This window comes from Glycine soja, chromosome 6 (genome assembly GCF_004193775.1).
Source record: "Glycine soja cultivar W05 chromosome 6, ASM419377v2, whole genome shotgun sequence".
In the NCBI taxonomy this organism is placed as follows: Eukaryota; Viridiplantae; Streptophyta; class Magnoliopsida; order Fabales; family Fabaceae; genus Glycine; species Glycine soja.
The window spans coordinates 8,892,140-9,036,318 of NC_041007.1; the positions used below are offsets into that span (position 1 = coordinate 8,892,140).

The window sequence follows — 144,179 nt, forward strand, 5'->3', positions numbered from 1 at the left end:
GCTTCCTTAAATAATCAACTTTAATTCTTCTTTTGCTTCTTTGCTAGTTTCTTCTTTCTTGTTTCATTCATTGGTCATAGCAATATATTTTAGTCTTATGCCCCAAAAATAAACGGTATATTATTTATTTCGTGACACACAATCACATTGATATTCTATATAATATATATCTATCTCTCTTATGCTCATCATTATGCGACCTAATCCTCCAATCTATACTGGAATAGCCAAGTGTTCTGACTTAAATTTTATATACTTTTCTTCTAAAATAAAAACTATGTTTCTATCAATAATGAAGTGGTCTTCGGGATAACAACTTCGTGGGTTCTATTATGGCATTCAAACTTAAGAGATTCTTATTAAATAATAACGTACATATCCACTTAGATTTAAGTTTTGATCGTCTGCATGCATAAGTGCGTTCCGCACTTGTAGTATTCACTGTTGAGTATGTTTAGATGGTTAACTCTTAAAACTCATAACGTTGGATACCTAGAGGTTTTTATTAGAATATGTAAGATTTTTAATTTTAAAAGTAGTGGTTGATTAATGGCTAATTTACAATGTGTTAAAATAATAATTTTATTTTTTAAAACATATAAATAATTGGTCTTTAAAATTAATGTATAATGTCCAATTAATTTGGTGAATTCCAAATTACAATTTAAAACCACCATTTCTCCCTTTAATTTCAGATACAATTACGCATCAATATATTTAATGTTCCATGAAGAGAATATTATAAATATTTATAATTGATATTATATATTGCAATTACTTAAGTTGGTCAGTTGGATGGCAAATAGCTGTTCATTTGTTGAATATATAATGCACATGCAGTTTTTGCTGATAAAAAAAATAATGCACACTTATCAAGTGAAAAAGATTTTAACTAAGTAATTAAGTAAATCTGTATATTCACTTCTTGTAGTAAATGTCAAATTAATCAAGAGTTTATTATTTAGTTAAAACTTAGGTTCTGAATTGATAAAAAAAAATGTCATTTAGGTCTAAAAGGCTAGGTTATTAGAGTAAATAATAATAAAAATAAATAACAACAATAACGTGTTTAATTTTATTATATCTTAAGCTTTTATATGGCTGATTTTTAATCAGACAGCACTGTTTACAGGTTAAAGTGTATCCCTTTATTTCTTTAAAAAAAATGCTTCCAAATGTAGCTAAACTTTTATGTGAGTCAAGTGAAATCGTCTTAAAAAAATTATACCAAGATAGATGAAATTCAGACCTTAGATTTAATTAAAAATAGGACTTATGAAGCTTAATTCGATCTATCTATTTGCTGAGTAACTATTACAAGAAAGACTGGAAAATGAACTCACTGATTCTCATTGAAAAGAAAACTGGTTTATATACAGAAAACAGTTGCAACACATAAAACTAGAGAAGAACATCAAACACACTAACTATGTAGTTAAAATGTTGACAATTTGATCTCTCAAAACACTTAATGAAATTACATGGTTTTTTTGTATGTCTGATGAAATCTATTCAGAAACAAAAGCCTTGACTAATTGGTTTCATAATAAATACAAAAACTTTAAAGAAAATCATTCAAAGATCAAAGATGCTCACTAACAGCGGGTTCTAGAACAACTCAATTGATTCTCATAAAGTCATAATCTACTAAACGAAAACATGTAAAATATGAGTATGCCTTCTTCCAAAAATGCTTAAAGTTCCTACTTCCATTTGTTAAGTATTGAATCAAAATAGAGAAATCAAATTCAGAACTTTCAGGGAGAAAGTGGAAGAACAATGTTCCAAACGTGACTTTCTGATGCTTTTAGTTAGTTTGATTTTTGAGTTTGTTGTAACAGGAATGTTGAAGAACAAAATTCCCAAGGAAATGTTTGAAAATGATTGATAACAGATGGAAGAAATTGAAAACAATGACACAAAGTTGATGGTTTCATATTTAAGTTCAAACCAATTTTCGAACAGATCTCATGAGATTATACTAGTTCAATTCACTGCAAATGGTCAATGACAATCTATGATAAAAGAAAATCCTGAACTAATTAGTCTAGTTTTGGTCAAAATCAAAGCCATGAAGTTTGGTTTCATAGAGATCAAAGTTCTAATGTAGAACACAAGGATCAACCATTATCTAATACTGTTAAGTGTTAACTATATACAAGATAACATAAAAATTCTGGAATTTGTATTTGATACTGACCATATATAATCTAACGTAGAACACAAAATTTCGTTTCATAGAGAATAAAGTTCTAATTTGTATTTTCAAAATCTGTTTGAGCCTGAGGTTATCAGGTTAATATACATTACCGACTCTTCAGAGATTCCAATAGTTTGTACTTGGTACTTGCGAGTCATGTGTATTTATAAGTTATATCTTGTCGTAGAACTGTACCTTAGATTCTGAAATTATTTTGATAGTAGAGTGAATATTGTTAATTAAATTTTGTTTGTTTGCATTTCAAACTAGTTTGGTTTCTCTTACCTATATACACATGCAATTTGATGTTTGAACCAAGGGGGGAATAACAAATTATTAAGATTGGCTTCAAGTTTCAATATTGATAATCCCTGTGCATGTATGCATGACAGCCAATATTATTATATCCCTCCGTAACAAATAATAAGCAGGACCATATCTGGTTTGACAACTCAGAACTCTCTGGAAAGTCACTCTCACGAGTTTATTTATATACATGAAATGAAACTGTGAAGTTTAATACAATTAATATATTAACTTGCGTTGGTAAGTGTTGCAGCAAGAGGGAAGCGAGGTGAATATTCTCTGTCACTGCTAAAGCTTGGCGATTCCAATCCCAACGTACGGTTACAAGATTTTATAGATATGAAACCATGCATCTTTAGCTTCTAATGGATGGGAAGAAGGAAAGTAAGAAGAAGGAGAATTTTTTTTATTTTTCTTTAATTAAATTAAAAAAAATATCATGCCTTCATATACACATCTAAGTCTTTATCACCTCTTAGGCTCTTACACTTAGCCTCTCTTTGGAAGCAAAGATATATAGAAGAAATGAAGAGATAGGAGAAGAAGTGTACGAACTTCCGCACTCATCATTGGTTTGGTGCGCATGAAATGTTGTAGAAAATTTTAAAAATCATGCAAGACCCACACAAAAATCTTTCCTCACTCATAGAAGAAGCAAGCGAAAATAAACCGTAAAAGAATATTTTTTGGCCTTTTATTGGTTGAGAAAAAATAACATGTCATTTTTTATTTATTTATTTTTACTTTTCAAACAATTCTATTTTAAATATTGTTTCTCTATTTTGTCTTATTTCTCATCAATCAAACAACCTCTATTTTATTTTATTTTCTTTTTTCTCAATTACCTATTTTCTCTCCCTCTATTTCTTCTCCCTCTATCAAAGATTAGCTTAGTGGTAATGTCAGGTGCTCGCAGATTTTGCTTGTTAGAGTCATCTCTGTTGCTTGAAACGTCCACCACGTTTTTGGGGGTGCCAAAATCTTTTCAAACATTAGTCTTAAGAATTTAATCAAAATATATTGACAGTATTTAAAGAATTCATGCCCATCCAATAATAATTTCTCATTTGTCATATTGGATAAAATTATTGAATTTTATAATAATTATCTTTAAAATTATATTTACAATAATGTGTAAGTTTTTTATAATATAAAAGTTTAATTTTACTAGTGTGTCAAATTAATCTCTTAAGTTTTTTTGGTCTTCAGGGTTATGTACAGTTAAATCACGTAATTAAAAAATATAACACTGACCTTAGGATATATTTTATAATATATTTTAAAATAAATCTACTCTTAATAATACATAATAATTATTAAAAAAACATACATCTTTGCAACAATACAAAACATTGATTCAGATTGATTCATGATGCACTCAAATTGCTTACGTGAAAGTGACATATTTTCTCTACTTATACAAGGTAGCATAAAGATTCAGGAATTATGCAGTAAAAAACTGCGCCTACTTGCCTCTATAGACCGATCCTAGCAGGGAGACGGCGCATAGAGCATACTGATTACGAAATTTTCAGGCAAACATAAAAAAATAATATATATATATATATATATATATATATATATATATATAAACATACACATTTTTCTATTATTTACGCACACATATATTTTTATTATTCATAATATAAATTTAGATTGAGAGAACTAAATTTAGACTGTTTTAAAAGACGATAAAATAATATAAAAAAAATTAAAATAATAAAATTAGAGAATATAAATAAAGAAATTAATTCTAAGTAGTATTCATAATATATTCAATTGTCTTAAGTTTAAAATTTATTTAATTACCTTTATTAAAAAATTATATCATAATTTAATCGAATTATTTTCATATCAAAGAATTTCATGAAACAAAAAATTGAAGCATAAGAAAATCCAAAACATCTTTATAATAGTAGGATAACAAAAATTTGATTTTAACTACTTAAATAAAAGTTCAATTGCATTAATTTTACAAGTTATTTAAGTATCATTATGACAATCCAAAAATTGTGTGATATCTTAAACAAATATAAATATTAATTTATATTAAATTATAATTTTTTATATTATACATTTTAATAAAAAGGCATAAAAGAAAAAGAAAACATTTTTTTATTATTATTATGCACAAATACAGATGTTAAAATACTACATAAAAATATTTTTTTTTTATTTATATGTTCTAATTTTATTATTTTGAATTAATTTATTTTATTATCTTTTAAAAAATAATTTTTTTAAAAAATAGAACCTGAATCTTCAACTTGATTTTGCAAAATTTTTTAAAATTATAATATAAATTCAGGTTTTTTTAGTCCGAATTTATACTATAAATAATAAAAATGTACATTTGTATGAATAATAGAGGAGTATGTATATTTATATATTAATTTTTTTGTTGTATGTTTGTGTAAAAATTTCTACCATTACTGCTTGACGTAATAACTAAATAGTAGGAAATAATACTGCTAGACGCAATTCAACTACTAATATAGATGATTACATGATATATACTATTACTAAGTAAAATTAACGAAACTTTAATAATATATTTATCTTACATTTAGCTAAAATTATAAATTTGGTCTTTTTTCAGAATTTGATTTTAGTTCTTCTATAATTTAATTCATAAATTTAATCTTTTAATTTTTTATAATTATATTATTTTAGTCCTCAATTTCAAAATTAAACGTTAACAATTAATTATTTACCTTAACTGTCACATGTCATATTTTTATTAAACGTTAATTTCATACACGTAATTAATGTCAATCTTCAATAAAATATGTGATGATCAATATTCAATAATAATGTGACACACGACGGTCGTCAACGTCTAATTTTGAGGTTAAAAACTTAAATAATAAAATTAAAAAAACTGAAAAATTAAATTGATAAATTAAATTACCAACACCAAATTTATAATTTTAATACAAATAAGAAATTAAATTTATAATTTTACCTTACATTTATTATGCTGTGCCTTTTTCAGTTTTCCTTCTAAAATCTTGTCATAAAAATAATTAATATGAAAAGATGCTGATGCAAAAGACATTTGGGATTGGATCCTCCCTGATGCCGTAAAGACATGGCATGATCTATATGGTCAAAAAAGCAATCACAGCACAACATGCTGGCGCATGCTTCTAACTATGAACTCTGAAGAGATCAGTGAAGTTCAAAACTCAAGAGAAATTAGGCTGCAAAATAGTTCTGCTTCTGATGAACAAGTTTAATCACCTGTCCATCACCGCACTTCACTTCACTTTTAGCCCCATCACCTTCACATGTCAATCAATTTGATTTTAACGAAACACAGAAAGTAAATAATGATATGTATAAAAAGTAAAAACAATGATGGCAATTTGATGTAAATCCATGTTCAGTTAATCCTATGTCACAGTGCGTTTACACTCGGATACGCCTAAGCTTCAATGCACGTGTTCTGTATACTCAATCATGTAAAATACAATCTTTTACGCTCATAAACATCTGGTTATTCAGTAAAAGAAAAAACATTTGATAATAATTCTTTCGTTATCATTGAGCTTACACCCCTCGAATGATATTATCGATTTTATTTTTAAAATTAAAAAAAATCATTATTGGTTGGCCGATGATTATTCTAATTTAACAAAAAGTTTCAAATTCGTTTTACTGAAAACATAGTTGCTTCGAAATTTTGAAGATAAAATATCGTTAGATAACTTTTCCATTAATTCACTAATGAATTCTTTAACATCATTGTTTAAGACTTTGAGTCAATTGTTTACCTTGTTTTATAATATATAATTTCCAGTAAAAATGTTTTTAATCGTCTTGAGAAACAATTCTGAATATGATATGATAGTAATTCAAACTAAGTATATAACCTAAAGGATTCTTGTAGTGATTTAAAATTTTATTACCTTCACATAAATGAAAATAATCCATTTAATAAGAGAATTTATATTTATTTTTTATTGTGTATAAAATTATTTTAGATCAATAATAATTACACATTATAATTAAGATTAATCTTTAATTTAGTGGGTTAAAGGACATCAACAATCTCTTATAAAAAAAACATAGCTGCACGAAATTGTTGATATATATTAGTAATAGCATTTGGGTTTCTATTAATTTGTTTTACCTTTCACGGAAGCTTATATTTAGAATTTTAATTGAAATTACTGTGATTTATATATCTAAAGAATCCTTTATACTGGGACTGAAGATATGTAAACAAAAAGAAAACTCCTAATAAATTATGAGTTTTCTTTTCTTTGACTGAACTTGTGAGTTTCCTGATATTCAAAGTTAAGACAACAAAATTAATTCTTTAATATTAATTAAAAAATCGATTAGGATTTGTATATGGTGGCGTATCTGAAAATGAACATTAAAAAGCCTGACTCAAGTCAGTCAAGTGTAGATTCTAAAGTAATATGTCACATCTTACTCGCCGCTTCTTTGAATTTTCGTGGGTTAATTAATTTCAAAAACAATTAATAATTAGTTGAACCTTTTGAGGTAAGTAATGTGGTTGACAGACACTTCACACTTGAAATTTTAGATGTAGAATTTAACATTTGTTTTTGTCAACTTGTCTTCTGAATGGACGATATGTATACATTCAAACTCAAGTCAGACGCAAAAAGTTAATTAGGTTAGTTAATTTTTGTTAACTTTATGAATTGCAGCTGTCTTTTAATTAATTAATTAAATTAAATTATCTACCTCAAGTGTTTCGTAAATTTACTCCATAGTTTTGAATCTTTTGATACTTGGTCATGACTCATTGGTCATAGGAGGTTTTGTGTGGACTAGAAGAACGTCGCACATGCATGAATAATATCCCCCGTGGTCTATATTTGCTTGCGTATAGTTTAACAGTATTCCTATTTATAGAAATACAGCTACGCCTAAAAGGCTGCATTTGTAGCATTTAACTGTTTTTGGGTCTTATTTTTGGTTTAAAACTATATCTATCTTTCATGCGCTGCAAGTAATTAAAATTATTATAAGTTATGAAATTCTCTCCCAATATTTAATATAACTACATGTTTAGGTCTTAAAATATGTGTGAATCTAGGTGGAAAAAAGAGAATTATTTTCATTTATAGAATGTCACTGAAATAAAGGTCTAAGACCTAATACATATTAGAAGTTAAACTATTTTATTATGGTTGATTTCTTATTCTGGATCGGATGGTCTTAAGGGGGCCTATATGTTTAAGTGGATATGTGAGTCAATTAAATGGCCAGCAACATACCAAACATCAAATATGTAACGTAAATGCTTAAACCAATATGTGAGTTGTCCCTGAATCGGTGGGAGGATTCACTACTTTACAAGATTTAACTTTGAAATCACTAATTAAGTTGTAACAAATTAGAGAAATTGATTCACGCTGGTGGTGTCTAATGCCTTGCTTTGTAGAAACACCGACGTGTTATTTCAAGGCGTGAACTCCGCGAATGGTGGAGGGGATATGTGTGAAGGAGGCTTTGAATTTTCATATTCACAGGTGAAGTTCGTTCCATGCATTGGTGCACAAGTCAAAATCTCAATCTCAATCTTATTAAAGAGGCTGAACTGAAAACAACAGCACCTATCATAGAGCTTTTCTCACAAACGGACAAGACCCGTGTTCCCTACCAAAAAGGGTGTCAACTCAAAAACAAGAAGAAACACAGGACAAACGCTAGCGCAACAAAATTCACCAGCTTCCTACAGTTCCTTGTCTGACGCGTAAACTTGGAGAAATTGCTCCACATTCAACATCGTGTTCTGTGTGAAGAAACATTTATTGTGTGTGTGTTGACCGTAGACTAGTACAATTAAATTCACATACTGTTCGTTTCGTTACAGTGTTCTTCTTTTACTATTTTTTTCACTCCTTTCGTAAGTTTTGTTGTTTAAGTAAGAAAGAAAATAAGACATTCTAGTTTATGTGTGATTTATTCCTCAAAGGTTCAATTATTGAAGCAATGTATCCTTGCAATATTGTGAATGAATCGGGCAACTAAAATAATACCAATTTTTTTCGGGTAATTTGATGGATTTCAATAATCATGTCAAAGAAGGAACCGAAAAAAAATAACATGCAGGGACCAAACCTTCTTTACCCAACAAGTCAACAACATCTTCCCAATTTTAGAGAACCCAAAAGAAAAATTGGATGTTAAAATACATTTTGGAGTAAATTGTCCTAATCAAATTTTTAAGAATAAAAAGCACAAGCTTCGGGTGGCGAAGACTCATCAAACCAGTAACCAATATATAAATATGGTCGTGTAATTGGGCCTACTTGCACATATTCATGGCCCCGTTGTTACACTCGTGTTTTGTACGTAATTACAAGTTCAATTTAAGGACTTATGGCCGAAAACGCAAGTTAATGACTGAAAAAAAAAAAAAAGCTCCAACTTTGGACAAAAAAAGTTGTACCTGTTATTCTCATAACATTTCCCAAAAATAACATCGATAATGTGAGCCCATGAAGTGTTATGCTTACCACATTCTGCCAAAATTTAGGTGCATTAAAATTATTATAATTGCTTGGAGGATTTATGATTTGGGGCCAAGTTGAGACCCACTCACCCATGTACGCGAAATAGATCAACAAAGGGCCCATGTCTTAACGATCAGTATTCTGATGCTATCAGTAAAGGTTCCTAGGACTTACTGCATTGTTTAAATTTTAGTTCCCACCGGCCACCAGAACCATCCTCACACACATATATTTAATGTTTATAGGATATTAGTTGACTTTAATTTAATGGGATTTAATTATCAGAAAACTTGTATCTTATTGATATTTATAGGAAATTTTCCATCTTATCAATTAGTATTTATTTAGTGTTTATGGTTTTTTTGTTTTGTTTAAGATTCTAGCAACTATATGAAACATTAACATATGACTAATCTGGTTCAAGTATAAATTAAATTGTCATGAATAATAAAAACCCTTCTCTAAATATTTAATGCAACTTCATTACTAAGACTAGCAGTCAAAATTTGTGGTTAAACTTTAAGTTAATGTTAATATCGATCTCAGAGGAACATATTCAACTTCTTGCAAAAGAATATCTTATTTTATCCTCTGTTCCATTTATATAATCAACATTTATCTTAATTGGGAAAATAAAATAAAAAGCAGATGTTAAGAAAATCTGTATGTTAAAATATTATGGAGTAATCTGTACCAATCAAATGCTAAGAATCAAACCACCCGCAAAAAAATTAATAGTAAAATATAAATAGGAATGTAGATGGAAAATATTAAATTTTTGTCCATTTTCTTTCGTCGGGAAGGAATTTGGGGTGCCGTATTCTCATTAACCAGTACACATATGGTCCTGTAATTGGGCCTACATGCACATATATATTCATGCCCCCATTGTTATACTCGTGCTTCGTACGTAATTATAAACCCAATTTATTGCTGTTATACTTATGTCACAAACGAAAAAATAACATCAATGTGAGTTCATAAGATATTGTACTACCGCATTGTACCAAAATTTAGGTATATCAAATTATTATGAGAAATTATACTTGCACAATGTCTTTACATAACAAAGAGATATTATGAAAAGCGAGAAGTGTGAAATAAGATGGCTGTTGATCTGAAGGAAAAAATAAATAAAGAAAACTAGTGTTATATAATTACATTTTATATATTGAGAATTGATTTCCTACAATTTCTGGGATGATATATGATTTGGGACCAGCCTCACACCCACTCACCCATGCACCCGAAATATATCAGTACAAGGCCCTTGTCTCAGAGACCGGTAATATGATAATATCAGTAAGGCTTCCAGGACTAATTAACTGTATTAAATTTGAACTTCTCAATCGTACCATTTGTATTACAACCTTAAAAATAAGCGTACATGTGAATCTATTCAAAGGTGAATATATGTGACATATTACTTTATTATGATTTAATTGGATTTAACTATCAGGAAAGTTTTTTCTTATTAGGATTATATTTAGTTTTGGACTTTTGGTCACATAAGTCATAACTCTTGAAGTATAAACACCTTTTTGCTAACTTATGTGATAAACATCTCTGATATTAATCAATTATGTTTGTCTCTCTTTATATCTTTTATGTCACTATTTATTTACTTTACAGTAGTGTGATAGTAATTCTTGTTTAGAATATTGATGTTGATCTGAGGAACAAGTTCACCTTCAAAGGAAAAGAATATCTTATCCTCTGTACCATTCATATTTATACATTATAACCAATAATCAACATTTCATATGAACTTGGAATAAAAACCAAAGTAAGGTAATACGTCATAATAGGAAGACAGAAAGGCGTAAATTGGTACGTCTCCATGCTGAACTTTTTACCGACATTGTCTTCGAGCCCAATCGTACTCGCGTATTTAAATCCGGCAAAATCCATCTGAAAAGGAAACAGGAAACCAAACTTTAAGTCATTTATAATGTAGTTATGAAAGAATAGTTGCTAATTCTTCTGGAAGATTAAATTAATACAAACATTTATACTTGAGAGATTGAAGTGAGATTAATTTCACATTATTGAAAGACTAAACTAATGTTCTTTTAATTATTGAGGAGCTGAATTAATTAATAGTTTTAAAAAATAAATTAATGCCATTTTTTTCAATTTAAGAACTAAATCAACATTAAATACTTTGGAGAGACTACCAATCTCCTGAAGTGGGTTGTTTCAGCTTAATTAAGAGGTTTTAAGTATAATTACATTAAATATTTAGATTAAATATTCAGAAGAAGAGTTTTGTCACTCCTAATGATTCTATTTCACTCGAACATATTTACTTCCAATGAAAAATATATGTGGTCTAGAAAAAAAATATAATAAAATTTATATCCTTGGAAGATTAAAATAGGGATTCACTGAAAAGAAATCTAAGGAAAATATTGATTAAAGTAAATAATTTTTATTTGATGATTTTATCTTATGAACTTTTTTGAAGTCCTCTTTTTTTAGTTTGAATGATATACGATTTTGTAAGCAGTGGGATTTAGTCTTGTCAGTGTAAATTCTAAATTGACTGGGACATAAACTCTGACAACTACATAGACCATCAGCATTATAAATTTGTAATGAACAATTTCAGCACAGGTCGCAATCTAACTTATCAGATTAAAAACTGTCCAATAAAAGCTGTCCATAAAATTTGTCTAAGTTGATGGTGTCACCGGACAACAGGTCCCATCTGTAAAGTGTGGCACTGTTTCCATTCATCTTCATATCCTTTCAAAAAATTAGGTATCGTGCATTATTGCTTGTTCTTTAAATGCAGTTACTCACTTCTATCAAAAACAAAAGAAAAGAGGAGTTTTGCTCACAATTTAAGAATTTCAGGGATCATTTTCATTTTAAAATTTGATAGTATTCATTCTGATAAAATTAATTTTAAATCGTTAAACATTATTAATGTGTTTCTAAAATTTGTGTTCCATGGTCTATGGAGCAACATTAATTATTTTTATTATTTCCCAGGTGTATCATCTCACCGTATCTATTCATTGAGAAACATTAGGCAGGAACCGAGGTGATGGCTTAAGCGTCGTACATATGTTTTTAGGATAAAGCATCATACAACTTCTGAAGATGAATCAGACGCCCAAAGAGTTTAAAAAGTTTATAGGAATTCGGATGAATGACAAAAATGTGGGATTTGAAAATGGAGTTATGGTTGCTTTGGCACATCAAGGATGGAAGCCAGGAATGGAGATAGGCCACATAAGAAAAATCATATTTTCGGTTCCTCAGACACCTGCTTACGCGATTATGCCAAGCATTAAGTCATTATTAAATGCTTGTCGAAAAAGATAGATCCATGTAATGCTTAGGTCATTTGTGGTGTGCAATAGGGACTCGGGGAACTTGCTTTTGCTTCGTACGTGCTGTCAAAATATTGATTACTTAGTGCATTCCTGCCTCTATGATAATATGATAACAACAGTAAAGATTACGTGTCTCGCAAGTAATAAGGATTCTATAAATAGACTTGCAATGAAAAGAAAAAGAATTACATTATTACTCGCTCATATTTTCATCTGATTGGGTACATGAATTTCATGGGTGTATCATAACAGCGAGATCGCAGTCATTAGAAACACCCATCAGTAAAAAAAATTGGGAGGAAAAAATTTTAGAAGAACTAAAATGTAATTTGACCTTCGTCAGAAATGTGAACCGAAGGAATTTGGCCAAAGATGTCAGGGCAGGAGTCCCAGTTTCCTCGCTGTCTGGCCTCCCAATACCCTCCTAGATAGCGGTATGACCCGCTAGCTTTATCCTTTGCAAACCACCGTGGTTTCCAACCACTCTCCTGCATCTTCCGAGCCTGAATCACATTCAAACAAATGTTAGATCAATCATCACAATCGGAAACTACTAAAATAAGGATGAGTATATATGATATAAAATCCTGTAACATATCGGTTACTCCAATTTCCTATCCACAAAGGCACCTTATGAACATTTTACTTAACTAATTTAATATTTGCTCGACGGTATAACTAATCAATCAAGAGAATTCGAAAATAGAGCCTACTCAGCTGAACACAATCTACTCTTAACCCTTTCATAGATAAAAGGTGTTACGAAGCACCAAAAAACTTTTAAGTGCCAAGCGCCAAGTGAAACCATAAAACCAAAAATTACAGAACATAAAATGTAACAGGCACCTGGCGCTGCCGCTGCTCTAACCGTAACTTTTCTGCATTGGCCATGTCATACTCTCCATTTTCCAAATACCTTTGGTCGGGTCTTAACCTCGAATCTGTAGGTGGCAACTTCTCCTATTTAAAATCACAAATTAAATCAACAATCAATGTCTAACAAAATGGCAGAAACACAGCCAACACACACCCCAATGTGCACAGTAAGATGATAGGACTATTTTGTTCCTTCTTTTGGATATATTTCATCTTTGTCGAGAAAAAATTAGTGTCCCCTTGTTATTGCAAGTGAACTCCAGTTAAAGCATGCACAATCAAGCACAAATTGCATGCAGTGAATATTGGTTAACAATCAAGCACAAGAAGCATGCAGTGAATATTACAATCAACAAAAGAGAGTGTTGGTTAACAAAACACACCTTCAATCCAGGGGTAAGTTCATTTAATGTGATGGCAAAGCGGGTGAAGTTATATCTAGTGGGAAACTTGGGAGCCCTGCTTCGCTTCCAGAGCAAACGGGCATCTGACAAAGATTCATGACCTTTCCCTTTCCCAGTGTAGTCTCCATTAACATAATGCATGCTTTCATCCCATTTTCCAAACAAAGTTGATACAGTTTTTCCATTACTATCTTGAATGATACCATGAACCTAGAAATGCAGGCAAACAACATTAAGAGACAAACGTCTGCAACAAAAGTTCATATATCATAATATAGTAAGATGGTAAATTAAAAGACCATTTACTAGCAAAGGTGGCACTATTGAGTGCAAAAGTATGCATATTGAGTCTATACAGTAAGACAATTAAGTCTTATACAAACCAAAGAAGAAGGACAATTTAATACCAGAGCTAAAGGAAATAACAATATATTAAATGTGAAAAAATAGAATCCATGCAACAGATATAAAGCACCTGGTGAGGATTTCTATCAATTATAGATTGTTCCTTGAATTTCAGTTTACACGAGTACTCTTGGTTTCCCTGTATACGCATTGTACCATAGTGATCACAATATAGCTTTCCCAATATGAGATTGTATATTGATGTAGTAACCTGAAAGAACAAGTCCATTTAGAAATTAGAACCAAAGCAGGATATTGTAGCAGTTGAAGCAGATAATAATTACCTTGCTCCACTGGAAAACCTCCCCGTCATCAAATTCCAAAGTCAAAGTACCAACAGGGTCCAGTTGAATTGATCGCCCCCAGAATTTGCTCTTTAGGTTGCTATCACCCCAAAATTTCCAACCTGTACCCTCACAGTGACATGCGACAATCATTGGGTGATGACTGACCTGAGGGGAAGCAAAAACATTAATAATTTCTAATAGACGACATAAAATAAAAAAGCCAAATCATATCCTTTTTGTTCACACCAAAATCCAAATTGTCTTGTTTTGTGTTCATAGGTTTCTCCAGAACTAATGCACTCACATTACACCTCTTATTCCAAAAATAAATGGTGTAGTTTCTGAAATTATGATCCTCTGTATTGGGGAAAACTGTTTCTTTACTGGTGAATGAATGATCAATTAAAACCCAAGAAACCTCTAGGGAAGGAAATACAAGACAAATCTGCAAATTGTTTTGTTGAATCAAACGCAAGTGGTTTTAAGGAATTCAAATGTGGTTAGTACATATAATTTCCATCAAATGAATCATTCAAAAAACTCTGATTTAAGACCAAAAAAAATGTCCACACAGTTGTAGATTTTCTAAAGATACCAATTGCCTGACCCATTTCACAAATATGTAAATTGGAGTGCAATCAGAAAGGAAAATATACTTTGGTAGAGTTGAAAATATGTAATATTTTAATCACTTCACTGTGTCAAGTTAGATTATACCTTCTCTGAGAAAAAACGAAGGCCTTTATCGGGATAGTGAGCTTCATATGTTTCCCCAAGTAATGGATTAAATGGTTTGCAAACTCTTCCTTCAGTTGAAGCATAGCCAGATATAGCAAAAGCCGCAACGTAGAGAATCCTCATGAGGCTATTACCCTGCATGACATCTCCAATTAGTTAAAAATGAGAAGAATGCACCCAATACTGCATTGAAATAGCTAACAGCAAGAAAATCAAAGTCAGCATACAGATTTTCTTATTTCAAATGAAACAATTCTATTTAAGCACTCAGATTTGCTTAATATTGCAGAAATAGAGACCTGTCAGCCAAATCCAGACTTACCCTTTTCCCCCATTCATATGCTTGGTCCAGAAGATATGAATACTCCATTTCTTCAAAACATTTTTGCAGGGAGGAAAGAGGCTCATTAAAATAAACAGGAAGGCAAACTTTTGTTAGATCCTTCCCTATATTATCCTTAATCATTGACCAAAGACTGACACCTTTCTCTTTTTCTACAGGGTCTGGCAATTTCTTACGCCGCTTAACATGAGGGTAATTGGTTCCAACATATCTAATCGAAGGATCTATGTCATCCTCTGATTCAAATGCATAGAATCCTTCATCATCTGAAGAGAAGGATGATACTCGGTAATCAGACCCATTACTTTTAAAAGAACTGGATGACAGAATATCACGAGTATCAAAAAAGGCATTGTCATCATCATCTGTTTCTTCCTCTGCAGCATCATTTCTCTCATTGTCATCTTCAGATTCACTTGCAGTTCCTTCTGAATTAAAAACAGGAAAACAAAATAAAATGTATAAAAGGCACTGTTAGGTTATAATTGGGATATCAGAGATAGAAATAGTGGAACCTAAATAATTCAAGTTTCAAGAAAATGCTTCACCAAAACAATGACACAACTAAATAATCCTTGCTGCTGATGCAGAAATGTTTCAAGTCTTACCACTAAATTTTTCTTGTGCTAATCTTGAGGAAGCCTCTTCACCATTCCACTGTCTTTGGCTCTCATCAACTACTGTATCCTCCAGATCAACCTTTTCTGTCTACAATATAACATAGATAAATGTTTTTTAATACACATGAAAATAAAAAAGATTTATCCTTGGTCAATATGTTAAAAAAGTAAAAGAAAACAACATTAAAATAAAATAAACAATAAACTATCCATGTAAAAAATAGCAAATGAAATCATTTTGTTAAACAATGTGGAAACAATGACAAAGAAACATTGAATAATTCAATGGATTTAAATTAATGACCGCAAACCCTTATAATGCAGGATTTAATAGATTTAATTCGAAAATATGTTAATAAAAATAGTCATCCTATGAAGAACCTACCCAGCTCCTTCACCCATGAGGCAACATCATTCCGGGTCTGCACAATATTGTCTTCCAAGGTTAAAGAAACTGCTTTTTCATTCACGAAGGCAACTTGCAGGACACAAAGGAGGGCAAAATATAAACCTTAATCTATTCACATGTACCTAGTCAGTTCAGAACACTCAAAATTTGGAACAGCATTTAGCAACAGTCGATTGCCTGCCCCCCTTTTCACTGGTAGAAAACTTTTGGCAAGATAAATGAACACAAGAGAAGAGACATACTACATATTTATTCAAGGAGCTTTCAATTGAAAGATACGTGATAAGTTTAAGCTATAATTTATGCCAGTATTCTGGTATTGACAAGGTCGGTAAAAGTCACAAGAACAAAGAGAAAAAAAAAAGAGAGAGAGCTAGGAAGCGACTTTCGTACAAACTACCAGCAAACCATAACCTACTTCACAGGTTAAATATTTGTATTTTGGAGACAATATAGTACCAAACTATACTACCATGAAGCATCTTATATTAGTAAGTATAGTTCCCATTCTGAAGTGATTGCGATTCAACTTACAATTACACTTGCTCTTAAACGAAGTTTTCTAGTTTTGAGTTTTGAGTAGACGTACCTCTAATTGACGCAAGGTGTCAATGAGGGCTGAATGCTTCTGCTTAAGCAGCACAAGCTGGCTTTGCAGCGCCGCAAACTCAGTCCTCATGATTTGCTCACTGTCCTGAATCGCCGCCTCGCTCACTCCCTCTTCCATGAGCCGAACTCTCAGCTTCTCCGTCGAAACAGTTACATTGTCCACCGGAGCCATCAACTCGCTGTTCGACATCCGCGGGAACATGTCCTTCACCGCCTGCAACGCCTCCATCCACGCCACCCGATCCTCCCGCGTCTCCGCCCGAAGGTGGAGCCTCTTCGTCCCCGTGAACACCGAAAACCGCTTCTCGTCCGATTTGCTCTCGCGAATCGTCGAAACCTAAACAATCACAGAACAGCACAAACAAATCACGCCGAATGAAAATACCTAATAATTGAAATTAAGTTGCCAGGAGTAGAGCTAGGTCGTGCCTTGAGATGGATTTCCCCAAACGGCTTGCGTATGTGTTGAGAGGGATAGGAATTGCGGTTGCGAGTGATCCTGCGCATGGATTCTTCGCCGATGACCATGGAGCCTTTCTCGGTTTCTGGATTCACGACGATCTTATCAGGTCCGTGAATCTTGTAGTAGGAGAGAACGCCGTCTTGGAGCACGAACCATCGCGGTCGCCATCCTTTCCCGTAATTCACCCACTTGTACAGTATTCCGGAGATTCCGTTCCCGACGAGGTCGTTGATCTTCACGTCCACCACCGGCTGCTCCCGCTGGCTCCCGCTGTGGCTGTGGCTGTGCTTGTGGCTGTGACGCGGAGCCGAATCGGATCTCACGGTGGTGGCGGCGGCGGCGGCGGGGAGAGGCGGCATGGCGAAGTCCGCGAACGAGGGTTTTACAGGCGAGGCCTGGTCGGAAATGGCGGACACGCAGCAGAAAGGATGCATGAAGAAGAAGAGAAAGAATATATTTACATCACTGCGGCGAAAGCGGTTCTTCAACGTGGTCAACGTGGCGGCGGCGGCGGATGACGGTGGCGCGGATTAGGTGAAGCTTCATGCTAAGCGCGGTGTGGCGATCACTACTGGAACCAGGGCGTGGCGTGAGATAAAAACAAAAACGGTTATGTTTATGTTGGGATTAGAAAGTGAAAAAAAAACAATAAATGAATAAAAGAAATAGTATGTCAAGTGTGAAATGAAGGGGAAAGGATTATTGGAATATTGGAGAAGTTATTATGTTTGTTAGTTAGGAGGGAGATGGAGTAATGGATGTGAGTGTGTTGTGTTTCCGGTGAGATGAGGTGGCAGAGAAAGAAAGAAAGACGCAAATGAAAGTGGAAAAAACCGCTGGAGTTGGAATTAGATGCCTCGGCTAAAGTTTTTAAATATGAAAGGAGGTAATGATTGTCTGCGTCTAGGATACAGGGGATAAGACGCCGCCGGCTCCATCACCGACTGACGCGTGGAGCAATGGCATCACGCCATGTGGAAGCTGCTGAATGGCAAAATCCAGTATGGCTTCCACGTTTTGGAGGGAATTAAATTCAGATTTAGATTACAGAAAAATTGAAAAGGAAGAAAAAATCTCCCTCAACTACCAAATACAAATATTAGCACGCGGCTATTTATTCTCTTTTTTTAGTTGGCTACGGCTATTGATATAACTTTTGCGCGTAAAAATACAAGGAAAAAACAAAAATTGAAACGATGATGACAAAATCTAATTTTGATGGTTTGATGATGTGTGTTTATTAAAGAAAAAAAATATTTGTTTAGTTGAAAGAAAGAAAAATGTAATTAAGAATTGAGATAGATAGGAGGGACATAGAGAATGGAATGGATTACTGAGAGAGAAGTACTTACTGGGGGTATGAGGAACCGTACAGTATCACACATAGCTTTACAGTAGCACATATGGGCAAGTACCGCGCCGTGAACAACGTCTTGTCAATGTCCACTGGCTCAATATTCAACAACAAAATCTTTTTTTTTTTATTTTATAAGCTCAATAGTTTTACCGCCCCACTTCCATTTAATGACATTTATATTAGAGAGACAAAGAGAAGCTATACAAATATTTTATACTCCCTCGCCCTCAAATAATTATTATTTTACGCAGAAAAAATATAAATAATAATATTATTATTTTATTAAATAAATCTTTTATATCATCGTTAATTCATTTATAAATTAAAAAATTAAAAATATTATAAGAGACATAAAGTTAAAAAAATAATTAATATTACATTAAAAAATAACAATTAATTCTTCTGTCTCTAAATATAAGATTCTTTTAATTAATTTACTTCCTTTAAAAAGTTGATTAATATAATTAATAATATTAAATTTATTAACAATTTACATTATTTTATCAAAATTATCCTTAAATTTATTAGGCCTCATAATCTTTTTTTCATTTAATTACTTTCACACCTAAATAATGAATGTGTGTTGATTTTCTTATCTAATTTTTATAAGAGGGATAATATATTTATCTTTAAATATATAGTATTTATTGTAAAGGAATATATAATATTTGGGTAAAAAAATAATTAATACAAAAGACAACTTGAAAAGAATACTATAAAAAGAGACAAATAAAATTAAAAAAAATATTCTTATATCTAGGAATGGAGGAATTATTTTGGATAATTTTTTTTATTTTATACAATAATTATAATAAAACGAACGAAATACTATTTTTTGTATAATTAAAAGCTATATAGAGTTTTTATTTATCATCTAACTTATTTATCTTGTCAAGTTGGTTTTTCTTTTGATTAAATAGTACCTCTAATTGCAACATTATATTCAAAATGAAAATCATATCCCAAAGAATAGATAAGAGACTCAAGTGTAAAACTAATTGTGTCAACAATTTTTTACAAAAGATATACTTTCTTTGTTTTTATTTATAATACTTAGTTACCTAAATCATTAGAATAAAGAAACAATTAATTTGATAGCAATAAATATATCCTAAATTTATATTTTGTTTCAAAATTATTTAGTAATTAATATTTCTCTTTTTTAAATGGTTGTCAATACAACCTTTCACTTGTTTTAATTAGGAATATTTTTGTCAAAATAATTAATACATTAAATATTATGGATTGAGTTTCGTAAAATAAAATATCACTATTAATTTAGTTCTTATAAATAGAAATGAAGAAAGTATATTTTGGTTATAATGGAAAAGAAAAAGTAAAACAACAAGAGAAATCTAGCTAAGAGAAAAATATAAATATGATCATTTTTTAGCTAATGTATGATTTTACTTCTATAATTTTTTTAATAAAATTCATCATTTACATATTATAACTATTTTTTTACTATTACTTTCTTTCTATTTTAAAAATAAATTCTCATTTTTTTATTCAAGATCTTCATAAAGCAACAAAATATATTTTGACACGGTAGTTAAAAGAAAAGAAGAGAAAAAGATAGCCAGTTAATATTTTTTATTAACAAAAAATAATAAACTAACAACACATATTTATCAATAAAAGACAATAAAATATATTAAATATCTTCTAAAATGAGATTTTTTTTCTCCTCTTTCATTCCTGATCAAACGTCATATTAAATTATTCAATGTTTACTAAACCTTTACTCGTGAATTTATAATTTTATTTTATACCATAAAATTATCATAAATGTCCAATTATTTGAATAGAAAATATAAGATTTTGAAAGTTTTAAATATATTTTTTATAGGTCTCCACTAAAGGAGGTCCTATAAGGTCTCCTATTTAACGCATTTGGCAGCTGAAAATTTTAAATATTAAAAGGACAAGAAATTGAAATTGAATTTATTTAATTTTAAAAATGAAATAAACCCCAATTTACCTGAAATTTAAGAGATTAAAATCCCATACAATATTAATTAAAAGATTAAAAGTGTAATTGATTTTTTTTAGTGAGAATATATCTATCAAGTCCCACATGATTCAATAGAAGTGGATGTACGGTACATAGGTTGACCATGTTAAACACATTCGGCAATCATAAACATTTTGAATCAACAGCTCTATTTATTATGGATAAAAAAAAAGAAGAAAAAGAAACTCTCTTTACTTTTGTTTATTTTTTTTGCTGAATTCTCTCTTTACTTTTGTGTTACTATGATATCCTCAATCTTAACCCGAAGATCTGAAAGATAATAGCGTCTTGATCATAGGTATAGGTAGGCTTATAGTGTACCCTTTTTTCTTCTCCAACGTGTATGAACGTAAATTGATTGATCTCGTCTGACATGATATATTCATGTGCTGATAGGACAAGTTCAATTGGAACATGAGAAAAAGAATTTAGATCATAAAAAAAATTAAATATGATATTTATATATATATATAAGAAAAAACTATAATTAAAAGAAAAAGAAGTAAAAAAAATAATTATCGTAAAATTTCTATAAAAAAGTGGTCTTTAATTATTAGTTAAAGAATATCTTTAGTGTACACACACAAATAAGAACATAAGAAATAAAGTTTAATGGTGTTGTATTGTTAAACTAAATATATATAAACTTTAATTGATTGAAACTTCGCAGGCTAATTTGTGGTGCTGTTTCAATTACTTTGTCAGGAGATATTTAAAATGAAATTAGACAACTGAATTAATGTTGTAGGCTTGTAGCCACACCTGTTTGATGACTTGAAATGATTGCCGAATTTCTTTTCGTGGGAGCAAGAACTTCCATGATGGACCATTATTTTATGTAATTAATTAACTATTCTATTTATTGATGTGCATGTGATAAAAATTGTCTCATGTCTTGTTGTCATTTTTACACCAACATTATTGTTGTATTGTAATTTTATTGTTTTATTAATAGGTATATGCTTCAGTCATTTTAATTATAGTTTGGTTTTGAAGATTTACAACAATAAAATTGATAATTAATATTAATATAACTATACAAAATAAAATATTAAAAAAATGTAATATTTTTATTAGAAGCAAATTAAATCCAAACAAAACATTTTGCAGCAACACAATCAGATAGAAGAAGTTGTATTCCAACAATTTAGGTTGTTAGGAAATGATAACTTATGATTGAGACTTTGTTATTAAAAAAATGTTTCTTTTTTAATGAATGAAAAATTAAGATATGGCTGCAACATATTTTCAAGAATCTATTTTATCACAGCTACTTTGATTGCTACGGTATGTTAGGTATGGCAACAATGTGGGTCACTGGTACAAGTTAGTTATCACAAATGATTGCCGTTGCAAAAACATCATTAATTGAAGTTGTAATTGCTGTTGTGGAAACGTTAAGTAGTTAACCATGGCAACAACAGTGTGATATTGTCAAAACATATTAAATTATAGTAACACTTTATATTATAAAATTAAGTACAAGTTTTAATAAAAAAAATTATAGTGCTAGTTAGTTCAAGCTTTTGCTTTAAGTCTCATAAAAAAAAGTTATTTAGTCTTAACATTTATATACTAATTATTATCATTAGCTGTTCTAGCGTAGTGAGGATTATAAAAATAGTTTAATGATAAAGGAAGAGGAGAAAAGGAAAAAGAGGTTCTGGGTTTAAATCATATCATTTCACAAACAAAAAAAAAAAATCAACTAACAACAAAGATCAAGAATAATAATTTTTTTTTATAATATAGCAGTAATTAAGGTATATTTTTACTTTGATGAATGGGGTTCTCACTCTATGAAGGATAAACCACTTTTTATTTTTTTATGACTCCTAATTTTTCTCATTCTCTCACTTAAAAAAATAATTAATTTCAATAGCATAAGTTATCTGTTAATATATCATTTCTCATCATATGATATATTAATAGTATTCCCTTTAATTTATTTTTAAATAAGTGTGGTCATATATGTTATTTTACACAAACAAAAAAATTAATAAATATATAAAAGAAAATAATAATTTTATAAAATTAACCTTAATATTAGTATTACATTAAAAAAGTTAAATAAATACTTATTAAGGGTATTAGTAAAAATAAGTTATTAATATTGCATTATAAAATTAATATAACACTTACTTTTAGGTTTTTTTTTCATATACGACACTTGTTTTAAACAAAATAAAATATTATTTTTTATTCTGTTACACTTTAAAAAAACTCTCTCACCAAATTCGTTTTAAACTTAAAAGTTAATTAAAACGTGTTTGCGCGTATTCAATCCCTCTAGCACGGAAAGAGAAGAAATTTAACTTCTTTTTTTTTTTTTTTCCAGTTTATACAATGCGAATTAGGTGTATGTTAAATGGGATCCTTACACATTGGTTGAGAAAAAAATATATTTTTACTAAAATAAGTAAAATTATGTTATCGATGATTTTTTATATTTTTTATGATTTTTACGATAAATTTTTTTTCTTTTAATTTTTTATTAATATCTTAAAGACACTGATTATTAAGACACTTACAAGTAAATATAGAATTTTGGAATCTTCAAATAAGGATATTCGTACAGTACTTGTGTGTTAATGCCATTGATTAATTCCATAAATTATCGCAAGTGGCCCTAAAAGCAACGTTTATTACAAGTTGAATTTTCTTTAGATAATAATTACAATTTTTTTAAAAGAAATTTGTTTTAGCATACGAAAGTAGAATATTCCTTTTATAAATTTGATGATATTTCATGATTTTTTATATATACTAAATTAAATATTTGAAGAAAGAATTTACTTATTTGTTTATTATGATAGTATCCATTTCAAACATAATTATTTTTCATAAATAATACTTGTAATCTAGGAAAAAAATTAAAAATAATATAAAAATAAGATTTTTTCAAAAAAAAAAAAACTTACTAACTAACGAGCATTTATTTTTGAATCGACCATTGCTACCTTGGCTTGAACCAGTCACACCTACCTGTTCCTCATTCTATCTTTTGCCTTTGTCAATCATGAATCAGTAGTCACTACATAACCAAGCAGCCACCTACTCACGCCTCAACCTCACTTTTTCAAAAAAAAAAAAAAAAAACATTTTTGCCAAATCTGAGAAAAAATATTAGTTTCCAAATAGTTTTTTTAGGCAAATTTACAAATAGTTAATAAGTGACAATTTGGATTTGAATTATTTTAAATTATATTAAAATATCAGTTGTAATATGAATAAATTTTAATCTTGGTTCCTATGATTTTATTTTTATAAAACCTAAAATCATGTTTTTTTAGTATCTACTATCATATGACATCGATTAACCATGTTTGATTGTTTTTCATATTCAATGGAAGGTCATGTGACCATCTCATATGGCATCTAATAATATTTTATATAATGTTAATATGTTATGTCGATTGCTAACATGTGAGTCAATTTTTTAAACCCTAAAATAAATGTTATATATTAAAATAAATATTTCATGTTTTAGAGAGTTAAACATCAAAGAAAACATTTTACTAGAATCAAAATTAAAATTTATTTATTTTATAGAGTATAAAAGATTTATTTCAAATTTTCAGAAGAATTAAAATAAAAAAAATGTTTTAGAGACTATTGCTCATTTTACAGAGAAAAAAAGATATATTTAACTCTTCAAATTAAAATGTCCTATAAATTTAGTTTAATTTACTTTAAATTAATAAAAAATAAATATACGCTTTATTTTTTAACTGCTGACGTTAGAACAGGTAATTACTTTGTCATAGCGTCAATGTAAAAACATGTCGAGAGGTTGCTTTCGATTAGCCTAAACACTAGTGACTAGTATGAACACAATCGAAAAATAAAGGTTTAATTCTAATTTGTAATTTTTGGTAAATTTTATTTTTAATAAATTAATTTGATGTGTTTTAACAAATTTGCAAATGTTACCCTTATCATTTATCCATTAATAAGTATTTTATAAAAACTAGGTGTAAATTTTTTGCAAAAGAAAAGGTAGAAGTAAAATTTGTTAAAAAATAAAAAAAGTTGGATGTAAAATTTAACAAAAATATAAAAAAATTAGGATAAAAAATGTAATCATGTTAAAAATAAATTATCGAAAGATAAAATTTATAAATTTCTTAAAAATTAAGAATAAAATACATCAAATTAATTTGTTGGATAAAATTTGAAAAAAAATAAAAAAATTGGGAATAAAAACAAGTAAGGCAAAGATAAAAGGACAAATAGAAGTAGGCGTTAAGGTGTAGCCAGACGCAGAGGATCACCAACAAATTGTTTTCTTTTTGGAAGAGATTGACAAAGTCACAGTCAAACTCAAACGCTGTATTGATGATCTGGTTAACACGTGGCGCTCGTTGGGCCATTTTCTCACTCCTGTTGCACAACAGATGATTCATGTGTTTTTACTACTTAATTTGCTGCTATGCTATACAAAAGGTCATTTTTGAACTTTCACTATGTAATACAGTATCTTAAATTTCGAAGAAGATTAATTCAATCAATCACGAAGTACTACTATTGTCATTATCACTAATGATTATAATTAAATTCAAATCCTTAATTATTATACTTTCACTTCACCGCCTTGTAGCTTAAAGAAGTAACAAAAATCATTCATATATTCTATTATTTAAAACATATATGACATAAATGTTAGTATAATTTTTTTATTAATCAATATATTACCACGATTTTTATGCTCTTTTTTAGTAAAAAGTAAATTTTAGAGGAATACTAGTGAATACTTTAAAGATGTGTAGTTAAAACATAATAAATATATAATGAAATATAATAAATACTCTTTGACTTAAATTAAATTAGTCATGCTAATAAGAAATGACTGGGTTTTTTCAAAAAGGGCTTAAAGTAAAAAAAAATAAAAAGTCACAGATACAAATACTTAACTGCCAAATCAGCCAAAAAGTTTAACAAGTGTTTTAATGATACTTATAAAGAAATATTTAATATATCTATTAGCACCTTTTAATTCTTGAAAAGTATAAATTTATTTATATGATATTTTTTTTTACTTTCATTTTCTTCAGAAGTATTTTTTAATGTTAGCATTGTTTAATATTTTTCTAATTTACATACAAGATTAATGGTTTTATATATTATCCCTATTTTGAATATAAACATTCGTTCCTGAAAATATTATATTTTTTCATGAAAAGTATTTGTTAACTCACATTTAAATACGATTTTATTTATGTGTAAATATTCTTGAGATAAAATTTACCACTTTCTACAAGAAATATATCATAAAACAATATAACATTTTATCAACTAAAGAAAGAATGTAATTCTTAATACACTATTGTTATTTAATATTTTTTTAACTTGGCCCACTCTATTAAGATTCAAACTATATAAAATTATTGAAAACCTGATCTTTCTCAATAAATTTTAGTTTTATTATATTTGTAAAATTCAAATTCAAAATCAATAATTTAAAATACCAAACATGTTGATCAAATGATATAAAATAGATGAATTCAATATTAAATAATTTCAGCTTAATCAATAATTTTGAGTTTGAGACATGAAATACAATGACATTAATATTCAAAGAGATAACATTGTTGCTGATAGACCTCTAAATACAATGGACCATATAGATATTGAAGAAAAAGGCCCAAAAGCCTTATTGGCTAAACAATTTCATTTTGTTAGATATTAATATCATTATGTTTTTTTTTCCTAAACCAAATTTTGACACTTGATGGTTGATACCTTTCTCCTTGTGGTTGCTGGAGACTATTTAATATTGTGTAGCAATTGTTAAAGAATATGAATGAAGAATTCTAATCTTTGTTTTATCTATCCTCTCTTAGTTTTGTAGCTTTACCATAACAATAGTCGATAGTCTGATAGTATCCTATCAATGGTGCTTTTATTAAGAGTAGAAGATGCAGTAGAGACTATGCAAGCACCATTGATCATCAACTAAGACTATATAAATATATTTATTTTTATTTATTATCATCAATGAATGAAATATCTTAATTTTATCTTTTTTTAAAAATCTCTTTATGACTTTAATAGTAGTTTTTTAGGGTATCTCAGTAAATAGCTTGCGGCTGTTTATCCGTTGCTTATAATAATTTTATACGATTCTATCAAAATTATATTTTTATAAAAAATATACACCTGTAATCTTAAATAGAGAAAGATGAATAATTTAAAAATGTGAAATGATTAATTGGTTACAATAAGGAGGTACAGGAACACGTTTTAATGCAGATGAGAACCAAGTCCGTACGTTTTGTTTTGTTTGTTATTTTCTTTTTTCTTTTTCGTTTGGCATCGCAGTGAGTGTGGGGGCAATAACATTGCTGATTGCTGAAGCTGCGTACGTTCTTCTGAACACATAAAGGAAGGGCCATCAAGTTGAACAGTCTCCTCAATTTTTGTGTTGATTGCAGATTTTGCTTTGTACCCGATATCACCTACGTAATTTGCCACTCAAAAAGTGTACATGATGTACCTTTTTCACAAACAAAACTCTTTCTCGTCTCATGTCACGTGAATAATGCATCAAAATTTATGATGATATTTTATAAAAAAATATTTTTGATACTTTAATGTTACGTTAATAACATAAATTAATATTTTTTTATTAGGAGAAAGGGAAGGGATGGCATATTAATGGAGCATTCAACTTTCCATATCAATATAATCACGAAAATATTAAAGATTTGAGGCTATGTACACTCAGTTACGAGTTTTGGTTACAAATTATTTAATGGAGTACTATAGTTAGCATAAAACTTTTTATGGATGGGTTATTTTTCCTTTTCCCGCAATAGACAAAGGATTAATTTAATTATATGGATGAAAATGTACACAAACACAGGGTCGCATATTTAAAATCTTAACCGGTTATTTTTGGAGAAAAAAAATACTTGTAACCAGTGAAGCAATTAACTCATTAAAATTAGAACACTGGTAACATTTTTTTTTTAAATCAATGGAATAAAGGTAACGTTTTCTTAGGATAGAATAATGGTAGCATTGGTAAGTACTATATAAGTTTTTTTTTATATAATAAACCAGTAATATAAGAAATTAAAGTATTTTTTTAATGTATGAGGTCGTTTGTAAAAAAAAAAAAAGTTGGTAACCTAAAACAATTAAACTATTCAATTTTCATTGTTTAGGGAGCAAGGTCAACAAAATAAATAACCTCAATAAATATCCATAAATTCTTTAAAAACCTGGGGGAGGGGAGGCTAAGGAGTAAGACCGCTTTCAAGTTAGAGGCGCAGCCTTTGGGAATAATAATCTAATAACGGAAATTCTGTGGATTTGGAATAATTCTCGATATATTCTTTATAAGACCGATAAAAATTAGTCAAAATTTGAGTAAGTTATTTCGGATACCGCTAACAAATATTCTTATTTTTCTGTTGGTTCTTATCATGTTAAATAATAATGATGTAGTAAACAGAAATTGAAAAAACACTTATCAGTTATCAATTTGTTGTACACGTAATTCTTCTTACAACTAAATTCTATCTTTTTTTTTCATGTTTGTCTTTTTATTTTTTCATCACATCATTTGTCTCCATTTTTCTTTATCTTTTTTTTTATCACCAATTTTCTCATATAATCTCTCTAAAAAAATAGGAAAATATTTATAAATTAATTTTAGATTAAAAAGAAATTAGTTTTTATCTTTTCTAAAAATACTTTTAAATAAACTTACCCAAATAAGACCTGTATATATTTGTCATGGCCAAACATGTACATGATATACCTAATGTAATAAGAATTTTACCAATGGCAAATAATAATAAGGTGTAGAGGGGCTTTCTGTCATGTTGTTGCAATATTGATTAATAATTTAATATCCCTCCCTCAGAAGAAGCCCGCTAGTATCCAGAAACAATAGTTTCATGTGACGAAATGGTCCAAATATAACTGGGACATTTCAATTCTTTTATCACACAATTGGACCCCACAACCACCTTTTCATTAGTAATGTTCATAAAATCCCATTGCCCGAATCTTCATATTCCATATGCCAAACCAGTTTTCCACTCCACTCCTCTTTGAAGCTACCACATATTCCGTCGTCGTTGCTTACTTGGGAGCATGTCTTTGCCAAACGCAACGCAGGTATTACCAAACAAGAGTTAATCAATAGAGGACACGTAACCGTTTAAAAAAACGTAGTTGACTAAACATTTTATGCGTAGAAATTAGTTTGTACCTTTTTTCATATAGCTACTATTATTTTGGCCTTGGACTAGCTTATCCGATTTTGATTTTTTTTTTTTACTTTAATGATTTAGTTAACCATATCAACTTCGATATCGGCAAGATTATCATTGGCTTCTATTGCGCATGATGTAGAATATATTAGGAAATAACATCAGTAGTCATAGATCGAAACCATGCTTAAGATCTTAATAAAGTTAAAGCGTGACTGTGAATTAGAACAGCATCTTATGTATATATTTTAAAAAAATAAGTTGGGTCTATTCATGAATGAGTAGTGTCTTATTCGGCCTCCAACTTCTTCAATTGTTACCGTAAGCTTTTCTCTGTTGAAGTCACAACTACTTGGCCCACCAAGCCTTCTTCCCCATGTGATCATCCAAAGGATCTTTGACTAATCTTCTTTTCGTTTCTTTTTCCACTAATCATATGTAATTATGATTCACGAATTTACATACATACTGCAGGTCCTGTCTATGATCTCAAGCAATATCCCTTCCCTTCCCTGTTGTTTGTCTTTGAGTCAGATGCTTTTTAACCCTTAAACTTTTTTCTTCATTCATCGTTTGTCGTCACTTCCATTGGAGGGAGAATTTTTAGTCGTGCCGTGGGAAATTCATGCTTTCTACAGTGTTATTCTATAAGGCTAAGTATTATTTGCACAAGCTTGCGAGAATTTCTATATAATTCGTTTAGTTAGTTTTTTTTTTTTTTTTTACTTGAAAATGGTTTTAGTTCTGTAAATATAATTAAAATTCATTTTGTGTTGTAACGTTTTTGTTTTCATTTCGGTTTTCACAAATTTTAAAAATAATTCCTGTTAATATTTTGTCACGTCATGATGACTGACTATGATATTTTTAGAAAATTTAAAATTCATAAGGACTTTTTGGTTCTTCATAGGTATTTTCTCTAAAATAATCTTGTTCGAGATACTATTTAGAACAAATTGTATATAAACCCTAAATCCTAACTAGTGTCATAGGGAAGCGCATTAAAGCGACGATTAAAGCTTTCTTTGAATATGATTTGATCCTTCCAAATGTTTTTTTCATCCCTTCTTCTTTAATGAATTGTGAGTATGCGTTGCTTTGGTGTTTTAGGGGTGGAGGTGCCAACCTAATTGGAATTTCTATCCTTATTGTGTTGTACCTTCATACTTTTTTTGATTAAAAAAAGCACATTAAAACTCATGGGACGCATTGTTATGCAATTATTAAAAAAAATATTTTTAACTCCTTGACAAGTATCCTCAACGGTTAGCATTTGTCTTTATGCAAACTAAAAACATATATCACACACTTTTTTAAAGTAAAATTTAATCAATACCCTCATCTAAAAGAAAGTTGTCAAGAAGAAGAAGAGATAAGAAGCTTCAATAAATATAGCAAATATCATTATGTTACACAGGTAAAAAACAGTACGTAGGAAATTTTCAATTGTGTGATTTTCACTTTGTCAACTGTTTAACCATTTTCATTCATATAATGATTGCCGAAGACACCATCCACATTCGACATATTCTTTTGCACAGACAGAATTTTCATTTTTCCTGAAGCCTCTAGTGAATTTTTTTTTTACGGTTGTTAAGTTCTCAATTCCTAACCTTTGGAATTGCGCCAAGAACCTTATTCTACAGCTAGACTAGTTTAGGACCTTCTACATTATTAATACTAATATTTTTATTATAAGCTTGTTTAGTACTATATTACAGATAGATGTTTGATCGCGACGTATACCAAATTACCAACTATTTTTCCTTAACTCGTGCTAAAAGAATTCCATGGGGCTCGAGACGTGGTGACATGTAATAGGTATAGATACCAGCAAAAATAGCAATTGCAATTTGCATGTCACAATGACATTGTCTCGTATAGAGACCATCACCCCAATTCATCTAAATGTTAATTTTTTTTGGTCCATCATTCACGTAAATGTCACATTTAGCGGAAGAAAATGCAGCTTTGGTGCTTATTGGGTGTGCTGGCAGATCCATTTTTTCAAAAGGGGAACAAAGAAAAGGCTAGAAGCTCTCACTAGCCTTTCACCCATGACCAAGAGACGAAAATTGAGACTGCTAACTTCTCTCACTTGCTCCTTTAAGAATGACTCTACCTCCAATGATTTCACATTGTGATGGAGACATTGTGTGTTGCATGGACATGCTTCATGCTTTATGGCCTTAAAACTCTATAATATCAACTAAGGCATTTTGTAGAAAGTAAGGAAGGTTTGTCCATGTGTTGCGGATGGTGTGGTGTCTTTCGTTCTCTTACAGAAATACAAGCAAATAATGCCACGGATCCCGAAAGAGAAAGACCAAGTACCCTTCAACCATTGAACATGCCCACTTTAAAGGTTTTTCTTCAAACAAACAAACCCACCAACCTCCCCACCAAAAAAAAACATGCTGAATGTAAAAGAGTACTGGCCATTGAATCACTAGCACAATACTACTCTTTGTGGAATAAATGCAAATTCTCAACTAATATAGTACAAGTACTATCTTATCTTGTTACTTGATACCAATGTGTGATAAGTATATGCCAATATAAATGATTAAATGGGTAGCTATTACTACTTAGCCGGATGGGAAAAAAAGTACTGCATGTTTATAAGGAAATCAAATTTGGCATTATGGCTAATGAGTCCAATTTCAAAAAGCGACCAGCCCTCGAACTCACAGAATACATGACACCTTGGTCATGGTGGGGGGGGGGGGGGGGTAGATGGATCATGGATGACAGACAGTCAACATAATCTGATTAAGCATCTAATTCAATCACACTTTATTTGGAAGCAAAGGCCATTATTGAGCAAAACAATGAATCATAGAAACTTTTTTTTTTTCTTTTCAAATCATTTCATAGCTGGCTAAGAAGGACCACAATACTCCTTACAAATGATTGAGTAAAGCAATCATGAACTAGGTCCAATCAAGAGGAAAAAAATCCGTAATTATTTTGGTTGCAACTGCATGATGTTTTTTACGTGCCATGATGTATAGAAGATCTTGTTTGACCGGACAAGGAAAGGGATTGCAAGTTTGACGGAAATTCACAAATGGAATACAAAAGCCCTGAAATTTCTAATGACAAAATGTATTTAACAAATATGATGTTTATTGGAAAGTTCTTAGCACTGAAGCCAAAAGCTTATATTTATTGGAAAATTCTTAGCTCTGAAGCCAAAGCCTGCGTATTATATACAAAGTGCGTAAGAGTTGTTGTTGCCTCTTGTGAGATGTGTCAAGGAATCTTGTTCACTGGAGTTTCCTTCTGACCAGTCCTTTGAAAAAGTCAAAGCTGTAACACAGTAGAAAATTATTTTTAATTTCAATTTTTATTTTTATAATCAGGACATGCAATAACGTAATTTGAAACTTCATTTCATTAATAAACGTGCCAGATGAAATTTATCACTGTTTCTGATAAGTACATGTGTGCTTCAAATTTCAAAAGTTCCAAGTGATGAAACTGTTGATTGTTTTTTCCAGAAGTATTTTTAGCACAACTTAATCATGCAGTTAGAAGAAAAAAGGCATTTTGTTCCATTACCTATTACCATCAGGGTGGAGCTCACACATATGATTGTCATCACCGACAGCCAGCAAATATCCCGAGGATGTCAACCCCTACGCATAAAAAGAATTAGATAATGGAAAAATTACTCTCCAGCAATAATGACAACTGAAGTTAATCCATCAATATTACCATTGGAAATGGTTGACAGATAATTTACATATATCAAATTCTTCCACTTGATTTAACAATTTCAGTTTTGAAAATTTCTAACCCGTATCACTAATATAAATCATGATTAGTGCAACACACTACTAACTTTAAATAAAATGCAAACATGATTAGTGCTCTATTGTAATTACAGTAGGTCAGGAGGAATAGTTCATATATGCCAAACCTGAATAGTTACCACATGTTCGATCACTTTGTCCTCATTCTTCTCCTGTACAACAACTCTCTGTCCACTGCACAACATTTTGAATATATAAATGACTGCACAGCTAAATCATTCCACATACATGCATAAACAGGTTGTTCCAAATGAAAGCATAAACAGAACGATGAACAGAACAATATGTTACTTCGTTTCAGCTGCTAACTAAAATCAATGAATGAGTTTAGTTATTAGTATTCTCTGAAGCACAGACTTCTACATGGACACCAAACACAACACTGATACAAACATTGCAACACAACTAATGTAAAAAATATAAGACACCAAGACGCTGCCATATATAGAACCTAAAACGATAATCAAGATTTGTATATTCTTGTATATTAACCTTCCTAGGATAATAACCCTCAGAAAAACAGAGACATTATTTTTTCATATTTTATAATACATTTTAAGCTGACCATTCTGATTTTTTTTAAAAAAATTTAAATATTTTTTTATAATACTAGTGTTCTTGAAGTGTCCATCCATATGGAGGTGTTGACTACAGTGTCTAAACCATATAAAAGTGTTGTTTCAAGAGTCTAAGCTGATAAAAAATAATTTAAGTGGATACCTAGTGAGGAGTGTCTGACATGTCATGTAAATGTTAATGTTGTAAATGTGTATGACGTCTCAAGCAAGAAGAACATCCGCGCTTCATAGTTAGTATTATGAGTTTATGACAATATGTTTGGGAATTCAGATTCAACTCCATGATTAAAATTACTAGGTATCAAGGGTAAAAGGAAGTAATATTTAGAAGTTTAAGATAATGATTATTGGCTAGTTTTAGTGATTTGAATTTCAAAGTGAAAGGATAAGAATAAAATGATGATAAGAGGACAAATGGAGACATTTTGTCTTTTTTTTCCCCGGGACAGGTGACAAATGTGAGTTGGAGACCAAAAAATGATGAAAAGCAGGAATAACATGAATGGCAGAGGTCCCTCATAGTTCTATCGTGTAAAAGTCATTAAAAACTTTTATTTAAAGCTGGGGTGAAGTGGAGTCAAAGGCTCCTCTATGTATAAATATAAATGATAATGACTTTCAACAAATTATGCAGCCACACACGATGGAAATTTATTCACTGACTGCTAGGTTAGTCACCAAAATATCACGAAAAATAGTGTCCAGGGTAACAATGATTCTCTGATTTTATATAGGCAAAGTAACAGAAAATTCAATCACCTTGTTGTTAACATATTTCAATTTTGCAACCTCAATCATGATCCCTAACTTCTCCTTCAACTTTACCCATGCCAACAAGCAGCCTTTAGCTCACATTCTTTGTGATATTTGGAGCACATGTCAATGTGTCGTATAATTCAAGGCATTAAAAAAAACAAAAAATAAAATTCAAAGGCAATTACCAGTCAAATCTCCCAAGTCTTACTACAAATCCTTGCAAAAAAAAAAAAAAACTACTGGTGAGAGTTTTTAAAATCAAGTCACCTGTGCAACCATGTCTTGATATAAAGCTCCTCTAGGGTTTGAAATCCTGCATTTAACAGAATAGGTGAAGCTCAAAATTACCTTACTAATCAAAATATTTGGTGATGTAGAGTATCGGGGGCCTAAAATACAGTAAATTAAAGAAAACTCTGAAGTTGGGAAACAATTTAATTGCAAAATGTTAACTGAAACTCTTTTGGTTGTTTATTTTTTATTTTCTTTTTTGAAATAAATGTCTATATTGTCCTCCAGAGATGTATGTGAGATCATATTGGTCATCCATATATTGAAACATTGAATTGGTCCTTCAATTAAAAGCCATTAGTTTTGAGAATAGACCCCCTCATGAAATTTTCACTGATCTTGTCTTGTGAGTGTCTATCTTCCTTTTCATAAACATTCCCTATTTAATGTCTATGAAGAGAAAAAGAGAGTGAGAGAGAGACGGAGTCATTTGAAAATCTAAGATGGAATGGAAGGGATCTATTCCTATTAGTTTTGTTCTTCTGGGGACCAATTTGATGGCATAAGTTGACATTGAAATTGATGCATTTATAAATGAACAAAAAACCTAAGGAAACCTTACCATTGTGTCAGGCCTCACTGTCAAAGTCAAGAGTACACGCCATTAAAAGAAACAGTAAATCTTTATAAAGGGAAAAAATACGCAGACAAAAGAAAAATAGAGGCTTATGAAGTTTTGGACTTGCAATGGTATACAAATAATCATTTTTCAATTATATCCATAATTGGTGCATCCTATGCCCTATAGTTATATTACTTATATCCCTCTTTCCTCCTGTGCAAGTTTCTCCACTTCCCCAAAATATAAATTTCCACAATTTCCATCTCTATATATAGCTTGATGGATTTTAGATATAAAAGAATGGGTTTACAAGTGACTTCCAATGTGATTGATACGCAAGGGTGTGCAAGAAGCATACATTCAAGAAGTTGATTCAAATTGTTAAAAGATTTTATCTATCCATGAGTTTTTTCAGAGAAAGGAAGATAGAGGAATAAACACAGGTACAAAATGTTTACACAAACATGATAACCAGAAGAATTGAGGTATGATGTCAGAGATGATACCAACAAGAATATTCAAACTAAGGAGTTGAATAGCACAGTACCTTGATTCACAAATAAATCATAAAATTTCTCAAATTTGTTAAAAAAGGCTGCTAGAACATCTTCTCTTTGAAATTGGTAAGCTCCTGTATAGAACCCTTTTAGAATTGTATTTAAGGATGTTGTTGGGTTCTTATTATTGACATTCAAGCCTATTCCTGTGAAAGCATGAGATTTGTTATGACCTTCATCATGAGCATAAACTTGACAATCATTTTATTCTGACGAAAATGGCATTGAGGAGAATCAAATTCTCTGCTGCAGAGAACATGGATTTAATAGACAAGTTCAGCTAATTGAGTAAATGGGATGGAAGTGAAATCAATCACTATTGAACGGCATTGCTACTCAAGAATAATTTATTACCTGCACTAACATTGAACTTCTTTGATTTATATGTCGAGGTACAAAGAATGCCTCCAACTTTACAGCCATTTAAGTAAAGATCATTTGGCCACTTGATTCTAACATCTATGCTGGGTAACCCCTGGAATGGAAGGTGTTGCAATAAAATGTATTTAAGTGACCACAATCCCAAACAATCAGAGAACAAATTAACATTGCGACAAATCATGCATGTTGATTTGGAAAAGTGCCAAATACAAAGTAAACAACACCATTCTTACTGCTGCCTACAACTTCACAGTTTTTCTCAGCATCACATAAAACACCATCAGGCATCAGTTTCCCCAAAAGTATTAGACTTTTCAGTTTATTTAGTCAACAACTTCTGCACATATGAACTGTGCAAATAGAAAATACATCTACTTAAATTTGTTAACCTGACTACAATTTTACCTTATCAAATTCCCTGGCAAGCTAGGTATCAAGGCAGTACTTCAAAACAAAGAACTTACATTTTTGTCACAGATATCCTTGATTGCCTCTGTCATAGCAAGGGAAACCACATACTGAACCAAAGGAACGACTCGTCCATCCTCCATTTGCATAGTAAAAGAAAACATGAGGCAACCTAATGGAGACTCCCAGACATTCTTCGACCGACCTAAGAGTTTAAGTTCTCAGAGCAGCTTTGACTTTAACTAAATTAAAAGGACAGAGAATCACAAACAGCAACACATAGTATCATATTCATATCAAACCTCGTCCCTTGGTCTGAACATCAGCAATGCAAACTGTACCAATGGGAAGCTCACAAAAGTTGCTGCACAAGAATGCCAGATTTAGGCACAACAAAGTTAATAAAACACAGAGCATAGAGAAGGCAAAAGTGCAGAACATACTGAGAAACGATATCGTGCGTTGAATTTAAGTCTGGAGACCAAATGAGAAGCCTGCCAAATTGATTGGTGGAAAGAGAATCCATGTAGGAATGAACTTGGAAAAAGCCTTGCATAACAGAATTATCCATCTCCGAATGCAAAACGAGCGAGAGTTTTTCATCCTCGGGAAGCTTCAGTGTGCTACTGGTCTTTATAGCTTTAGCAGTTTCATTCTCTGCCAGTGATTTGCCACACAAAACCAGCAAACTGCACGCCACACCTGATAAAAAAGGACGAACAACTGTTTCATTCTCAACATTCAAGCTTTACTCGATCGAATTGTTCAATAACAAATGAATTGGTTAATTAATATTAAAGGCTTAAACTTGAACTTTACTCAGCTAACATTATATGATATATCTGAGAGCACACAAAGACCAAACCTGAAGATGCCATGAATGCAGCAGGTGTAGAACAACGGTGGTTGCAGAGCTTCTTTGTGGTGGCTGACAGCAGCGACGCTGTCAACGCAGGGTTGCGCAACAGCATCAACGTTTATTCTCCGACTTCAAAAAAGCGTTATCTAGGTCGGGAAAAACAAGGTGGTTCCATTCCGTGACCGATTATTATAGGTTTTTGTTTTTTTTGCAATTGAGTCATCAAAACTTTGGAAAATTGCATGAACCCAACAATATCACACATGGCATGGCATTTTGAGAGGAGAACGTGTCGTATATATACGAATTTTATAGATATTTGTATGTATTTATGAAAATTCATTCATAGTTATTTCTTACTAAAATATAACTTTTTTTAAAAACAAATAATGTTAAATTTTGCTTATTGTAATTTGCCTTGAATTATAGTATCAAGTATAATCAAATAGTAAAATCAATATCGATATAAAAGGGAGAACAATAATATCATTTGATTGCAAATGTAATCATGTATATCCTTGCCTACACGACTTAAGCCTACATACATATTTTAGTTCTCTTTAGAGTTTACAAACAAAGAGTTAAAAAAATAAAAAATGATATGTATAGAGATTAAAAGATAAAATGTTTAAAGTATAGAAACTAAAATAATTTTTTTAAGTATAAAGACTAAATGAACCATTAAACCAATTATTTTTTGCAGCAATTAAACCAACTATTTATAAAACTATCTAAATTTAATTTATTGTGAGTTTTCATATATTTATGTATACGATTTTCTTAAAATTTATTTTTATCCTAATTGTTGACATTGAAATGATAAACAAAACTTATCATTGTGGCTGGTGCAGATGGGAAGGTGTTGAGCTGTGATTCTACTTCTAGAGTAGTATCAATCAATTTTGCAAAATAACACGAGAGAGAAGAAGGACTAGTTAGCAAGTTTGAAAATTTAGGAAGAGGTTGCAAGTTGCAAGTTGCAAGTTGCAGGTGATGAATAAGTAAAATTGGAGAGTGGGAGATGAAGGGGGAAGAAGAGGTTGCAAGTTGCATGTCAGGTTTGAACATAATAAACAAATAGCTAATGACTGTAATGTAACTGTTGCTGTGTTGTTATTTACTATTCTTTTTAATGTTGTTCAGAGGTCAGAGTGGAAGCTGCATCGTCTTGAGTGCCAGGTCCTCTCCAGGCTCGACCATGACAAGAGAAAATCTCTCACACCGTCCATACGCCTGATGCTTAGACTTCATCTTCGGAGGAAGCTGCAAAATGATAAGGTATATAGAAAAGTTAATATTTGATTCATGTATTGGTGCAAGAAAGCAGGAACTGCTTCTTACATTATGAAATCTTACTTCCTTTTCTTGTCAAATGGAGTGTGCCTGTAAACATTTATTAATGCCATGCTACAAAAATTGTGGTCCTTCACTGAGCAAAATGACATCATGTGATCTATGTAGCCGACCTCACTTAGTGGAATCAGGCTTATGTCATCGTCGTTGTTGTTGTTACAAAAATGCAGACCTTATCACTTTCATTCAATTGACAAACTTCATTAATATTTGGAAGTGCGAAGGAATTGTCAATGTAAATACTGAAAGATCAGTTTTGCAAAACCTTTTTTTTTTTTATCTTTCCAAAGGACCATTCAATTTTTCTTTTTCATGTCAAACATGGGAAAAACAATCTTTGTTAGTTACCGACTCTTGTGCAATGTCTATATATGCCTGTCAATTACTTACATTCTAAAAATGTGTTTGATATAGCAATCACAGTAGCTAATGTCACAATCTCATAAGATTAACATGGAGTAAGTTATTTCAAACGCGACTGGAGCTTACATAGATTCCAAACAGCTTAATATATAGACTGTTGTGCTTAATATATTCTTTGCTAACCAGTCTGTTGGATACTTGCCTTCCTCGTTACTTTCTTAATTTCTATATTCAGTTGCACTCACATTTGCCTTCATAAACTTGCTTTTGATGACTTATCCTTAAATTTCCTTTTCGTGGCTTTGAAAAGTTTTTTCTGTGTATTCAGAAAGATTTTTTCACCCACTGATCTGAACATTGATCAGCTATAAGAGAGAATTTTTTTTTTTTTTTTTTATTGCCAGATCGTCCCAAGCACTGCAATGGACAACTACAACTTGGTGGAGGCATTAGTGGCTTGTATCCTTTTTATTACTATTTTTACTGCAAGTTTAATGAAGTGAACTTAGATTTTTGTCCATGATGATTGTTCTTTTTAACGTTCGCTTCCATGAAGACATGTCTGACATCACAGAGGAGCAACTGGTGCTTTATGCAAAGATGGCTAATCTTGTAAACTCCATACTGCAATGGCCAGAAATCAATATAAAAGAGATTGCAGAAAATTTTTCTAAGGTCTTATGCTCCTATACCTAAATCATTTGATGCAACTGTTATAAATTTTTCTCATGTAAAATCACACACAGCACTCTCCATTGACGAAAAGGTTATGTCCATGTGGATTTATACATATTTGTTTTAGATAGGGTCTTTTTTATGTGGATTTGACTCTCTCATGAAGCCATTCTAAGGTCTGATCCTTCTAATCCTGTAGTTTGCATGTAATGCACATACCATTTGTGACAGTGAGTTGAGACCCGTGGGAACAGGATTGTATCCTGTTATTTCCATCATCAATCACAGGTAACTACTTAGTCTACTCCCCTCCCCCATCCCAATATATGTATATATTATATCCTATTTCTTGGTAGTGTTCTAATCTTGGTTGTACCATCTAGCTGTTTGCCCAATTCTGTGTTGGTGTTTGAGGGAAGGTCCGCTTTGGTACCTACTGTGCAGCATATACCCACAGGTACTGAGGTATGTTTTATTTTCTTGCCCAAGTCGAAATAATAATTTGCCATATTTAGTTCAATGGTTTATAGAGCAAGAAACGTCATTTGGTGATCATTTGTGCAAACTCAGAAACGCTTGGGCTGAAAATTAGGATTTAACCATCTTGTTTCACAATAGTCCTCTCCTGTGTTGTAGCTTGTTCTGTATCTCTGTAATCATAAATGCTCATGCTTAGCTTCATATATTTTCTATGTCTAATATCATTCATTTTTCTCTAAGTTATCTCCACTTTTTTTTATAACTATGATGGTGAGGATGTAAAACCAAATTTGGCTAGTTCTACCTAAATATGGGTAAAGTAAAAAATTGCTGTGAAACTGTCAATAACACTTTTGACCCCAAATCCCAATTCTATCATTGAATCACCCTTAATATGATATATGCATTATGAGGAAAATTCATTCTTTCGGTTGCTTGAGCACTGGACAACTTTGGCTTGACACTGCTTCCTGTTTTAGTTTGCTACATCTACTACTATTTTGTCCTGTCCAGAGCCAGCAGCTACAAATCTTTGTAGTTCTTAATTGTTTCCACAGTGACAGCAGTTCCATGTTTACTACTCTAACTGCTAAATTTTCTGGCCATTAGCACAACTTACATTTCTCTAATTGACTTGATTGGCAGTTGCAACTTTTTTCTTTTGTGCTTAGAAACTTTTTGGGTTGGGGCAGATCTCATATCCAATAGATGATGATAGTGTCAAATTGGAAGATGTTGCATGATATCTTTATTCTTTTCCAGTTCATGTTCAATACACATTTATTTATGTTTCAAGGTGCCGATAAGTTATATAGAGACTGCTGGAAGCACTATGACTCAACAGAATGCTCTAAAGAGCAGTACCTTTTACTTGTACATGTCCTCGCTGTTCTAAAGTGGTACTTGCTATATTACTTAATCTGGGGTATTTTCTTTTGGGCTTGTGTTGATTGGCTTATTCAGTTAAGTTAGTTTTGCAGGGTGAGTATGATGATATCCAAGAAAGTGCAATTCTAGAAGGATACAAATGCAAAAGTGAAAAATGTGGTGGTTTCTTGCTTTGTACAACTGATACGTAGCCTATGCCTGTATAAATGTTCCAGTAGCTGAAGGGGAACTTTATAATCTTTTACTGGCTATTGATTTTGTAGTTTGATGGTACATCATCCCCTATATGAACAAGAGTGAGATCAAAGATAGACAAACCTACCAGGTGCTTTTATGTCTTTCTTATCAATGACCTTATTTTGATTTTTTAATCTGCTAAAATTTTGAAGATGGGAAAGGATTCCAATGCCAAGGTTGTGGACTAGTTAGGGACAAGGAGGAGATAAAGAGAATTACAACTGAAATTAAATTGCTATCTGAAGAAAAAATTATCTCCTCTTCCACTTGCAGTATCCTTTAATGTTTCTGACAAAAAATTATAATTGCAATAGCTATATCACCTAAACTATTTTCCTTTTGCATTTCAATCTTCTCTTCTTCCCTCCCCCTCCCCCCGATAGACATGATCCATATGCACATAAAATCGATTTCCAGTTTGTCCATGAAGTCAAATCCTTGACTATTTGTAGATTATCAAGAAGCTATTTCCATATATAAATGGATTGAGAAGCTGCAAACAGAACTCTATCATCCTTTATCAGTCAACTTGATGCAAAATAGGGAGAAGATTTTGAAGGTAAGCTCCTCCTTGTAGTTCTCTATCTATTTTACATTTTTATTCTTATTCCCTTGTTAATATATCTTGCTTGATGATATCAAGCTCAACCTTGCCATACATGCTTTACTCAGCCCAATCCTATGGATATTTGTTCGATGCATGTAGATGACTAGATGTTACTTGTGCCTTCTCAGTGCAAACAAATTCTCTTGCTGTTGAGTAGTCACTGAAATACATTAGATACTAGTTAATTAATATGGATTGGTTTACATTCTGTTTTGGATGACCATGTGAATAATATACCACATGTCTTGATGACAAATGGAGTTTGTCTCCTTCATATGTATCCAAAGTTTGCATAACTGCTCTTTTATTTCTTTTCTACTAGTAGACTCAATTTTGTCATTTATCAATTAAAACCTCTTGCATCAAGGAGCATGCTATATGTTCCACATGTAAAAATTAAAACTACTGTCCATTGAAGCAATAATTTATGTTTCAACTCTGGAATAATGGATCTAAAAATGACATTTTGTCCTTTGCAGTCACTAATGGAGCTGGAACACTGGGCAGAAGCTTTAGCATATTGCAAATTGACCATACCATTCTATCAAAGTATGTCATGCTGAACTTGGATCCTTAGTAAATGACACCAGAATGAGATTCCAATGCATTGATCTTTTCAGTAGTTTCAGACAGTTTGGAGTACCGCTGATAGCCATCATTAATTTTCATGGAAATCTTGAATCCCTTTGATTTAAGCAATCAGCAATGACTATAAGTTGTTACTTCATTGCAGGAGTGTATCCAGCTGTTCACCCTCTGCTTGGCTTGCAATATTATACTTGTGGAAAACTAGAATGGTAAGCATCTGTCAACTGAAGCTTTTATCTGTTGAGTCTTAAAATGGACGCAGGTTTTTGTTAAATTCTTTTACTCAGTGAAAGCATTTGTGGGGGCATAAAGAATTTCTCTCTTGCAAACAACGCGTAAGCAAGTTGACGTAGCTTATAGCTTACAAGCTAGTGAAATAAATAAAGCTTATTTACCCGACAATTTTAATTTGGCTAAACAAGCTTATTATAAACTAATTAAAAAAACTAGAAGCCAACTTATTTGGCATGTCAAAAACTATAAAAAAAATGTAGAGACAATTGAAATAATATATACTTGGTGTACTTAACATCCAATTTGTAATAATTTGTTTTAATGATCTAGCAATACATACTTGGATTACAACAAAAAAAAATGTACACAAACAATCAAAATCAAACTAATCTAAATATGTAATCAGTCGTCCTGAATAAAGCAGACCTGTTATTTTTGTTTAATGGTTTTGGTATATAGGTATCTGGGAGACACAGATGAAGCTGTTAAATCACTGATCAAGGCCGTGGATATACTACGGATTACTCATGGCACAAATACACCTTTCATGAAGGACCTCTTGATGAAGTTGGAAGAAGCCCGTGCCGAAGCGTCTTACAGATTGTCCCCTAAAGAGTAGTAGAATGTCGCAAATACACCTTTTATTAAGGACCTCCTGATGATAAAGTTGGAAGAAGCCCGTGCCTAAGCATCTTACCAATTGTGCTCTAAAGAGTAGTAGAATAACAAGTTGATGACTATGGTTGCTCTGCTGTTTGTACAAACTAGTCATTAAAACATCACACAAAAAGGATTAATAGGTGTTTTTATTAATGCTTGCATATTTGCTCAGTGAGCCGCATGAATCTCATTCGGACAAATTGCTAATGGCCAAAGAGATGGATGGGAATTTACTTTCTATTAATTGGGTACTTTCCATTTCCCAAAGTTCAGTTGGATTGCGTTGTTTCTTTTTTGGAAAATCTTATTAAACCTTCAATGTTTTAAAATTCCAATTTGACAAGTACAATTTATTATATAAAAAAAATCGTATTAAACCTTCTGTGTTTTAAAATTCAGATTTGGCAAATACAATTTATTATATTTTCACTTAATGTTACTTTTGATTCTTTCTGATTTAGTATTATTTTTTAATTTTGATCATTTATGTTTACAAAGGATTTTGTTCTGAATAAATATGTTAATAAAAAAATATGACACATCCATTAATACTAATTAAAATGATGACATAGCATTTCAGTTGAAATAACACTATTTCAAATGATGTTATTTTGATACTTTTAAGATTTTATAAAGTTTCAATTCAATTCATTAAGTTTTAAATGATTTCTTTGGTAATTCAAGTTTATGAAAAGTTTCATAGTGGTGCAATCAGTCCCATACACATAATGCCTACTTTTTTTTTTTTTTAAAAAAAAAAGACTCAATGTCTACTTATGGAAGGAGATGATCTTGACAACGTGTATGACCCTATAGCACCAAAAAATGTTTTAAACCTGAAAAGATACACGAGCCTCTTTTTTTTTTTGAAAAAAAATCTACACATGATTTGTTTATTTGAAGTCTCACTTCACAAGATTTATACAAGACCTGCACTAAATTGATTCACTAGCTACACATTTCAACCCACTCTCAATAATAGGAAATACATACAATGCCACCTAGTAAACTGTCAACCCGTGAAAAATGGTATGACTTAGAAAAATTACATTTACTACAAGTACATCAAAGAAAATGCGAAGACTTTTTCACACCTGCAATTTGGGAGGGAGGAGATAACGAAAGAAAGTGATTAATAAGGGAGATGTGATGGAAAAATAAGAGATAGAGGTGTAAGGTGGGAAGAAAAACTAGAGTATGCAAAAATCGGGATTGCAGAAAATATATTAAACAAGGCCCAACAATTTGAACACCTACTGATAAAACTCACTAGCTTCCCTTATCATCTACTTGTATTCAGTATTTGTCAAACGTTCGTGCAGCTGAATACAGAGTTCTGACATTTGGGACAGCAGTTTTAGTTGTTGATCTCCTGAATTTAGTGAGCGAGTTGTTTTCTCAAGTGGGTCGCTAAGAAGCCGTTGGAGGCGACTACACAGTTGGGATGCTTCAGGGTCATATGTACAAGTTTCAGAAATAAGTTGTAGCAATTTACAGCTATGATCTTGGGGCAAACATGGATGAGATGGTACAGGAGGAACAAGAAAAGGATGTTGGAGTAGCTGAGGAATTCTCCACCTTTGATTGCGATCCCATGCTAGACACCTTTCCATAAGATCCAAAAGCCATGGGTTTGAAACTGGTTCATACGTAATTTTATGATTTGGATCTGTTATAACTTTGAATTTGGCCCAAAATGTCTTGTAATCAGAAAAAGGTGTCCTGCCATATACCATTTGATAAAGGATGCAACCCAGGGACCAGATATCTGATGGTCGCCCACACTTTATGATGTTTCCATTCGCATCAGTTTCATTACACAAAAATGCTTCTGGAGACATGTAGCTTAGAGTGCCCACCTGCAAGAGTTTAAAACACCTTTAAGTAATAAGTACAAATCTAATATTTAGAGTTAGTTTCTTATCCCCCTTAATATTGGGATGAAAAGTTCAAAGAAATTTTTCATATAACTTTCAAATAAAACTCATTCTTAAAATTTCACATATTTTAAGGAAATTCCGAACTGTTATTTAGGATGTGGTCTTCCTTTTTAAGCCTGGGAAAATACTTCAAAGTTTGGTACTGTGTATGTTTTGAAGATTTACTCAAATTATTAGTCACTTTTTTTCTTTCTATTTCCATTGATATCTATCTTATAATGTTTTAACTACTTAAAAGAGCCTAGAAAAACAGTAATGAAATTGTAATTATCCAGCTGCTGAACTAAAATGCACCCGAGGACCTATCATATTGTTGAGGACTCCTTCTAAGGCACTCAATCAGTTAACATATCAATTTAATAGAGTATTGAACCGTTCATGCAAAAAAAGAGCAACTTAAGTCCTTGCAGTAAAATCACCTGAATTGGTAAACCAAAACAATAATGTTCAACTGAATTCATAACTGACAAAGAAGTATGATGATCAAATCATTCTAGAATCCAAGACTACTTTTAAAGAAGACAGTAAGAGGTCTGACAAATCTAATCTAAAAGCTTTTCACAATTGCAATAACCATTATTTTTGTCTATTCTAAAAATCAGAACAATTGATTGGAAAAACAATTGGACCAATGAGGGGTCAATTAGACAAAACCATCGCTGAAAAAATTGCTTTGTTTAGAAATCATATGAAATTGTAATTTTTTTGTAAAGCAGAACAAACCATACATGCAAAGGAAGGCTACTAAATACCTCGCTAAAACCACTTAATGCAGTTACATCACTGATATGCAATTATGCACTACATTTAGTGATGCAAGAGAGACATGCATAATTAAAGCAACATAAAAGCCACAAGGTAAGAGAGATATGCATCTCAATCATAGCATATACACAAGTGAGTCAAAATTAGAAAAAAAAGGTGGAAAATAAGCATCACCTGTGAATCCCGTTGGATGTTGGTTGTGTCACTCATTATTGCTTTGGCTATACCAAAATCAATCAGTTTTAGGGAGCCTTTGACAAGGAGGAAGTTAGCCGGCTTCAAGTCTGAGTGCACAATCCGGTCCTCATGAATAGTGTTGACAGCTAAAAGAATTTGCTGCAAAAGTTGTCACCAGAACAATCTCAGGTAACTTACATTGACAGAGTTAAGAGGAAAAAAACGCATTCCAAGAAAGGAAACGGAGAAAACTGGTCGCAAGTGAGATCATTTGAATCTGATTATGAATGATGATATGTGAATGAGACTTCAATTGATCACCCCTCATCCCAAAACACACAGATAACTATTTTTCAAATATCATGTAAAATATGATGAGTTGATTAAGCACCCAGAACATGTAGAAGCAGAAGTGGATATAGACATGGAAGTGTTATTTACATTCTTTTTGGATAATCCAAGCACTAGAATTTTCAATGATGGATCAAAGAAGGCAAAATATGGAACGCACAGGTTCAAAGAAATGACAAACTATTTTCAAGGATACATGATAGAATTTGAAACCTGCCAATAAAATCGAAGCCAGTTTTCATCTATAGTTTGGTAGCTTCCATCCAGTTCCTTCCACTTCTGAGACAACATGTGAGCCAAATCAATTTCCCCATATTCAAGCACCATGTATATACATCCATCATCCTTGACCCGGCCATCTTTATTACTGAAGGAGCCTTTCATAACTTCCTCAAGCAAAGCCTTGTCAGTCACCTATTCACAAAATTGACTGATTGAGTGAAAATAAACTACACTACAACATCAATAAAACAACATTTTCCATGCACCACACACACAAAAATCAACTCAAAAGAAAATCCTTTTTCCCTAAAATGTTCATAACCCAAATCCCAAAAAATGAAGAGTATGTATACAAAAGTGATTATACACGGTATCCTCTTCCTCAGACATCCAAGAGAGATATGAAGCAGAAATAACTAAAAGCAAGAACTGCAAAGTATCATAACAGAAATATGCCATTGAGCATAGTACCTCATAATCTATAAGCTGTATGATGTTATCCTTTCCCTTCAGCCTATTTAGATACTCAATCTCTTGACAAAACCCATATGCAGTAGCATAATCACGACCCTTGAGCTTGATCTTTTTAAGTGCATATATCCTACAGTCCGATGAAATCACCTTGTGCACCTCACTGCTTCCACCACTACCTATCTTGCCAAGTCGCTGATAAAGCTTGCCGTTGACTTTGAAAAACAAATCAGGGTCATAAGTTCTTTTCCGGGCACCCAATGTACCTTTACTACTTGCAGCCTTCTCTCGTTTTTCTACCTTAGAAGACCCCAACTTCACATCTGAAGATGAGGTTATGGTTGTGGGAAGTGGAGCCTGCATTTGTACAGTGGCAACATCCACAGCCTCTTTCCCTTTCCCATCATCACAAGAAGTATACTTAGAATTGCCAGATTCTTTCAACTCACCCCCTTGTTGCTCCTTAGATTGATTGCTCTCCTTAGATAACGACCCTGCATCATCAATACAAGAACCAGAAGCTCGGACTTCAGCTTCTGCCCCCGGATCAACTGGCATTCTATTGGTTTCTTGTATGGAAACATCAATCGATTTCACAACCCCTTCAGTTATAGGGCATGGATTAACATTAACCTCCCCCAAAGGCTCAGCAGCCACACTTGAGCCACAATATTGACGGAAATGAGAATACCGTGTTGTTGAATTCAGCATTGGCGCTGAAGTTGAATGAACAGATGTAGTTGTGGCACAAGTAGGTCCGACCACCGAAGATTGCGTCGCTGGCTGACTCAAAAAACTTCTGAATTGCTGCAAATGATCCGGAGTAACCACGCTTCTCTTCGGCAGCACGGAACTCACTCCACTCTCGCATTTCAAACTCGCGTCAATCCCCGCCTGCTGAACACTCTCCTGCTGGTTGCATCCAAGCGACGACGACGACGACCATGCTTCGATTTGGCTGCCTTCAACCCACTCCATTTCTGCGAATCCAAGCGAACTCATGTGAGAAGATAAATTCTCCAACTCAGTGGCCTTTCCATCTGCAAATTAAAAACACATCGCAGGATATGACGGCGACAAATTCGGAATACGCAAAAAAGAAGAACAAAATAAAAATCTTACCCTGCGAGGCAGCGTTGCTTGGAACTGAAAACTGGACTTTCTTCTGAGAGTCTAGGTTTTGAGAAGGGACGACGGCGTTGAGCGAATCCTTGGAAGAAGCTTCTTCTTGAGAATTGGTGACATCGGAAGAAGAAGAAGAAGTGCTAGATGCTCTTCTTTGAGGAAGTAGCGTGCGCCTTGGTCTTATGCAATTGGACTGCATTGAACCTGAAACGGGGAGAAAGGAGAAACCCTAATTGAGATTTGAAAAGGCAAAACAGGATTGAGTGAAGAGTGAAGAGTGAAAGGGAGTGTAAGGACCGAGAGGACGGTGTCGTTTCAAGGCGGCTTGAACGTCGCGGAGGAGGTCCGTGGAGGAGGAATACGGGTTAGGCTTCCCATCCATGGAGGAGCAGTCTCCACCGCATTTCTATTCGCTTCTAATTCTAAATTCCACTGAACAACACACCAAATTGAAATTCAATTCATCCTTTCGCGCTCCTCCTTCTACTGGGCTCACTCAACCCAACGCTCTTGTTGTCCATCTTATAACTTGGGCTTATTACTCACTGAAACAAACTTGGGCCTGTTCAAAGCTCTGTAGCTTTGGTTGTGTTGGGCTTGGACATTAATTACAGAATTTGGCCTTTTCTGCATACTGGTTCCCTATATAAGTTCTGAAGTTGAAAATTGGTCTTAGGCATATGCCAGTTGCTTTCTTTATCTCCATAATTATGTCAAATACCTAATTTAGAATCTAAAATTACATTTTGGATTGGTCTAAGTTAAAAATGTACAGGAAACAACTGCCTACGTGTATTGGTTATTGGTCTCTATGGATAGGAACATCTATCGAGTGAGTGTAAAAATTATTTTCAGTTTGATGTTATAATGTATTTATTGTTTATAGTTTTTAAAGGTCAATATTAATTATTAATTTATTAATTTTTTTTAGTCAAAAAAATTTCAATCCATGACTTCTCCTTTTTCTCATTTTTTTTATTATCAAACTAAATCAATATTATAATTCATATTTCGTAAACTTAATAGACGAAAATAAAATATTTTAAAAAACTTAAAGTCCTAAAGTGAAACTATTTAAAAACATAAGTCATTAAAATGAAATAATTTAAAGTGACGTTATTTCAGTTAGCATTATATATCACTATTCTAATCAAATGTTAACAGACACATCATATTTTTTCTGTTAACATATTTAACGTTTCACTAAAAAATGATTAAAATTAAACCCTTAAAAATATAAAAAAAATAAAAATGAGATTTAAAAAAAATAATGTAGCAAATAAAAATGATCAAAAGCAACATTAGATGACTTCTAATCTACACTTTTGAAAATACAAAGTTGTCTGTTATATATATATATATATATATATATATATATATATATAAGCAGACTGACACGCTTGCATGAGTTGCAATTCGAGCTGCTAGAAACCAAAGAGAATCTTTTCGGCTTCACATTATTTAGTTACAATGGATATATTCATTCACTGAAATACTTAAAAAAAAATTCTGACAACTTTGTAGGGCAACTTGAATTGAAGCGGAAAGAATCAAATTTAAAAAAAAGAAAAAAGTACTAGATGAGCCGTTGCTTAGATTTGGAAGATAAAAGTACTAGATTTTTGTAACAAAATAAATCAAAAGTGGTTGTGCTACTAGAGGAACATTAACAATAATCAAGACAATGCAACTTTTTTTTAAAAGCAAGGCAATGCAACCTATCGTGGCAATATCACGAACAATAGGCTATAAATGTTAAATTCACTTAAAAAACGTTTTATTGTTAAGACAAATAACTATATTCATCATGTTTAGATTAGTCAGGCTTTACTTTACTTACCTTTCCATTAAACTTCAAATTAGTGGATGAACCGGAAGTTAAAACAAAAAAAAAATATTCATCATATTTAGAAATCATGTTGACAATGACTTTTGAGATAAAAAATACTTTTGCAAAAAGATCAAAACTTTTATTTTTATTTTTACTTTTATCCGATCTACATTAGAATGCGTGCTCCAATAATTTTAATTATAAACCAAACATGCACATTGTTTGAATATTGATTGAGTTAATAAGATAAGATAATCTTCTTATTTAAATTTTGTAATTTATTTATTTTTAGTTCGTATTTAAAATGTCACACACAAACACACGTAAAGCATTCATTTTTCAATAATCCAAAATTTTATCCTTTTATTATATATATATATATATCAATTTCTTTTATATTAATTAGTCATCATCTATTCATCTTCATGAATGGCTTAAGGATGATACCGCAGCATAGCCTCTACTGCAATTGAGTTCCAATGGCCTCGTAAGCTTCTTCAAGAACCCGGCATTCTTTCCACAAGTCACTCTCACCCACCATCTACTGTGATAGTATTGGTGGTGCTACTTAACTTAATTATGAGACGATCCTGTGTTTCACTCCCTCATAAAGCACCCTTTTATTAGTAGCTTCCCATGCTCTCCACGTCTCTCACATGCAATTCCTTCTAGTCACCGACTTGTCTACTAAGCCATTATCGGGGCTTAGAAAATCATTTGTTCAAGGTTGGTGTCGTCTTCCTCACTGTCATCTTATTATTTGAATATTGTAATTGTATTAATATAGATGTTAACCTTCTATATATAATTGTGCATGTGTATATGAAAATAAAACTGACACTCATTTGAGACATATACACCCCCCACTGAATGAGAGAGAAATAACACTGATAGATATAATAGAAAAGAAAAGAAGAAATCAAAATAACAATGAAAAAGAATATACAAGAGAGAATAGTTAAATTTTATTAATCCCACTATTGTGATAAAAATTCTTATGAAATATATTAAGTATTAGAAGTAATTTTTTCATCACTTAACTTTGTTTTAACATATACTAAATATAAATATTTTTTTTACTATAGATCACAAATATTTCAAATTACCTACAATTTGGCATACATAATTGTCAAGACAATATAACATGATTTTTAACAATTAGAATGACAACATTTATTTTTTGTTAAATGTGTTATTTTACTAAATTTAACATCTCATCATTTAATTTCATACTTTTATATATATAACAAAATACATATATATTAGGAATAATTCTTATTTTTAAAATGTGAGAACTATAAATTTGCGTCATAGAATTATATATGATTAATAAAAATTTAAAAATTAATTAGTGAATACATACTAATTAAAAAAAAGTCATATATTTATCTATATATCATTCAAATAAGATATACTAGTAGTAGTTTAAATTTAGTGTTCTAACAAGCAAGTGTAGTCACTAGAATAACTCTTTATATTATAAAACGTTCTTTTTTCAATAATAGAAAATCACAGTATCACCCCTTCAACCAACTCTTTTATGCAGCATTCTCAAATTTGAACTTTGAACCACTACTCAGTGCCAGTGGCCACCAAATATCCTAATATGGTTTGCCATCTTTAGTTCTTAATTTGTCTGAGGATAGGACAATAACAATAAAATCGCTGCTTCCCACAGATTTATGATCTGTCTGTATTTCAAGGTTCTTTTATTGTCCTTCTCTGTTCATCACATCAAATTTCGTGTTCTCTTCTGATACCTTGGAAAAATTCTAGCATGCAGTTGGAGTAACAATTTCCTTACTCCACAAATATCTTAACCATTGATTTCTCTTCACTCTTTTTTCATTTCTTTAACCAATGGATGTGATATGCTTCTAAAGGCTTCACGGGTACACAATAATTCTTCCTTAACTTTGGAAGCTATATAGCTGGCACTTTCTCTGATGACCACAAGGGCCCAACATTTCAACACAAACACAAAGCCCTTTTTTAATTAAACATTTTCTGTACTACCATGTCTTGGGCTTTTTCATTCAGTTTTTAGTTTTTCGTTTTAAAATTGAAGTGCCCTTTAACTGACATACTCACTTCATGTGGTAATTTATTTAAAATTTAAAAATACACTTAGTGCCTCGCTGCTATCTCTGTAATAAGCGTTCTCACTTAAGGCTCAAGTGACACATGATAAAGTTCTTATCTTAATGTCTTACTAAAAGAAGTAAAAATTAAAATCTGTGTGTGACTGGCTACCATCAGCTTTCAGAGCAAAGAGATTTTCACTTACCTAGCGTAAGTGTAAATCACAACCTTAGCGAACAATAATTACTAGTAGTACTTTATTATACACTACAAAACCTTTACCATTTGATAGCCAAATTTTCACAGAAACTTTTTACACAGCAACGGCTATGTTTTGTGTCAATGCTTTTTGCAATACAAATTATACAATGCATAATGTTTATACAGATCCTAATCCCAGTTGGAATGGTACTACTACACAAATTAGCGGTTAAAACAACTTTTTCAAAAAATTTAGGGGAAATTACTGATTTTTATGTTAATTAAAGTAACTGGCTTTATTCCATAGCATATGGGCTCGCATGATTTTGAGGCAGAAAAGGAATCAAATAAGCAGCTTTTCCCTATAAGAGGCACCATTATGGGGTAATTAGTGGAATGCCTTGCAAATGGTGCAATGCGTTTAGCCCGAAAAAGTCCACCTTCATGGGCTTAGAATAACGACAAAGCCTAATTAATTATCAACTCTCTCTCCCCATAAACTTGTGTTGGGTTGGGGTACGGAAGGAACCAGATATTACTCTTGAATGCATTTTCTAGCTGTGATACGTAGTAAATGTTTTTTGTCCTATTCACTAGTATTAATCAGTTAGAGTATCTAGATCTGTTAAGATATGGTCTGTGTCAGCGATTATGTGAGATTGATTTAGCCAAGGTTTGTTGTAGGAGTATCTTAAACTAACAATTTCCAAGGTAGTAGTAGTACTGAAAATTTTCATTTAATTTATCTTCCAATAATGTTGAGAAATTAACTGTTTCAGAAAGCTCATTGGTACTGATGTATTCAAGAATTGTGTATAGGTTATAAAATTGGAAGAAATGTCTAGGTTATAAAATTGGCAAGAGACAGATCTCAATGGAGGGGCAAAGACAACCTAGCTTATACACCAACTTCAATGATGTATTGCATTAATATCTTTTTCTTTTTTGCTAATATCTTAAATTTTAGCACCAACATGATCTACTTTTTTGTATTGAAACGTGATTTTCTGCTGGATAAAATAATGGAATGGAATACTTTTTTTTATTAGCCAAGGAAAATAAATATATTGCTAAGAGTACCAGGGGTACTCAACCAAACAACAGAAGAAAGGAAGTGAAAAATGTACTTCTGCCAATATGTCATTGAAGTTACTCTTCTTTTTTGTGGTCAGTTTTCATTGTTACGCCACCCCCTTTTCCTCCCAAAAGAAAGAAAAAGGAACCGCGGAGGACCATTATATCAGCAAATAATACTAAACTCAAATGTAAATTTCCTGGAATTTTCATCTGATACATGGTTTGTGTTTCATATCTTTGCACTCATGACTCAAGCAAAATCATAACTACAAAGAAGAGACATTTGTAAGAAACAAAAGAAGGAAAACTTAACAAGTTAGCAATTAAAAGAGATATCTGTGTTACATGGAGTACTTACATTTGCTTCAAAAGTATAGATAGGTTAATTAAACTCCATTTTTGGCTGCAGCAATTTAAAATGTTGATTGAAGATTAAACTGTCATTAAACATGAAATTCAAGTACTTTAGTGGCCGTGGGAATTAGGCAAATAAAAGATGGTCAGTTATGATATTTTCGAAATGTTTTATCCAAAGACAGAAACACACACAGCAGCATAAAAAGGCGGGGGGGACCCGTAGGCCAATACTACCTCTTTACTTTTCCCACAACTTAGAAAATAAAAAGGACTCTTCAATATAGAAAAAAAATCAACGGTGAGAAATACTCATCATAAAGTCATATATCTAATATCTTCCCCACAGGAAGAACCATAGTCCATAGGTTCCTCAAAGCTTCAATCTTAAGAGCCCCCCCCCCCCCCCCCCCCCCCCCCCATTCACATGTTACATATACACCTTGTTCTAAAAGCCATCATTTGCTAGCCTGAAGAAACTTCCATTCTTTCCACAATGAGCAAACCCAAAACTCAAAGAAAACCAACCATGACCAAAAAGGTCAGCCAAAACCAAGAGCAACAGAAAACTGAGAAACAACCTTCATGGGTGGTGAGAGGCCTATTGGCTTGTAGGAATGTGCAAATCCAACAAAATCAGCAACAGCAGAAGGAAGCAAAACCACCCTCAGAAGCAAAAGAAAACAGGAAAAAACAGGAACAGAGAAAGCTGCAAGAGGAACGAGTCCCAGAAGAAAACAGCAAGAAGTGCAAGAAGATGAAATGCTCAGGCTCTCTTTGTAACAACACCAAGATCACTGCAAAGCCCGACACAGCAACCCCAGATGTTCACAACAAAAGGTTGTTATTAAGTGGATGCAACAACAACGATGCTTCCAGCAGATCCATGAAAGCACCTCTTAATGAGCTCAATGGAACCGTGTCCGCTACTTCTTCTTTGTCAGCATCTTCAACTTCTTCTGGCGGTGGCTCTTTGAGGGGAATGCCGTTTAGAAGACTCTCTGGTTGTTATGAGTGTAGAATGGTGGTAGACCCAGTTCTCGGTTTCACTAGAGACCCTTCTCTCAGGAGTAGCATTTGTTCTTGCCCTGACTGTGGTGAGATCATGAAAGCTGAAAGCTTGGAACATCACCAGGCTGTCAAACATGCAGGTATCATATGATACTAAGCACTTTTAACCGAAGAAAATAAGTTTTTCTCTTCGATTTTAAAGAAGTTTTTAGCTTTTGTTTTTCTGGTTTCACGTTTTTGAATATGATCTTAAGAAGTTAACGGTTATGGCTTTCATTATTTCTTAGTGAGCTTTCAAACATGTTATTTTTTTCCATCTAACTTCTTCAAAATTAATCTCCATGAGTTGATCTTAATTCGCTTAACTCTTATTTTTTGCTAAAAATATTCGAAGTTTATCCAAAACATATCTGGTATGATGTGATATATGTTATTTTTTTCGTCTAACTTATTCAAAGTTAACATCCATGAGTTGATTTTAATTCGCTTAACTCTTTTTTTTTTGGCTAAAAATGTTCATGGTAAAGTTTATCCAACATATCTGGTAGAATATGATATATGATGTGATGTGATGTGATATGTAAGTGTTCACTTACAAAACACCATAATTGGCATTTTGATATGTGTGCCACTTTGCAATCCAAGATTATAATCATGACACCAAAGTACCATGATTTACAATACGTTTCACTTTAATATTTTTTTACCAATTTCAGTTTCAGAACTGGGTCCAGAAGACACCAGCAAGAACATAGTAGAGATAATATTCCACTCCAGCTGGCTGAAGAAGCAATCACCAGTGTGCAAAATAGACCGCATCCTCAAGGTCCACAACACACAGAAAACCATAACCAAATTCGAAGAGTACAGAGACTCCATAAAAGCCAAGGCCACGAAGCTCTCAAAGAAGCACCCTCGTTGCATAGCAGACGGCAACGAGCTTCTCAGGTTCCACTGCACCTCCTTCAATTGCTCCCTGGGTCTAAACGGCTCCTCCAACTTGTGCAACTCGATACCACAGTGCAACGTGTGCAGCATAATCAAGCACGGGTTCAAGGTCACCGGAGGAGGAGCCGGCATCTTGACGACGGCGACGAGTGGGAAGGCGCACGACAAGGCGGCGTGTGTGGACGAGAGTGAGGAGAAGAGGGCAATGCTGGTGTGTAGAGTGATAGCAGGCAGGGTGAAGAAGAATATTGCAGAAGGTGGTGGCATGGAAGAGTATGATTCTGTTGCTGCTGCTGTTGGGGCTTATTCTAATTTGGATGAGTTGGTTGTGTCCAACCCGAGAGCTATTTTGCCTTGCTTTGTTGTAATCTATAGAGGCTTTTGATATCAATCACTTTTACTTTGCTTTGTTAATTAGCTCTTTTAATTAAGTTCTAGCATCATCTAGTTAGTTATGGGGGAAGTATTTGATCATTTTTGTATGTGTTGGTGGCTATCACTAACTCTCCAATCTATGGCAGACTTAATCAACGACTGTATATTACTACTACAACAATTATTAACCACATAATATAATCCTATTTATGTGTCTGTAGATTTAGCTGTTACAAGAAGTGGCTTTACTTTATCCACTCAATGTGTGTACGGACAGAACATATAATTGCTTTGCTTTATTTATCAGGTTAGTAATTTGACTCCATCAAACTACTATTTTCCTTTCTTTTTTTTACAGCAAATTACTATTTTTCTGAAACTGTCAAATGGGAAATTTAAGTAGAAATATATTCTATTGAGAAAATTACCACTTGTATGTTTACTGTTTTCAAAAACAGTTTTTTTTTATTTAAAAAAAATTGTTTGTTTCTTCGAGACCTTTGAAAGTATTTTTATCTATCCCATGGGCTAAATTTTGTTTTATAAAATTTGTTTCCTAAGCATAATAATAGAACACTTGAAGAAACATCTCTTAGTTATTTCTGCTTTTTTTAGTTTTTAATTTAGATGAGAAATTGATTGTTGGGTAGTGTAAAATTATTTTAGAAAATAGTTTTTAAAACAAAATTCAGAAGTGATTCAAACAAATCCAAAATTACTATACCAAAAAAGTATACTGTGCAAAAAAAAGTCCAAAAATTTCCATTTTTTAATAATCTCATTACAGTAGAAAGGGATTTGTGTAGGGGAGGACAGCAATTTTTTACAACCTGAACGCTCAATTTCTCAAACGACAAAAAAAAAAAAAAACGGTTTGAAAATTGAAAGGAAAAAGACCTGAGACACTATCCTTGAAAGTCCCGAATTATTCTTATCTTTCTATATTTTTGTGAACTTTACATAAAGGTAAGCAAGTAGAAAGCATTTTACTATAATTTAAGCCATGACTGAAAAAGGTTAGTTACATCTATGATCTACCATTCTCATATCTCACCTGGTCCATTCTCATATCTCACTTAGTGCAGAAAACAATGGTCGGGGTCAAAGGCAAAGTCTGTACCAAGAAAGAACAGGTCAATGCAACAATGGCGAACACACTCCCAAGACTAAGGGCACTTTCTAATATATAATAATAATAAAAAAACTTAATGAGGACACTTCTTATTCTAATCGCTTCTTATTGAAATCACATTTGTTTTGGCTTATTGTTTTATTGAAATACTCATTTTCTATTTAAGTTGAATTCCATAACAGGAATAACTTCATAATTCTTACCATAGGTCAATATATGTAGAATTTTTTTTATCACTAGAAATCGAAAACACATATCAAAAAATTTATAACAAACTCACGTATATATGAACTTTTTCCTAAAACTTTTTTAAGTGCACTATTGTAGTATAATTAATATTAATGGAATTGAAGTCCTTCACAAACACATATAATAGTTGGGACTAAGCCCAAAAGGAATATTATAAGGAAATAAGGCGAGGAACTGAAACTCCCACGACATCAGCTAAAAACAAATAAGTCCTTCATATGCTGTTTAATAAGTGAACCTCACGGTCTAGATTTGGTTTTTTTTATTAGAGATCTAGATTTGCGTGGTGGTGTGTTGCGTTTCCATCGAATCCGGAACAAGTTGACTCTTGTTTTGTACTCATTGTATTATGATTAAGGATCGCATTGGCCTTTGATACCCAAAGTTAAGCAACTCGGCATGGCCTTAAGAACCACCACCAATGTCAAGAGAATTGTGAATATTAAAACACAAATTACTAAGAACTCTTGTTTTCTTTGGCACTGATCATAAGCCACGTCATGATGTAGCCACCTGGTCCATGTAACGCTTGCATTGTAGCAAAAGACTAAAGAGTTCTGCTTGAGCTTAGATTACTCGTTACTGCACATAGTGACCACTGACCACTGACCATTCAGTTCTTGATAGCAAACAAAATATGGCGCGAAAAGAGTGGGCAAAAAAGCATTCTGGCGTGGGAGTTTCGCGGTAATTTTTGCAGTGTTTACTAGTTATTGGAAACTGTGAAGGAATCAGAACTTGACATGCCATGCTTGCTTGTTAAGATCGAAACAAAAATAAACGCTATAGTAGGAAGTCAGAATAAAGTGCGAGTCGGCAGACAAAAGTGGGTGCAATGATTGAGAAAGAAATAAACATGGCATGAGAATAAATTCCAATTCCATGGAAGGCTTCAAAAATTAAATTCCATGTAATTTAAGACACTGCCAGTGCCACTAGCATGCACGGTGGAGACGTTGCACAACAGCAATTAGTCGGCCTTATGCAGGAAGCATTCAGTGACTGTGAGTGATGATGAGATGAGGAGGTGGGGTTCACCATTTTAATCTTCTCTTCTCCTAGTGGGACCCACCCATGTCCCCAGTGTTTGCATAGTGCTCATGATGGGTCAGGTACTCAGGTTCATATGGTTTGGACTGTACTGTTGCACTTGCTAAGTGGCTTCCCAAGAACACTGTGCTCTCCTAATTTAGGTGCCCCCACTTGTTCAAGCTTTGTAAATTGCAACTATTACCAAGCAGATATTCAGTTCACTTCTATGGCTTGGAAAGACCAAATTGGTGCATGATATAGTTCCAATCACGGCTAAGCCTAATACATAACATTGAAACATAGTAATGTACTCAACCATAGTAATGTAAAAGATAATAGAAAGAAAATTTGTGGCTTTAAAAAATTGTTGCAAATCAAACAATTAGCAACGTGTTTTTATCTTTGTTTCCCTCGGACCAGGTACCCAGAATTCCCCTCTGATCAAATAATACAAAAAGTGGTAGACATAGCTTGAGAGGTTCTTGTCTAACCCCAACATATCGGTGCTGCTTAGTGGTGTCTCAATCTGTACTCAAACTCGGGCAAATAGGACGGAATGAGAGAAGACAAAATAGAAAGAAAGTGATGATGCTAGTCCGCGGTGGCATTTCCAAAACACAGAATGATTAATGCAAGATAAGTCAACTTCAAGCCAAATGTATCATCAACTTACTGTTCTGTCCAGTTTCAACAACCTTCATTTCTTTTTATCTACTTATTACTGTACTTAATAAGATAATGCAGAGATTATAAAATGTCTTTAGTAATCCCATTTATGTTAAAATTATTTTTAACTGCCTAAATAGGCAGATAAACAGAGACGATTTTATTCAAAAGTGGACAAATAAAAAGAAAAAGGAGTAAGCCTAAACCAGTAATCAAGCCTAGCCATTTTCTTCGATAATCACTAATTCATTCTCTCTTAGAATTATATATTCAGAGAATTCACTGTAAAAAGAAAAAAGAACTATAACACTTAAATGAAAAAAAAATAAAACAACAAATGCTAGCAACACACTCTTTATTATTAATTCATTCACTAAGATTCAACGCTCTACGTAAAGGGGCTTGTTTACAAATTAAATTAACTTTTTAGATAGTTGATCACTAATAGTGTGTTTAAAAGAATGTGTTGCTAGTATTTCTTAAATGATATAGGCCAACCTTACCATATGCTAAAAATGTCAAGCTGCTTAATTATGAAAAGGTAAGTTTGTAAACAAGCAATGCATGCAGCAAAAAAAATTCAGAAAAGGTAAGTTTGTTTAATTACAATACTATTGTACAAAAAGATTGAATAAACTTAAAAATTCCCAAAAAAGGTACTAATATAACTATTAGAAGCACTTGCAATTTAAGTGGCATGGGTGACACTGACACATCTGATTTTAACCAAATTTGAGTTTCTTAAATGAGTGCTCATTATCAAAAGTAAGTGGTTAATTGAATTAGTATGTTCTATATGGTTAATTATGATGTAATTAATATGAAACTAAAATTGATTAATGAAAACCAAGTATAATTAAAATTATAAGCGAATAAAGCTATTGAAAGTACAATTGTATTTACCTTTTTTAGTTTGTACCTTTTTGTTGGTGGAGGCAAACATTGAATGTGTGAAACCTCATAGCAAGTATTGAAAGCATATCGAATTGAACGGCTGCATATACTTAATTGTGTATTCTTTGGTGTAGCACTGTAGTATCTTCCATCTAGATGTCCTTTAAAATTTGACACTTCTGCGCTTTTACCTTCAAATTGAACTGGCAGTCACCAAAACATAAAGACTGTTTCACGGTACAAATTTCAATCACATATCATTCCTTATAAGTTGGATCGATCAGTGACTTGTCAGGAAATATCTTATTTACATATCTCGATCCAGCTTTTTCCAGCTCCTTTTATACCTACTTTTCTTACAGCTTCTCGTACTTTGCTTAAATTATCCCACATTCCAAGTGATGCATAAACATTTGACAGCATTATATATACTGAAGCATCTTCTGGTGAGGTAGCAAGAAGATGCTCAGCAACAATATTTGCAAGATGTCGATTCTTGTAAGTTCCACAGGCATCAAGCAAGGAGCACCATATGGTTTTGTCAGGCTTAAATGGCATATCATTAATCAAGTTTCTTGCTTCTTTAAAACGTCCTGCCTTAGCAAATATATCAACCATACAATTGTAATGTTCTGGGCATGGTGTCAATCCATGCTCTGTTTCAATAGACTTAAATATAGTCCATGCCTCTTCAACTAGGCCTGCATGTCTACATGCAGTAAGAACACCTAGAATGGTGATTTTGTTTGGCTTTGTACCTGATTCTATCATCTTATGCAGAATACTAATTGCCTTGTCTGCTCTTCCATTTTGTGCACATCCAACAATAATCCCGGTCCAACTCATGGTATCTATTTCATAAAGACAGTCAAATAAAGCTAAGGCATCCTCAATCTCACCACATTTTGCATACATATCAGTAAGAGCAGTTGTAATAACTCTCTCTGATTCATACCCCTTCTTAAGACAGAAAGAATGAATTTGCTTGCCACTTTGAAGAGATGCCAAACTTGAAGAAACTTTCAGAACAATTGATAGGACAAAATGATCAATCTCAAGATCCAAATGAACCATATCCATAAAGAGGGAAAAAACTAATGTTCCCAAACCAAGTCTAGCACAACCAACAATCAAACTAGACCAAGCCACAACATCTTTATTTGGCAACCTTTCAAACAATCTTAATGCACTGTTAATATTGCCCTGTTTTGCATATAGATCAATAAGAATGCTTCCAACAACATGATCCAACTCATAGCCACGGGTGATGATCAATCCATGCACTTGAGATGCCAACCTCAAGTTATCAAAATAGATGCAGACCTTTAAAGCAATACTAAAGGTATAGGAATCAAACTGTGCACCAGAATGATGCATACAAGCAATCATACCGAGTGCCCTCCACCAATCCCCATTGGCAACATACCCAGAAAGCATAGAATTCCATACTGCCAAGCTTTCAGCAAGAGGAGAGTTCTTATCAAATATCTTCATTGCTTCATCTAATAGCTTGCAATTCGAATACATATCAATCAATGATGATATACAATAACAGCTACACTCAAGCCCAGACTTTATAATACAACAATGAATCTGTCTCCCCATGGTTAACTCGCCAAGAAGACCGCATGCTTTGAGGGCACATGGGAATGTGAACGCATCAAGTTTAAGGCCCTTCCCATGCATCATAGAAAGAAATTGCAATGCATGGGGGCTAGCATTATCTGCAAGACCAGCAATGATGCTATTCCAAGACACAAGGTCTGGTTCTGGCATTTGATCAAACAGATTAAACGCATCTCTCATCAGACCCTGTTTAGCATGTCCAAGAATGAGGGTGTTCCATGAAGTAGAATTTTTACACGGGATTTCATGGAAAACTCGTTTGGCATCCATCAAGCTCCCACATTTGACGTACATGTCCAAGAGGGCATTCATCAGAACAGTGTCAAACTCTAACCTAGCTTCAGATACATGTTGGTGGACCAACATGCCCAATTCAACATCACCCACGAGACCACATGCCTTGAGAACCGCAGAGTACAAAAACTGATTGGGTTGCACGGTTTTGGATTCCAGCATGTGGTTGTAGAGTGTAAGAGCCTCGTGGGGTCTCCCAGAATTGGTGAATGCAGAGACCATTGTTGTGAAAGAAACTATGTTCCTGTGAGGCATTTCGTCGAAAAGGGTTCGTGCATCATCGAATCGGGAACACTTTGCGTAGACAGAGATGATGCTATTAAGGAGAAAAATGTGATTTGAGAGGCCAAGTTTTATTATAAGAGAGTGGAGTGATTTGGCATGTTTGATAGCTTGAAAGCGTCCACAACAGCGTAAAGCTAACTGGATTTGGTTTAAATCCATTGCCAACCCATTACGCGTTGAATTACCATACTGAAAGCATTGCTGAATGCTGAGGATAAGAGAACGATCGTTGAAACAGTGCCTTGAGTATTTTGACACTATTTTTTTAAAACAGCTAGAAAATTTGTGAAGAATGGTCGAATAATTCTCACACGTTGAAAGTTGTGTGAAAGATATATCAACATATATTACATCAAATGAAAAAACAATTCCCGGATATCCACCGAAATGAACTCAATTTAATGCAACGGCCAACGGCCATAGCAAAAAAACTTTTTTTTTTCTTGATTGCACCAGTAGCAAAAAACATAAGCAGTAACAACTGCTCTAATTTTTTACTTCGCGCGAAAAATTAACCAATTCATATTGGCCTTTTTTTATCCTTGGTCTTTGACGAAAGTTTTAAATGTTTTTAATTTCTATTAATTAGTAAAAAATAATTTTTGAGCCGAAATGACACTTCTACTCGCACAAATGTTAGATGAACATTGAAAATAGAAAAACAAAATAATTGTTTTGGATTGTGCAACATCTTAAAATGAAAATTTCACAGAAAAGTTAATTTTATCCTCTAGGTATTGATTATTAAAAGAATAAATAATACATGTACAAATAAAATAAACATTTTTTTTAACAGTCATTCAATCTTAAATGAATTTTTATAATAATTATGTTATATTTAGAATGATTTTTTATTAGTTGACATGAAATTCAATAACAATGAAGTAGCACCCTGCGATACCCAACAACTACCAGAGTCTTGCTACGGTAACAATTCTTCCAACTCAGGAACAGAGCTATTGGAAGTCGAAAAACTAGAGACATGGGCAGCAGATGTACGAGAGAACAAATGAGGCATGACATTCATCAATCAGGAATGTTAGATTGTGACAATTCGACTGGAGTGAGATTACCGTAGACAGCTACATTCTGGTAAAGGGTCAGATGTAGGCAGAAGTTTTCAGACAATTTTTTCTCTCTCAGGGAACCATGATATTTGCAGTCACATTCACTAGGCATAGCTTCCATCATACCATATGACTAGCCGGCAAAGGGAATTCATAGACCCTGGATTGCAACGCGTGATTATTCAACAGTAGTACAATGACTCTGAGTAGGGGATCATCATTGTGTTGGTGTTTAAAAATTCATGGAACTAATGATGACATGCAAACGCTAATAAGTGTTCTTCAAATATTAAATAAAGAATTAAAAATAATTTTTTTATTGAAATTATAAAAATTACACTTTCCACAAAACTCCTGTAATTTTAACAATAATTTTTTTTGTTAAATTACTTAATTAATATCCTAAAGACATTAATTAATCGATGAGATCGTATATTACGGACATCATGATTTGTCTCAATTTTCATAACATCTTTGGAAGGGGTGGCGCTTCTTGGTAGTTGTCCAACGCAATGAGCTACCTCTATCTCACATTCAAAGCTGACAAGACTATAGCAGTTAACATAATTTTCCCCAAAATATTTATATCATTATTTCAAAAAGAAAAAACTTTATCGGTTGAAGACTATTATATATGAAATCAGTAACCATGGTATTTATTGATTACTCTACTTAGGAAGCTACAACAGTTCATGTATTTTGCAAAAAAGGTCAATATCAAGTCAGACACCCGTAACATCTAAAAGGCACCGACCCTATCACGCGGAATCAGGCGCAGTTCTGAACCATGCTTAAGGAAGACATTGCCTGAAGAAATGAAATATACAGCTTGTCAAATGAAAGATAACGACTACCAGCAACCTATGTATAATATAATTTTTCATGATTGGAACTACTACAAAAAAATGTGAATCAAGCACTCTCAACCAAGGTTTTTAAAACTGAACTGGTCACTAAATCGGTGTTGACACTAATTCAAGGTTCAATGACACAATCGTGATTGATCCGGTTTAATAAAATAATATATATTTTTAATATAATATACTAAATAATATTAAACAAAAATACCAAAATTACAAAGCTGAAATCAAAGACAATATAGTATTTTGGCTAAATGTCATTTTTTCCCTCCATTATGAATGCTTCATTTTATTTCCTTAAGTTATAATCGCTTCAGTTTGGTATTTTAAGTTTTTGAAAGTTTTATTTTTATACTTTTTTCGATTTTCCCTTTAAAACGTTTAATTTTGTCAATGTTTTAGATTTTAAAATAACTAATGTCAAATAGTGAGACTAAAAACTACACTATCTTTATTTTATTTTAAAAAAAAATAAACTTCTAAAAAAGAGGTACAACATAACCATTTCAAGTATATAATTAAATTTAATCAGAATAACACCATCCCAAATGTTTGGGTGACAATGTTTTTATTTTAGCCTTGTGTAATAACTTTTCATGGAGAAAATTGTGGCAGTAAACCATTATTTGAAGAGGAAAATATGATGATTCTTCAAACATAGAAGAAAGTTAAAGAAACAGATGATAAAACACTGCCATACCTGCGCTCTGCTGGGGATTTATGCCAACACCATCTACATGCATACAAAGGAATAAATATGAATGTAGCAGATCTAAGATGAATATTACTGAAACAAGCTAGGCTTTCATAATGAAAGGTTGACAGTCAATAATATACATAAACAAAAATACTCTAAAATTTTGTAATTCTTCATTCGCTGGATTAATGTAACTTGTTAGTATTCGTAGCTTACCTTTCCCATGTTTCTTTTCCTTCTTAATGAACAGTACTATGCTTTTAGTAGTGCAACAGTAAATGCCAAAGGTCACAACATATGATGGGCTCACCAAGTCAGTTCTAATAACTAATTTGTCAACCAGCCCCAATTAAATCTCAATCCATTTGAACTTTTTATTTTTTGGAAGTGAGAAGATCTTTGCACTGTAATTTAAATGACATAACAGCAACAGCTGAGTTGATTGAGAATACAGAGATTAGATATCTTGTGACAATGTTGCCACTATGAATCATGTTAACTTTGAATGTTTACCAGCAACTTAACTAGAGAATATAATAAAACCTAAAGGCTACCTGATTCAATCTATTCTAATAATCCAATTCACATAACACAGCAAAAAGATAAAAGGGTTACTAACAAAATTCCAACACCAAAAGTTAGAATATATAGACTACAAATTTCAAAGGGTCTATAGTTACAACTTACAAAATGCCTTAAATAACTGTAATAAATGCCTAAAGAAAAGAAAAAGAAACAACTTCAAATTTGTGCTAAACACATAAGCCAAGCCAGACATTACTTAGCTTGTAAAGGAGACAGCCCTTAAAAGTGAAGAATACAAGGTATACGAAATAAGCCAATATTTTGGAGCTGAGATGTACAAAGTTTCCATTAATCTAATAATAATTATCATATCATTTTCATCTGCCTTTAAAAATCAGCCTCGTTCCCTCAACGCCTTCCTTACTATATTATGAGTAAACAATAATTGTCTTCAAAAGTGGCAACCTTTGTTGATTTAGTACCTAAAAATATGCATGCATACATAATTTATTTCTCGAATTTGTAAACTTCAAGGCAAACAAGTCTTCTTTCGTGAAGTTGGCCAAATATGAGTACTAAAAGTTGTCATAAAATAGCCAGATTCCGGAATTACATTGTTATCTACATGTAAACTTTCAATTACAAATCAACAAATTTGCCACTTTTAAGGATGAAATTCAGAAATAAGGACTTAAAAAAAAGATGAAATTCAGAAATAGGATGTATACAATTTAACTCCAAGTCTATAAATTTTATAACGAATCAGTTCTTCCTTCACGCAGTTGACCAAATTTGAGGACTAAATTTGTGATAGCATTCATAGATTCGGGAATTAAGTTATATACACACAAACTTTGAAGGGATAAATCAACATAGGTTGCCACGTTTAAGGACGAAATTGTATATTGACTCTTATCAAATTGTGGATGCAAATCAGCTGAAAAGTAAAAATAAAGTACAGAGAACGTGACACTTACGAAACCAACGATAAATCGATGATAAAAAGTATTTTCTTAATCCAAAAACATTGCGGGTGTGGCCAAGCTTTTGTGATCCCAAAGGCTAAAAGCTACCTAAGGAAGGAAAAACTCGTGAAAGGCGCCCACCATGTATTCAATTTTCACCACCACACAACCACAACACGATTTTCCAGATTACGAGAAACCCTAAATATCCTAAAACTCTCAACCTCATCAAAAAGGAAAAAGAAAACATTGATCTAAATCAGGATAATTAGTTACCGTTGGTGATGATAGCGCTGGTCTGGGGCGGGACTTTGAATTCTTCGGCGGCGAATTTGAGAACGGCAGTAAAAGGTGCCGCCTCTGGAACGCTAAACCTGAAAGAAATTCAGAAAATCGAGATTAGGGGATAAAAAAAAAGAAGAAAAAAAGAGAGATTTGGGAAATTTTGTTGAGATTTAGATATATACACTTTGAAGGGTAACTTTGGATCGGAGGTGAGTGTGACTTTGAACGAAACCTTTCCACCACCCGCCATTTTCTTCTAATGAATCTGCCAAATTCCCCTTCTAACGAAATACTATGATGGTGATGATATTCTTCAGCGTAGTTCTGACGCAACTGTCGTTTTGTTCAAAACGACAAGGTGAGGCAGATTCTAAAAAATAAAACAATTTTTGGTGAGCATCTATGAGTCGAATTTCGGATTAAGACAAATTTTGTTTTTAATACAAATTAGTCAATTACATTTTCATTTACTCAAATTTGAGAATATTTTTCATAAATATTGGATAATTTCTTACATTCTATGAGTATTTTTAAATAAATTTACATATTTTAAATAATAGAATTATATAAAAATTAATACGAAATAATGTATACGTGAATATCGATATTTCCAATAAAGATACCAAGCAAATATGGTTCCTTTTATTTTTCCTTATAATCAAATTGAGTGTTTCTTTTCTTTTCTTTTTTAAAATTAATTTTTTTTAATAATTAATGATCGATATATAGTTATTCAAAATATAAATATAATATTTCTGCTATTCGTAGGACATGTAAATATTAGAAATTAAATTTTAAGAATGTCAATACTCTCTCTAAAATAAATCGTACCAAAATCATCTTTCTATGATAAGTAAATTTAATAAATATTTTTAATAAAACCTTTCAAATCCTTTTTTCAACTTTATAATTTTTATTTACTTTTCAATAGGCGTTTATGATTAATATGTGTATTTTAAAAATCATTAAAAATCAATAAGTATAATGCATAGTTATTTATAAATAAATATTAAAAATATTTAAAGAAATAACTTAAGTTATATACTATGTTATTAATAAGAAAACGAGTTTAATGATTATATATTTATGATATAAAATAATTTAATATTATTATCCAATCATAAATTATTATTTTTTTACAAGATCGTAAATCACTGTTAATATATATTATTTTGTAAAAGTTAACAAACTTATTATATATGATAATTTATGATATAAATGATAGTGTAAATCTTACATGTAAATGTATATTTTTTTTTCTCATAAACTATTTTTTCAAAATTTTATAAAACTATTCTAATTGGAAAAAAATATTTTAGTAGTAATTCGTAATATCTATTTGTTATTGATAACAGAAAGTGATTATTGAGTAAAAAGATACGAAAAATAAAAATACATTATTATGGAATAATTATTTAAAATAATAACTTGATTTGATATAAAGCATAAAAATAGTCATAAAATTGAGGAAAATATATAATTGTGAAAAAATTCCATATAAAAATTATACTACTCTTGAAAATAATGATATAAAATTGTCAAAAATATATAATTATGAAAAAAGTCCATATAAAAACGATACTACTCTTGAAAACAATGATACCAAATTGTCAGAGTGTTGTGGACTAACTTAGCCCAAACCCAATTAGCAAAGCTACAATGTTTTTTGTTCTGATCATTTTACTATGCACACCTGCCACAAGACAGGAGGGAAAATGCATGTCCACCGATATTGTGCATAAATACGTACTTACCAAAGCCACGAACACTCACTCTTATAATTCAGCAAAAAAAAACACTCTTATAGGATCAAGAGGGGTGCGTCTATAAATGCGTTGTTTTTTTTTTTCGAGAAAAATACTTCTTATATTCACCCATTAGTTAGGAAAAGAAAATGAACAGGAAATCGATAAGATAATAAAAATTAAACTCATAGGTCGTCTGTTTTTGCCTCAAATTTGACACAAAAAAACTCATTTTTGACTAAGGTCAGGTTTAGGTTTTAGTTTTTACCAACTTAGAAATGCAGGTTTGGGTATGTCATTTTCCACCAGGTTGTTAGTATACTAAAACATGTGGAAGAAATGACGTTTTCTAATTGTTGTTCTTGTTGTAAGGGTTGGGTACCCCTTATATTCTTTATCTTCTTTCATAACAATATTTTTTTTTATAAAAAACATTATTAGAGATTATCCAACATTTTATTTATGTCTAAATGGATTATATGATAGTAAAAAAATTCTAAATTAATAAATTAATTTATTAAAGTTTTGTGGATGCAAATTTACTTATTAAATTATTATAACTAATTATATTACCATTTTTTAAGTGATCATAAAGTTAATTTATTTAACCTTTCTTTTAAATATTATTGTTCTTAGTTAAGACTTTATTAGTTTTAATTTTGAAACATTTTTTTCCTATAACAATAGTTGCTAGATTTGTTAATATAATAATTTACTCTTTTTTTTTTTCAAATTTTAAATAACACGGTGCAGGCTTTTTACAAAGTGAACGAAAAACAAATACAAATATATGACGGGAAGGCAATAGAAAAAAGGAATGGAGAATGATGTTGGCTAATTGAGAAAATGCATATATGAAGCTTTTTTAGTAGGAAAAAAGAAAGTCATAATCCAATTAAAGACTTTTATTAGAAAAAATAGTTAGTCATTTTTATTAGACTAGCATTATTGCCAATCCTAGCCTCCCTTGCATCTAAAATTTTGGACACATAATTATTAGTGATAATTTTTACTTTGAGATTCTCTTGTGACACAAAGGTTCTTCTTACTGTGAATTAAGATGGGTAAATTTATGCTTTGTTATCCTCTAATATTGTTTTTTGGACATGTTGAAAACTCCCTTCTCCATCTCTAAATTCAATGACAACAGAATAAATGACAAGTTTTTCTAGTTGTTAGTGATTTACCACACCCTAAGTGAATACTTTTGAGTTATTTGAGAAGGAATAATGATTCACATTTGAGAAGGAATGCGAATGATTATAATATTTTATTGAAAAATGTCACTTTTTTTTATAAAATATAAAATATAAAATATCACTAATTGTTCTTCCATTTTAAGATCACTCTCAACCCTTAAATGTTTCTCTCAACACTTTTAGAGACCAAATCTTAAATACTCAACTCAACACACTCACCAAAGAAGATAAATTTTTTTTTTATAATGAAGACCGGAATGAATATATAAGAGTGTCCTTTGGAGAGAAAATACTCAACTTCCACAATCAGCGTGAGGTTTAATACATTGTGAAGACTCCTGGTTAAATAAACTTGAAAAGAAGTCCACAAATCTTGTTTACACAACAATCTGTACCCAAAAGTGAGGTCCTATGCCATACTAATGGCGAATTACCATTGGGAGTTGGAACTCTCTTTCTTTTCCCGTACCCACACTTCTTCCCTTTGGATCTGACAATAATAGTGAATGTCGCTTGGCCATCTATGTACATGTCTTAATGCACAAAGAGTCCTTAATTTGATGGTTAACATTGAGAATTGATGAAGCCACGTCTAACATAATTCAGATCTCAATGCTTAGCATCAAATTAATTCTTGTTCTTAATTACTATCTTTACTTGTTTAACAATTCGAAAATTTCACAGTAATTAATGTTATCATTTTGCACCTAGTGCCACCTGCCCCGGCTTTTTTTCCGCGTCCAATCAAGAGAAAATAAGTAATGTGATTGATGAAAACACAAGATTTTTAAAAGGGTGGAAAAGTTGATGTGTGTATAGCAAGCACCGAAGTCAAAGAGGGGGGTGTTTCCTAGCTTTTGAACCTTTTGGTTTCTTTATGGGTCCCTAATCGATGTAATCCGAGTCAGAAATCAAAGAAAGAGGGCAGTGACCTTCTCAATCTCATGCCATGCCTCCTCATGCAAGGTGGGGTAAGAACCAAACATTTGCTCCGTTTAAAGTGACGATTAGGCATCACCATCAAAATCAAGTTTCACTCTCCGGAAATGACCATCTAATCTTTGATCATTACTTCATTTTATAAGGTTTTAAATAAAGTGAGTGTTTTAACTTTAATCGTTAGTAGCTAGTGTATCAAAGAAAGTGTGATATCGATTCACATGATATGGTTTTCATATAGGGTGGCAACTTACTGTGCCCACATCATGAGCTACTAAAACATTTTATGACTAGTTTATTATGGACTCACTTTAATTTTTCAGTTTATTAGACTGTTATATATAGTTTGGAGTAGACAAAATATGCAACCAACAAAGTCCATTGAGCCGGTACAGGCCTCCAACTTGCCATGATCTCTTTAGTTTTTTTCTTAATTTTTTTTATATAAAATACTACTACTAATCTATATAATAAAACAATATACAAGAAAAATTACCTTAAGGAGTGTCAGTGACTTACCCTTTAAAATATTTCGTATTATTGATTATATTTTATTAAAGAAGTACAAAATTATTAGTGAGATTCATTAATAAGTAGTGAATTATACAATTTTTTTTTATTTTTCAATAATTTCAACTAGTTATAAAAAATGTTTAAAAGAATGGGTTAGTATTATAGAATATGATTCTAGCATTCCTGTTATTACTAGGGTATAATAATTTTTTGACAGAATACAGGAGCTATCAGCCCAGTAATAGTCTAGCTATTTGCAAATACAATTTACAGATGTTTTTATTTTCTTATTTACAATTTACAGAAGTTAAAGCTACAGAGCCTCGCTAATGAACTCAGGAACTTGATCATAAACAACTATCTCTTGTCATGAGTGGATGCCATTTTTAATGTCTTAAAAATCTGACTCAGCTTATAAAGTTGTAATTAGTTATATTTTTTATAACAGTCAATAATTATTTAAAAAGCAATGAAAAAAAAATAAGAAACTATTATAATCAACATAAACAGTTTTGTACATTTTGTTTTAAAAAAATGTTTTTATGCATGTAACTGATTCGCTAATTTTTTTTATAAAATAAATTAAGACTAACATTTTATTTTGATGATGGCCTATAAGTTTTTTCAACCTTGGAAAAATGACTAGCAATAGCTTTGACATAAATCGTTGCGTAAATTAAAGTTAATTAACCCACTCCGAAAAATTATGTACGTTTTGAACTTTTAACAAGAGAAAAATAAAAAGGAACAAAGGTGTTAATTTAGTTCATTCAATAATAATCCAACAGTTCTCTGGTACTGGGCCTAATGGGTTGGTAGCCGTTGGACCATCCTGGAAACTATTAATCAAATCTGATATTAGACCCATCTCAAGATACTTTCCTCCTTTCATTTTTTTTTTCCTTTTGCATCACTTTTTGACTAGAAGACGAGGATGCCATACCTATAAGACCTCCAAATTAGAATCATCCTTACTCATTAATGCAGTAAACCTTTCAAAATATTCATTAGGAACTATAATTTTACAAATTATTTTACTCTGTCATTACTAACAATTTTGAAGCACTAAAAATCAACAAAGTGTATATATACTAGAAAAATTTTCAATTGAGAAAATTTTGCGATATGACAGATAGTGCCTTATAGGTGAAAATGTTAATATTGAAGTTTTCAAATACTTATAACTTTAGAGGGCACTTTGAGGACATGTCACTTGCAATGACCCAAATGTGCATATATCATTTAGAAAATCTAAGATAGCTAACAACTAACGAAAAAAGTGAAAATGAAAAGAAGAGAGAGCTGGGGTTATTATGATAGAATTTTCTTTTAGTAAAGTCAGTTAGAACACGTGTGGTACTAATCATGATTAGCACTAAGCCCCTCTTGAGAGCAATGATTCATTCCATAGTCTCCCCCACATAGACATCTTCAACACACACACTATAACTTTTTCTAATCTCCTTCAGCATCTTTGCATTGCTTTTATCTCTACACTCATAATCAATCAATGTGCATGGGCTAGCCAGTTGATCTCTGAGATTAAAGGAAAAAAGAATTAATAGGGCAATGCATGGTGGGCCACCCCGCTCGTGCACTGCAGCAAGCCATGGCCCATCAGAGCCTACAAAACTGATGATGAAGTTGTACCCTTCATAAAGGCAATTGGTGAGAGAGAATTATTAAGGAAAAAAGGCTGATTACATGTGAACTAAGCAAGGTCCCCACCACCAAAGGCCATTCACATTCAGTACCTTTGCTGACAAAAAAGTTTATATATCGAAATTAGGGAATGAAGCTACACAAGAATGTAGTATGTGGAAGGGTGAATTAAAAACTACAAGCACTTCTTTCTCTCCTATCTATATATCTTTGCTCACTTATTAGTCTTGTGTTGTCTTCCCCCCACAACACAACTTGAAGGGAGAGATAACAATGGCTTCTGAGAAGGTTGAGACTGTTGTTGCAGGGAATTACTTAGAAATGGAGAGGGAAGAGGAAGGTTCTAAGTCCACTACTAGCAAATTGTCTAGGCTCTTTTGGCATGGTGGCTCTGTCTATGATGCATGGTTTAGCTGTGCTTCTAATCAGGCACTTGCTATCACTGCTTTGATTATCTGTTTTTTTTTTTTTTCCTATAGAAGCAAATTAAAACCTTCTTTTGGTGTGGCAATTAAGGGTCTCATGATGATTTTTCTTGTTTGTTGTTGGATTTCATTTCATATAGGTTGCACAAGTGCTACTGACACTACCATATTCCTTTTCACAACTGGGGATGTTATCTGGGATCATATTTCAGCTTTTCTATGGACTGATGGGAAGCTGGACTGCTTATCTTATCAGTGTCCTTTATGTTGAGTACAGAACCAGAAAGGAGAGAGAAAAAGTTGACTTCAGAAACCATGTTATTCAGGTAATAATAGTTTTCATTTTATTATTCTTTTCCCTTGAATATGAATCTATGTGTAAGGCTGATATATAGCCTTGTGAGTTACTTTAATAACTTTAGATTCTTCTAATCTTGGTTTCTTTTGACCGTTTGCAGTGGTTTGAAGTGCTTGATGGACTTTTGGGCAAACACTGGAGGAATCTTGGTCTTTTTTTCAACTGTACTTTCCTTCTGTTTGGATCAGTAATTCAACTAATTGCTTGTGCAAGGTAAGACAGTAGTAGATCATGGTTTTCTTAATATTGCATTATAAACTAAGTTTATATATACAACAATATTGTTTCAGTAACATATACTACATAAACGACAATCTGGACAAGAGAACTTGGACTTACATCTTTGGGGCATGCTGTGCAACAACGGTCTTCATCCCTTCTTTCCACAACTACAGAATCTGGTCATTCTTGGGCCTCGTGATGACCACTTACACTGCATGGTATATGACCATAGCTTCCCTTACCCATGGCCAGGTAAAAAGACTCGATATTTAGGAGCCTCAACATCAGCATAAAATTAAAGCAAATCAAATAACAATGATTGCTAACACATGTGATATAATAAGTATTATTGTTGCTAATTATTTGTGTTCTTCAATTAATATTCTGTGTGTTTCTCTAAAGGTTGAGGGGGTGACGCACACAGGGCCAGCCAAATTGGTTCTCTACTTCACTGGGGCGACCAACATTCTCTATACTTTTGGTGGACATGCTGTTACAGTGTGAGGACTCGAAACCTAAATCAAATTGTTTTAGTTATAATTAACTAAAGGGTTTCTTCTCGTAAAGAGTAATTTGAGAAATTAAGTAAAGAGGAAAAATATGGTTGTATATTGTCCCAGATTTTAATTTGTATTGGGATTTAAAATTTACTATATATTGTCAGAAAAAAAGTTGTATATATAACTTCATGTACTATGAGTCTAACAGACATATGCATTGATTGTAGGGAAATTATGCATGCAATGTGGAAGCCACAGAAGTTTAAGATGATATATCTGATCGCAACCTTATATGTGCTGACCCTAACTTTGCCATCAGCATCTGCAGTCTATTGGGCATTTGGGGACCAGCTTCTCACCCATTCCAATGCCCTCTCATTGCTCCCAAAGACTGGTTTCAGAGATACCGCTGTCATCCTCATGCTCATTCATCAGGTTAATTATACTATATATTCAATAAATACATATATTAACTTTTATAAGTAACTTATGATGTATAAGCTCTTGTTATCTTGTTTCAGTAAGTTTTACACACAAAGTTATGAATAAGCTATTATTTGATAAGAGCTTATTGAATAAATACTTAATTTCCTTATGTACTCACCTATTTGCAGTTCATAACTTTTGGATTTGCTTGCACTCCTTTATACTTCGTGTGGGAGAAATTCATTGGGGTGCATGAGACCAAGAGTTTGTTCAAAAGGGCTTTGGCTAGACTTCCTGTTGTGATTCCAATATGGTTCCTGGCAATCATATTCCCTTTCTTTGGTCCTATTAACTCAACTGTTGGATCTCTCCTTGTCAGCTTCACTGTTTACATTATTCCTGCTTTGGCTCACATGGTTACCTTTGCTTCAGCACCGGCTAGAGAGGTAATTAGACCATGCACCTTGCTAGCTACAACTGCTTATTTTTTAAATTTATATATACATATATGCTGCACCTTCCAATGCTTCACTTGGTGCTTCTTATTTACCAGCACTTACGTACACTCAATTGACACTTTTAGTTTTTCTCTTATTCTTTCTTTTTATCATATCATATCACTTATTACATCTAGATTTCTCTCTCTCTCTCTCTCTGTATAGATTACCATAAGGTCTCCATGAATAATTCTTCTTATATGAACATCCTTTTCTTTTCTTTTTTAATTTTTTTCTTTTCTGTTCATTTTTATTTTGTTTCTTAACAGAATGCTGTGGAGAGACCACCATCAAAGTTAGGAGGTTGGGTAGGATTGTACTCCATGAACGTGTTTGTGGTGGTATGGGTTTTGGTGATAGGATTTGGGTTGGGAGGATGGGCAAGCATGATTAATTTCATACACCAAATTGACACATTTGGGCTATTTGTAAAGTGCTATCAGTGTCCCCCTCACAAGGCTTAAGTATAAGTAGCTTCTTCTAGTTTCTTGTGATACTTTGAGATCATACATGCGTGTAAAGAGATTGGCTTTTAATTTGTACCTTTTTCTTCTTCATTTATCCCCCTTTATTTTATTTTTTCACTGTAAGAAGCCAAGTCTTTTGATTGTGTCAGCTAAAGGTGCGATGGCACATCACGGCCACCCCCTATACGAACTTACAGTTAGAATTTTGTGTGCTGATTAATCATTTCTTGTTGTGCAACTACCTTGCCATATGCTAAACTTAATTGATTTGCGTTCTCCCTCTCCCTCTTTCTCTTTCCTCGCCATACGTAGCTACATTCAACTAAAACAATTGAATGAGTACAAACTAACTTTTCCTATTTTCGTTTCAAAAGGAAAAGATTGATGGGAATATGTGATATTTAATTACTTTTTCATTTTATTATTAGTACAATAGTAATGGCAAAGTCTTTGGTGGCTTTGTGAGATACAGTTAATATATACATTACAATCAATTACGCAAAAATACACAAACCACAGCTAGCTATGATGATCAAAATCTACCTCGATCTCTTTGATAATTCACAAGTGTTTCTTTTCAATTTTGTAACCAATGAAAAAAAATGTAGACCTACTTTGAGGTTTGTTTAGGATGGAATTGTCATATAGGAAAATCCACAACGACAAAGACGTAAATGGAAATTGCATGCATGATGTTGGGAGAGCTCTAGCTAGCTTTAAGCTCAAACCTCATACTGATTACGGTATCAAACTATCTATGTATCATCTCATCCACTAATCTAGGAAGAAGCTTTTCTAAAACCCTTTGCTTACAAAATTAAAAAAAGGTGCTTTTTCTCTTCAAATTGATTGCCTAGCTGTCATGAAAGGTGAAGTGTGAGAAATTAGGAAGCTATAAAATTAAATGGCAAAATCTAAATAGTACGTCATGGACCACAGACTATTCCGTCATACCTATCATTACGCATCCCCAGTACTATTCGGGCACTTATCACTTAAACTTAAATTGGCTTTTGCCTAATTTGATGTATCTTTCTTTGTGTGTTATGCCAAATGACAAACATAATAAGCAAACAGCTGTTTCGAAGTTTACCAACTAGTTATTGTACATGTCTTCTTCTTTAAAGCTCTTTTATAGGGGCATAGTGGAATATAAACACATGAAAATTCTGTGATACAGATATTTCAGATGGATATATAATTGCAAATTAAAGAAAAATCTTGGGAAAAGGAGAACTATATATTGCCTCGTTTCTAAAGTAGAGTCACAAAATTAAAGTTTTAGAAAATTTACCGTGATACCTACAAGGCTACAAATGTACACAAGTAAAAATATAATCCGAAACAGTTTTCGTTGTCATCATCTATATATATCTATACTTTTATAAAATTGCCCAGGTTAAAGGCCAGACCACATGTACATAAAATAAGCTTTTATTTTCCATCCATTAACATGTAATGCCTTTTCTTATAATAGTATATGGGAATTCATCAGAATGAATACTGCCTCTTTTCCCCAGTGAATACACAGATAATCCGAAACAGTTTTCGTTGTCATCATCTACGTGTTTAGGATATATTTCTGATCAAGAGTTGGAGATTGATTTCTTAAGACACTTTCGGACATTCACTCAAGAGGTTGATCTTTTTTAAGAGATATTTTGATAAAAATAAGATTATAATTAACTAGCTACTTAAACTTAGAAGATAATTGTGATTGATGAGAATAAAATACCATTAGGCTAGCTGTTCTTAATTTATTCCCATCCGATCACAATAGGTTTTGACAAAGTCAATTTAGTGTTAACATAAATTTGTTCTTAGGTGTGCTCATGTAGAAATTGAGATCAGACGTTGGAACACTATTAAGAGTGTGTTTGTCTAAGAGTTGAATCCAAACACTTTTTTATTTAACTTTTTAACCAATGAAAAGAAAACGACTATTTCGTACTTCTACCTCACTGTATATAGAGGAGCTACTAAATGCAATCTCATAACACATAACATCCCTCGAATAACAAATAGAAGAGCCCTGAATGTTATTCTGCATAATAAATAAACTTACGAGCAACTATAAAAATTCTAATATTTGGTTTTTGAATTTTTTTGGCTAATCTTAAGGCACTCAGTTTTCATGTAATTTTCATAATATTTATAGTTTTTTTGTTCAAATATTATTTGATTTTTATATTTTTGACCCAGATGAATTTAATGAGACAAGTCTCATTTCTTGCTTGAATTAGTAAAAAAATGGTGTTCAAAATTGTGACACAAAATCGAAAATAATCTTTATTTCAGGATGTAAACAATTATTTAAACTTGAGAGATAAATGAATTTTAGTAAAAAGATAAACATCAAAAGTATATTTATGCATCTCGAATTAATACAACAAAAACAAAACATGATAGGTGAAAAAGAAGTGGTGAAAGATAGAAAGTACACCGGTTAAATATAGTTAATTGAGATGATTTTGAATAATTATTCATAGTTTTTTTTTAAGTTAATTATCCATAGTTATTAAATAAGCATATAACTAAAAAAAATGATCAAAACTTGAATTTCTAAAAAAAAAACAGTAGTTTTGAAGAAAAAAATTAAAAAAATAATAATTTTAGAATGGAGTGAATAAGAATTATCAATGAGTTCGTTGTTGTTAAAGATTGTTGGAAAATTTTCACTACTACCGAAGACTGGGCTTTTGATATAGTGTGCCCATCAGTAACTATCAACAGTCGCTAACAGATAAGTGCAACAACTTGGAGTATTTTTGGGACCTGTTTGCATAATTACAAACAGGCGTTCATACTTTGCAAGGCATAAAGATTATTTATCATTCAGGTTCAATGTATGTTTACATGATTTTAATTGGTAACCATTAACGAAATACACATTTTATCATTTAATGGTATAGACCAACTTACCAACAATTTCACTTTCCCCTTCAAACTCAGTGCACTCATTTCTGATGAAAATTTAGCTGTCAAAAAATAATTATTATTGATAGATTTCGTTATTACTCATGGTCATGTCATCAATAGTGTCCATTTTTATTTTATTTTATTTTATTTTATATAGTGTTCTTAACTAAATAAGTTTGTTTTTTTTTATATAAATAAGTAAATAATAGTTTAACTTAGTAAAGAAAATCCAAAAACAAAACCACCCAATACAAATTAACGATTGGCTCATAATGAACTGTCTAACCTAGTCTTATTCCTAATGACACCGTTTATAGGCTTCCTCCATTACCGTTAGCAGTGCCCTGTACAACGCCCTCCCCACAAAAAATATCTTCAATAAATATTTAGTTTTTTTAATTATGAATAATGTTTCATTTTATTCCTCGATAATTTATTGTTTAAGTTTAGTATCTCAATTTTCAATTAATATAATAAGCTCTTGTAATATTTTTTTCTGTATTTAAGACCTCAAATTATCATTTTCGACACAAATGATCTGGGGTTTAGGATAAATTTGGAATGAGAAACAATTTAAATAAATTTGAAGGATTTGTAAGAAAGGGAGTTTGAATTTAAAAGAAGGGAGGAAATTTTTTATTTTCAAGATTTATCTTGAATTTGATGTTTTAATTGATGAATATTGAATGTAAAATTATTTAATTGATTAATTTGTAGAATTTATCACAGAATCAATTTTTTTTATATAATTTATCAGTAAAAAAATGAAAATTTATAGAAATATTTAATTATGGTGATGGAAAAATTAATAGAAAAAATTTAAAAACAAATATTTTAAACTAAAATTGCACGTTAATAATAATCATAAGATTAAATGTGTAATTAAGTTTATACGAAGTCACGAAAACGAACCAAATGGGTCTAGGCAAAGGAGATGGGCCCAACTCCTGGTGGGCCTACCATATCGTCCTTGGTTTCGCGCCTAAAGTTAATATATGATGATGAAGAGTAAAATGAGCACAACGTGAATAAAAGCATAGATAGCAACCTCATCCACATGCAATGCTGTATTTTGCCTTTCAAATTTGAGTCTTGACCTTACGCAAGGCTATCTGGCTATGAAGATTAGGATTGTTTATTATGCGTTATTTTAGAATCTCAAAGTTACTTTAAAATTTAAAGTTAAAATTATCTAATAATTTTATAATTTTAAAAATTCTTTTAAATTAAAATTTGTTAGATGATCTATTCTTGAATCTTGAATTTAAGATAAAGAAAAAAGAAGAGGTAAAATATCTTAAAACTAAAATTTTATAAATGCTCCCTTTTTAAAATCCAGTTTGGTTTAATTATTTCTTTTAAAAAAAGAAAATATAAAATAAGTTAGATTAAATATTACCTTAAATTATCATATAGTCATATTATTTCAAGGTCTAATCCAAGGTCAAATCTAATACAAGCTAGAATTAATAAAGTGTCACGTGTATTAATCCCCCAAGCAGTCAAGGCACATGGCTAGAGAAAGGGAAGTGCAAGGTCATTGCATAGGCTTAAGACTATGACTATGAGAGGGGAATTGGGAGAACCTGAAATTTTTGTCGCATAATACAAATGAAGGTAGTGATTGCTTTGAGTAACAAGGATGGCTACAGTGGTGGGTATAATCGTATAATCCACAGAAGTTCTCATTTTCTCTCTCAAGAACTTTCCAAGTCAAGGGACTGTCAAGTGGTTCTCACACAATGTTTCAATTATTATTATTTTTTTTCTTGTGGCCTCACCAAAACGGATCATTGAATCTGGTGATTCTAGAGTTTAGTGTTTGCTTTTGACCAGCCATCTAATCAAACCAATGTCAAATGGGTGGACCCTATTCCTTAAGTGCCAGCAATAAAAGTCACTTTAAAAAAGAAAAAAAAAAAAAAGATGGTTCTATATAACATGATCCGGCTGGGGGCAGAAACCAGAAAGATAAGGTAAACTAAAGTAAGGTAAGGAATAGCTGTAACTAAGAAAAAGGTTCACTAAAAAGTTAGCATGAACCAACTTCAAACCCTTGGAGCTAGGCATATCAAACTTTTTCTAATTTTTTTCATTTATTATGACTTAAATCCACAACTTATACTACTGAGTGTATAAAATAGCTGAAAGAAGTTTCAATTTAAACCAAAAAATTTGATTTCCGAATTTTAGTATGTAACTGCATAAAGAGAGTTTTGTCACTGGTGATCTTATCCCATTTGAACTGAACATAATTATCTCCAATAAATGATACATGTTGTTTAGATCAAAAAAATTCAAAACTTCTAGTTCTAGTCAAGCTTACTCACCTCAAAGTCACTTGTGTTAGTTACAGCAAGTGTGCTAGCTTAAAGTAGATATTATATATTATTATCATATACATGTTGATTACTACATTGTTTTGGCAGCGATAAATACTAGCATCCAAAAACTACTGGTTAGAGCTTTGATACTGTTTCGAGTTGTTGGGATGCAAAACTGGGATCAAAATGTTGATCAGAGCCAAGCATATCAGACAGCACTGCTGGACAAGGCACACATGCGCGGGTCCGAATTATCACCTTGTCACCGAGACACAAATTGTGATGTGATATCAGATACATGCCTTAATATATTTATGGTTCCAAATTCTATATGTCAAAATAAAACCTTCATATTAGCTTTATATTACCCATGTTTAAATTCCATAACATTATTGACTATATAGGATGTTTCTTTTTACAAATTCATAGAATTCGCTCTCTCCCAAGTCACAATTACCGAAGTGCCAACCTAAATTTGATATCTTTTTTCTATGAGAGGAAGCTAGTTCATATTCAGCTCATCAAGAATGTTGCAGGAGAGGTTTATAATGCATTGCAAATGGGCGTGACCTTCCTGTGCTAAACTCAATAATTATTTGTCGATATATAGTAATATGTGGGAGTCACGCTTAAAAATTGACTAAAGCGATCCGGCAAGAAGAATTAGATGGGACTTGTGTTGGTTTGCACTAATATGAAGTTTTGTATGTTCATATTATTGTAGAATATCATTATAATGATTTGGCAACTACTCACACGTCGCAACTGTCCATAATGTGGACACTAGCAAAATGATGATGAAGAGCTTCCAACTAATAGAGTATACAATCAAACAGGATTTGGCCCTACATCGATCTATCCCTGAATTTTGAAGGGAAGAGAGAACACGGATCAATTGAAAGATTGGAGCATGGGTCAATGGTCAAAATGCCAATTTGCCATGTGGTGTGCGTGGAAATTTTATCTATAAACACACAACTTGAGTGATATAAAGCAATCAATGTATGAATTATTCCAAGGAGATATTGGTTCTCGACGATTTGTCTTTGTCAACGACTTCCTTATAAACCTTGAACTCCAAATTCCCATCCTTCATTCCCTAATTCTTTGTTGTGTAGATACACACGTACATGGCTTGAAATACAAATCTAAGTATGGGTTGAAGTTGTCGTGCAAGAAGTAACATTTTGGAAACTTCTCAAAGCAAGTGAAAACAAGATGCTACTGAATTGATATGGTGATGATGATGGTGAACAATGGTGATAGAATCAAGTTTTTAATCGAGGACACTAAGGAAAAAAAAAACTATTTATTTTAAATATGATTAGTAGAATTAAATATATTAACTAATTTTTTTAATAAGTAAAAAAAATAATTAAAAGTTTGTTTATATTTGAGTCCTGAAATAGTACATTTATATTTGTCATGAACAAAATTTAAATTTATATGTAGTTCTTTAAGTGTTTTGTGTTACTTTTTAATCAAAATTGAATTTCTTCTTCGATAATCACGTAATCAGTATTTGCATTAAATATATCGATATAAGTTATCATAATAAAACTCTAATTCTAATTAAAAATCATCTATAAAAATACTTTAAAAAGTATTGCAGTTTTTTTCTGTTATTACCTCTATACTGAGCTATAAAGTTTGGTCATGATAAAATAATTTACACTGAGATTCGGTATCTTGGAGCACTTGTCCATGATTGCCAACACAGATAATTTTGATCGATGCCCCCTTCCTTTTTTCAGCCATGATCATGAGTGGCTTTTATGCATTGATGTTGATCTATTAGGAAACTCTTTTAACAATTAATTTTTTAAGAGCACAATTAAAAATTAATAATAAGTACTAAATGCAACTGATAATTAATAGTAACAATTAGGTAGAATATTATGTACTTGTTCCTATTTTTGCATCTAAAACAAAAAACTTATCTCTGAACTTATATTTATGTAACAATTTAATATCTACACTCATACTTTTTTATATACTTAAATAACACTTTTTTTTTTTTAAAGAACGCCCGAGTTTATTAAAAAAATATAAATGTATTCTAAACATTAGTTGTAAAATATTACCATCAATATTTAGTGTTAAATGCATTTATAATTCTGTAAAAAAGTATAATCATTATTAAATTATTATATTAAATTATATATACGGGTGTTGCAGCGTGGGTTAGGATAAATATTAAATTAGCTGTATCCCCACTCATTTCCATCATTTTTTTCCCGTAATTACCAAACTCAGACTCATCTATATTTAACCTTAAAAAAAAAGACTCATATTTGGCTAATAATTTTCATCCTCATCGTGAGTAGTTTTTACAAATATTTAATAAGTTTCGACTCAATTGTCATTCCTAATAATACTACTTCAAGCTTCTAGGATGCAATTGTTTAAAACGATCCATTAAACATCTTTATTGCTACTCCTTTGTTTTTGAGAAATATTAAAATTCCCCTGAAGTATCCTTTCAACAATCCTCCGTAAGATAAAAAGAAAAAGACTAAAACAAGCAAATTACTTTTTATTGTTTTTAATGTATTTTTTTTCCCTTTCCTTTTAAATTATTCGGCTAGTTTTTAAGCAGATTTAACATTTATATATGTTTTTTACTTTTTACAGAGGCAAAAAACTAGTGTCCTCCCAAAAGATGACTATAGAATAATACAGCTTATGAATGTTCATTCTTGCACGTCTTTCTCTTATAATTTTTTCTTCAAATATAGGTTGCATGTTTGAAGAACTACACCTTTATATAATATTGGTGTTTAAACAATAAACACTTATTATCAGAGTCTTAATTTACTTATTTGCATGACAGGATTCAATACCATTTTTCTTCAGTTTTCTCCAGCAGATTAAATTATATAATGATCCTAAAAATACACGAGGAAGCGTATGGTTGATCAGGGTCCATAGATATTATTCTCTTTGCTTAGGACCCAACGGCACTGCTGACAAAAAAAAAAGCAAAGGAGCCAACTGCACCCCAGGCCATCCTTGAAGTTTGAAGACACATTAACTCAAGTGTTTGGTACTCCTTGGGCCTTTTGAAATCATATCATTGCCGACCCAAACAAAGTATCAGTGGACAATCCAAGACCCAAACAAAAGTACCAGTAACAACCACACAACACCTCCCCAGAAAAATGCAGAAACTAAAGGGTATCAGCGACTTCATAGATTCACAGTAGCTAGTCGGATGCCTACTAACAATTTTCAAATATTTTTAAAATAAGCTTCATTTTCTTTCAAATCGTGGTAACACAATTCATTCCTTGCTGGAGATATCACTTCAAGTAGTGATATGACTCAATAACAAGCCTATATAAGTGAAAAATAATTCTTACCTTACAAGATGATATTTATAGAATTCAGTTAGGTTTATAACTCATAATTTTAAAATGTTATTATAATTTATCTTAACCAAATTTATTGAGTCTATTAGATCATCCACTATTGAACCGTTATCAAATTACCCGCAAATATTAAGTTGTACACATTTCACACTGGCCCATAACCCACAATTCTAAGATTACCACGGTTTCTTTTATATTCACTTAAAAGGATACTACTAGTATAACACACAAATTAAAAAATATTTATAATTAATATTTTTATTTATATTAAATTTGTTTTTAATTTCTTAATATGATTTTACTATTATTTGTCTCTCATTTACGAAATGTTTAGGTATTAAACAAAAATAATATGTAGTTAAAAATAATACTACTAATAACTAATTTCTCCAACTTCTAAATTCTAAATAAACAGATAAATAAAACAACATTTTTTTTTCAAAGATGAACATTTAAAAAGAAATGGAGAATACTAATAATGCAAGCACTAAATTAAAGTCAGGTGCACCAATTCTAGTTCCAAACCGATACTGTAGGTAGCGTATAGAGTGATCAAATAAGGACATTCAAAATTGGCAAGTAGGACTATAACATTATTCTTAAACTTACACCAAACAACATTTGGTTCCTTTTTAAGCTTGTTTTTTTTTTTCACCATTCGACAAAGAATTACACATTGTCCCATTATATCCGATACACCGTCAGAAAGCCACATCGGAGGACTTACAAGTAATGCTTATTCAGTCACAAAAGTTTTTTATTTTTATTTTTAAACTAACTGTTAAAAGACTCTAGCCTCTTGATGTGATCGAAAGTGAGGAGGTGTGGAACTGAATATTTAATATCCATTGTCCATGGGTATGTGGAATAAAATTAATTGAAAATTTAGTTGAAATTAAAAAAAATAGTTAGAAATTAAAAAATTAATTCAAAACTAGAAGCTAAAAAAATAATTTATTAAATTATAACTATTTCATAAAACTAGTGGGTGAAATAACGGAAAAATATAAAATAAAAAAATAGACATATTTATATTATATTATTTTATGTTACATTTTTTCATGTTAAATATTCTACTATTAATTTAATATTATTTTTTAAAATATTTTTAATCAAATTTAAAATAATATAAGAAAATACACTTAAGTAGACATTATATTTTTATTGTGGTAATTAATATAATAATTAAAATAAATAATCTAATATAAAATTATTAAAAAAATAAGACAAAATATAGTATTGAAATAAAATTAAATATTTAAAGTAGTACAATGGTTAAAATAAATAATGTAACATAAAAAATATAAAATATAATAAAAAAACATGGGTATGCAAGTTGGAGAAAAAAAAAAGAGATGCAGGAACACTCACATGTCAAACATATGAATTAGTTAAAAAAAAAAGCAATAAAACTTTAATTTATTTAAAAAGGATAAATAAAAATTTAATAAACATACTAAGAATAAAAAAATTAAAAGTTAACTTTTTAAAAAATATTATTTTTAAGTATGTTAAGGTTTATGTTTGTTACCAAGGGATGCGCCAGTAAAGAGGATGCTGAATTTGATGAGTAATTTGGGTCATAGTATTTATTAATTATACAAGGATTAAGGGTTATTAGTATACTATGGGAATTTGATAGAGTGATCATGTAGTATTCTTGATTTTGTTCCCTCGATTGGTATTTCTAATATCCTTTAATAATTTTGTTTTAATGATAAAAAAGTAATATTTAAAAAAATGTTAAAAGTTATTAAAAAAAATTATTTATTTAATAACCAAATAAGTTTTTTAGCTAATAAAAAAAATAAAAATTAGTTAAAAAATCTGATCAAACATAACTTATTTTTACATATGAAATTACAAATGATCAGAAATGCTTTTATCAACCAAAAACAAGATAATTTTTTGTTCACGTGTGGTGAACAGGAAATTGAAGTATACAGAAAAGAACAAATCGTCATGATTAGAACAAGAAATCACTCATGATAGAAGCTTTGGTTCAATATTGATAGTGATAAATTTAAAATCTACAGAAGTAAAAAGTAATACCCAAAGCAATAGCACAACTATTAATGTGAATTTGGGACGGTTGAAGAATAAGAAAGGAGAAAATGTCATGTTCTCCAAAGAATATTTAACAACTGGATCGGAGCATTAACCAATTTTGACTAATTAACATGATCTATATCAACCATAAATCCAATATCATGACCAAAAGAAATTCATGAACTGACAGATATTGTTCAATCTATAAGAATGGGGTATTATATTATAAATAAAGCCGTAAATTCAAAGTGGTAGATAAAAGAAAAAGGAAAAGGAAAATTCTGCAAGGTCGAAAAAGTCTTCAAGTATTCTAAAATCTACAGTGTCTGATTCCTAATAAACAAAGAATTAATCTGAATATGATACACTAAACATCAAATGTATCAAAATTGCAAGATTTGGAAAGACCTTCGAGAATCTAACCACCGATTCACGCATAAGAGAAAAATCATTACCGCTTCTAAACAATGCCAGGCTGGCAGTAAAATAATACTACCAGATGGACAATATCACCACTCACCACTAAACTGCTACTCATTCCTTCTTCACGCCAAGGGAAAAATATTAATGGACAGTCACAAGCCACTCGGGTTTCATGGCACTCAAAATTATCAAAATACAGAATGCTGACGCTAAATATTGTCACAAGCATTAAACAACTAAAGATTCATCTTGGAAGAAACACTAAAAATTGCACATATAATGTTAAGGTGGAAAAATGGAAGAAGAAAAAAGTTAAATGCGCAAAGATTTTTCCCACAATTATCAAACACGAAAGGGGAAAGCAACACAAGATGATTGAGAACTCACAGTATGTTTTCTGGTACATCTAGCATGCGAAATTTCAGTTTTGTCCATTGGTAAGTCTAATATGGAATATCAATTGGTATGAGATTTAGGCTTACGGATTAGCAATCTTACGGATTATCGATCCCTAAGAGTTCCATAATATTTTTAAAAAATATATATATATAATTTTTGAATTAATTTAAAATTAATGGTCCAAGCAAGTAACACAATACTCTAACCAACTGAACCAATAGACCAATTATATTATAAAATAATTAATGTCATTATATATAATACTAAAATTTTTAATGTATATTTAATACACATGTAAATTTACATAATAAATTTTGTGATAATTAATTTTTATCTAATAATTAATTTGTTTACATATATAAATTGTAAATTAAAATTATAGGTTTAATAAAAATTTAAATATGTAAAAAAAATAACAAATTTATTTAATTATCAATTGCTGTAATAAACATTTAAATCCATCATTCAATTAAATATCATATTTGTTTAATTTTCAATCATTATAATAAACATTCAAATACATCATTCAATTAAATATCAAATTTATTTAACTATTAATTACTGTAATAAACATCTAAATACAACATCCAGTTAAATATCAAGTTTGTTTAATTATCAAATTTTGTAAATAAAATAATGTATAAAAAAAATCATAATTTTAAAAAAAATTCAAAAAATCCGTATGGTTGACAATCCGTATGTTTTGAATTTTTTTAATACGCATCTCTTCTTCTCCAGTAATGAAAAATCACTGAATTTCATTGTATATCCGTAAACAATGCCCATGCACCACCAACGACAAAAAACACTCATAAAAGAATGCTAACGGAGACAAGTTACATTAAAAAAGTACGGTTTTTCGAGAGAAAAAAAGATGTTGAAATAAAAAATTAATATGCTATTTGTAACAAAAAAAAAAACCCATAAAGAATATTTTCGGTATTTTAAAAAACTGTGGGGCCTCGAGCTGTTCCGACGATGCTTTGGTGCAACCATCCGGAGCCCAGGTAGACAGAATGTATGAAATGGTACCAGATATCAGCTTCTTTTAACAATGATGCTAAAAAAATTTCATAAACACATAACAAGAGATAAAGCATATATCTGTCATGATTACTAGCAACTGATCCGACCATTAAATATCCTTACTAAAAATGAATTGTAACATAGGATATTTATTAAAAAACTGAAAGAGAAATTTTTCATTGTGATGTGTATAATTGTATTGTTTATTTATTTTTTACGTTTTCTTATAATTTTATAATAAATACTTTTTAAAAAAAAAATTAATCAATGCTGTAAGATAAATATTTAACCAAACCCTTTAATAAAAACTTAAAAGGTATGATTATGGTTCTAAGTCACTGTAATATTAAAGTTTTAGTTTTTGCAACCTTGTTTTTCTTTTCCGGTGTGCTGAAGCGAAAAACCCAAATTGAGACTGCATTTATTCACAACTTTTCACAGTATTTTAGTTTTGAAAATCCCTGACACTTCTTTTAAAACATAAAAAAATAATTAAAAAACAATAAAACAATACCTTAAATTAAATGAACCAATAAGGGAAAAAAAAAACCACCCACAACATTTATTATGTTCATGAATAAAGATCAGAAATGACAACATATTATCCACACAGAAAACTAGAGGACAGAATAGACTAGATTTACTTATCATATCTTTCAGGGGTAGGACCACTGCGCAAATGCCCCGCTGCTTAATTATCAAAGCAGATAAGATCTAGCCTCACAATATTTGCATGAATTATATAGGAAAGTTCAACTTCTTTCATTCAATCAATTATTATAGACTCTTCTATAGTAGTAGATGTATTGGGAGAAATAAACCGTATCAATCTTGCATATCTAATCATATAACCATTAAAACGCAGTTTCTTCGAAGTTTAAAATATGAATTTAACACTTACATGATTATATCAACATAAAGGTACAATTTTTCTTTGAAAAAAAAAGGGTTTAAAGATATAGACAAAACATATAAAACCACAGATGTGAGAAGCAGAATCCCAATAGCAGGATGGCCAGGCAGATACAGATATTTTGAAGGATTAATACAGCGTTTAGGCGAATTAGTAAATTGATTAAATCAAGCATTAATTAAGCCGTCCGTTGCGCTTCAATCTTCATATTCAAGAGGAGGAACAAGCATAATGAATCACACTTTGTTGAAAAGAAGCGCATTAGATAAAACAATTAGCAAAGCCCTGGAAAAACATATTTGGAAGGAAGGAAGGAAATGCCAATGGCTAGAAACAAAAATAACAGAATCCATTTAACCAACCCCAACTAACAGTAACAGACTCAATTCAATAGAAGAAACCATAACACATTCTCACTCATTTCCTTTTCCAACATTCGGACATTCCCTCGCAAAATGCCCTTCCTCCCCACAGTTAAAACACCCTCCTCCTCCTCCACCACCACCGCCGCGTCTCCGATTCCTACCATCATCACCACCACCACCACCACCACCACCCTGTCCATGGTAACAATCCCTTGCCAAGTGACCTATTCTTCCACAGTTATAACACTCAGGGCCTCCTCCTCTCCGACCGAACCCTCTGCCACGGCCTTCCCCGCCCCCGTAGCGTCCTCCTCCTCTGCCCCTCCCACCGCCACCGCCGCCGCGAAATCCTCCGGGAAGACGAGATCTAACGGCTGAGGTGACGTCGACGGCCATGGTGCGGCCGTCGTCGCCGTAATCGAGGAGAAACTCAACGGACTGACCGTCGGACAAAGAACGGTAGCCGTCGGATCGGATGGAAGTGAAGTGCACGAAGAGATCATCGGTTCCATCTTGGGGAGTTATGAATCCGAAACCTTTGTGCGCGTTGAACCACTTAACGGTGCCCGTGGATCTCCGAGTCTCGGCCATGGTGGCTCCTGAAAGAAAAGAAGTTTCTGGAAGATTCTTATTTGGGTTTGGGAAAGCTTACGCTGAATTGAGGCGTGATTCGTCCATTCCCAATTGTTGAGGCACCGCTGATGTTATATTGTATTAGTTGGCGGGACCCACCCTCATCCCTGGTTGCTAATTGCTCTCTTTGTTATCCTCCTCCTTTCATGCCCCTTGCTTTATCCAAACACACATCTTGCCACCTCAACAACTATTGTCTCTCTTTTTCATCATTTTATTATTTAAGTCTTTTTTTTAGGAATTTTATTATTTAATTTTTAACATTTCACAAATTTTACTATTTAAATTCTTAATTTTTATATATTTTATCATCACATTGTTAACAAAATAATATAAAAAATCACTTTTCTAAATTTTTATACATTGTTTCTAATTATAATTGATGGAAAAAAATAACTTTCTATATGAATTATAGTTATAACTAATATAAAAAATCACTTTTCTTCATCAATTATAATTACAATAGATATTAAAAGTAAAAATCATCTTTAATTTTATCAATAATGGTAAAATGTGAAAATTAAAAATTTAAGTGATAAAATTTACAAAAATAAAATTTAGGTGATAAAATTTGAAAAATAATAAAAATTGAATAGTAAGATTTACTATTAATCCTAGTATATTCTATGGTTAGGTGCCCTCTCCTCTCTTCACGGTAATCACCGTCCTTGAGAGTGTGAACATACAGAGGAAGGCTTGGCTATTGATTTCTTTTTTCAGGTGATTTTATGCACAACTATATATGATTGCTGACCATGGCTAACTACTCTCGTGTCTCCTAATTATCGTGTAATATTGTAATTGCTATGTGATGGATTTTGTTAGAAAATACCCCCAACATGCATTCTGTGAATATCTTTTTAATGACTTGTTCTTACTGAATTACCACGGAAACATCTCAAGTGTGTGTGACAAATTCTCATTTTTTATTGTTTTCACTTTTTGTAAGGCACTGAGCACTGCTGAAGACTCGTACGGTATCACTTGAAAATGCACCTAGGTTACAACTCGACAAGGAAAGTTTATTGTGACAATTTTATGCAATTCGACCCAGTTTAATTAGATGCCCAATATAAACGGAAAAAGAAATAAATTAGATGCCCAATATTATTTTTAGGTCAACAAAATTAGATGCCCAATATAATATCTAGATACGGATTCTACATCAAAAGAGTCACATCACTGCTATTTATGAATTCTGCATATACTTTGTAGGTTTCAGTGTTTGTTAAGTTGACACATTTAGAATCGTTATATTTAAAGTTTTCATTAGCTAAAATATTTGGTAATTTCATATTGCTTGATTTTTTTTAATTTTTTTTATGAATAATATCTCAAATCTCAAGCGAGCTCAAATGTGAAGCTAATTTCAATTGGGTTACTGTACTGATTTTTTTAAATTGGAACTTTATCAGTGACTTGACGAACTAGTTCACTTTCATAGTAGATGTTTTGGATATTGAATTTATCACTCATATGGTAGGATTACACTTGTTTTTACTTTTTGTTTGAATAACAACTTTGCAGTTATTTCAGAATGAAACAAGTTCTCTGGGTTCATGGAACGGATGAGTCAAAAGATAGATGGTGATGCTGAGAGTGAGTGTGTTTCTGAGGCTGGAGATATTGGGGATAGAACTCTTCTTGGCACAAGGCACAGTGAAGGTGATGGCCTTCGGTTATCCTTAGATAGCACACCGAAAAATGAAGATGTTTACATTTCAAGGGACCATGAATTGCAGTAACATCCATCAACATTGAATTATATATACCCTGTAAATCCATTAGAAAAGTTTCCAACCCCCGTTTTCACTGATAGAAAAGTTCCTACTGGAGACATAAAACAAGTGGGTTCATTTTCCAACTTTTTGTTTTGGTTTTCTTTTTGTTGATGATACATTTAAGCTTAATTAGTTCAATTTTTTAAAGTTCCTAATGGTTAAATCACACAGTTATTTTGTCTCTAGCTGCAGGAACATGGCAAGAAAGCCAAGAAGTTACCCAAGCTACTGGACTACGTTTTGTGTCTCTGATTTGGCTGTGTTTGTCATTGTTGGAGTAATATGCTAATAACCTTTAACTTTTCCATTTTAATCGATAGCAAACAGAACAAATTAAATGTTGCTATAAGTTATGTTCTCGATGGATGACAACATAGATTGTTTGAGCAAGTACAATCTATGTGCCATTCAGCTAAGTTTTTAACATTATATTTTTTTTTATCAACTCATCATGGAACATGCAGTTATTATCATGATACTAATGCATCAACTGAGAGATATAAGATAGGTTGAATGACTAAAAGGAGAAGGAAAGAGGGAAAAGATCATGAGTTCGATCTCCTCTGCTAACAAAACAAAGCTAACATTTGCTGATAAAAAAAAAAACTAATGCATCAACTGCCATGATAAATATGCAGGTCTTAAAAGGATACTTGCTGCAAAAGTTATTTGGACCAGGTGTTGCTGATGTGACTAGTGATCAGAATATTCTTTACCTCGATTTGCCTTCTAATATGGTCTGCCTCTTCCTTCCCCTTTTGCATAATTGCATGCACAGATTATCAGATGCAAGCCTGGACTTTTGAGTCTATAGATTATTACATTTTAGCGATGGAAAAATGAATTCAAAAGCCAAACTTAATCAGATTTTGCCAAAGGAGAAGATAGAAGAAAAATAACCACGATAGTAATCAAGCTGAGGTGGAATGTGGATTTCAGAATATGAATTTTATGATGACTGTATCGTTATGAATCATTGAACTAGTAAGGACCAAAAGTGGAATTGTTGGTTGGTTAAAAATCTTTATTGGTATTACTATGTTAACATTTGACATTATTGGAGAATAGAGACAATATTCTTGAACCATTAATATTAGAGACACGGGGTATTTTAGATTCTTCATCTTAATTCCTAAGATTAAAATGGGACCTTGTATACAAGGTTTGAGCCTGAAGCATTCATGTGATTACTTACTGATGCAGTTCTAATTAGTGAGATTTCTCTAGTACTATTAAAAACTCCTATTGTGATTTGTGCTGTATCTTTGTTTCTTTGTCCTTTATTCTAGAAGTTAAAGTTAATTATTTTGCTGACACAGGCATTTGGTTTCCTTAATTGATTGACACCATAGAGGAATTTATCTGGGAGTTAATGCAGAATCCCAGATTATGTATTTGCATTTTTAAGAGCAAATGCATTTTTATTCTTTCACAGCGTAACAGTAGCTTGTTTTAGGCACGTTTTAGCTCTACCGCACACTCCTTAATTCCTTGATCTGCATGTTACTTGACTTGACTTTAAAGATTTAGTAGATACAATTTGAGACTTAGATAATGCAATGTTACAATCCCTTTATATTTTCCGATGACATAAAACTGTACAATTACTTGAGTTACAGTTGCTAATTTTCCAATCATCAATCATTATAGAAGCTTTAACATGGTTGTCAAATGCAATTTTTATAGAAGTTCATCAATTAGGAAGCTGATTTTCATTGTGTGGTCATTCAAATTTTGTACACTTTTCCAGGTTGGCTCCTTTTTTATGGGATGGTTAGGTGTTGTATTTAAAGCAGACATATCCCGTGTATCTGAGCATCTAGCCATTGGACTAACAACTGGATACTTAGGGAGCCTAACAACGTTCAGTGGTTGGAATCAGAAAATGGTTGAACTCATTAATTGCTACTAGACAATGGCTCTTGTTTGTGCTCGGCTTTTTAATAGGTAATATGGTACATTTTAATAGGTGATTTAGTGGTATAGTAGCTGTCTACTTCAGAGTTTCAGACCCTTTACCCATTTTGGTTTTTTATCCTAGTAATTTGAACGTTATTTTTTTGTTAACAAGTGTTTGCTAACAACTCAAACTTTGTAGGCTTGCTTCTTGTCGGTTCTTCGATCACCTTTGGGGTAGAGACAGCCAAGGGTTTCAAATGGTTTCTCAGCTGGCTAAACATGAGGCCTGGAAGAGGCACTTTTATCTAAGGTCAACTGGAAGGTAGACAGATACCTACGCCATTTGGTAGTTACCATAGTTTACGTGGTGATATTAGGTTTGTTATGGGGTGTTGCCGGTGCATTGGAAAAGGTTGAGTTCAAACAGGGTGGTAATGCAGCTTGGCTGTGGCTTGCTTGTATAGTTGGGAGGTGTGTTGGATTAGGTGGTTCTTAGCACCTAATTGCCAATGTTTCCGCTGCTTGGGTTGTGGCTGGACTTGCCATTGTAAAGAAATCAGTAAGTAGTCCTTCAAAATTACATTTGTAAGGTAATTTAATTTTTTCATCCATTGAATGGAAACACTAAAAAGAACTACAATGGTTAATTTTCTTGAATCAAAGTGTTTTTAGTTTTTCTTTTCAGGGACCAATTTAGGCATTCAATCTTTTTTTAAGTATGTTCTGTTATACACACTCCTTAGGCAAATTGACCCCTGGGTTAGTTTTAGATCCCTTTTTAAATGTAACTCGTCATGCATGCTGGCGAAACGTGCATGAACGCAACACGTGAAAAGGATTTTGCCATTTGCAGTTGCGAAATGGCATGAAGTTCGGCCAGTCAACAATGACGTGGAGAGGCCAGGCTAGGCGTGTAGTGCAGCAGTGGCGAAACAGCCTGGTCGAGTAGAAAAAGCTTAATATATTAGAAAAACAAAAGTTTTACCTGACAAAGCAACTACCGTATCCATGACATGAGTTCAAAACATATTGTTTATTCAAAAATTAAAATAAATAATGAAAAAGAAACTTCTTGATTTAATACAATCATCTTCGCATCAAAACAAAATTAAGATAAGGACATAAAAGCAATACTAAAAAATTATCAAAATCTTACCCTAAAAAATCCAAATATTATCCACTTTTTCTTTATGCATACTATTCAAATTGAAAAGTGTATAAAATATTAATCCACACAAAAATTGGTCGAGTAGTGCAGAAAGAGATGTATTAATCCAAACAACATGCAAACCTACTTTTAACAGAAATATTACCTATTCTAATAAAATGAGGATAATTAAATAATTAATTTATTTGAAGCTACTTTTAACACAAATATTAACAGAGATTTATTTTAATATAAATCCATACTCTTATAATACACATATCTATATCAATATTTTACAAGAAATATATATGACCTAGAAGCGTTTACCAAATCAGAGGCAAAGACAATAATTTTGAAATGCAGTGAGTGTTGAGTGTGTGTTATAAGGGGGAGAGGATAGGAGAGAAGGAGCTGCCTCCTCACGAATATGTTTCAAAACCAACCCTTTTTGGAAAATAATTTGTAAAAGCAACCTAGTTTGGTAAATTTGATGTCAAGCTGCATTGACTCAGCTCAAAGCCAGTAGAATCAGAATTAGCTTAGCCTGTTTAGGAGAAAGATACTTTATGGCAGATTAGATTTTCTTTACAACTTTACTGCCAGAGAATGCCAACTTGATTTCATTTTATAATCTCACTGTTATTTATCTCCTTATATTTGTTTCCTTGTCCTCTAACTACTATTTTATTTTTGTAAAACTTTCTAGTCATATTTTATTCTTAGCCTCTGATTTTTTTTCCCTTGAAAATTTTCTCTATCTTTGCTACTCATATTTTTATTTTTTTGAAAAATAGGATCTTATGTCCCATCAAATTTCTGTAAATGTGAATCATAATTTCGTAAGTTGTGTGATTAGTATTATATACTGCAGATGAACATAAAAAATTGTGATACTAATGCAACAGGAATTCAGTTTGGTCTGTTGGGCAATTTGAGCACTGTCTCTACTTTTGCTGCAGAGTTCAATGCAATGAGAGGAAGCAAGCATCCTTGGAGAGCATATGCCTTATATGCTATGATTACAATATGCATTTCATTCTCATTTGGGATCTTGATATACTGCATCCCTGTTTGGAGAATGTGAGTGGGCATCGAAATTACATGCCTTTTTGGAGGTTTGACTGTCCAACTGGGGCTAGAAATACATTATTTCTTACTCACTCGTCATGACTAATTGAAATTCATTAAAAATCACACCCTTAAATAGAGAGAATGACTAGTATCATCTTGTGAGTTTTGATAAATTTCAGTTTATTAAAGGATAGTAAAATATTGAGGAAGCAGTTCACGGCTCAGATTAGGGAATCTTCCAGTTGGCACCTTCCGTAAGGGAAAGGGAAATTACGTGAGCCTGTGAGGTGATGCCAAAATGTTTATTTAAGAAAAATCTCGCAGAATCCAAAAAGAAATATTTCACAGGGAAATGATAAATTTATAACTACGTATGTATTTTGACGTGTATGACCTGCTGTAGGAAAAAGCAAATATATTACTCCACAGGAAAACAGGTTCTTGATTAGGATACATGCATGGCAATGTTGTCTTAAGTTTTTCTTAATTTGATTTTATTTGTTTATTAACTTTTATGAATAAAGAAGTTGGATTTAAGCAAGATAAATATTGATTTTATTATATTAATCTATCAAGTTTCATAACAAACTTAGAACATCTTTAATCACAGATCTTAAGCTCAAGACGTGGTCTCCAATAAATCTTCCAATAAAGGATGAACCAAGATCTTTAGCATGGAAAGTGAGACCTTCTACAGGATTCCTGAAATCCCTGAAGATATGCATATTGATAAAAAAATAAAAATTACCCTCTCACCCTAGCAAAACGTGGGAGGAAGAACTGTTAGATGAAGAAGAAGAAAGGAAAACAAACCAAAAAAAAAAAACCAAAAATTGAGGAGGGGGTCGTGCGGAGGTCCAAAAGGGAGAAGGGGGGGGGGGTGGGAGGTCGCGGCAGAGGGGAAGGGAGAAGTGGGTGGGTCGAGAAGAAAGAAGAAGAAAAGGATATTAATTAATTATATTTAATTTAACAAATATTTAAATGAAATATTTAAAATAAAGTCCACGTTAAAAATTATCTAACATTTTAAAATGAAATCTAAAATAAAAAATAAAAAGGATCTTAAACATTTTCAAGTTTAAGTAACGCTGAATAATTTAAGATTTTAATTTGAAATCTATCATATGCTTTTAAAATATTAGATCTTAATAACTTAAAGGACCTTAACGATGATCACATCCTTTTGAAATTTTTTTGGATAGTTTATTTTCCTTAAAATTAATATGAACATCTTTTAAAAATATCTACTTTATTTATATTTTTTCAATTTTAAACTTCCATATAAATAATAAAACTGTCCGAGCACAACACGATTATCATTGATAAAAAAAGTGAAATCTTTTAAAAAGTGAAAACTTTTTGGATACTTTATCTACTTTATTCGTGCTAACAGTTTAATGATAAAAAAATGAAATCTTTTAAAAAGAAAAAAAAAAAGAATTGGACGAGTGAGAGGAATCTATTTCATGTGAAACGACACCTTACGTATGAATCTCCTTGGTTTGACACATTATGCCTTTTTTGAGTTTTTTTTTCTTTTCGTAAAATTAATATTATGTCATTTTTAATTTGTCCAGTTTAGGTACTGTAATTCAATAGCCCATTAAATTTCCTGCTGCGTATACTCAAAGGTAACTTAGAATCCAAATCCTAAAAACAAAAGATGACAAAAATTCACAACCATTGAATTCGTATCTCTGGATTATTTATAGTATCTCTTTTTCTTGGGGGTGGTTTTTTCCTTACGTATATCCTCGTAATCCATAAGTCATCGCTTGTGTGGGAAAACTGCCTTCTATTCATGTGCATCATCCTGTATTAAATATATAACGTGTTCGTTTCATTTTCTTGATGTTAGGGGTGGAAATTTTTTATTTTTCATGTGCTATTTCATGTACAGTATTGTTGTATTGGGATGCGAATTATAATAGTACTAATTGTTATTAAAAACCCTAAACATAATAAAATGGGCTAAGTAGCAAATTGTTTCAGTAGTCATGTTTTTTGTACTAATTTTATTTGTTTTCAACTCAGTTTAAGGTGGTTGTGTTATTGTTCACATGGAGAAAATAAACAGTGGGGGTTCTTCCATCAGAAGGCGTTCATTGAGCATATCAAGTCACATAAGCCATCATACAGACAATGATGATGATGCTGAATGTGAGAGTGTTTCAGAGGCTGGAGACATTGGAGATCGTGTTACTATTCGAAGCTGCAGCTTCCGCTTGTCTTTTGACAACAGGTCAGAAAATGAAGCTGTTGTTGTTTCCAATTCAGAGGAACACAGATTGCATCCCAACTCTGTTAGGCCTTTGCCTCCTGCACTCACATCTGAAGACACCAAACATGTGAGCTCTCTTCCACATTTGATTTTCATATCTTCCGAGATTTTTGGTTTTTCATTAACCATATGGTCTGTGGATAGATCATTGATCCTAATGTTTACATATCTTGATGCTTTACACGTTGTTATTTGTTTTTCAGGATCCTAATAAACGTTTGCCAGTGTTGCTGGACTATGCTTCATTTATGTTTCCTTTAGCAGTTTTTGGAATTCTTGGGGTAATATATTCTGACCTTCTGCCTTGAATTGCATTACCACATAGTATTCTTTTGGTGCAGTGTCGATGTTTCCCTGTTGGCGCATAATGGATTATTGATATTTACTGTTTTTTTTTTATTCATAATTATTTTTATGATCGAGAGATTGTGGCTAATTTCTTCTGTGATTAGCACAATGATATATTTTATGTTGTCAATTGTTATGTTAGGACATGCAGTTATCCACATGAATCTAACACATAAATTGTCAAAATAACTATGCAGGTCTTCACAAGATATTTGCTGCAGAAGTTATTTGGCCCTGGGGTTGCCCATGTGACAAGCGACCAAAGTATTCTTTATGTTGATCTTCCTTCTAATATGGTCTGTCCCCTTTTCCATCTTCATTATTTCTGCGTCTTGGTTACATACAGATTGTGTTGCGTTCACAAGACTAAAAATCCAGAATTTTTTGGTTAGGAATATAACTTTCTGACATTATGGTAGTAACTTGCTTAAAAGAAAAATGGTGTTAAATTCTTCATATCTATTTCTTTTCTAACAACAGAGATTTTTTGTTTGGGATTTAAAACTAGAGTTTGTCAAAATAGGAATGTTTTGACTTTTGAGCCTGAAGTAGTTATTCCTTTTCTCATGACTGAAAATTAGGTGCTTTGTATTATGCACTTCTTAAATCCTTAATCTATAGTGTACACAATTGAATATTTCTTTTTAAATCTTGCTATAGTACAGTCATTCTGTCTGACTTTTTAAATTTGGTGTCAATTGACACTTGAGTCCTTTATTTGTAGAACACATTTGCAATTGAATCTTGCTTTAATACAGTAAATCGACAGAAGTTTCAAATTTCTGTTACATGAAAGTGAAGCTTAAGTCCATTTTGAAGTTCATTCACAAGGAAGACGATTTAGATAACACTAATGCAATTTTATTACATTCCGTTCCAGATTGGTTCATTTCTTATGGGATGGTTTGGGGTGGTATTCAAAGGAGACATAATTAATGTGTCAGAGCATCTAGCTGTAGCAATAACAACTGGTTACTTAGGGAGCCTCACAACCTTCAGTGGTTGGAATCAAAAAATGCTAGAACTCAGTGTTTCCGGGCATTGGCTCTTCGCTTCACTTGGCTTTCTAGTAGGTAAATAGGAGGATTAGATGATTTAATAAGGGCGTTTTCTAGTCATAAGCTCATTGTTTCATGCAAAGAACTTTTTAATTTTTGTTTCATATTTATCCCAAGTAGATGAGTTGATGCTTATATTTCCTCATAAAAGGCTCAACTGATAAGATGAATTTGTTTTACAATTACAATTCTTCAGGTATATTTCTCGTTGGCTATTCCATCATATTTGGGATTGAAACTGCCAAGAGTTTCAGGGGGTTTCTCAACAGGCTGAATATTAGTTCAGGCAAAGAAGGCTCTAAGATCTTTATCAACTGCAAAGTAGACAGCTACCGCTGTCAGTTGATAGTTATGGCGATATCCGTGGTTGCGTTGGGCATATTATGGGGTGTCAGTGGTGCATTAGTTAAGGCTGAGTTCAAGAATGGTGGCAATGTTGCTCAGTTATGGTTTGCTTGCATGGTTGGACCTATAGGTGTGTGGATTAGATGGTTCTTAGCCAGGCTCAACGGACGTGGATTGGGAAAGGCAGGGTTGTTTAAATGGATTCCATTTGGAACCTTAATTGCCAATGTATCAGCTGCTTGTATTATGGCTGCACTTTCTACTGTGAAGAATGCAGTAATTTCCACACCTTCTATGCCTAACTGCATTATCCAATCTCTAAGTGCATGTTTGGATTTCAAGTTCAAAAGTATTTTTGAGACAAAAGTAATTTACCAAAGGATCAAGATCTTTACTTTTGCTTTCATTTTATTTTTATCTGTTAGATTTGCATTCAAACAGGCACACAACATTTCTAACTTCAATCCAAACATGCACTAAGCTAGTACAATCATAACCATTATTTTACTTGCTTGGTTTGATGTAGGTAAACACCAGGGATTGTGATACTGCTGTAGCGGGAATACAATTTGGTCTGATGGGGTGTCTGAGTACTGTCTCTACATTCGCTGCAGAGTTTAATGCGATGAGAGAAAGCAGTCGCCCTATGAGAGCATATGCATATGCTATCATTACAGTTTTTTTGTCATTCTCTTTAGGAATCTTGATATACTGCATACCTGTTTGGACAAAGGGGTTAGATATTGACACATAGCAATTGAGTAAGGCAATCATGTTTTTTGGGCACTTTATTGGTTGAAACATAGCTGTTTCAGGACAACCTCCCTCCTGATTTTAACGATAACGAATTGTTTTTCCAGAGAAGTAGAGAAATGTATCTAGTATCTACTACTTATAATAGTTAGATCTGTCAATATTAGGATTGGGTGTGAAGGGAGGTTTCGAACTGATGCATCATTTCCTACTAATATAGATACCATGTCTTTATGTAGAAAAATTAACAAAGGAAATTTGAGAACTTTTAAATCCTGAAAGAAATTCCAACTTAACTTAAATATTCACAAAGTTATAGTATTGATAGGAGTGAATACAGCTTAAGGGAAAGTGCTTACGAACTGTTTAAAAATTTACTAGTATATATACTTTCCTAATTTCTTCGTTTAATCGTTTCTGCCATTCAAAAAATCCATTCCAGCTGACAGAAGGTTGGTTGTACTTGTGCATTTGTCATTGTGTTCTGGCTTTATGAGTCCAAAATTACATGGTTCCTTTCACCAAAGCCTCAACACAGAAGGACGTTAGAAACTTAGTGTGCGCTTATTATTTTGAGTGATCTTTTAGCTTGGCATCAAAAGAAGTCACCAGAGAAATTAAAACAAAAAATGTGGAAAAGTAAAGCAAGCATGTTATAACTAGCAAAGCCCTTGTGAGAGAGAAAAAATTGTAGGCGTCTACAATCCTCTCGGCTACCCAATTGTTAATTACTTAGTTTGATGATAAGCCACACCACCAATAAGTTGCGGCAAGTGCCAATCATTCTGAGTTGGAGTTAGGCTTTGATTAATGTCCCATAAATGTAATGGTATTGCCCATTTTAAAAAGGAGTGTTTTGTTTCTTTAGCTACATAATAGGTTAGGTTAATTGATTTCCATACGCTATTAGGATGAGAAAAATATCTATGCCAGCATATATCCACGAATAAAATCCATAACGGATTAAAAATAAATAAACACTCTGTTTATTAAGCAGGTAGCGACGTGTGTATGAAGATACATATTTATTTGCTTATTGAATTTTATTTTTTTTGCTGACTTGTTTATTGAAAATAACGGAGTATATAAATGAGGATTCGCGTATAGTTTAAGCATCTACTGCCTGTTTATTAAGGTAGTGACATGTCTACGAAGATACTTATCTGTGGTTCTCATTATCATATTTATTTATTTTTATATCATTTTATTCGTAAAGAAAATCTAGTTAAGGATCATAAAAAAATCCATTTAACCTAAAGACAAGTAGACATGACGGAGCGAGCCAAACAAGTTTGATATTTTCCGTTTCCATGTCTGATTTTGAATATCATTCCCGTCTCCAATCCCCAACCGGACTAATTTTTATGAATATCCCCACCCCATCCTCGTCTTTGGTCCAAAATTCTATTTTTAAAAAAATATAACAAATTTGATTGGATTATCATACGGAATGTACATAATACGAACACAATAAATGATTCATATTTGTACACTCACAAGCTACACAATGATGATAATGTTCTAAGTGAATACAGGTGCAAATAACAATTTGTTAACCATTGACATTACAAACAAGAATTTATATATCAATGCAGATGACATAATTTGCCAAGTGAATGACATTACAAGTTTATAACAAAATTCATAAAGAAATAAAATTAAACGTATGTAACAAAAGTTTAGTTGAATAAAATGATAACATTCAATAATTTAGACAATCTTTATTCTTTTTACTTGTATAACCCTAAGTAAGGTTACATAATTAATTTTATATATGTGGCTTGAGGGACACAAGTAATGGATACGGATACAAGAAAAAATGGTTATTCATCCCCATTTTGGTCCCCAAAAATAAAAACTTAAAGATTACTTGTATCTGATCAACTCGATTATTACTCGTTAAACTCGTGGCGGGAGACAAAAATTAGCCACAGGTACTACGTTGTCTCTCATCCCTACCCACGTTTATTTGGCAAATTAAACTAACAAATTAAGCATATATATTTATATGTGCAGTGTTACCTACAATACAACATGTCTGCAGTGCTGCTTAATTAATTTACTGAGGGATCTTATTGAGCTTACAGTAAGCATAATCCTTGTATTTCTTGCTCTTATATTTTGGTGGGTTGTCTTGGTTAACCAGCTTTGGGTGAGGCCCCACTTCGTGCTCTGGTTGGGGCTCTACGAACACTGGCCACGAAATTCTTGTTTCGTCTTTACTCACTGTAGTCCTGTGAAGCACGGCCTTGTATTTTCCATTGCTCATTATCTGTCACCATAAAGTATAATATTAATTTGCGTGATAAAATTCAATTCTCATAATATATTCAATTAGATTTTGGAAGACCTGCAAATGTCAGGGATGGAACCAAAAATTATTGTTTGGGGGGGCGAAAGTTTTATAAAGTATTTAAAAACATTTGCACTAAGCCACTAACCTTCTAAAAAGATTGTTATGATTTATAATAATAATTTTCCACTATGCTGTTGTACGTAGTTCCCACTGACGGTAATCAAAATGAAAAAAGAGAAGAAGAACCTGTACATACATGTATATTTTCTTTGACAATTTTTTTGCAAATAAGATTACTGCCCCGTAAAAACCTGCTTCCTCTCAACGTGGTTAATATGTAATAGAAATACATTCGTAAAATATTTTTGTATAGTCTATATATTGCTCAAATGCTCAGTAAATGTAACCTTGTTACCTTGAAATCCCTTGTTTTGACCATATTCTTTAAACTTTATAATGCATGATCTTACTAATTATAACATATCAAGCTTATTATGATTTCATACTAACATTGTACTTTTTCTCTTTTGTTGAATTTCGCATAGCCCAACTTGAGCAAATTCATTTTAAGATATATTACCTCCATTTGATCTCCAATGTGAATGACCAAAGCATTGGGGATATACTTAACGTCGTACCAATGGCCATCTCTTGAGGCTTGAAGGCCCTGAACATGATTGGGCACAAGAAGGGTAATGCAGGACATGTCCGTATGAGATGGCACGCCGAGGACAAGATCAGGGCATGGACAAGGTGGGTAGTAGTTTACCTTTAAAAGGTGAACCAAGTTATCACCCCCTGCGAATTCCTTTAGTTCATGTTTTTCAAGCCCCAACCCTATTGACATGCTTTCGAACAACTTATCAACAACCCCATGTAGGTACTTATCATATTCCTCATTAGCCTCTCTGCAACCAAATCAAGGATCATTCATTATTCTCCATATAATTAATAGTATTCTTAAATAAATATGATAAACGGGGAGTGTTAGAAAATAACATATTTCAATGCATTTTTTTAATTAATTAAATTTTATTGAAAATTATAAAATAAAGAAAAAATTATTAAATATAATATAGGACCTAGAATTTTTTATTTATTTTTAACAAATTTTAATATAAGAATGTATTTAAAAATGTGTGTAAAAAATGTGATATATGATAAAATAATGTCCGTACACCATTTTTTTATGATGTGTTGCTATACCAACAAAACACACCACCATATATACGACACATTTAATTTTAATTTTAAGTTTAATAATAATAATAGTAGGAAACACACAATAAAGAACTTTTGGTAATTACTTCTTTTCTTATCTTCTGAAGAGAATTTTGTTTTGAAAAAAATACTTTGTAGAAGTAATTTATTCTCAAACCAGCCCTTATTCACTATTAAGAGGTTATTAAGTTGAGCAAATAAAAGAGAACGAATTGAACAATAAGAAAAACGCTAAGATTATCCATCACCAAACATGCCCCAGAAGCAAGAAAAACGTTAAGCTGGTTTATGAAATTTGAAATTCACCAAGAGACTTTATAATAATGCATAAAATAATATATAGCAATAATATCATATGCTAGTTAATGAGATGGCACATCGTCCATATATATGCAAAAGGGGGAAGGAATGATTGATGAAAGTATAATTAACCTGTAAGAAGGAGGATTCTTGGGCCAGAAGCGATAGTTAATGTCCGAAGGTGGCCATATCCTGTGGAATAAATGGTCCACCCAACCTTTCTTGTTATCCACCTCCTTTTGAAGCTTTGTTCCATAACCTTCTATAGATGTTGAGTCTGCAGGCTTAGCATATTGTTCCTTTTCTTCCTGTGGTAACTCAAAGAACTCTTTCCCCACGGCTTGAAGTTTTTCTATAACTTGGCTAGGTATCTCATGGTTCACAATTTGGAACATGCCCCAGTCACGACTTGCTTCCATAATTTCATGCAGCACCTTGTCTTCATCAGGGTTACTGAAATCGATTATAGGAACCCCAAGTTGGGTTCCATGAACGGTTGTGATGCCTGGTTGCTCTGTCTCTGACCTAACAAACTCTGCAGGAATCGTTTCCTTCGACTGAGAAGCTAAGCTTTGCACCCTCAATGTGTCCATTAATTGCTTTTGTTCCTATAATCTCTTCTCTTGTTTTCTTTTGTTCTCTTAATCAAATGGAAACGTATCAAATAAGAAATCATGGTGCTTGTATATATATCGTTGAGCTATAAATAATAAAGGCAGGCACGCCGAAATTGTCAATTTCTAATTAATGAGTGGGTGCAATTGAACAATGCATGACGATGGTTGCATACTTGCATGAACCAGAAGGTTTTTCTCCTCCGAAAAACGAGTTATGATATATTACTATGATGTATGTTTATGATGTATCATGTAACGGTTGGATAATTAACTCTTTCACAGATAACTCACATTTATATTAAAAACACAATAAAAATTACACTCAATATAAGAATTTAACGTGGTTTGACACATCTTGTCTATGTCTATAAAATCGTCTTAAAAACATTTTCTTATCATAAAAATGATTATAAGATTATAACTCACTCTAATTAGTGTATTACCCTACAAACTCGGGTACCATACTCAATGGTTAAAAGAAATGATAACACTTCCTCGCAAATATATTTTTACTTTCTACAAAATGACTTTGTTTCATAATCTCTCTTCTCACACACTCTCTCTTCGTGTGTGTCTTTCCTACTAATTTTTTCTCTCTATTTATAGTGAAAATTGTCACCAACTATAATAAATAAATTTTCTTATAAGTTGAAACAAAAATAAAATACAATCTTGTACTTTATATTTAAACCACCTTAAATTTTGATTATACATTAAATATACTTTATGTATTGGTTTTGAAACTCTAGAACTATACTACGTACGATTTTAAACGATTGTTCATATATATACTTTCTAGGCTAGCTGCACGTCAACCATGGATAAAAGTATAAGTCTCTGCATCCAATTAATCAAATCAAAATATGAAAATAAATTGAAGGTCTAACTAAATACGGGTTAAATTAATAATTAATTAAAAAAGAATTAAATAACTGTTGCCAACAAGTTTGAGTTGATCTATAGTGAAAATAAAGATCTTGAGTAAAATAATTGCATAAATATGAAGAAATGAATTTTTTCAATTGCATAAATATGAAGAAATGAATTTTTTAATGATTCACTTTGTGTACAATTATTAGAGCTTTGACGATAATTCATGTGATGCAAGTTTGTTTTAAAATAAAAAAAAAAATCATGTGATGTAAGTTTCCCATATTGTATTTTAGGTGAATTTGTGAGTCTCAATATTTTAAACCAACATCCAAAAGGCATCCTTGTGAATTTTATTTCTCTTCCTTTATAATTTACACAATAGGATGATCTCGAAATGAAATTACAAATGAGAGATCATCTACATGTATAACAACACGTGAATGACATATAAAACTACCTTATTTGCTAAGTCCCAAAACAAACAAACATAAAAACAAAGCAGAATTGTTCCTATCTTGGCCCAGAGATATTTTGCGAAGACATGTAAGAAAATCCACGAGTCGATGAATCACTTGGCATGCTTGTAGTAGAACTACGCGCTTGTTGAAGCATCACAGAACCATACTCATTTTCTTCCGCTATAGTAGAAGCCTCAGTATACCTACGGCCATAAAACCTCAGAAAGTTCAAAGATTCAATCCTCGGGTGTGGCAATGGAGTCCCACCTTCTAGCATGCCAACAACAGTGACCATGTTTGGCCTAAGCGCTGGTTCTTCATGAGCACAACACAAGGCAATACGAACCAGTTTCTCCACCTCTTCACATGTGACACGTCCTTCAAGCCTTGAATCAGCCAACTCAAGGTAACTCCTTTGCTCATGCATCTCCAATGCAAATAGAGGAAAATAAACCAACCCGGTTGTTGATGAGGTTGAGGAATGTCCTCCACCACTGTTGCTATCATCCATGCTATGGCTTCTGGACCTGTAATAGCAGTTCTTCCTTCCACTGACAAGTTCAAGAAGCACCATTCCAAAGCTATACACATCAGTTTTCTCTGTTATGGCAGAGTTTGTGAGCCACTCCGGAGCAAGGTAGCCACGTGTGCCTCTCATTGTTGTGAACAAACCAGACTGTTCGGCACTCAAGAGTTTGGAGAGTCCAAAATCAGATATCTTAGCCTGAAACTGATCCTGCAAGAGAATGTTCTCTGGTTTGATGTCACAATGAATAATCTTTTGTACACATCCACTGTGAAGGTAAGCAAGTCCACGTGCTGTTCCAAGCGCCACATCGAACCTCTCTTGCCATTCCAAAACCGGTTCACCACCAAAGAGGTTTCGGTCAAGGGAACCACGGTTCATGTACTCATAAACCAACAAGCGGTGTCTCCCTTGAGCACAAAAGCCTTTGAGTTTGACCAAGTTAACGTGGTGGATGTTTCCAATGACTGCAATCTCAGTGCAGAAGTCCTTCTTCCCTTGAATTCCTATATTCCCTATTTTCTTCACTGCCACAACGGATTTGTCAGGAAGCACACCTTTGTATACGGTTCCAAACCCACCTGACCCTATTAGAGTCTTGAAGTTTTCTGTAGCCTCCTCGAGTTCTTCATAGTCAAACCTTGCGGGTAAGCCAGGAATGTAGAAGGCATCAAGGTCCCCAGAAGAAGGTGAGTTTTTCCCTAGTTTCACTTCTTGCATCTTTGACATGAGTGTCAATCTTCTCCACACAAGGAAAATTAAGGCCATCAGAATAATGAATCCAATGATTGGTAACAGCACTGCAACTGCCACAGGAAACTCCCCATTTTGAGAATTTTCCTTATCATCATTGCCATCATTACTACTAGTTGTAGATGCAACCGTAATGGCTTTAATGAAGCCCAAGATGTCTCTCTCATCACCTCCATTACTTGACTGAATGGACCCCAACTCATTCTCAATCATATAGCAAGAACCAGATGTGCTTTTATAAAAAATCCCCAAGCAGGAACAGTTACTTGAACAAAGACTTTGACAGGCAGATAAATTCACTTTATACAAAACCGGATCAGAATAAAAATTGCCAAAGTACTCAACATACCCTATATTCAAAAATGAAAAAGCTGAAGAATTTTTACAAGCAAGTGGCAAAGAATAGGATCCATTGCTTGGCTCACAACCACCAAAAGTACCTGAGCCTACATGGAAGTTTGGGGGACAAGAACAAACAGGTGAAGAGGAAACAGTGTTCTCAGTGCATAAACCTGCTCTTCCACAAGCCAAGGGAGTTTGACATCCATCATCTGGCCCCACAAACTCCTGCTTCAGGTTATTAGTGCCAGAAAAGCTGTTGACAATAAACTGGCCAGAGGTACCTAACTTGGCAATTCGAAAATTAGCCAGTGGCAACCCCAGCTGAAAAACTGTTCCACCATCTCCAAAGAGGTAAAAGCCTGTGTTGTTTATGGCCATGTATTCCAACATGTCATTTGAGTTCTTGTAGACCCTTGTGTCCGTTGAAAGTTTCCAATATGTCTGTCCATACCATTGCAGAACTGCATCAGAGGAAGTTATTGTGAGCTTGTAGTTTCCTTTTGACAAGTCTGAATTGGATGCTGCACTTGACAAAGATGCTCCAACAGGTAAACGCTGTCCAATAACAATTGTGTCTGTTGGGTTTTGGAAACTCTCCCAGAGAGAACCATTGGACTTGTCAAGTAACACAAGATTTCCCATCTCTGTCAGCTGAAGCCTATTCACTTGTGATTTCAGTGATGGTGTTGACCATTTGGTGTTCCCATGTTCATCAAGAATTGTGATCCCTTTGAAAGATAGAAGCATTTTGCCAGAATCTGAGATGGGGGCATCACGGTTACCAGACCAAATGATAGTGTTGGATGCAGCATGAATGACACATAGATAGAAACTGGTTTGTTGGCCACCGGGGTTGAATATAGCAGCCTTGAATGTTCTGTTGTGAGAAAACAGGAACGTGCCAAAGTTGTCAATGAACTCAAGGTATGAGGCAGTGAAATTTGGAGTGATATAATCTGAAAAACTGCGGGCTGAGATGGTGGTAAAGAAAAGGAGAATGCAAGAGAAGGTTATGATGGGTTTCATGGTGTAATTTGACGAAGTGCAGATTTGAGACATGTGAGAAATGGATTTGGAGGAGTTGAGGAAGGGAGAACAGGAAAGGGTGGAATTGGTCAGTTTTTGTGTTTTCAAATTTCTTTTCTCGTATGGTGCTACCCATATTTGCGTTGACTATTGAAAATCTTACTGTTATCTCTCTCTAATAAACTGTTTCCAAATTCCAATTCATAATGAAAGTGAAGGTGTAATGGTGGTAATTGTTTATTATATGATGATTACGCAGATAGACACGGAAGGATAGAAATTTAAGGGACAATGAAATTTTTATATGTCAAAACTAATGACTCATTGCCATTTCTTCCTCACATTTAAAAGCAGTAATGCATGCCATATTGTTATTCCGGTATTCACATTTCCCACGATCCTCCTTCTCCTCAAATTATTGCTCTCTTAATAAAATAAAGCCGACATATTTTAAAATTCAGCGACTTATGGGCCATCATGACGTGATTTTTTTAATATTACTATATTTTAATCTGAAATAATTGGAGTTACACGCATCATGCATTCTTCCACAACTCATCTTTTTATGAATATTATATTTATTTAATTTTTAATTTGACAAAAAAGAACACTATTCCTCTTTATTTCAACGATACTTCGCACACACATAGTATGGGAGATTGGAGAAAACACTTAAAAAAGAAAACATGTCACACAAGTTGTCTGTATCATAAAGTCAAGGGACATAAGCATTGGTGCCAAGGCCTTCAAACGCGGATAAAAGGGATAGTGAAACGAAAATGCCAAATGGGTCAATTCTAAATTGCTTGCTTAATTATGCAAACAGATAACACCGGGCGGAAAGTATATAACGAGAGTAACTGACCAAGTACCTCGGGTCTATAAGAAAACGATTTTCGGACAGAATACTTGTAATATCTTGAGAAAAATAAAATCTGATAAATATAACAAATGAATGAGTGACGTTTTATAACTTTTTTTCCCCTTCCAGCCTATCTTTCTTGTTAGTGATACTGATGTAACTAGCTAGATGTTTCTTCAACATTTTCAGCTGCCGAACGACTTGAAATGTTCAAAACAAAGGGGTAATTGTCTAACAAAATGAGTTAAGCAAACTAATTAAATTCTTGAATCGCCCACCGAACGCGAGTCTATGCTTCAATTTCAAATAAACTACGTGAACGATAATACCATAGGGCGTGTGTTGGACAGGATATGATGGAATTATTATAATATTAGCTGGAATCAAACTTAGTATCAATATATTTATAACAGTTTACGCATATTATTTAATTAATTGAACTATATTTTCTTAAATGTTTTTCATATACAGATACGCCGTCCGAAGTATTTTCCAAATTGCATGAATTGTTGTGATTGACATATTACTATACTGTATGACTAGAAAACAATTCGTTTCTCAACTGCCTTCGCACAGCTCAGCCACGCCCAACCTGCTGGTAGGTGGCTGCGGTCAGGAAGCTTCATTACAACTTATACGTGTGATCTTAAATTCTCTCTTGCAGCTCACTGGGTTTGGATGCTACATTAATGTAACAATCTTCTTCCTTTGTTTGACATTTGATGCTAACTAATTTATCATTCATCTAGACAATAGTCAAGTTTTTATCCGGATCATACTCTTCCGAGAACTATTAGAAATTTTTACATATTTGAAAATTGATGTCTACTAGGCTTTGTTACTGAAAGAGTTGGGTATACTTGGTCGATAAAAAAGACTTGAAAGTATTATAATAAACTTAATTATTTATATAAGAATATGAGGAGATTATAATTTATACTCTTTTTATATCATAAATCTTTTGAATTGTCCCATTTTTCTTTTATTTGTAGGAGATTTTAAATGATTTATTATAAATTTCAACTTCCTTGAATAAATAAAATTTAGAACATTAGGAAAAAAATGTTATCTATCTTATTATTTGAATTTTAAATTAATTTTTATTTATTTTCTCATATTTTTGTGTTTTTATTTTTAGGTAATAAAGAAAGAAAAATTAGAGCTCATCCTTAGGACAAGATTTAGTGAGGGTCGTTTTGACTAGGAGTGAATAAGCGGATCGGTTTGCCTTGCATAAGGCCTGCCCGTGTAAGCTCACATTGATAGCGAACTAAGCCAATCCATCTTGCACTATTACATAAACTTAATATATTGATTTGTCCTCGTTCCACAGGCCAAACGGACTGGTTTGCTGACCTTGCGTTGCGCTTAAGAGAGGAAACAAAAAATCCTAAACGGTGGTGGCACAACAAAAAAGACAGATTGAGTCGAGGTGAGAAGATCCGCTTGGGAAGAATAGAGCAATAGTTGCACACACATGAGGAGGGGTCGGCACCTGAGTCGTGGTGGTTGTGGCTGTGAGGCGCGGCATGTGACGCGGAGGGAGTGACGAATAAGAAGGAATGAGTGAACAATGTAGAGGGAGCGACGGAGAAGAAGGACTAAAGGAGCGAATGAATGAGTAGAACAACTTGTCGAGTTATTGTGTTGTGCGTTTAAGAATTAATATTAATTGGGTATTTAGGTTGAGCTTGGTTGATGCTTGTGGGTTTGCAGGCCAACCACACATTATGTGTGACAGGCCCAGAATCTTGCATAGTCATGGATTCTTAATAATTTTGGTCTGTGGTTCGTGCAGACCGCAGGCCTCGTGAGTCAGTCCATAAACATGAGTCCGTTTATCCACCCCTAATTTTGACCAGGGATTTAGGATTTGTGGGAGGTTCAGGCTTTTGAGAGCAAGGTTTGGAGGCGGGAGGAAAAGACGATGTTGCTTTTGGGGTGAGGTTTTGAGAAGAAAGAAAGGAAAAGGCTTTTGGGGTGTTAAGGAAAAAGGCTTTTAGGGGGGTGTTAAATCATATTCTGGAATTAGGATACTCTTTTGAAATAAACATTCCGTAACAATGGGGTGTCTGGGTGAGAGGTATTTTGTTGGTTGGAGTCTTTTCTGGAGGTGCAGAAAGCAAAATGCAAGTACAGGAAGTAAAAGCCTTAATCCAAAGTAAGTGCCCTTAAAACCAATTAGAAAGTGATCTAAACCCACTTTCACGAAACCCAACTTGTTCTATTGGACCTAACTCTAAAAGCTAGATGTGCTTGAACTTTCCTTTCATATTGATTAGTGAATTTGTTTGGATCAAGAGCCAATCAGCCGTGCAACTCCTACGCAATCTAAACCAAATTACAACTGTAGCTAGCCCAATTCAGCGTAAGCATACACTCAAGGTTTTTGCTATATATACCCTAAATTTTTATTTTATTTTTTATTGTCATAAATATCCTTTATACCAAAATCAGATCCCATAATTCAGCACAAAATTCCATAGCGACTAGCGAGCGCTGTAGAAGTGGAGGGGAGCGGAGGAGACGAATAGATTCTTCTTCAATTGATTTTGGACCTTGAAACCCAAACCCAATTTCAGATTTGTTGAAGCGGCTGATCCATAATGAGAACAAATCAAAGGAGGAGAATCAATAATTGTGGAACAAATAAACAAGTGGCTGCTCCATAACGAGAACAAATCGAAATGATTCACAACTTTGAATCCTCATCTCATTAGATGAAAAATTGAAAAGATTTCCAGAGGGGAATTAGGAGTTGCCCACAATCAACTATTTCGCAACAAGCATTGTTGTCTACCCGTCCGTTTCAAATCCACTAAACAATGAACATAGTCTATGGCCTCGTTTATTCATTTTTTTAATTAACTTTAAGGATCTATAAAATTTCAATTTCTAGTCAATTGAATAATTGTATTTTGGGTCTAAGTGTCTAACGAAGATTGGCATCTCCTGAAGCAATTTCTGGCGGCTTAAGCAGTCAGAAAATGGTTTACTACATGTTAAAGCTTTAGCCAAGTATATAATTAAGCTTTTGTATTGAAAGCAGAGATGCCTGGGTAATTAAAAAGTATCCCACAGTTATATTATATGAAGAGTCTGATTAGCTGTTTTATAATTACAAGTAGCAAGCATGAGTAATGTGAAAAACGTATGGTTGCCATTTGATTTCTAAGGTTGTTGTCGGTGAATATTTATTTAATACAAAATTTAAATGTAAAATTAATTTAATATATATTGTACGGAACATTTCCGAGAATCTCCCAGGCAGGATGACACGCCGATGAAGGGGACGTGCCACCACTGAAACTCTCACCGCCTGCTATTATTTTATTCACACTATTAAACTATGTCACTGCCACACAACCAACAAAAAAAAATGACAAGTTAACGTTTAGTTCAAAAAATAAAAATGAGATAATTAATTTTATAAGGTGTTTGATAAAAAAAATACAAAAAATGTTAATTTTATATATAATAACATACATATCTTTAAAATATATACTAAAATAATTTATTTTGTTCATTTTATATAAAAAAGACTATACTTCTCTCTCCTTTTCTTTTGGAAAGGAAAACAAAACATCTGAATTCCACTTATTTTTGCCTCTTTTTCTTTCTTTCTATCCATTAAGTAAACAAACAAAACAAAATATTTTATTTTTTAATTTATTTTTCCTTCCTTTCTCATTTCTTCTTTCAATTTTCCTTCGGTATATATCAAACAGCATAAAAGAGACTCAGCCTCTGGTATATATATATATATATATATATATATATATATATATATATATATTGTGATTGTCTGACATTTGCATGTATATGACACACAGAGATACAAGCCTTTTTTTTTAACCTCTATCTCTAGTGTTCCTATAACGTTTTTGTTATCTGTATTTAACCAATGATCACTTTTACCAGTCTTATGAGTTGGTTTTCTATGTCATGCATGTACATATTTGGATTACCTGCCAGTACAAGAATTCGTGCCTTGATTAAAGTGAAACGAGAGATAAGATAGAGAAAATTATAATAATAAACAAACATTGCATTAAACTTGTAACAATATATATGGTGATATTAATATTGTAAGAATAGATAGATCACCTATCTATCAAAAAAAAAGAAAAAAAGAAAGAAAGATCAAGTACTGAGTACTACAATGTCATAGAAAAAGCACATATGTAATGAAAACATATCTGTTACCTTCATTTTCCGATCAATAATACTTTTTCCAGGTATAGGATATTAATACGGACAAAATAAAGTTCAAGTACATTATATCTTTATGTGAGATTCCAACAAGGAATCGCTTTCAAGAAGGTCATTGATCAGGAAAAAATAAAACATGTTAAGAACAAAAATGAAGCCTTTAAGTGGCACGATACTATTTTAAAGAGTTTGTTACTTTTAATATAAATTTTGTAACTTTTTATTATAAGTTTATTTGTTGATAAAAAATAAGTAATTGTTACAAAAGTATAAAAGAAAAAAAAAACACTAATATCACTCGACTTTTACTTAATTATGTATATACTGAATAATCCTCTTCAAACTTATACATAACTTTCTTTTAGGAGAATTTAGTATAATTTCAATTACCTCTCCAGCTAGACAAGAAGTAAGCATAATCATAATTGAATCTCAAGAAAATGGGTTAATTTGAAACATTTAATATGCATGTTAAATGTAATTGAACTAAAATTTAAAGGACGCCTGTATAATTGATCCAATTATAAAGTAATTATGTGGAAAAAAGATATAAAAAAGATTTATGATAATTGTAAAAGTTTTAAAATTACACAATTTCCATGTATTTGTTTTAATTTATATTATAAAAAATAATTACTTTTGAAAATTTAAAAGCGTGTTAAAAAAGCTATTATTACTTTTACAGTAAGTTTATTAAAGGCACACTATATGTTAAAAATTACACACACATGAAAATAGTTCGATAATATTTGTATAAGTAAAAATAATTCTATTTTAAGTTTCTTAATTACCAATACTTTAAGGTATGGATTAGTATTTGTCATTTTATAATGCTAAAGTGAACCACCTAAAAATAAAAGGAGGAAAACAAAACAAGCTTCGAATAATTCAAATTCCGATGGCTGTGGTTGTAAGGAAGGTTTTCATAAAGACATTAATACAATACAAGAACATAAACTACATCGTATTTTACAAATGGAAATTTTAAGAATGTTTTTTTAAGTATAATATACTTATAGGATTGTCCTATCTTGCAAGACTCAATCTATAGAATTCTTGAAGAAAGAAAAAAGTAAAAATCAATTTCCAGTATATCGAACAAATAAAAATAAAAGGACATAAAAGCAGAAGCATGCGTTCTTTTTAAATATACTATTTTTAAAATTTCAAAAGATAATTTTTGCAACTCTTTTTTTTTATGGCGGCGGGGGACAATCTTTTTTTTTTCTTAAAAAAAATTATGATCATAAGTAATTAGATATATTTCTTTATTTTTTTTGTAATTAAGGATTTCTTTCTGTTATTTGAATACAAAGTTATAACCCTATGAAATAGCTTTCAAAATAAAATTTTAATACTCTCAAATATATATATATATATATATTCTTTCATTTCAATTTTATTTTTTTCTAACCTTTCTATTTCTTTTTTATTATATAATTTATTATATTTATCTCTTCCTCTATTTCTAGAATAATAAAAAAACTATCTCTATTTTATTTTTCTTATTTCTCTCTTGTCCCATCCTAAATTTGGGTGGACGATTATATTTTTTTCACAAAACAATTGTCTAATCTTTAACACAGTTCTTTCTCAAATCTCAATGGCAATGTGTTTTTTTTTTTATATTAATTTTTAGCGTGAGTAGGAGCTAGCAATCACGCACTTACGAGGGAACACGAACTTATTACTTAATAGTTACTCAGTTTCATGCCAGAACGTGAAAGAATTACATATATTATTTATAACCATATTTTTATAATATTATTTTACAACATCATTCTTTTTCTTCGTTTCCTATCATTCTCGATAATTGTATAAACTTCTATGTCTTCTGAATAATACGTTCAGTATTTACACTTTTAAAAAAAATTGTATAAAACTTGTGTACCATTTTATTGTAACAAAACAATTTCTCAACGTGAAGGATCGCCCGTTAATGCGGCTGCATGAAATTTCTATCCATAAATCAAACTTTTGAGTTTTAAGAGTTTGCTTTTGTAATTATAGACAACCTAAATACATATTTGATTTGAAATTGTTATGGTTTGTGTTTTAATATAAATTTAACTGATAAAAGTAAAATAAATAAAAAATAAGAGTCTTAGATCTTTTGATAGAAATCATTTTGTACTGAATTTCTAAACATTCACTAATTTATCGTAAATATAATGAAGTTCATCAAGATTTCATCAGAGAGAAAAAGATCTGTGAGAAAGAAAACATGTTAGGAGAAGTGTTGGAATTTTTCTAGGACTGCTAGGTAGGTCACTGTCGTGTTAGCAAAGATCCTAAAACTAAAACTACTATAAATGGGAAGTACAACTAAAAGTGTAAAAGATACAGTTTCTGATTTTGTTTCCATTTATGGAGGTCAAAGAAATTAAAAAGGAAAATTAATCTGAGTGGGAGGAAGAAGTCCAAAGCGAGGCAGAGAGCAAGCGCCTAGATTTCCAATCCAAGACCAACTTATTACTCCCCAACTCCTCCACCCTATACCCGTCGTTGAAAAGACCAATTAACAGCTTCGCTTGGCAATGATTCGCGAAGCTCATCGGAACTCCCCTGAACCCCGCCGCACCCAACCACTCCCCCCACGACCCTCTTTCCTCCTCTTCCCCCATCCGGGCCAGCGAGCCCACTATCCTCGGGCCCAAGAAAACCCGCTCCACAAGTGCCCTGGCCCGGCCCTGCATCGGAAACCCAGCCTCCAGCGAGTCAAACACCGCTGAATAGTGATGCAGCGAATCCATAAACCGCGCCACGAACCCTCCAACAATGGAGGCCACTTCCTCCTCCACTAAAGTCACCAGCCTCGGCTTCAACGCTTTGGCTCCGCTCAAAAACGACGCAACCGATTCGGGCGCGCGGTAACTAAGGTGCGGTAAGTTTAGCATACAGTTAAAAACCAAAGCCTCTCCGCGAACCAGCTTAAGCGACGAAGGTTTAAACGTTTCGTCGGGCTCCAACCTGCAATGGTGGAAGGAGAACGGTTGGCCAAGGGAGGCGGCGAAGGCGGCTAAGCGGCGCCCGGTTTCTTGGACGGTGGCGATGGAGCGGCGTCCGGAGCCGGTGCGGGACAATGCGGTTATACGAAGGTGTGGGCCCGGTGGGCCCGTTTTGTTGGAGGCAAGAGCCTGAATGAGGGAGGCCCACTGGACCCCTTCCATGATGTCGTAATCGACGATGTGGACACGGCGATCGTGGGCCACGGCCTCGAGGATGGCCTGGTTGGCGGTGAAGTGTCCGAACTTGACGTAGGGAGACATGTCCTGGAGCAGTTGGAACGCCGCGAGGGTGTCGTTTTGATGATGATGATCGTCGCGGTGGTGGTGATGGGGCCCACATGATGTGATGTAGTGGTGGTGATGCTTGTTGTTGTTATTGTGAGCACCCCCTGCGCCTTCTAGCAGGCCCTGGAGCGCGTCGGTGAAGTAGGCGGCGAGCCTCTCCATGGTGGAGCCGTGCGGCGCCGCGTGGGACGACACCAACTCCTTGAGCCGAACCAATATCACTCGAGCCAGGTCGCGGCTCTTGGGGGCGCCGCTGAGGGCCTCCGCGGCGGCCATAAGGAGATGGACGAGTCTCAGGCCCTTGGAATCGTCGCCGGCGTCGTCGTCCTCCTCCGTGATGGAGACGGAGGGGGAGTTGCTGGCGACGTGGTCGTCGGGGCTGAGGTTGTCCTCCTCGGGGGCGGCGCCGTCGCACATGATGGAGTCGATGATTTGGTGGAAGTCGTCGTGGGCGCCGGTGAAGGCGTCCCAGTTGACGACGGGGGACCAGTGGTTCCAGTTGCAACCATAGTCATCATCAGAAGAGGGGGTTGTGTTGGTGATGGTGCTGTATCCGGAGAAGTCGAGGTTGTGGATAGCATCTATGTCCATGTCTATTTCGATGGTTATTGGTGACAAGTGACAAGAGAGAAGAGAAAGTAGATTGGTGTATTGAGTAGAAGTGGTGTGTGGGGATGGAGGGAGATTTATAAAGAGTTGGAGAGTTGGAAAGAGAGATAAAGAAGAAGGATCTGGACCATGAAACAGTGGGAGTCCAAAAATTGATTGGTGATTATAGAGTTTTGCCCAGCTGATGTTACAATCAATGTTATAAAATACTATATTCATCATCTTTACTAGTTTCGTTTTTTATACCCTCATCTTCCACTTATACAATTATTAAATACTCATTCTTACTATGCCAACCAAATTTTTATATTACTACTAACCCCTTCTGTTTCTATATAACTTTTAAAAAAACCTCACATTATCATCCATATCCTGTAATTCACTGCTCTGACAAGGAACATTAAGTTTATCAATAATATTTATTGATCTTATGGTTTATTTTACATTTTTTAATCAAATTTTTAGTTTTGGATTGGCTTAGTCATCTTATTTTGTCTCCAAAAAAGGATTATTGGTGACGGAAATGCGCTATTAAATGTGTCTTGTGTGAGTTTTAATTTGAATTTGTTTCTCATTTGTTTTGTTGCTGTGATTTCTCTTTTAAGATGTGATAAGGTATTATATTTTTGGGTGATTAGGGTTTATGTTAGTTATGACTTAGGATCTCCTCGAGTGTTATTCCAATTCTATGTTGTGCTTATATTATATTTTGGTCAATCTGGGAACATAGAAATAAAATGTATCTTCTCAAATTATGAAGTTGAATTCACACATCTTATTTATAGCATTAATGTTATCTTGCGTGGAAATGGTTGGGGCCGGGAGATCTTGACCTCGTACTTGTCTTTAATAATATGAATGGGATCTTAATCCTAAGGAATGTATAATTTTGAGAAAATAAGTTGGTAATAGAGTCCAATTTTGAGTGTTTATCTTTTGCTGTAATTTTTGTTGCCTCTTTAGTTGTATACATTAGGAGTTCAATGCAACATTTCAAGCCTACGACAACATTGTCCTAGCGATAGAAAAAAAAAAAAGTTTTTTGATAACTTTGAATTGTCTATGACTTGAGAGAGAAAAGAAGAGAGGAAAAATAAAGTAATTGATTTACTTGATGATTTAGTGTGATAAAAAGAGAGAAATAGAGGAAAAACCGAAAAATAGAGTTGTTAATTAATTGAGTATTTAGAATTTTTTTTCAAAATATAATCAATCTAAAAAAAATCATTATATTAATTAGATCATAACATACCATCATCTTATATAAACTTAAGTATGTTTTTAGTCCGTAATTATCTTTTTAGTCCTTCAAAAAAAATTTTTTATTAGTTCCTCAAATTTTTAAAAAGTTACATTTAGTTTTTCTCTTTTTTTATTTTAATGGTGTTACGATTTATGACGATTTGACATTGTCAATTTTTTAAAATTTAATTTATTTAAAATGATTTATGATAGTTTAAAATCATTAGAATAAGTTAAAAAAATCATATTTCACATTCATGTTTTATTTTTCTTTTTTTAGAGTTGTTAGACTATGTAAAAAAAAGAAGTCACCTAACTACACAAGTAAAATATTTTGCTGATTTAAAATTTCCAGAAATTATATTTTTAAAAATAAATTAAAAAAATAAGTTTTGGTGTCAAATCTGAAAATATGAACATAGTAAATAAAGAAGAATTAAAAACAACTTTTTAAAGATTTGAAGGTCTAAAAATATTTTTTTAAGGACTAAAAATATATTTAAATCTTTTTTATATTATTAATGTAATTGAGGAATTTGTATATAGATGAGAGAATCTCTTGTATTCTCTATAAGTGAATTTTGTTTAACTATTCCAAAAAAAAAAAACAATTTGGAAAGAAGATGGACAAAATGATGGAGAGACAAAGAAGAATTAGAGAGCTATAAAGAAGACGAAAGAGATTGGAAAAGATTGTTGTCGGAAAGGATCCAAGTTCTTTGTCACATTGTACACACAAAAAATACTAGACAGATTTGAGGACGCATGATATGAAAGCCATTTTCATTATTTTTTCTATTCCAGAAAAATAATTAAACCAGAGAATTCAAGAATCAGCAATAAAATGAGTAGAGAATTAGATGTGTATGCAATTAATGAGACAAAGCTAGATTCTCTTCATATTTAGTTCGGTTACATATTTTGATAAAAGAGACGAAGATATATACACGGTTTAATTAGTTTAACCAAAACTGAAGTACTGCTACTTTTTGCATGTGCTATTATATATATATAATTTGCATGTGCTGATTAACAGGACCAAAATAAGCAAAAATAAAGCTCTTAGAATATGTTTGGATAGAGAATTTTAGCTGAGGAAAGTAATTTATCAAAGAATTTGAATTTCTGTAATTTAGAATTCATTGTTTGGATGTTTTTTTTATGAAGAATTTAAAATTTTGAAATTTTAAACAACTAAAAATCTAGAATTTTAATTTCCTTCTAAAAAGTGAGAAATTGAAATTCTCTTTTTATATTTTTCTCAAGAAACACCATTCGATCTCCTAAAATATCGATAGAGTGTGAGTATAGAAGAACACGTATAACTAGTACACCAATCATATCTTCTCTTTTTTTTATTCATTTTTTTAATCCTCATAATTTTAATATTTTTTATCCAAACACAAAATTTTAAAAATAAAAGAATTTCGATTGAAGTATTTGAAATTCTTAGAATTTAAAATTTTTCAGAATTTAAAATTTCTTCATCCAAACACATTCTTAGAGTTACGACTAAAAGTGTAAAGTTAATAAGAGAATATGGGCATAATAAGTGGGTGAGGAGAAGCAAAATGTGTAAGAACAAGGACTATGTTTTAAAAAAAAAATGTTCTAGTGGCATTTGGACGGGGTGGGGTGGGGGGTTGATGTAGTTATATATGTTATTTTGATGAAATACGCCTCACAAACATCATATAGAAATCATCAACATGAAAGCTCAGTTTTGTTGAAAAGTTTAATTTTAACCTCATACGATACATCACGAAAAAGACATATATAAGCCTCAATATCTCGTAGTCGTATCTCAAAGGAAAATGTTAAAAAAAAAAAAAAGTTAAACTCTCTATCAAGCCTATCCCACTGGTCACTGCCTTATCATTTGATCCTGCCACGTCATCCTGACAGGGTCCATACTACTTGGCATCCTCTCATTGGCTAAGACTCTCTTCATCCCACATCATCACGTCGGGAATGTCTTCTCCTCAGCCCTTGGTCCAGGTTCACACAACTCACAAGTACTGTTAATATGGGATTTGATATCTGGTATAGATGCAGAGACTCGTGATTAAATATATTATTTTGTTTCAAAGTAAATTGATCTGATAAAAAAGAAATTAATTAAGTTATAAATAAAAATCTTAAATACCTATTAATTACGGAAAAAAAACACCAGTTTGATAATTCTGTAATGCAACTCTTTCACTTAATAAAATAGTCTTTTTATGAACCTTTTCACATCTTTTAAGTTGATAAATAAATTTCTTCACAAGTACAAAGAAAAAAATAAAAATGTAATAAATTAAATTTCTTTCATAAGTTAAAATTAATTTAAAAATATTTTTTTTTCTCTAAGAAAAACTTAAACATTTAACATTTATAGGAATTTTTCATATAACCTCAATAAAACAAAAATTGAGATGATTTATCATAATGCAAGTTTAATTTAATTTATTTTCTATTTCTATAATAGTTTATGAAGAAATTTATCCCAACAAAGTCATAATCGTAAAAATTAGTATTTTGGTTAAGAGCTAGATTATGGAAAGGAGATCTACGTACATTAAGTAAAATAAGAACATAATGTAATATTTATGTTATGAGACTCTTTTATTAATGGACCAGTCTTTTAAAATGAATTATCCTTCATATTCCTAAGCCATAACAGATACTTCTTGATTCTAGTTTCCAATCAAATTCGTTAGCTGATTCAAGGTTATCAGAGAAATTGGCGTAGTAAAAAAAAAAAAAGAGTGTCCATTTCAGAATTTCGGCTCTTGGAATAAAATTAGACATACGTGCATGAATTCGAAAAACGATTTTATTTGATTAACAACTTGAATGGCCGATTATTCTTTTCATTGTGGTAGATGTAAACGAAAAGGGTGACCGTTAAGTTATAGTACAGAATTTTCATTATCAAGACAAATTTTTAAATAAACGAAGAGCTGTGTAGTGTCTGCCTTTAAGGGAACCTACACTTTTGATAACGTATTCAATGACACATAAATCCTCATTTTGGGCTTTTAAAATGGTCGTCCACGCCTAGAGTTGTTTCATTGCACGTTTCACACATAGAATAGTCGATGCCGCGAATAGACGTGATAAGTCAAGTTGTCTTAATTAGAGGTGGAAATTGTGTTTATATATATGTCACAGATGCAAAACTAAGCACCTTGAGATATTGTGAAGGGACATATTTAAATAGCTCTATTAGAAGACCCCGCGATTGATGCTAATCATCAACACGTTAACGATCGAGATGCAGTATATTGTATATTGCATGATGTACATACAAATATGCCTTTCTACATACCTAAAAGTTATATACTACATATACATTTCCAGGGCTGCCAATGATAAGTAAGTCTTCTATTAGCCCTAACTATTTGAATTCTGTTACGTAGATATACTTGTAAATATGCCATTGGAAAACACACTTACTTTGATTTGCTAAACAGGTCGATTTTGCCATGTTCATACTGTTTCATGAAAGTCGACTGTTTTTGCATTTTATAAGTTATAACCCTCTTTACAAAATCACAGTTGAAAGCATCCATTGAAATAAATATTAATTTATCGGTTTTAGATTGAAAGAAAAAAATCTGGCGAGGCTCAAAATTATTTAAATTTTATAAATTAATTGCAACACTTTAATCGACATATGATTTAAAGTTAATTAAATTATGGTATATATTGGCTGTGACCACTTATAACACACTGAGGCTTTTATAATTTGTCATATATTCGAAGGAAAGAAAATCCAAACCCACACCTTAATTAATTAATTTAGTATTATTGATAAATAACATTGTGGTTTTTTTAAAGTCAACAAATAATAACAATATGTTGAGGGTAATTAAATTTTATATATGTTTTCTTCGACAAACATAATTTCATAGATATTTGAGGAAGAAGATAATTTTTCCCTTTGAAGACTTTTTATTCTCTTAGTAGATCATTTATCGGGAATCAATGTATTAAATTTTTAATGTTCAATTTAATCATATAAAATTATATGATTACTCAAACAAAATAACAATATGTATTAAGTAAAAGAAAATGTTATAAAAATAAAAAATAGACATCAAAAGAAAAAAGTGTTAGGAAGAAGAAAGAAAAAAAATGTCATTAAAAGAATCTACTCTATTAAAAAAAAAGAAATAATTATATTAACCTGTCGATCCATGAATGTTATAGGGACTTAGAATACGTGGATGTGTATAAGTTCCAACCTTTTTTACATAATATAAATTATATATTTATAGAATATAAGCTCTAACTATTTATAATCACAATAAATTTTTTTTAAATATTCACCGTTAATTATTTTGATCTTGAACTTTTATCATCAATTATTTTAATTTTCAATCTCTACCTTTGATAAGACTGTCTTTAATATTGATCGTTGATGTCTGATTTTTGATAATGATTCAAATACTAGTTTTTGAGCTGCATGTACGACCTTCTTAAAACTATGTAGAAATATCAAATTAGTTGTTTTCTTTGCAACCAAGCTTTTTCCACTAATTTCATATTCACGCCAATTTTAAGACTAAGAAAACAAAACGGCTCTACCATTTTATATGTATATTGTGTTAACAATTAATATATATATATATATATATATATATATATATATATATATATATATATATATGCTTTGAATATTTAACGAGAATTAAATAAGTCACTAAAAAAGTAAATTTTTTAAATTATCAATATATTTTTATTAAAAAAATATTTAACACCAATCTTTAAGATTCACTTTAGGCAATCAATGGTATAAACTTTTCATTAAAAAATTACTACATTTTTAAAGTTTAATAAATACTTTTTAAAATAAAAACATATTCTAGTTTTAGTTACTGAAAATTAAGTCTAAAGAAGAAAGTACAGATAATTATATTTCATTTTTTAGTTCAATAAAAAAATGTCTTTAATTAAAGTACTTAGAGCATATTTCATTTTTTATTTTATATTCTGCTAGTTTTGCCACTGGGTGTTTAACTCACTTTTTTACTTGAGCACTTAAGCAACTACTGCAACACAAGTTGTGCTTCAGGATCTTCTGAAGATGTGTGAAGCAACAGTAAACAACAATTGCTTCTACAGTTTATTGCCTGGTTCTTATATATATAAAAGTAGCTAGGTCTAAGGTACAAGTAACTAGTAATATTGAAGAAAACAAATAAAACCAGTATCTATATCAGTGCTTCTGCGAACTTTTTGCTTCCACAACAGTTGGTTCATCGTGTGTTTTGCCCAGAGCACCTAGATATCATTGCCACAGATAGTCACCACATCACTGTCGATAACCACGTGTTTGAGTTACCCACTCCTCCTCCCAAATCCGTCCCTGCCATGCATCTTTGAGTTACTCTTTGTTTGCAAAATCCACGTATAAAGTTACCGGAAGTGCAAAATTAATGATGCAATCATGTTTTTTTAATTTACAATTTTCAAGACATGCATGTTTTCCCTATTAGTTATGGGGTCGGCAATGAGAAACCAAAGATATTATCTCCATAAATTATGCTAACCCCTACAAAATCGTTTTTGAAAGGAAGATGTTAATCAATATCATTAGGTACTGATTAAAAAATTAAAAAATATATATTTTTATTGAAAAACATAAAATAACATTACTTATGATTTTATTTATATTGTAGCTGGATTTTCATGATAAATATTTTTTCTTTTAATTTTTTAATCGATGTATAACATTAATTAACAAGACTCTTCTCAAAATGACACTGACTTGTTAAACATGGCCACGCCCACACCATTAAATAATTGGATTGGCCAAAACTTATGAGAGTGCTACAATAGTACAGTGACATCAGTAACCCTAAATTATTCTTTAGTTCCTAATGGACTAAAATTAAAGTCAATGGTTGACCTGATATGTACAACATTATGGGATTGTTTTACCCATAAATGCACCGAAAGACTAATTAACCCAATCCAATGGCCGGCATGTTCCTCAAAACCAGGCAAGGAAGCAGTTCCATATTTGTGAGGCAGCCTCCCCTTTCATGACTCATGATCCCGTTCGGGCGGCAAACAATATCACTTGTCATTAATCATGGTTGTTAACATGTCACTACATTATTCTTAATTAACAACAAACGCATGGAATTGTAGATACAAAGAAAGAACAAGCATTCATCTCAATACTATTTTTATTCATTCTAAGATTTGTGATTTGTTCTCCAATGATACACAATCTTTATTGTTTACACCAGGGTCCCAAGGTAAAGACAATGAAGTTATGATAATCCTAAATCAAAACTCTTTTTTCTTGACTCTGATTTATATTGGCTTTTGCACCAGTCCTTATAGGTATCCCATCATTACAGAGCTTGTGAAGTCACCATTGGAGGATCATCACATTCGTTATGACATATAAATCTCGAATATAAGAGTTAGAATACGTGAGAAAAACACTTTTACATACTCTTTAACAAAAATCAAAGATCAAAAGGAACCAAGGCTTACTTCTATTATTGAGTTGAGCAAGAGAAATGTGCTATCAACTTGTCTATTTATCACAAATCAGATTATTTGATTTTATTCTCCTTGTAAAAGGCTTAGAGTGTGGTATATATCTCAGTTCCATGGTATTTGTGGGTAAGGGATCCTGCAGTATGATAAGCAATGGTAGTGAAGTATTAAGATTCCCGAAAAACTTAAAAAGAATTAAGAACCCCTCTTATATATGTCTTAAGAACGGAAGTAATTAATTAAGGTTGTTTTCTTGTGTGATTATTTAAGGACTGGATGTAGCAAAATTAGTTGAATTTAATCTAAAATTGGTTTAACAATGTATTTTTGGTAAAATAAAGATATGGCAGAAAAATCTAAATCATAAAATATAAGTTAAAATACATAAACATAATTTAATTATAACGCACATTCAGTATAATAAAATTTTGTATTATTATTTAATAACATATTGACATATATAATAAAATTGTTAACTTTTTCTGTAAAAAAAATTGTTAACTTTTATAATTACTATTTTAGAAATCATACTCATAATGAATTCTGATAAGCTAATAATGTAAAAAAAAATTCACATTGAAAATGTATGGAAATTAAATTCTAAAAATAATAATAGTTGTTATATATTAATATTTATTATATATACCATCAAACAGGATATGAAGCTATTCTGCTTCCCAAACGGGCAAATATAATTAAAATGTCAAACATTATATTTATAAAATAGAATTTAGGGTTACATGTAGATACATGCTACAAAAGATACCCACTCCCCGGAGGACTTAATAAAATAATCAGGAAGCAGGCAAGAGAATCTTTGGGTCACAAGTTATAACCATTTTAATTAATATACATTCCAGCTGCCTATATAGTTGAGTCCCAATCTGCAAGGCGAATGTCAAACAGAAAGAATAAGAAATTAGAAAGAAGAAAAAAATAATTAAAAGTACAAACCCTCAAATGTTATGTTTCGAAAATTCCAGGCACAGGTGTGACCCTGATCTGCCAGTTGTTACTTGAACAGTGTGGAGAAATTATTATATTCTCATCGTATAACACTAATCCACTAAAGTTAATATATAGAGAGATATAGATAGATAGCATAACTATTTTAAATTATTTCATTTAAAATATTTTGCGGTAGAATTTAGGTTAAATCATAACTATTGAATTTAATATATTTACGGATTTATCTCATAATCAACATAATATTTTCAATATGCTTAAATATTTTTTTTTATCTCTATAGTATATATCAATTTTGGTTTTAATCTTAATACTTTAAAATTTAATCTCTAGTTTTTATAGCTTTACTAATTTAAGTTTTAGTTCTTAAAATTCTATTTTGTTTAAATTTAATTTAGTCCTTCTAATAAATGGTTCAAATAGCTCTTCCAAAATACATATTTTGACATATTATATTGATGATAAGGATTAAAACCATTTTTTTTTTAAAACTATTGAAATCAAAAGTAAATTTTAAAAGTATAAAAAATTGAATATTAAAACTAAAAATAAAGGAAATTATAGGATAAAATTATTTTTGATGACTTAAAACTGCTAAAACACTTAAGGAAGGGGAAGATGTTAAGTGAATGATCAACACTTTTTCCTACCCTTCCTACCTAATTTAAGCCTCAAATATTTGCTAAAGCATGAAGTTGAAGAACTATTTTAATCTCTCTAGACTTATGTAAAATATTTTCAAAATGGTTCGGGTTTAAGATGGAAAATAAACTGGAAAATGAAAGTGACGCGAATATCGTATACTTTGCATGACCCGTTAGTCCCCATGAAATGTTTCATCCATTGATAATATGGTCTACCTTTTTTGACAAATAATTAAAACACTTTAAACACCGCAATAAGTTTTTGCTTTTTTTCTTTTTATAATTTTTCTAACTATTTGCCTAAATAAAGTCATTATGCCAATACAAAAATATTTCTTAATTTGCCTACTCTCGTTTTAACTAACTGAATCTCAAATTTAATTTAATGGAATTTTCAAATACATCATCACTTTAAATAATTATTTTGTAAAAGTCAATACTAGAAAATTTTCTTATTCAAATTGTTATTGCTAAAAAAACTAGAAAAGTTAAACAAGATTTAAAAGATCTTACAGGTTTTTTTTTTAAAAAAATTTAAGATCTTAAACGTTTGAAAAAATATTTAAAAAATTTGCTAGTGGTCGACTTTTAACTCTAACAATGACAAAAAAAAAGTTATTGAAATTGATGAGATATTTGAATTTGGATTCAATAAATTAGAATGAGAATGAACAGATTGTGAAATATTTTTTTTATTGACTTGTACACTTAATTCAGGTAAATATTTATTAAAAAAAATAGGTAAAACAAGAAGTAATTGCATTGTTTAGATTCTTTCAAGTTTTTTTTTACGAAAAGAACAACTCTTAATCCATAGATAACAACTTTTTATACTATCATAGTGCATATCCATTAAACTTTAAACATAGAATATAACTTTTGTATTCATTTTGAAAAAATCAAAACAATTTAAAAATAAATATCAAATTAAAATTCAATTTATAAATTTAGGAAAAAATGTTTAAAAAAATACTAAACACAATATAACAAAAGCAATCGATCGTTATATTACATATGTCATAAATTTTTGCCATGTATTAAGTTTATAACAAACCATTTACTGTTTTACTATTTTTTTAAACTAAATTTAGACTTTAAGAAATTTTGAACTTAAAAGAGTTGCAATATGAATTAGACCTCAAGCTCAATCTGTAACAACTTCTAATCACTAAATCATATGGCATCTAGTTCATCCTCCTTACTAGTATTTCTAATAATCTTCACACAGCTAATACCCCAACTTTAACAGTTATATTAATTCTAACCCAATCTTATCTACAAGTTTGATGATTAATTAACTTTATCGTTCTAATTCCCACACTAAACACAATTAATAATTAACTTTTTATAAATAAATTTGTGCATGATCAAAGCAACATTGTCTCCATGATTTGATATTAAATAACTACTATTATTGGCAGCAAAAACATGTAGTTATGGCAGCAAAAACTATTATTGGATCGATCTATAATTTCTGGGATTCCATTAATTTCTGTATACTTTTTATACAATTGTTATGGCGTCAACGTTTAAGTCAAACTCTGCTGCTTCCTATCTCCTAGCTAGGTGAATTAAGTTGATTGTTAATTTACACAAGTTGCTTAGCGGTTTGCACACATTTATGTGACCTAAATAATTCAGAGTGGTTAACCGTTTGCTCAGTGCATCATATATTAAGTACGTAGTACCCTATTAATTAATTTAAGAATTCACAATTACCTTAGAAATGGACAACGAAAACATCAAATATGTGGTTGTTTGTACATTAATGTATGCATATGGTTACAGTGGGTGGGTCAAGTTTTGCCTCCTCACAGCGATAACAATCGCCATTGGAACACATATTCCTTACAACTGCTAGTGATTTGCTTGCAATCACACTTGCAGTTTAATTCATAGTTTGTATTAAAAATAATAAGGGAATCTTGCGTCTTTGCAAGAGACAAGGAATCTCTATATCTTTCTAGGTATATACGAGCATATATCATATACCAAAGAAGTTGCCAAAACATCGTGCTCATAAACTCATTGGATAATCTCGTGTTTTTTTATTATAAACTTCTTGTCAAATTGTGCCAACTACAGTGTGTTTTTGACTTGGATAATGAATATATAATCCCTCTGCTTTCATCGCCACTCATTTGTTCAATAAATAATATGGATGCTCGTTGAGCGATAAACATTATGTATATTCTTAAGAATATTAATTAAAACCCCCATTGCATTTTAATTTGTCTATTTTGATCTATGAGTATATACATGGTTAACCATTTCTCAAAGATAGTTCATTTGACTTTAAGACTCTTCAATTTACGAGAGATTTATATATATATATATAAAAGCAAAGTAATCATCATAACTTAATGTTTTAAGTTGGATTGTTCGTACAAATCTGAAGCATATATATTCATTTATTTTTTTCGCACATCTTTCATATGAGATTAGCTTTCTCTCTATAACCATTCAACACATTTGTATATCGTGTATACATATTAAAGAAAAATCGACTAATGTGTAGATTCATCGTTTTTCAAATTATAAGTAGGTTGTAGAGGAAATGATATGCAAGACTATTTGGTGTGTGTACAAGACTATTTTTTTACTGACATTGATTAGTCTTTTTCCGATCGATTGTCAAATCATACAATTTTTTTATCGACGTCGTCTAGGATTTTTGGACGATCGGTGATATTTTTCAATTGACATCGGCCAAAAAATAGTCCCAATTAACATCAATCGGAAAAAACCCTAGTTGATGTCAGCCATAAAAAAGTCTTAACTAGCATTGACAAAAAAAAACCTAACCGATGTCAACTGAAAACCCTAGTCGATATCAGGAAAAAAGTAGCCATGACCAATGTTGACCAAAAATTCTAGCCGATGTTTGTAAAAAAATGGCCTTATAAGACATTGAACGAAATAAAACCCTAATTGACGTCGATCAAAAATAGTCTTGATTGATGTCGGTTGAAAAATATCATTAGTCAACATTGGCTGAAAAAAATCTAGAAGACATTGGCAAAAAAATAGCTTGATCAATGTTGTAAAAAAAATCCTAACTAACATCGTCTAAAAAATAGCGTCGACTGATGTCAGCTAAAAAACATGATTAGCTGAAGTAGGCCAAAAAACTCTAGAAGATATCGGCCAAAAAATAACCCCGAACAAAGTTGGTCGAAAAAATACTTTAACTGACATCGCCGAAAAATAACATTGGACAATGTCGACTGAAAAATATCATCAGCCAATGTCAGCCAAAAAAACTTTGAACAACATTAGTTAAAAAATAGTCCCGACCAAAGTTGATAAAAAAAATCATAACTAATATCCCGAAATTAACCATCCATAAATTTAAATGGATTGATTTGGATCCATCCATTTTTTTGTAATGAATGGATTGGACGGATAATAGATAAATGGATTCATTTGTCACCCCTACTTTCATCAAATAGTTTTAAAATACGATTTTAGTAATTAAGTAGCTAGTACGAATTGTTGATAAAATTCATTTATATCATTAAGTTTCATTTTTGTTATTGGACAAATTAGTTGGATTTATGTATAGATGAATTGAATGATTAGTGGATGAATACTATCACCCATAAATATTGTACTATCTCCGGGCTAGTTTCCATATGCTAAATAATTTCAATTAGATGTTAATTAAAAAATTAGGCAGAAAAAGTTAAAACTGAAGCCTAATGATGTCAGTGATTCACATACCGCATCCTAGAATATTAAAAGGGTTTAAAAACTAAGAAAAGGGATGGGAGAACTATTTAATTGTCTTGTTAAATGGGAAAGAATCAACAAATATCTTATGTGAACTAGAAAACAATTGAAGTGTTTTTTTTCCTCTCTCTTAAAAACTTGAAAGCATCATTTACAATTTCATTTAGCCCATTAGGCAACCAAGTTATTTGAAGAAAATGAAATAAATGGCAACATCTAATTAAAAGTTTGGAAAGCAAATAGAGGCTTGTTCATACCCGTTGTCTTCTTTCAAAATATCTTTTTACTTCTTTTAGTTCCCCTGTTGTTTGATGGAGCTTTGCTATACTGACAAAAATTATTTCGAAGGGGGAGGCTTGCGAGGCCCATGATTAAAACAATAGTTTCGTCTAATAATTGATAAGCCTTTTGAAAAACTTATATATTAGGTTTGATTTTTTAAAAAAAATAAATAAGATCTTGAATTCGAATATTGTGATAAAAAAAATATGATTAAAAAAAGAAAAAATAATTAAAAGTGATCAGTTAAATTTTTCATCAAAGTTTAATTGATAAATACTTCATAATAATAGCATGATAATAAAATAAATTGTTCCACCAGTTTATCGTATTGAATTAATTCAAATCAAAAGTATTTAAATAAATTTGGATTGTTATTGTTTTTTATTTTAAATTTAAATCGAATCATTTATAAATAATCATTGACGTCAGTGAAGCGTTCGAAGCCGAGAAAATGCAAACGTGATGTTGCAGAGCACGACGATTCGTTTTGGAGCTCCAAAGGTCATTGAGAAACACCAACAACTTAGCATTGTGGGCATGCCCTTCAGGTTTTCCATTCAAATTATAGCAAAGATAGTTCCTTATTTGTTTATGTTTTGTAATGACCATCAACAAGAGTATTATACCTACCTAAATTGGTTTTTACACATGGTCAATTTTATGTTGCTTTTTCAAGAGTCAAGTCCCAAAAGGGCTTAAAAATACTTGATTATCTTGGATGAAGATGGTAGGATGTGTACACCTGCCAAAAATATTGTATACATACAGGTTTTTGAAAATCTATAGAAGTCTAATTGAATTGGGTAGAGAAGGTAAATTTTCAAAGCTTTCTTAATCAATTTTAATTTTTTGGTAAATGAAACTCATTTTGGTGTTTGGTGCGCAAATGGTTGAGAAGCAAAAGTGAAATGAGGTTCTTATGACAGTCAACTCACAACACACATGTTTGTTAAGTCTCATACCTTGCCAAAAAATAAATCTGAATGTAATTTGATTACCAATTTATACTTCTCTCCTATACATTTATAGGCATTTATTACCCAGTTATATGGATATGAATGTCACAACTATTTTTAATCTTTTAAATACATCTTATTCTGTTTTTTTATACTGGAAAATGCATATAAATGTGTTCTTTTTTAATTTGACTATTTTTAGAACAAATGAATATTTGAAATTAAAAATTAAGATTAGGATCCAACTTCCGGAGAAACTTCATCAGCTATAACAACTTCTGATATGCATTTCTGTTTGAGAGATTTTTAATGTCAATTTGCTCGATAGAATTTGTGCTTTAGAATAACTTAAGAAAAATTATGTTGGGCTAGTTCCGGTTTCTGATTGTTTTATAATAAGAAAGAGACATGAATATTCTTTCTGATTACTTGTATTCATGTTTATTTTTTATTTATATTTATATAAATAAATGAATTCTCGTAAAATTAATTTTTATATTGAAAGGAGACAAATATCATCAATTTTTTGTTAGGTGGTCATCTATTAGATACTTTTTGGATAAGTAAACTTGCTTTGTTTTTTTAAATATGTTGGTCATATTTATACAATATAACATAATATGATATTGTTTTTTTATTTATGAAATTTATAGTATGAATAGTTCTCAAATAATAATTTAAAAAAAAAAGTGCTGCACGGATACAAAAACTAGGTAATTCAAATCAAAAGTATTTAAATAAATTTGGATTGTTAATTATTTTTATTTTAAATTTAAATCAAATCAATTATAAATAATCATTGACGTAGGTGAAGCGTTGCCAGAAACACCGACAACATAGTGCTGTGCGCATGCCCTCCAGGCGCCAATGACGAGGTGTCAAAGCTTTCCAACAGGTTAGAGTTAGCATCACTCGGGGAAGGACTGTGTTTTTATTTTGCTTTCTCCATTCCTTGAATTTTTGTTCTTCTTTCATTTTTATGTTTTTATGTCTGATAGTTTAATGGATCGATTATAGGTATATCCCAATACACAACTTCCTTTTTATAATAGTCAAAGTTGGTTTGGAAGGGACTTTGGTTGCAGGAGTTCAAAGTTCACGCATGTGACTTGGCGATCTTAGTTGAATGTTATCTAACTTAGTTGTTGTGTGAGTGGAAAATGTGAAAAAAGTGAGGGTAGGGTCTTTGAGTGATAAGCACTGGGAGTGTATGTATTTGTTATGGTGTTGAAGACGCAACATAATTAAACAAGGGGAGTACACAATCACCTATTCTAGTGATGAAGGGAGGGTTGAGAGGTGGCCTTCCACTAATAAAAAACTAACAATTAATAATTAATATTTGTCCGTAAAAAAAATCACCTATTCTGAAACAAGGATATTTTAGGGAAAAGAATTAGAAAAAAGAGTGTATTAGTAATCAAGGGAAGTGGAAATAGCAACTCCCTAATTAAAATAATAAAGAAACAGACTTTGTTGACGCGGCTGAGCCCAAAACCAACAACAAATAGGTGAAAAAGATCAGGGCTTGGGCTGAAGAGAGGCTAAGCTTCATTCATTTTGGGCCAGCCATGCAAGGGACAAGGGCATGATCCAGACCAGATTTAAAAGCACAAAGATGAAGGGCTTTGCTCCTGCACAGAGCCCCTTCGTTTAGCATATCCTCTGTCTCTCTTTCAATCTGTTGTTATCTCCCCAAATTCCATAATCAGTTTTTAGTCAAGCTATTTGTAATTAGTTTGATTGGATATTTTTATTTATTTATTTATTTTGTAATTTTTGTGATGCGTTTTTATTTATCTTGTAATTCTGTTTTGAGTGTTTTGTACTTTTTAATTTGACCAGACATTGGTATTTTACAAGAAGCACGAGTGACCCAACGCAGTTATACTTTTCAGCTCTCCCATTTTTCGTTTTTTAGTTTAATTTTTAAAATGGGATCAAGCTAGTCTAATTTTGTGGGAAAATGTAAGGCGCAAGCAAAATTGGGCATTGGGTATGAGTGTATGTTAAGTATTTTTTGTAATACATGCTGGTATAAGTGACAAAATCACATTTTATGGATTCTCAAATCTTTCATCGTGGTTTTATTCTTTTGATTTTGACGACCAAAGTTCTTAACGGGAATGCAGACAAGCTAATTAATTAATTAAAAGTCCAGCAATGCAACTCAATCGAGTTAGTGGGAAGATCATATTCTTTCACTCATACATATCCAGGAGTTATCAGTAAGCATGTGAATTAATCAACATAAAATTATTTGTTTAATTATTAATATTTAAGTGTTGAGTATATAATTATATTAAATTCTTAAAGGAAAATTTTTATTATCTATAATAATTTTATTTAACTTAAATAAAATTTTCTCTAATAAAAAATAATTATATGAATAAATAAGTCGGATCAAGCCCCTTGTTCTTCACTTAATTAAACCACGTGCATCACACATGATTGTACGTGGCTGGTACATGTAGGTGCTCTACATTGAACACAACACAATCCCAAAAATCAAAGCTATGATATGACTTTTAAAAAAACTGACCATGTGCAGCACGTTTTGGTGAGACATAATATTTTTGTATAGTGTTTTTTCTTTGTTTTGATTGTTGTATATATGTACCCAAAAATAGTTGGAGCTACAGCGTAATCCTGATCTTCCTTCAACCATGTCGACTGTTTCCACTGAAAATGAGGCCACAATCCAGAAAACGCATTATCCTTTGCAGGTCCACCCTCTGACTCTTTCTCCATCTCTAAAATTTCACCTTCGTGATCTATTTATTTATCAAAGCTTTTTTGCACATGGTTTCCTATATGTATTTCTTTTCCATTGATTCACGATTGGATTTCGTTCTTCCAGTTTGTCTGCTGCTCATCCATAAATGGTGAAAGCTTTTAACTGTCGTTAATTTATGTAGGGCAGTTTGGATAAAAGGTGCTTCTAACTTCTAGAAAATAATAAAAATAAAATAAATTGTAGTTAAAATTAATTTATGTACTTCTTACTCTTCCAAAAAATGGGATGTATAACTTGATCTAACTTTTAAAAAAGTTTAATTTATTTCATTGTTATATTTTTTACTAGTGGTTATTGAAATATATAGGTGAGTTTATTTAAATTTAATTTTTTTAAATAATATTTTTTTAATAAGACAATAGGATTTATTTTTTTTCTTATTTTAAACAAAAATAATTTAAAAAAGCATATTAAAAAATAAAAAATAGCTTATTTTTTTTAGAATTAAGTATTCATCTCAAGAAATAAGTTTAAAAGAAACTAAAGTATATGTAGTGTCTTTAATGTACTTGTATGAGGATTTTAATGTTTATCGCAACATGACCCGTCTAAATGTTAATCGTGTTATGCTTCTATTGGTCACATTATGTCAACCATCACACACTCTAAAAATCAACCCTGTTTATTCCGTTTAGTTTATATTCATATTAATTTCCTGTTGAATTTGCTCAGTTTCTTGGCGAAGAGTATGTATTTTTGCTACAATTGAGTTTGGTTTATTTGAGGATGCTGTTGCTAGCTAGCCTCTTCATCTCGTCAAACCTTTCCAATCGGTTCAAGGACTCAGGACTAAGTCTTACCTGGTAGAAAGTGAAGGATTTTTGTAAATAAAAAAACTAGAGTTCGTTGCTATTTATGCCATACACCTAGTATGAAAATGACTCATGAGCCATGCGTTTACTTTGATTGTTGCTGATTGTTATTTATTTGTTTGTCAGGTTGCGAAGCGCTTAGAGAAGTTCCAAAGAGATTGGGGAGGTGCAACCAACCAGAAAGATGGAATCATAAACCTTGGACGAGGCTTTCCCAACTTTGATGGTCCAGAATTTATAAAGGAAGCAGCAATTCAGGCCATCAGAGATGGGAAAAATCAGTATGCACGAGGTTTTGGAGTTCCAGAACTGAACATTGCTATTGCTGATAGATTTAAGAAGGATACTGGAATAGTGGTAGACCCTGATAAGGAAGTTACTGTCACAAATGGATGCTTAGAAGCAATTGCTGCCACTGTGCTAGGATTGATAAATCCCGGTGATGAGGTTATCCTGTTTACTCCTTTATATGATTGTTATGAAGCCAATTTAACCATGGCTGGTGCAAAAATAAAAAGCATCTCTTTGCACCCTCCAGATTTTGCTGTCCCAATTGAAAAATTGAAGTCCATCGTGTCAAGTAATACACGTGCCATTCTTATAAATACTCCTCACAACCCTACTGGAAAGATGTTCACTTTGGAAGAGCTCAATGCTATTGCATCACTTTGCATTGAGAATGATGTTCTAGTTTTTGCTGATGAGGTTTATCACAAGTTGGCATTTGATGTGGAGCACATTTCAAATAGCTTCTTTGCCTGGAATGTTTGAAAGGACAGTGACAATGAACTCAATGGCAAAGACATTCAACTTAACAGGATGGAAGATTGGTTGGGCCATAGCACCCTCACACTTATCATGGGGAGTGCGACAGGCACACTCTTTCGTTACTTTTTCGAGCCCCAATGCTCTGCAGTGTGCTGCTGCAGTAGCTCTTAGAGCACCAGACTCTTACTATGTAGAGCTGAAGAGGGATTATATAGCTAAGAGGGCTATTTTGGTGGAAGGATTAAAGGCCGTTGGCTTTAAGGTATTCCCACCCAATGGAACATTCTTTGTGTTAGCAGATCACACCCATTTTGGAATGGAAAATGATGTTGCATTTTGTAAATATCTGCATAAGGAGGTGGGGGTGGTGGCAATCCCTTGCAGTGTGTTTTGCTTGAATCCAGAAGAGGGAAAGAAACTAGTCAGATTTGTTTTCTGCAAGGATGAGGAAACTCTTAGGGCCGCGGTTGAGAGGATGAAGGAGAAGCTTTGAAAATGATCCCAATGCTTGATTAAGTCATGTAATATGCATTGAGTTTTATGTTGGATTATAGTAACTTCTGGTTGATTGAATTGGATGTCCAACAATCTATCCATTGCCAATTTCTTATTTGTATGAATCTTGATGTTTTTATTGATGTGGGTTTTTATTTTTGGGGAGTGTGGAGTAGGAAATAAGCAATAATCGAATAAGCATGCAGTTCTGTTGTAATTTGCAAAAAACTTTCTTGACGTAGGCCACATAGAATTTTCAAAGTTTCTCATATTATAAATTTAAATAAGAACAAATCCTGAATCTCAATACCTGGTGTTATATTACCTTCTGATGCCTCAAATTCTGTACTAAATATAATATCAAGAATGAGATTTACATGGATCACCTGCCATGCATGTCGTCGATCAGACTCTGCTGAAAGAGCATCTTCAGCTTGCATGAGCTTCAAACGGCTTGATCCCAGTTGTTGAACACAAGCCTACCCATAACAGAATTCCCAATCAGAAGACAGATAGTGGTTACCTTCTTGTAAATTCATTTATCCCACATTTTTCCGAGCACAACCTCTCGATTCCGAGCCAGGAATCTTAGCACTTAAACATGAATACTTAGCAGCTATAATGTCAGAGACAGACAAGTAGACAACAACAAAATCATAAACCATTCATGTTAGACAGTTTGGGAGAAACCGTGACCTTCAAACTTCAAAGTCACTAACCAAAGTTCACTCTTCAGGTTTTTTAATACTGACTTAAATTAATTTACATATAATCACTTACTAAAATAATTTATTTTTCAGTTATTTCAATGATATTTACATTTATATTTATATGATATATATATATATATATATATATATATATATATATGATGATTACACTTCCTTAAAAAAATGACTTTTACACTTGTTTCCATAAATAAAAAATGTGTTGCCCCACTACACGCGCTATTTCTTGGACAAATAAGTTAGTTTGGGAAAACAAAGAATTAATTTTCCATTTTAAGCAAACAATTTTCTTATTTTAATCATTTTTATAATAAGAGAAATACCATAATTTTTTTTTCTAATGCTTTTTTTTTTTTATCTTTTCTGCTCTTATATAAATGTTTAAAATTTCTTAATATTATTTCTTCTTCTTATATTTTAAAACAAGCTAATGTAACAAAAAAATGTATTTTAAAATCGTAATTAACTTTGTAATTTATATATATATATATATATATATATATATATATATATATATACACACACATTATGTTGTTATAATTTCAACATTTTTTAAAAATATATTTGTCAAGTATTATCAATATAAATTTTTTATAGTATTAATTAATTAAAAATATTTTAAGTGTAATTTTAAAATAATTATGTACAAATTAATTCATTTAAAATTTCTGGATAATAGGTGATTGAATAATAATTAAATGATACTAATATTTATTTTAATTAATTCATTTATGATTTAACATTGCTGGATAATGGGTCTATTGGACTAATTAAAATGTGACATAAAACCATGCGAAAACGCAGGAACTGGAGGTTTAGTAACGGTGTTCCGAACCTGATAGATCAACGGTGGAAGAAATGTGTATTGGCTCCGAAGCTGGCATGGTGGTCAAACATGGAATCCTAACCTAGGCTAGGTTGCACAGATTCACTGAGTGCATGTCGCATGCTGCCCTGTCTCTACAAAATAAGAGATAAAATATTTATCTTTCGATCTGGCAATCGCAGCCCTGATAGCCGTCAGCACAGGTCTATGGTATACACATGAAATTCACGCCTTCCTCCAAATTCTTAGGCTTTTCAAATCACTTCCACTCCCTTCTCGTACCCTCTTTCTCTCCGACCCCAAAGTTCTCATCTTCCTTTTCCGCCACCATGTCCACTCTTTCCACTCAGAACGACACCGTCACCCACAAAACGCAGCAACCTTTGCAGGTTCACCCTTTCCAGATCTCTTTATTATTATGCCTCAAGATTTTAATGTCTGAATGTTAATTGAGCGCATAGTGTCTGTGTATCTTAGCTTTTGTTTCTGCTGACTACCTATTTCTTGGCATTTACATCATGATGCAGTGTTCTTTCATATATGGGATTTGACAATCACACACTATAAATAATAAATCACCCTTCTTTTTCAATTTCCTTTTTATTTTATTAATTATATTCATATTCCCTTCTGAATTACTTAGTTGCTTGGTGAAGGTTGTATTTTTTGCTACTACAAAAATGACATTTGGACACCCAAAATGCTCATTGACACCTAGTGTGAGAGATAAATGAGAAAAATATAGGAATGATAGGTTGTAAGATGTACTAGGAGGGGAGAGATAAAGAGAAAGAGTTTTAACTGGGTGTTTTGAAAAATGGGGTGCTCAAATGTCATTGCTCTTCCTACAATTTAGTTTCAATTCTTTTGTGGATATTAACCTGTTTATTTTGTAAAACTAAAACCTACTGCAAGGACCTAAAATCATATCTTGCCCAGTAGAATTGGGAGGGTTTTGGGAGTGAAGGGAGTTTGGTTCTGTTTTGTATCTGGCAATGGCATCTTCAGACCAAAATAATGCCAAAAAAATATGGATTTTGTTTTGGTTCTGTTCTGTACCTGGCATTGGGTTGTTCACTGTTTGATTCTTGTTGATCGTCATTTGTTTGTCAGATTGCAAAGCGCTTAGAGAAATTTCAGACAACAATCTTCACTCAAATGAGCTTGCTTGCCATCAAACATGGGGCCATAAACCTTGGTCAAGGCTTTCCCAACTTTGATGGTCCAGAATTTGTAAAGGAAGCAGCGATTCAGGCAATCAGGGATGGGAAAAATCAGTATGCCCGGGGTTATGGAGTTCCAGACCTGAACATTGCCATTGCTGAGAGATTTAAGAAAGATACTGGACTTGTGGTAGACCCTGAAAAGGAAATTACTGTCACATCTGGATGCACAGAAGCAATTGCTGCAACTATGATAGGATTAATAAATCCTGGTGATGAGGTTATTATGTTTGCTCCTTTTTATGATTCTTATGAGGCCACTTTGTCCATGGCTGGTGCAAAAGTAAAAGGCATCACTTTGCGCCCTCCAGATTTTGCTGTCCCTCTTGAAGAGTTGAAGTCCACCATCTCGAAGAATACCCGTGCCATTCTTATAAACACTCCTCACAACCCTACTGGAAAGATGTTCACTCGTGAGGAGCTCAATTGCATTGCATCTCTTTGCATTGAGAATGATGTTCTGGTTTTCACTGATGAAGTTTATGACAAGTTGGCTTTTGATATGGAGCACATATCGATGGCTTCTTTGCCTGGAATGTTCGAAAGGACAGTGACATTGAACTCCTTGGGGAAGACATTCTCCTTAACAGGATGGAAGATTGGTTGGGCCATAGCACCCCCACACTTATCATGGGGAGTGCGACAGGCACACGCTTTCCTCACTTTCGCAACTGCCCATCCTTTTCAGTGTGCTGCTGCAGCGGCTCTGAGAGCACCAGACTCTTACTATGTAGAGCTGAAGAGGGATTATATGGCAAAGAGAGCTATTTTGATTGAAGGATTGAAGGCTGTTGGCTTCAAGGTATTCCCATCCAGTGGAACCTACTTTGTGGTTGTAGATCACACCCCTTTTGGACTGGAAAATGATGTTGCATTTTGTGAATATCTAGTTAAGGAAGTGGGAGTGGTGGCAATCCCTACCAGTGTGTTTTACTTGAATCCAGAAGAGGGAAAGAATCTAGTCAGATTTACTTTCTGCAAGGATGAGGAAACTATTAGGTCTGCTGTTGAGAGGATGAAAGCAAAGCTTAGAAAATGATCTCGATGCATTATTAAGTCATTATATGTATTGGATTGAAGACATTTACCTTTGTAGAAGCTCAAATGTAGGATTCTAATAACTTCTGGTTCATTGAATTGGATGCCCTACACTCTTTAGTCACTACCTACTACTACTACTTAGCTGCCATGATATTTGTACTTCCCTGGAATGGATCATCTTCTGAAGGGTATATACAATGACCAGAAATCATGTCTACCAGCTAGTAAGTGATGCCATTCAGATTTGATTTAACTTTTACATTTATGGGTTGTATTTCAATGAACCATGATCATTATCTTGCTGTCTTATCCCCTTATTGTTAAACCTCTTCTTCCTTTCGTTTGGATGCAAAGAATCAATCATGAAGCGGGACATGACCTCTTTCTTAATTATTTCCTCTAAGATTTGGAATGTTATGAATCTCTAGGCGGGTAGACCTCCTATGCACCCCTATCATACGACAGCAATTGATGTGCAACTTTGTTTTTATTTTCCTAATTCTCACTATGATTCTTATGAGTTTCCAGGCATGCATTAAGCCTCTAAAGTTCAAACCAACCAATTTAACTTTGAATAAGACAAATCATCGAGAACGCCTAACAAAAATGTGAAAATCTAAGAGGTGGTGAATATTCAGGCTAAAGAAGCAATAAGTTGAAAAAAGAAAAGAAAAATTGGCCTAACAAAAAATAAATCATATTATCAGTTTTGTAGAGGGAAGCAAAAACTATAGCTTCTGAAGAACTATTGTCAGTTATTAGGAAGTGGAGAAAACATAGACATAGTGATGAATCATTGTTAGCGAGAATGGTGTATACTAAGCAAAGGAGAGTGAATAAGAGTTTATTTACATCAATTTTTTTTTTTAGGAATACATCAATATTATTTGAGAAGGCTATATTATATAAACATGGTAGGCACAAGAATATCAATCAATAAGTAAACATTATCTATTAATCATACACGTTTTATAGCCTCCAACCAATGTATGTAGAGAGACAATGACAAGATCCTAATTCTATGGATTTGACTCATAAACACTTGGACTCCATAAGTACAGGGCACCTCTTCATCCAAGCGTGGGCTGTCTTTGGAGGATGCTTGGCTCTATAATTCATGTTCTCCATTACACCTACTATTTGGTGTAAATTTGAAAATTTATAATTTTAACTGTAATGTCGATGAAGCATATTTTGTAACTGGTCGAAGACAGAAGAGGGGGGGTTCAAGTTAGAGATAATATGGTCCTAACATGCTAGGGAGAAATAAAGGGAAGTATTACAATATTACTAGAGTGAGCAAAGCAATATGTAAACAAATTTGTCGTGCTCAATAGAGAAATAAATTCGTTTAAATGTGGTGTGATTTCATCTCTAGGCCCAGCTCGACTTGAGCAAGACAAGACATTGAAGACGATACGTGACTAATATGAATCAAGTGTGAATTATTTGTGCTTCGTAACTAAAGACAGGATAAGCATATTTGATTGTTACAACTTACAAGCTTGTATCACAGTATTATTGCACCCTTCTACAACCGCAGATTTATTGTTTTCATTTATCCTTTCCTTGTGCCGTTGAAGACATAAAAAAAATTGTCATTTTTTCCCGTTTTATTCATAAAATAAGGGAATTTTCATGTTATTTCACCAATAGTTAGTTATCTCACGAACATGTTGCACGGGTTATTTGCTTTATATTTATTAATTTCACTAAAAAATTCTCAAAAAATTATTATTATATTATCACATCATCCCCTCACCCACCCCCAATATCAAACCTCGATGTTGTCACTTTCAAAAATATTCTACTTTATCTTATCATTTGCACATGATTTTTTGAGGAAAAAAAAACCATTTGTACATTATTGCTATTTATCCTTTCCTACTTGGCATAAAAATAAAACATGACGTTTAATTCGAATGGTTTTATTTCTATATTTTTAGCTGCTAAATTAGTTGAATTTCAGTCTCATTATATCAACAAAAATATCCTTTAGTAGTGTTTGTTTAGATAATAATAAGTTCAATTCCATTTAAATAAAGATTCAAATTTAAGCCATAAATGTTTTTTTTAAATAAAACATTTCAACTTAAATGATCCAATATCTTGTTACTAAAAAGAGTAATACAAAGTTCTCTCTTTCGGTTATTTCAACTTTTTTTTTTTTTTTGAAAGAGAAGGGTTATTTCAACTCAAGAAGAATAGTTAAGCTAAGATATTATCATGTCAGTTGATGTACAGGTCAAGTAGTGTTTGCATAGATTTATAATTTTTTTATTAACACACATTAATTTCTATTAAATAAAAATTAACGATAAAGACAAGTATAACTAATATTATAAAGAAACAACCACTGATTTTTTTTCTGATTAAAGGGATTTCTGAAAAACAAAAATCCTCACACACACACATATATTTGTTGATTTCTTTTCCGTGTGGAACTTTTATTACTCAAATTCTTAATTGTCCCTCATTAATTAGAGTCCTATGCACACAATTGAGAGGAAGCTTTCCAAGTATTTGACTGTGCCAACAAGGGCTCAACATGCACACATACTTCATTCGCAAGGGATTTCCACATGGATTCATCAGTCGCCTGTGTTTGTCCATCATTTGAACCATCATCCACTTGGATGCACCTTGTTATGATCATGGATAGCCCAACAAGTCAAGTAACTACATCGAATGAATTAATTACGCTAATGAATATGTTGACCGAAAGTTTCAAGACATTAATAAGGCTTACTTTATTCACTCGTATTTGACTACACCAGAATTTTCAAGACTAACTTGGTCACTGATGTGGAAGCCT

At 32.1% G+C, this 144,179-nt stretch overlaps 13 protein-coding genes, 1 long non-coding RNA gene and 3 pseudogenes across 22 annotated transcripts; 8 read left to right on the forward strand and 9 right to left on the reverse strand.

Annotated features, from left to right (window-relative positions):
- Window positions 1-12,480: 12,480 nt before the first annotated feature.
- On the reverse strand, window positions 12,481-18,360 carry LOC114415378 (oxysterol-binding protein-related protein 1C-like). Of its 2 annotated transcripts, none has more exons than XM_028380030.1 (10): window positions 17,471-18,360; window positions 17,022-17,378; window positions 16,012-16,111; window positions 15,383-15,828; window positions 15,040-15,195; window positions 14,320-14,487; window positions 14,106-14,246; window positions 13,610-13,840; window positions 13,197-13,310; window positions 12,481-12,853 (listed from the first exon to the last, which is right to left on the reverse strand). In XM_028380030.1, exons 1-10 carry the CDS (start codon window positions 17,936-17,938, stop codon window positions 12,668-12,670), a joined length of 2,367 nt encoding a protein of 788 aa, XP_028235831.1. In that variant the 5' UTR covers window positions 17,939-18,360; the 3' UTR covers window positions 12,481-12,667. The 2 variants fall into 2 exon arrangements, with proteins under 2 accessions (XP_028235831.1, XP_028235830.1); XM_028380029.1 differs by having other exon boundaries at window positions 15,383-15,831; window positions 17,471-18,359.
- A 13,683-nt stretch (window positions 18,361-32,043) lies between these two features.
- On the reverse strand, window positions 32,044-37,520 carry LOC114415379 (biotin--protein ligase 2-like). Of its 3 annotated transcripts, none has more exons than XM_028380032.1 (10): window positions 37,317-37,516; window positions 36,895-37,153; window positions 36,754-36,815; window positions 36,508-36,656; window positions 36,017-36,137; window positions 35,653-35,808; window positions 34,520-34,565; window positions 33,026-33,092; window positions 32,665-32,741; window positions 32,044-32,412 (listed from the first exon to the last, which is right to left on the reverse strand). In XM_028380032.1, the coding sequence occupies exons 1-10, from the start codon at window positions 37,420-37,422 to the stop codon at window positions 32,370-32,372; spliced, it is 1,086 nt and encodes a 361-aa protein (XP_028235833.1). In that variant the 5' UTR covers window positions 37,423-37,516; the 3' UTR covers window positions 32,044-32,369. The 3 variants fall into 3 exon arrangements, 2 of the variants coding, with proteins under 2 accessions (XP_028235833.1, XP_028235834.1); XR_003667354.1 differs by lacking the exon at window positions 32,044-32,412 and adding an exon at window positions 34,256-34,352 and having other exon boundaries at window positions 32,675-32,741; window positions 37,317-37,520; XM_028380033.1 differs by lacking the exon at window positions 35,653-35,808 and having other exon boundaries at window positions 37,317-37,514.
- A 53-nt stretch (window positions 37,521-37,573) lies between these two features.
- LOC114414299 lies at window positions 37,574-43,585 on the forward strand (annotated as a pseudogene).
- A 746-nt stretch (window positions 43,586-44,331) lies between these two features.
- LOC114415380 (probable serine/threonine-protein kinase mps1) lies at window positions 44,332-48,898 on the reverse strand. 2 transcript variants are annotated; one of them, XM_028380035.1, is made up of 6 exons: window positions 48,744-48,898; window positions 48,444-48,650; window positions 47,322-48,301; window positions 46,842-47,042; window positions 46,275-46,436; window positions 44,332-45,254 (listed from the first exon to the last, which is right to left on the reverse strand). In XM_028380035.1, exons 1-6 carry the CDS (start codon window positions 48,826-48,828, stop codon window positions 44,682-44,684), a joined length of 2,208 nt encoding a protein of 735 aa, XP_028235836.1. In that variant the 5' UTR covers window positions 48,829-48,898; the 3' UTR covers window positions 44,332-44,681. The 2 variants fall into 2 exon arrangements, with proteins under 2 accessions (XP_028235836.1, XP_028235835.1); XM_028380034.1 differs by having other exon boundaries at window positions 47,322-48,361.
- Window positions 48,899-54,408: 5,510 nt separating this feature from the next.
- LOC114415381 lies at window positions 54,409-56,531 on the forward strand. The gene is made up of 2 exons (XM_028380037.1): window positions 54,409-55,142; window positions 55,719-56,531. The coding sequence occupies exons 1-2, from the start codon at window positions 54,488-54,490 to the stop codon at window positions 56,333-56,335; spliced, it is 1,272 nt and encodes a 423-aa protein (XP_028235838.1). The 5' UTR covers window positions 54,409-54,487; the 3' UTR covers window positions 56,336-56,531.
- Window positions 56,532-58,545: 2,014 nt separating this feature from the next.
- On the reverse strand, window positions 58,546-62,977 carry LOC114415382 (pentatricopeptide repeat-containing protein At4g08210). Its single transcript, XM_028380038.1, has 2 exons — window positions 60,308-62,977; window positions 58,546-59,017 (listed from the first exon to the last, which is right to left on the reverse strand). The coding sequence occupies exon 1, from the start codon at window positions 62,660-62,662 to the stop codon at window positions 60,602-60,604; it is 2,061 nt and encodes a 686-aa protein (XP_028235839.1). The 5' UTR covers window positions 62,663-62,977; the 3' UTR covers window positions 58,546-59,017; window positions 60,308-60,601.
- Window positions 62,978-64,128: 1,151 nt separating this feature from the next.
- On the reverse strand, window positions 64,129-67,243 carry LOC114415383 (ubiquitin-fold modifier 1). The gene is made up of 4 exons (XM_028380039.1): window positions 67,085-67,243; window positions 66,894-66,991; window positions 65,131-65,163; window positions 64,129-64,377 (listed from the first exon to the last, which is right to left on the reverse strand). Exons 1-4 carry the CDS (start codon window positions 67,150-67,152, stop codon window positions 64,310-64,312), a joined length of 267 nt encoding a protein of 88 aa, XP_028235840.1. The 5' UTR covers window positions 67,153-67,243; the 3' UTR covers window positions 64,129-64,309.
- Window positions 67,244-73,091: 5,848 nt separating this feature from the next.
- Window positions 73,092-76,113, forward strand: LOC114415385 (auxin transporter-like protein 3). The gene is made up of 8 exons (XM_028380040.1): window positions 73,092-73,389; window positions 73,526-73,711; window positions 73,844-73,956; window positions 74,034-74,217; window positions 74,368-74,465; window positions 74,693-74,900; window positions 75,080-75,337; window positions 75,658-76,113. Exons 1-8 carry the CDS (start codon window positions 73,234-73,236, stop codon window positions 75,850-75,852), a joined length of 1,398 nt encoding a protein of 465 aa, XP_028235841.1. The 5' UTR covers window positions 73,092-73,233; the 3' UTR covers window positions 75,853-76,113.
- Window positions 76,114-89,453: 13,340 nt separating this feature from the next.
- On the reverse strand, window positions 89,454-90,388 carry LOC114415386 (glycine-rich protein 2-like). The gene has a single exon (XM_028380041.1). The coding sequence runs from the start codon at window positions 90,233-90,235 to the stop codon at window positions 89,693-89,695; it is 543 nt and encodes a 180-aa protein (XP_028235842.1). The 5' UTR covers window positions 90,236-90,388; the 3' UTR covers window positions 89,454-89,692.
- Window positions 90,389-91,861: 1,473 nt separating this feature from the next.
- LOC114414300 lies at window positions 91,862-96,188 on the forward strand (annotated as a pseudogene).
- A 1,600-nt stretch (window positions 96,189-97,788) lies between these two features.
- On the forward strand, window positions 97,789-101,091 carry LOC114415387. Of its 5 annotated transcripts, none has more exons than XM_028380046.1 (7): window positions 97,789-97,806; window positions 98,210-98,523; window positions 98,660-98,737; window positions 99,002-99,100; window positions 99,685-99,877; window positions 100,059-100,573; window positions 100,734-101,091. In XM_028380046.1, exons 2-7 carry the CDS (start codon window positions 98,236-98,238, stop codon window positions 100,959-100,961), a joined length of 1,401 nt encoding a protein of 466 aa, XP_028235847.1. In that variant the 5' UTR covers window positions 97,789-97,806; window positions 98,210-98,235; the 3' UTR covers window positions 100,962-101,091. The 5 variants fall into 5 exon arrangements, with proteins under 5 accessions (XP_028235847.1, XP_028235843.1, XP_028235844.1 ...); XM_028380042.1 differs by lacking the exon at window positions 97,789-97,806 and adding an exon at window positions 97,840-98,008; XM_028380043.1 differs by lacking the exon at window positions 97,789-97,806 and adding an exon at window positions 97,840-97,990.
- Window positions 101,092-102,742: 1,651 nt separating this feature from the next.
- On the reverse strand, window positions 102,743-105,437 carry LOC114414096 (flavonol synthase/flavanone 3-hydroxylase-like). The gene is made up of 3 exons (XM_028378448.1): window positions 104,910-105,437; window positions 103,837-104,164; window positions 102,743-103,232 (listed from the first exon to the last, which is right to left on the reverse strand). Exons 1-3 carry the CDS (start codon window positions 105,368-105,370, stop codon window positions 103,020-103,022), a joined length of 1,002 nt encoding a protein of 333 aa, XP_028234249.1. The 5' UTR covers window positions 105,371-105,437; the 3' UTR covers window positions 102,743-103,019.
- Window positions 105,438-106,581: 1,144 nt separating this feature from the next.
- On the reverse strand, window positions 106,582-109,658 carry LOC114415388 (G-type lectin S-receptor-like serine/threonine-protein kinase At5g35370). The gene has a single exon (XM_028380048.1). It carries the CDS (start codon window positions 109,403-109,405, stop codon window positions 106,778-106,780), a length of 2,628 nt encoding a protein of 875 aa, XP_028235849.1. The 5' UTR covers window positions 109,406-109,658; the 3' UTR covers window positions 106,582-106,777.
- A 6,999-nt stretch (window positions 109,659-116,657) lies between these two features.
- Window positions 116,658-118,483, reverse strand: LOC114415389 (nodulation-signaling pathway 2 protein-like). The gene has a single exon (XM_028380049.1). The coding sequence runs from the start codon at window positions 118,328-118,330 to the stop codon at window positions 116,843-116,845; it is 1,488 nt and encodes a 495-aa protein (XP_028235850.1). The 5' UTR covers window positions 118,331-118,483; the 3' UTR covers window positions 116,658-116,842.
- A 15,020-nt stretch (window positions 118,484-133,503) lies between these two features.
- On the forward strand, window positions 133,504-134,450 carry LOC114414330. The gene is made up of 2 exons (XR_003667186.1): window positions 133,504-133,569; window positions 133,692-134,450. It is a non-coding gene; the product is annotated as an uncharacterized LOC114414330 (long non-coding RNA).
- A 737-nt stretch (window positions 134,451-135,187) lies between these two features.
- On the forward strand, window positions 135,188-137,788 carry LOC114415390 (annotated as a pseudogene).
- A 1,359-nt stretch (window positions 137,789-139,147) lies between these two features.
- Window positions 139,148-141,818, forward strand: LOC114415391 (probable N-succinyldiaminopimelate aminotransferase DapC). The gene is made up of 2 exons (XM_028380050.1): window positions 139,148-139,489; window positions 140,214-141,818. The coding sequence occupies exons 1-2, from the start codon at window positions 139,319-139,321 to the stop codon at window positions 141,360-141,362; spliced, it is 1,320 nt and encodes a 439-aa protein (XP_028235851.1). The 5' UTR covers window positions 139,148-139,318; the 3' UTR covers window positions 141,363-141,818.
- The last annotated feature ends 2,361 nt before the right edge of the window (window positions 141,819-144,179 follow it).

What these genes read in the sequence shown, in the direction of transcription:
- LOC114415378 (XM_028380029.1), bottom strand. Translation starts at nt 17,938, where the DNA reads ATGCATCCTTTCTGCTGCGTGTCCGCCATTTCCGACCAGGCCTCGCCT. An exon ending in ACACCTTGCGTCAATTAGAG is followed by an intron (nt 16,112 to 17,021) that starts GTACGTCTACTC and finishes GTTATATTGTAG; the next exon opens with ACAGAAAAGGTTGATCTGGA. An exon ending in TTCGTTTTTTCTCAGAGAAG is followed by an intron (nt 14,488 to 15,039) that starts GTATAATCTAAC and finishes GCTTCCCCTCAG; the next exon opens with GTCAGTCATCACCCAATGAT.
- LOC114415379 (XM_028380032.1), bottom strand. Translation starts at nt 37,422, where the DNA reads ATGCTGTTGCGCAACCCTGCGTTGACAGCGTCGCTGCTGTCAGCCACC. An exon ending in AGGATATCTGTGACAAAAAT is followed by an intron (nt 36,138 to 36,507) that starts GTAAGTTCTTTG and finishes CTTCCATTCCAG; the next exon opens with GGGTTACCCAGCATAGATGT. An exon ending in GAAGTTCAATGTTAGTGCAG is followed by an intron (nt 35,809 to 36,016) that starts GTAATAAATTAT and finishes ATGCTTTCACAG; the next exon opens with GAATAGGCTTGAATGTCAAT.
- LOC114415380 (XM_028380034.1), bottom strand. Translation starts at nt 48,828, where the DNA reads ATGGATGGGAAGCCTAACCCGTATTCCTCCTCCACGGACCTCCTCCGC. An exon ending in GAAACGACACCGTCCTCTCG is followed by an intron (nt 48,651 to 48,743) that starts GTCCTTACACTC and finishes TCCCCGTTTCAG; the next exon opens with GTTCAATGCAGTCCAATTGC. An exon ending in AAGCAACGCTGCCTCGCAGG is followed by an intron (nt 48,362 to 48,443) that starts GTAAGATTTTTA and finishes TTTAATTTGCAG; the next exon opens with ATGGAAAGGCCACTGAGTTG.
- LOC114415381 (XM_028380037.1), top strand. Translation starts at nt 54,488, where the DNA reads ATGAGCAAACCCAAAACTCAAAGAAAACCAACCATGACCAAAAAGGTC. An exon ending in CCAGGCTGTCAAACATGCAG is followed by an intron (nt 55,143 to 55,718) that starts GTATCATATGAT and finishes TACCAATTTCAG; the next exon opens with TTTCAGAACTGGGTCCAGAA.
- LOC114415382 (XM_028380038.1), bottom strand. Translation starts at nt 62,662, where the DNA reads ATGGATTTAAACCAAATCCAGTTAGCTTTACGCTGTTGTGGACGCTTT.
- LOC114415383 (XM_028380039.1), bottom strand. Translation starts at nt 67,152, where the DNA reads ATGGCGGGTGGTGGAAAGGTTTCGTTCAAAGTCACACTCACCTCCGAT. An exon ending in CAGCGCTATCATCACCAACG is followed by an intron (nt 65,164 to 66,893) that starts GTAACTAATTAT and finishes GTATGCATGTAG; the next exon opens with ATGGTGTTGGCATAAATCCC. An exon ending in AAATCCCCAGCAGAGCGCAG is followed by an intron (nt 64,378 to 65,130) that starts GTATGGCAGTGT and finishes TCATTTCTTCAG; the next exon opens with GCAATGTCTTCCTTAAGCAT.
- LOC114415385 (XM_028380040.1), top strand. Translation starts at nt 73,234, where the DNA reads ATGGCTTCTGAGAAGGTTGAGACTGTTGTTGCAGGGAATTACTTAGAA. An exon ending in TTAGCTGTGCTTCTAATCAG is followed by an intron (nt 73,390 to 73,525) that starts GCACTTGCTATC and finishes CATTTCATATAG; the next exon opens with GTTGCACAAGTGCTACTGAC. An exon ending in GGTGGACATGCTGTTACAGT is followed by an intron (nt 74,466 to 74,692) that starts GTGAGGACTCGA and finishes CATTGATTGTAG; the next exon opens with GGAAATTATGCATGCAATGT.
- LOC114415386 (XM_028380041.1), bottom strand. Translation starts at nt 90,235, where the DNA reads ATGGCCGAGACTCGGAGATCCACGGGCACCGTTAAGTGGTTCAACGCG.
- LOC114415387 (XM_028380046.1), top strand. Translation starts at nt 98,236, where the DNA reads ATGGAGAAAATAAACAGTGGGGGTTCTTCCATCAGAAGGCGTTCATTG. An exon ending in CATCTGAAGACACCAAACAT is followed by an intron (nt 98,524 to 98,659) that starts GTGAGCTCTCTT and finishes TTTGTTTTTCAG; the next exon opens with GATCCTAATAAACGTTTGCC. An exon ending in TTCACTTGGCTTTCTAGTAG is followed by an intron (nt 99,878 to 100,058) that starts GTAAATAGGAGG and finishes ACAATTCTTCAG; the next exon opens with GTATATTTCTCGTTGGCTAT.
- LOC114414096 (XM_028378448.1), bottom strand. Translation starts at nt 105,370, where the DNA reads ATGGACACATTGAGGGTGCAAAGCTTAGCTTCTCAGTCGAAGGAAACG. An exon ending in AAGAATCCTCCTTCTTACAG is followed by an intron (nt 104,165 to 104,909) that starts GTTAATTATACT and finishes ATTTGGTTGCAG; the next exon opens with AGAGGCTAATGAGGAATATG. An exon ending in ACATTGGAGATCAAATGGAG is followed by an intron (nt 103,233 to 103,836) that starts GTAATATATCTT and finishes TTATGGTGACAG; the next exon opens with ATAATGAGCAATGGAAAATA.
- LOC114415388 (XM_028380048.1), bottom strand. Translation starts at nt 109,405, where the DNA reads ATGTCTCAAATCTGCACTTCGTCAAATTACACCATGAAACCCATCATA.
- LOC114415389 (XM_028380049.1), bottom strand. Translation starts at nt 118,330, where the DNA reads ATGGACATAGATGCTATCCACAACCTCGACTTCTCCGGATACAGCACC.
- LOC114415391 (XM_028380050.1), top strand. Translation starts at nt 139,319, where the DNA reads ATGAAATTCACGCCTTCCTCCAAATTCTTAGGCTTTTCAAATCACTTC. An exon ending in AAACGCAGCAACCTTTGCAG is followed by an intron (nt 139,490 to 140,213) that starts GTTCACCCTTTC and finishes TTTGTTTGTCAG; the next exon opens with ATTGCAAAGCGCTTAGAGAA.